General features: G+C 53.4%; 5 protein-coding genes and 1 non-coding gene across 11 annotated transcripts in view; 3 read left to right on the top strand and 3 right to left on the bottom strand.

Annotated features, from left to right (window-relative positions):
• The window catches only part of MGAT3 (beta-1,4-mannosyl-glycoprotein 4-beta-N-acetylglucosaminyltransferase), an 18,106-nt gene extending 8,851 nt beyond the window's left edge, over positions 1-9,255 (bottom strand). The window contains exon 1 of the mRNA XM_062012788.1: positions 9,021-9,255. The gene's annotated coding sequence lies outside the window, so the exon portion shown is untranslated. The remainder of the gene's footprint in view (positions 1-9,020) is intronic.
• A 23,665-nt stretch (positions 9,256-32,920) lies between these two features.
• TAB1 (TGF-beta activated kinase 1 (MAP3K7) binding protein 1) lies at positions 32,921-41,548 on the bottom strand. Its single transcript, XM_062012702.1, has 11 exons — positions 41,480-41,548; positions 40,493-40,629; positions 40,143-40,296; positions 39,448-39,534; positions 38,760-38,898; positions 38,170-38,283; positions 35,869-35,980; positions 35,620-35,764; positions 35,034-35,256; positions 34,608-34,764; positions 32,921-33,594 (listed from the first exon to the last, which is right to left on the bottom strand). The coding sequence occupies exons 1-11, from the start codon at positions 41,510-41,512 to the stop codon at positions 33,387-33,389; spliced, it is 1,509 nt and encodes a 502-aa protein (XP_061868686.1). The 5' UTR covers positions 41,513-41,548; the 3' UTR covers positions 32,921-33,386.
• A 5,031-nt stretch (positions 41,549-46,579) lies between these two features.
• SYNGR1 (synaptogyrin 1) lies at positions 46,580-71,742 on the bottom strand. Of its 6 annotated transcripts, none has more exons than XM_062012755.1 (6): positions 70,689-71,742; positions 70,386-70,602; positions 69,510-69,569; positions 55,311-55,548; positions 53,379-53,524; positions 46,580-50,959 (listed from the first exon to the last, which is right to left on the bottom strand). In XM_062012755.1, the coding sequence occupies exons 3-6, from the start codon at positions 69,522-69,524 to the stop codon at positions 50,741-50,743; spliced, it is 618 nt and encodes a 205-aa protein (XP_061868739.1). In that variant the 5' UTR covers positions 69,525-69,569; positions 70,386-70,602; positions 70,689-71,742; the 3' UTR covers positions 46,580-50,740. The 6 variants fall into 6 exon arrangements, with proteins under 6 accessions (XP_061868739.1, XP_061868749.1, XP_061868729.1 ...); XM_062012765.1 differs by having other exon boundaries at positions 70,386-71,495; positions 71,624-71,742; XM_062012745.1 differs by having other exon boundaries at positions 70,386-71,742.
• A 10-nt stretch (positions 71,743-71,752) lies between these two features.
• RPL3 (ribosomal protein L3) lies at positions 71,753-79,167 on the top strand. The gene is made up of 10 exons (XM_062012713.1): positions 71,753-71,843; positions 73,000-73,192; positions 73,735-73,903; positions 74,804-74,939; positions 76,108-76,294; positions 76,674-76,834; positions 77,087-77,188; positions 77,660-77,755; positions 78,207-78,326; positions 79,058-79,167. The coding sequence occupies exons 1-10, from the start codon at positions 71,841-71,843 to the stop codon at positions 79,100-79,102; spliced, it is 1,212 nt and encodes a 403-aa protein (XP_061868697.1). The 5' UTR covers positions 71,753-71,840; the 3' UTR covers positions 79,103-79,167.
• LOC133624740 (small nucleolar RNA U83B) lies at positions 76,403-76,493 on the top strand. Its single transcript, XR_009818090.1, has one exon. It is a non-coding gene; the product is annotated as a small nucleolar RNA U83B (small nucleolar RNA).
• Positions 79,168-113,862: 34,695 nt separating the features above from the next.
• PDGFB (platelet derived growth factor subunit B) lies at positions 113,863-129,870 on the top strand. Its single transcript, XM_062012690.1, has 7 exons — positions 113,863-114,883; positions 121,477-121,573; positions 124,705-124,788; positions 125,293-125,498; positions 126,977-127,118; positions 127,542-127,713; positions 128,882-129,870. The coding sequence occupies exons 1-6, from the start codon at positions 114,728-114,730 to the stop codon at positions 127,676-127,678; spliced, it is 822 nt and encodes a 273-aa protein (XP_061868674.1). The 5' UTR covers positions 113,863-114,727; the 3' UTR covers positions 127,679-127,713; positions 128,882-129,870.
• The last annotated feature ends 8,917 nt before the right edge of the window (positions 129,871-138,787 follow it).

Raw genomic sequence — 138,787 nt, 5'->3', positions numbered from 1 at the left:
AAAGCAAGGCAGTTAAAGAAGGAAGGAGGCAAGAAGCCCTTGATGCCATGGTGATGGGTAGAGTGCACAGACCCACACAGGCAAGCAGAAACCACGTTGCCTCCAGCTATTTTTGAAGCGGGTGGCAGTTGTTTGTGCATCCCCAGGATAAAAGCTCTCCAAGATGGATAGAAGAGGGGAGTAATTAAACCCCAGGAAGACAATAAATAAAGGGAGGCTATGGAACAGCAGCAAGATCTTAGCAGCCACAGAGAAGAGCTGTCCCTCCATCCCCACCCTCTTTCCTCCCCCATCCATTACCAACCACTTGGGGTTTGGCAGTGTGCTCACTTTCCCACAGTAGCCAATCTATTACTGCTTGGAAGTCTCTTCCTTCCCCTCCTCCTCCTCCTCTCCTTTCAGGCCACAGGGGTCCTGCCTGGCAGCCCCCAATCCCCCTCTTCCCTGAATGTCTGGTGGCCAGCCAATCCCATACAAAGAGCATTAACCCCTCCTCATCAGGAACAGACAGAGAAATCTGACTCCACGCTGAGAGGTTTCTCTAGGGTGTCTGTGCTTCACCCCCCCGCCCCCTCCATCCCCAACTCCCCCCTCCTCACTCACACACACACTCTCCTTGTTTTCTTTTATTTCTCCAAAACTGACTCCAGCCCTGGGAGTGCCGTGTCTTCCCGACACTGTTACATGAACCCATGGGAATTTTTCTTGGGCCAAGAACAGACCCTTATTTATTTGTCTCTTCTGCCTTTGTTCTTCATTTCCTCTTTTAAGACTTAGGCAAGACCTCAACACAGCTTCGCCTGGATCCCCCGCTGCCACTTCACTTTGTTATTCTTTTCGGAAAGAAAGCGGTGATAGGCAGAGAGCTCTTCAATGCCTTGCCCCAAGGCAGAACTGAATCAGCCAAGACTCTCACCTCTGGGGTGGACAAAGGGCACAGGCTTGGGGGCTCTGCAGTGGAACCCCAGCTCTGGCTTGCAGAGACAAACCCCTGGTTTATGTAATCCTCCCGATTGCAGCACCACAGCCCCTCGGATTAAATCCCCACGAATCAAGTCTCCAGTAACGGCTCTATGCCGTTAACAGGCATATGGTACCACAAAAAGGGGCAGTTTCCCAGAATGAAATCAAAAGCCTCCTAGTGCACTTAACTCGGGGCCACATAAATCTCTCTTCTGCCTCCCGCAGACGGCTGGATCTTGTTTACAGGCATTGCAGCAGGCCTGGGTCTCAACAATATGTTTACCACTTCTGTACAAGCACTCCTTTTCACTAAGCAAAGCAGTGCCCTGATCCCTGGATTAAACCAAGCAGAAAGAACTGGGTAAAGAGGACGAAAGCCACCTTTCATCAGCGAAACCAAACGTCACACAGGTTTTGAGACCATTTGTCTTCACATTCTTCCCTTGCATAGCCTTATTTCTTGGGAAGGATGAGGAAGGCTTTTGCATTTAGCCAGGTGTCAACATCCCTGCTCACAGGTAAAACCATCTGATAAAAGAACGTGTTTTGTTTCAGGCTGAAGAACCCGAGAACCAGGCCAGGGCCAGGTGGGGTAGCACAGCTTGTCCAAGGGACATCTGGTGATCGTCTGGCCAACTCTTCCCCCAAACACAAAAGTCACAAACTGACACTGTGCAGGTAAAGCCAGGAAGTCGAGCATTTCTGATCAACAGCACAGTAGACGGAGCAGTTTACCACCACAATCACTTGATTACGGGCCAAGTTCCTTTCTTGCTCCATCCTCAGCCATTTCCCTCCCCTTCCAGGTCTTCAGTAACACAAACATTTACATTGAACTCTGTTTCTGAGAAGTCCACTGCCAGAGACAGCTCAGAAGGGAATGAGAGGAGGAAGACAAAACCAATGCGTAGGCACGCCGTGAAAACTGATGGTAGACGAGAAGGACGTGCAATGTGTGTGGGGTGGGAGCCACGGTCCTGTTGAAGTCACCAGGAAAAACAGGGCGGGAATGGGACAGTCCATCAGAATGGTACAGCTGGTACATGCTGGTACAGCATAGACCAGTGAGGCGGAAGGCCAAATGGCATTAAGCTCACACGTAGCTGTGGTGAGTGCTCAGCTCGCCCAGCTCATCATCACAACACTGCTGCAAGAGCCTGTAAAAAAAAACCTGCCCTGCTCTCCCTCTGCCTTAAACTAGTTGCTTTTCAGAGTTTAGTCACCGAGAATCTATGGGAATCTCTGCTGCACAGTTTGCTGCTGCACCGCCTGACCTTTCAAGTCTTCGGGTCCTGAGGATATCTTATAAAGTCCAGTGGACCATGTCATGCCAAAGCTAAAAGACACTTTGCCAGGACAAGATGGGCCTCTGATAGAAGAAAAAATAAAAAGCAAGCTCTCAAAGCGTCTGAATATTTTAGAGAGTGGTCTTGATGATCCCTGCCCCAGATCCACTGTAGCTGAGGCTGAGACTACATTCAAATCCCAGATTCACTGTCTCCAGCTTGACACCATCTCTTTACTGCAAAGACAAGGCTCCTCCAAACTCAGGAACCTCTCACACAGTCCGAAGCCACTGAGATGCCCTGTAGTACCCACACACAGACGAGTGATGCAGAAACTAGAACTGGATTTTCAGGGCAGTTCAGCTGCACAGAGGCGTATGCAAACAAACACGGGCAGAAAGGAAATCCATTTCCTGATCACTAAGTGATAGGCTCTGGATGCCTGACAAACTCCCCTTCCCTCCCCCCTGCCCGGCACTTGCTCACGGGAAGCAAGAAGACTCTGTTCCAGAGTACAACGGTGTGATAAATAATTCAAGAGGCTACTAAATTATGCAAAAAGCAATCCCATCGTCCCCTTGGCCAAGCTGAATGCAGGTGTGGTCAACCTTGCTCTGGAAGTTGCTTCTGGGTAAGGATTTCGAGGCCACAGAGGCTCTGTGCCAACAGCACGTACCTGAAAGCACAACGGTCACTTGCTAAGTCAAGCCTGCACCAAACAACAGCTTGACAAGAGGTACTTGGGGACATAGGGCTGACAGGGAAACAAGACTTCCTTTAGCTCACTTTTTCTCCAGAGACCTCGCTTGGCCTCGGGAGAAAAAGCAGCAAACCATGTCCCCTTCAAGCAAGGACGCCTGGTACACCTTGCCTCCATTGAACATGGTTAGCAGGCAAAAGCCGTGGCTGGACAGCAACGCAGAGAGAGCTGCAGGGGGCAGATGGGAAGGAGAACAGGGAACTGAAAACACTGTGGAAGCAGTCAAGGAAGAACAGTTTTGCTGGTACAAATAACGTATGAGGAAGGCAGAGATGAGAGAATCACGGTCTTCTGTCTCACTCTTCTGGCTTCAGGAGATACGGCCTCTGCCTGCATCAGGGCCAGCAAGGCTTCCCTCAGCAATGGGGTCATTGAGCAAGAGCACGCAGCTCATGCTGATCACTCCAAGGCACCTTTCTCCTGATTTACCCTGCCCTTTGCTCTGCCTCAGGGCTGGCCCTTGCGCTATAGGCTCTGCAAAAACAAGATTTCCTCGCACACAGTAAGCACCGTCCGCCGTCAGCCCCTGCACAGGCAAACCCTCCTGCCAAAGCCATACCTTTTCCAGCTCCTGCAGCCTGCGAGATCTGTCCGTGCCCAGCATGCTCAGTCTGCACAGGCCTCCATCCTCCTCCTTTTCCCTGCTGAAGCATTTATACCAGAGGAAGGAAGCACTGAAAGCGCTACCACAGCCCTCTCTTCAGCCTCAGTACAACCAGCTTAAAATCTCAGGGCTCTAGCTTACCTTCCCCTTCTCTCTTAAAGGGCTCAGCATCCAGGAGAAAGACTCCCTTTCATGTCTCTCTGCCATGCTGTCTCCCTTGCTTTCTGTGCAGTTTCAGTGTCTGCACGCCGAAAGAGGGGACCCTAACACAGATAAAGTCAGCGTAGTAGATACTTGAGCTTAGATCACAGGTTTCACAGATGCTGAAGCCGTTACGCAGCAGGTCTAATTTGCATTAGTCTTTTGCTATGCTTCCAATCTGCTTGCTGCAGTTTCGGTATCGTGAAAGACACATGCTGCAATATCCCAAGATAAAAAATTACCCCAAAGCCTGAAAGAGATGACAGAGTCCGTTTCTGCTCGCTAACCCTGGCCCAACCTGTAAGGGCTTAGACACTGAGGGGAAAACGGCAAGGGAAAGGCAGCAGGGAGCTGGGATTATAGATTAGGCAGCAGATCAAGGAGGTGGTGATATCTGTGGTGAAAAAGGCAGCAGGATCCAAGCAGTGACTAGGAAGTTATCGATAACCCCTGGCTCAGCACCTGCACGTGGCCATTCTCCACGGGAAGTGTCACGCTTCAGTTCCTGCTGAGCCCCTGGGCACGTCACAGCCCTGCTCCGTGCCTCAGTTTCCCTGTGTGGGAAATGGGAGACACACTTTTCTACTCCAGGTAAGGGGCTTGACTAACAAAGAGATGCTTAAAGGTGTTTCTTTGAGACCTTTGGAGAGAAACCTTGTCATAAAATGGAAGACACGGGCGATCCTCAGAAAGGGGAGTTGCCCCCACAGCCTCTCTATCCCCAGACAGCCACATCCACCTCTCCTGCTGCTTGCAGCTGATGCATTACAGGCTGAAAGAAACTGCTGGCAGAGCTCTGTTTGGCCAAACCCTCAGCAATAGCAGATTTTAGGAGGGGGATAAAAAAGCCTATTTAGACACAAGCCTGGGCACCCCCCTAGCTGGGGAAACAAGGAACAGCAACTGAGCTCATCAAGCTGCCTATTCAACTGGGAGATGGCCGTTATCTCAGTATGAAAGGCCAAGGCTCCCCCACAGCAAGAAGCTCAGGTAACTTTTGCTGTCCTAAAGCAGGGAATAATCACTTCCTAGATCACTGCTCAAGAACAAGCCCTCACTTTCTATAAGGCAGTCAATTTCCTTCAAGCTGCTTCTTCCCTCAGCCTGCCTGATGAAAGCTCAGTGCAGCGCTGCACTCCCTTTCAACCATCAGCTCTACCAGGCAAGTTTCCGACCACAAAAATACACCTGCCCTGTTCCAGGTGTTCAGGGGTCTGAATATAGCAGGGAGATACTTGTTATGCTTCAAGAGGAGCTGGAGCGAAGTAAAGGGTTCGCACTGCAGGGAGCATAAAGAAGTCAGAAAAGGAAGGTAAATAAGTCATGTTTCTGCCTTCCTGAGAGCTGCAGCCAGAGTCCATTTCAGAGAGATGCAGGCAGGGTGCATCTTGTGCACCTTACACCACTGCCCCAGCACATGGCATCTCCTCCCACATCCTCCAGAAGCCAGGACTCATCAGCTCTGTCACTGCCCTGGCCCTGGGAGAAGCAGCATTGCTACTGTGGCACAGCCCAGTCCTAGAAACACACTGGCTTAACTCTATCAAAGCACATCAAACCTGACCCAGAACTGCCCACAATCCCAGGCTTGGCCCCTCCACGCAGCTCGGCCAAGGCTCCTCAAGGCCAGCCTGCAGCACTGACCTGACAGCACAAGTCTACCTGTGCACTGCAGCTATGCCATCAACCTTTCTAACGTCGTCCAGGATGGGGAACAGCAGGCATTCCTCAGCCCTACAGCCATGTCCCCTTGCATTGCACTGCCCCACGTGCCTACCTTCCCCAGAATTTCAGATCCCACTGTAACTTTGTTGCAGCACCACCAGATGCCATCCTGTCCTCAAGCAATGCAGCCTGACCTGCTGCTGTAAAACTGATGGGTGACAGGAGGGAAAAGCAGGTGGGGACAACTAGTCACACTCTTCTACACTCAGTGCTGATAACCTGATCCAGCCCTTTAAGGCACCTTACACTGACCTAAAGATGTGAAGAGGCCTCTTGTGCCAGTCAGTACCCCCTCTGCCTTCCTCTCTGCCAGAGTAATTGTCAGCTGTACCAGCCTTCGTTAGCACCACCTCCTCCAGCTACATCCCACTGATTGGGTCACAGATTCCAACAATGTACAAAGGGCTCATTTTAGAGCAGCTAGCCCCACCTAAAACCTAATCAGCCTTTAGGAATGAATGCTGGCCCAGCTTGCCCCATCTATCCATCACCAAATTCACCATCTTCCTTCCTCTGCCTTTGTGATTCAATGCCAGGGACGGGGCGGGGGGGAAGGGGGGGAAAAGATGTCACTTTGTGGTAGCGGGTGCATCTTAGAGATGCTCTTCTGAAGATAGGCACAGCAAGCTGAAAACTCAGCTACTGACCCTGCCATGAGACAGAGCTTATCTCTGCTTGACAAAAGGTCAAAGCAAGGGAGGGACAGACAGAGAAACTTGCCTGTCCTAAAGTGTCCTTCACGCACTGAACATACACAATAACATCTATGTGGCCCGTCCTGAACAACTGCTTTACCCATGACTGCTTAAACACAGCACATTTACTACAGGTACATTCCACCCTGGGGCATCTGTGTGCATTGCTGCATGCACCCTGCAAACACCCACCCACGTCTGTCACAGAAGCATCCTTTAAAGACATGCAACAAGCATGTTACACCAGCCTGGAAGGCCACACACAGCACTGTGTGCGGGAGAAGGAGGAGAAAAGTAAACACAAGGCATAGGGGAAATGCATGAGCACACACAGGTAGCACTTCCCAGGCAAGCACACCGAGTGGGTCTCTGCTTGCTGCCATGCACCGGGTCCAGGTTAAGCAGGCTCTGTGACCACAGAGCAGCCCCAGCAACACTCCAGAGCAGCTATCCCTGTCTTGTGTGGGGCACAAGTATTCTAGACAAATGTTTACAGTTGTGAGCACCTCCTGAAGATGACATCCGTGAAAGTACATACACTGTTTTCTACCTCTGCTTCTCAATCTCCTCTCTAAGGCCCCTCCTGTGTGCCATGCAGGCAGCTCTTTTTTTTTCCAGTCTTACCAATGTTTGCAGGGAGGGAGGCAGGAAGGTAGCAGCTCAGCCCCTGAACCCACTGCAGAAATGCTCCCCTCACATTCTGGGCACCTCTGATGGAGATGAGCCTCATCAGCAGCTAGGACCAAAGGTGTGCCAGCACAAAAGGCAGCAGCTAGGCCATTGCATTAGGAACAAAGTGAGAAAAACTCACCTGCAGCTAGCCACAATCCCTCTGCCTTCCTAAGAATACAACTGTCATATCCAGGGCATTAATAAACAAGCTATGCAGGTATAACAGAGTCCTCCCAAGGAGGGAATGTTATATCTTGCAGGGGACTTCATACCACTACTGCAAAAATCACTTGAGGGTGTAGAGGAGCTATAAATCTTTGAGGGACTTTTATGACATGCAGTGAGTGGCAGAGTCGCAGCTTCACTCCTATTCTGTGGTTCGCAATGGATTTTCATTCAAAGCTTGCTTTATAATGCCACAGAGAGGCTAAAGGCTCCCAGGAACAGCTCAAAGGACAACCTTCCCTTCTCCCACCTCAGACTGAAGGATGTGTTACCAGCACTGAGACGAAAGAAAACCAGCGCAGGTGCTACAGTTGCATTTAGGGGGGCTTTGGAAATCAAAGGTGTACTGGAGGGCAGGAAACCCACAGGTTTTCTCTCCTCTCGGAGGTGGCTCTCCCCTGTCTGAGGGCCAAGCAATGGCAGGTCCTGCTCAATTTCGGCTCTTCTCAGAGGTGCTGGCAGCAACCAGGCTTCAGCAACAGGGACTTGCAAGTGCCTCCTAAATCATGGGCTCCGGCTGTACTTGAACACCACTTCTGCAGGCAGGATTTACAGAGCACGAGAACCACCCTTTGGGGAGGGGGCCTGAAAAGCTCCTGCTGACTCACGGGCAGGAATTTGGAATTTGCACAGGGCTGGGGGTTCCTGGTGACTCAAGTCATACTTGCTAGCGGTGGTGCCACTGAGTGTTTTCACGAGCTTGAACTTCCCACTCAAGGGGAGGGATCTGGAGTTAACTGGAGGGCCATTCTCTGGGAGGGGAGGTGCTCAGCACCCACGCTGCACGCTGGAGACAGGGCAGGCTTTCTCCTGACCCAAGCTCTGCCCTAGAGTGGAAGAGAGAGACGCAAGACCCCAGCTTCAGCTCTGGGAAACGGGCAGGGCTCCCAAGCAACTCAGGTGCGGCTCACAGAAACACAGCCTGCAGAAATCCCCCGAGGAAAACCACAGGCTGAGGCACGGAGAGGAGCCTCTCTCCATCCCGCGCTGCCGCGCTGCGCTCCCTCACTCGCCAAGCTGTCTGACAGAGTCTAGAGCTGCCGCAGATGCCGCGGTCCCCGCCACCCTTGTCACGCTCACCCGGGGAGCGAAACTCTCCCAAGGACAGAGCTGTGCCAGCCCGTGCCACTCCAGCAGGACGTACAGCTATTTCCAGCCCACAAACAGCCAGACAGGAGCCCTGCACGAGCCGAGACAACTTGGGTGCCCACATCCCTCTGGAGGTAGCCACAACGGGGGGACTGTAGCCATCTGACACGGAGATGGAGCAGGGGGAGAGGGGACGTTTGATGATGCTCATACACATATTTTTATGTACGTTTTCCCTCCCACGCACACACTCCTGTTACTCCTTCTCGCTTGCTGCAGCCTTGGCACGCATTCCCAGCCCGTGCCCTCCTTGCAAGCCGAGCATGAGCAGCAGATGGGCCTTCGCTGCAGAGCCCCGGCCGGAGGGTGCCTGCATCCCCGGCGAGCCCGCAGCTGCGGGCGGGGGGCTGGCAGCATCGCCCCCCTCCCCCCCGCCGCCGATGCTCCCTAGCAGGGGATGCCGGGATTATGGGGGGGGACGGGGACACACACACGATGTGGGGGGGTGGTGGTGGGGGGGAGACAATAATAATAAAAGAGAAGACAAACAAACCAAGCACTAATACTAATAGATAAGGAGCGGGAAGGTGGGGGCTCGGCGGGGGAAGCCTCCCGGCAGTACCCGCAAGGGATGACGCCGCAGCTCCGGGCCGAGGCACAACTTGCAGGTGGCGGCAGCGACGGGTCGGGGACGGACCGAGACGGGGGGTCCCGCCGCCCCGAGGCTGCTCCACCGGAGAGAGCGGGTATGCGCTGCCCCCCGCCCGCCGCCCCCTCCCCCCGCTCGATCGCTCACTCACCCCCGGCCGGTGCAGCTTCGGTGCCCGCCGGGCCCCCGGCGGGGCGAGGCTGCCGCTCGCCCCCGGCCCGCCCGCCGCCCCCCGGCATGGCTCGGCGCCGGCCGCGGCGAGGCAAGGCGAGGCGAGCCCGCAGCCCCCCGCCGCCTTCTTCCTCCGCCGCCGAGCGGCCCGGTACCTCCTCCCGGCCGCGGGAAAGGATGCGCTGCGCTCGCTGCGGCTGGGAGGCGAGGCGAGCCCCGCCAGCAGCGGCAGGCAAGGCTGCAGCAGCCCCTTTTGTGCCGCCCTCCCCGCCTGTCTCCTCCCCCGACGCGCCCGCCCGCCCCCCCCGGGCCGCCGCCGCCCGCCCCCCCGGGGCACGGCGCGGCCCCCCCCCGCCTCCCCGCACAAAGGAGCGCCTTGAGGGGGGCGGCGGTCCGTGGCGAGGCCGAGCGTGCTTTATTGAGCGGGCTGCGGTAGCGAGTGCGGGGCCCGGCGGTGCCCCTCGAGGATGCTGGAGGCGGGGGGGATGGGGGGTCGATCCCGCCTCGCAGCCCTACGGCAGAGCCGGCCCCCTCCGCCGGAGCGGCCGCAGCCCTCCCCTGCCCCGGCGCAGGGGCGAGGGAGAGGGCAGGAGCCTCCGTTGTTTGGCGGGAGGGAGGCGAGGCGAGGCGAGGTGGGGATGTGCGAGCTGCCTTGCCCAGCCATATCCAGGAAGTTTTGCTGCGGTGCCAGAAATAGAACCTGCGTCTGCTGATTCTGCGCCCCAACCGCAAAAGCTGCCTTTTCTTAATTCAACTTTTCCCTGCCTTCTTCCTCATCAGGCCCATCTTTGGAAAGGAAAACAAGGCCAAACCAAACCAAAACTAGTCCCCCCACACACATACACCTCACCGCTCGGCTGTAACGCAAGCCTTGGACCTCACCCCGCGCAGCCAAGAGCTGACAAGAGGTCAAAAGGAAGCAGAACCAGAGTACACCCTTCCTCACTGTTTGATGGGAATTTAGAAAAACAACACGTTAAAAACAAAGCATCGGTGCCAACGCCCCTCCTGGGCGAGCTGCCCTTCGTCAGATGGGCGAGCCGGGCGCTTTGCTGGGGACCAGCGGCTCCCTGCAACCGCCACCGCCTGGTCTCTAGAGCCGTGCTGGTGGCAAGCCAACGAGGGATGCACCAGAGTCTGCCCTACTGACTGATCTTTTGCCTGCTCTCCTCATCTCACCTAGCTGGCACCACAGAGAACCTTGGCACCTTGTGAAAGGGCCATCCTAATTCTGAGTTGTAAGGCCGAGATGGAGACAGTGTCAGAGCTCAGGAAAAGAGAGGGTAGAAGCGAAGGGGAATTTTCCCCACTGAAAACTTAGCTAGATGATTGACTAAAGGCGACCAGAGGTCAGATGGATTCAGAAGTACCTTGGGAGTATTGCAGAAGCACTGAAGGAAAGGAATGAGGACGGAGGAGGAAGGCGTGGATGTGGCAAGTGAAGTTCTCACCATATGAGGGAGGTCATTTTGTGGCAGAACACCATACCATACCAGCACAAGTCCTTGGGGCACCAAAAGGCTCCATCTCAATGACAGCAGTATCCTGTGGGTGGGAACATGCTGGCAAGGCGATGACATCCCCACCTCTGTAGGTCCAGGATGAGGTTTCTCACCCATGGGACGATACTCTCCAGGACAGCCACGGATCCCTCGCAGGAAATCAGGCTTGAAGGGAGGACTCGGCTCCTGCACCCTCAGGGGGAATTTGGCAGCCATGATTCAAATTGCATCAAGTCCTCGACTGCTTTGTTGTTGTTGTTGTTTGGGAGGGCTGGCAAGTGACAACATTAGCCTTGCTTGTGTGAGTGATTTCAGCTGTGGGAGTATAAATCCTATTAGGGATGGGCAGCAATCGCCCATTCATTTTCCCCAGCGAGCGAACACCCATCAGAGAAGGGATGGTTGGCACTGACAGGGAGAACACATCGCTATTTTGGACCTCCTTCGCTGGCAAAACGTGATCCTTTTGCTTCAAATATTATCCCCGGAGCCGTTTGAAGACAGCCAACACTTTCCCATGTTAATGTGATAAAACTAAAGGCTTACGGGCTCGCCCGGAGATTGCAAATGTGCAGGAACATCAGACCACAAATCTAGAGGCAGAATAACATCTCTGCACGCAGAGAGGCAGCTGCAATACCACAGCTCCCCTGTCCTGTGACAAACAGTGTTTGCCACGCTGAGTCTTCCTAACTACAAGAGACAGGTTCCTGCTGCCTCCCCGAAGGTGTTTGCCCTCTCTGTTACGCCCTAAAAAGATTTGGGGGAATGATTTTAGCTTTGCCTTTCGATCTCTGTGTGAGGAAAGACAAGATGTTGCTCTTCTTCCCCAGGCTAACCCAGGGGTACAATGATGCAGAGAGCTGTTGTTTCAGTGTGTGCCAGTACACCACCAGATGCTGGTAGCTCCTTCACTCCAGCACAGCTGTATCTGTACCTCCTCCCCAGTGAGACCTTCTTTCCAAGCTCTGTGCTGGGTTCATGGGGCCCAACAGCAAAAGTGCGTGGGGAGGCTTATTTTTGGTTTTTAATGGCATTATGTGCTTTGATGGCACCAGACTGAGGCTGTAGGCTTAGATGTAGTGTCTAGGCTTAGATATAGTGTCCAAGCCCCTCACGATTTCTAATTTACTTAGCCATCGTACCCCCTCGGAAAGGTAAAAACCCCAAAACTCTGTCTCTGTTTTACCTACCAGGAGCAGAGGATTAGCAAAAAAAAAAATTGATGTGATTTGCTGGAGGCCAAGCAGAGCGGCTGTGGTAGAGGAGAAATTTAACATTGGATCTCAAATTAGCACCCTAACCATTGCTGCCTCTGTGGTGTTTTCACTCTGCTTCGTATACTTCAGTCTGAGACGTGCTGGACAAGCTCCCTTGGGATGAGGAGTCATTTTTAGCCCGATTTCTTACAGAAACGAAGCTCTCACAATCATGTTGTCTATATGCCTGTCTATCAGCCGCCCACGGTACAGTTTGAATCCACCGGCCAATTTCAACCCAACCCAGCAGCAAGGAAGGGATCTTACAGCAAAGCAATTCGGGTGAGCTCCACGATGAGCAGAAATACGTGAGGGGGGAGAGAGAGAGAGGGCAGAGCATGCCTGAGTGTGCCCATGGGCTGCGGGGCGGCCGGACACCCTTAATGGCGCAGTGTGTGATGCTTCCTGCCCCTCTCTGGGGCAAGAGAGAGAGGGGGACTGAGCTCAGGGCATGATGCATGGGGCTGTCGAGGCTGAGGAGGAGCTGAGCACACTTCAAGGATGTCCTGGGTGTGCAGCAACCCCAGGTACAAGTGTGGCAGAGACTGTTTGTTGCGCTGCTGGCAGAGGAACTTGTGCTCTCCGCGCTCCCTAACCCCCACCGGCTGCTCCTCTGGGAAAGCAGCCGATTAACATATTGCAATGCCTTAACCTTAAATGGTCTAAAGCCCCAAGCCTCTGCATGCAAATGAGTTGTGATGGAAGAAGCGAGATAAAACATCGCCCAGCCACAACCGAGCCCTAGGCTCAGCTTGTTTACTAACCGAGACATTTCTGTGCTTGCAGTTGAAGCCAAGGTGGGCTCCTTGGTGATGTGCTCAGCCCCGTTACGATTTGCACCTCCTCACCCCATGATACTGTCTTGCCAGGTGCAAAGCATTGTCCTCTCTGGATTTTGTTTTAGGCTTTGGTGGCCAGGATCTGTGACGTGGCTTTATTTTCTTCCTCTTGGGCAGCACCAACAGTGGGTGGCGTGGGCAAAGAGCCTTCAGGCAGGGTGTCAGGCGTGTGCTGAGCTTTACCAACACCAGCAGAGCCAGGTAGCTCCAGCCTGCCAGCCAAAGGTGGAAAGGTCCTTCTCCATCATTTCTGTGTGAACCCAGTTCACATCCGAGGGGCTGTGCCTAAGGGTTTGCTGCTACAGAAAGAGGTAACTGGGCCAGTCCCTTTCCTTACAAACGCTTCCTGCTTGGTTGCTATTACACAACCTCTTTTTTTTCACCATGTGGCTATTGCTGATAAGTGATTGTCGGGCTCCCTCCACGCAAATCACTTGACATTTGGTTACGTCCTTCACACTGAGTTACAGAGCCGACTAAATGGTCGTGGAGACAAACTTTCACTGTTGCCTTTTCTCCCAGAAGATCACTGAAAGGTCACCTCTTTCCCCCCTCTTTGGGATTACAGTCCTTTTAATGCCCTTTCGAGCTAGACTCCGCACACAAAGTCCTCCTTTGAGCCAACCAGTCTTGAAATCCAATGCCCTTGTTCGTTTTGCCCTGCTGGTGGAAGGGAGGAAAACAACAAAGTGACATTTCTGTCATCGGTCACAAGGCAAACAGCATAAAACAATGATATTTATCTCCTCCTCGAATGCTCCCCGGCCTCAGATGGGAGAAAAAACATTACAATCCACTGGCAATCACCATTTCCAGCAATCAGACTGTAGTTGAGCAAGTGGGAAGATGAACAAGTGCAGGGACTTACCCTCATAACAGGATCCACCCAGAAAAGACGCCTTGTGCGTAAGAGTAACAAACAAGTGCCTTTAAGCTTGCCCTGGTTTAGAGCAGAGCAAAACTTTGCCGGATAAGGATTGTTTGCACTCACTTAGGGGTTTCTGGCAGCCCAGCTCCTTGGATGATTTGCTGAAACGCATTTGGCTTTTTGTCCGTTTGCAATCTTAAAGGCAAAGCGATCGAGTTTCATCCTCATCTCCTACAGAGCGAGTTTCATCCTCATCTCCTACGGAGCAGTTCTATGGCGGCATGAAAAATCCAATCAGGTGGGAGGGCAAAGGAGGGTGGCAGCCGTGGCGTGGTTGCCCCGGGGTGGTGGGCACGGAGGTGAGGGTGTCTTGCTGCCACCAGCATCCTGCCTGGCCCAGGTCACGCCACTTGTACCTGCTGTGTCCGTGCGTCTCCAGCCTGCAGGCCCTTTACCATGAGGCACTGTTTTGTGGTATGGTTTTAGACCACTTGACGTATCAGAGCTTCCATCACTTCCTCTAAGCACAACTGGAATATAAATAATAGCAAGCCAGTGTCGGAAGAAGGGTGAAGGAAAAGTCGAGCAAAAATGCGGCCTGGCAGCAACAGAGTGTGTTTCTACATAAATCTGATTTAAAAAGAAAAAAAAAGCCTCAATGCCATGTAGTCAAGAAAAAAACACGTGCAGAAGCGGCTTCAGAGGCATTTCTGCAGCGAGGCAGAAGAGGTCTCTAACAGGGATCGCCTGTAAGTAGTGGAGTCCTGATGTCACTGGGTGCACTCATTCTGAATCACCTGTAACGAGGGTGACAGCAAATCCTTCCTTCTGGAAGAAATGCTGCCTGGCTGGGAGCTCTCTGGTTGTCTCCCCTCCAGGAGCAACAGCAAACGGAAAAGGAGACATCGCCTGCCTTCATTTCTCTAGCTCCTGTCACTGCTTGAGCTCGGGTTAGTCCGCACCCTCCAGGTTGCGGGGGAGTCAGTACCTGCCAGCTCTCCCAGTGATGAATGCACGAGACAACAAGTCATCGCCACGCAGCCTTGGAAACCAAGCCAATCAGAGGATTTGTGGGTTGTTTTGTTTGGTTGGGTTTCTTTTTATTTTTTTTTTTTGCAGTGTGCAGAATTGGCCAAAATAAAGGTAAAAGAGAAGTCAAAAAGAATGTGTCTCTACAAGGGATGCGGCGACTGGGGCCTGGAAGGGCGCTGGGAAGGTGTGCAGATTTGGGTGTAGCAGCCGTTCCTTTGGAGGTTCACAGAGCTGTTGCTGCAGTCAAGGAGAGGCAAGTGTCCTCCTGGAGAGAGGCAGTTTGCTCCTTCCTTCCTGGGGCTGAGTTTTGCTCTTCACACTTGTGTTAATTTGGTCTCGCAAACACAATTATCGCAATGTGAAGAGGAAAAAAGAAAAGGCCTGGAGGAAAGTGAACCATGCTTCCCTCTCATCCTCACACAGACTGCTGCTCAGCTGCAACCTGTCATCCCTCTCCACACCCCAGTTTGTGGTGTTCCAGATGCCTACGCTGTATTTCTCTCCGCTTAACCAGGCTCAGGTCAAAACAACCCACCTCCCTGCTTCCCTGAGCTGGCTGCCTTGCACCGCTCCTTGCTGCAGTCCTGGCCCCCTGGTAGCTTCTGAGGGAGGGCTGAGAGGTACCACAGAGAAAGCAGGGCAGCAAGATGAAGCCAAGGAGGTTTTCTTGTTTGCCACTTGAGCGTAGTTTCCATATCCCCTAAAATGGAGCTACACCTACACACCAGAGGAGGAAGCTCTGGTCCCACTGGGGTGCTGAGGGGGAAGACAAGACCAACGTGTGCTCTCCCCAGCCTTGCTGGCCTCAATCCTCACCCCAAAGCCTCTTCCAAACCTGCGTTTCAACATCTCAACATTACTCAATGGATGTGGTGTCTCCAGGCACATCATTCCCTCCCAGCAGTGTCCCAGGCAATAACCTCAACCAAACCACAAGCATGTTGAGAAACACCTTCTTTCAAAGGCCCATCCAGCGCAGAAGCAGCCATGTGCTTGGGCAGAAATGTGGCTTAGAGGTACTTTACCAGCATGAGAGGGAAGGAAAATGGCATGCCAGAGTGTTTTATCCGTTGGCTGCAGTCTGGAGGGGTTTTATTTTGTCGCTTCCATTCACTTCAGATGCATCTCCATGTCCATCAGCCTCTGGGTGACCCCCAGACCACATCCAGCACCCAGAGAAGGAGAAGCCACAGCGGTGCAGTGACATGTGTGTATGAGACCCGAGGCCTGAGGCCAATCTCTGTGTTTAACTCAGCGGGTAACTTCTGGGGCTGAAGGAGGAAACCTGGAGAAAGGCAGAAAGGTGCAGTTAGAGTGAATGGACCAACTCCTGGAGCTCACATCCTCCCTGTTATGTGAAGCCTGAATTGCAGTGAAACTCTTGTACATACGTACTCGCAGCCATAAGGATGTGGAGAGCTGCTGGGGCAGCGAGTGGGTGAGAAAGCAGGGAAGGGATGGATGGGTGAATGGCAGCAGAGCAGTACGAGCAACTGCAGGAAGCTCAATGTGGCTACGGTGAAGCGGCGCTGAACTCTTTGGTTCATGCTATAGGAGCTTAAAGTGCTCAACAGCAGCACAGAGGGTAGGAGGGATTTGCCATGAGGCACCAAGGAAGGGATTCTGGAAGGTTTGTGCAGGAGCTGAGGCTCTTGGCCAGGACCAGGTGGGCCTCACCTGAGCTGGTGGATTTTCTCTGTCTGCCTGTTGCTTGGGGTGGCCCTGACACGTCTGAATTGTGACTTTTCCTCCAAGGAGTCACAGATGGGAGAGCCACATTAAACCACAGCCGTCCTCATCCGCTTGCAGAACTGCTCCTGGGATGGAGTTTCTGGAGCTTGCTTTGAAATATTCCCTGTGGCTTGGTTCCCACCACAGCCTCCTTGAAACCACGTCCTTGCCTTGGTGGTCTCAGGCGAGGTGCAGGTCCAGCTACCCCTTCTGCTTTCTCTTGCCCTCCCCTCTTAGCTGTCGATGCTGATCTGAGGCCCCCTCAATTCGGCAACTTTTCCAGCATCTTTTCTTGTCTCATCAGGATTCTGTCTATTGAAAAGCCACAGGATGGACCTCAACCCAACCAGCCTTGGAGTGACTTGGCAAGTGGATTTGAGGGTGTAGGTGGGGGTTGAAGGCCAGGAGCATTGCAGCTCCCTGTGAACAGCAGCCCCGTGCAGGCAGAGGCTGGCCCTGCTGCCCCTGCCTTCCCTCATCCAACCCCTGACACACACAAAGGCACAGTGGGATTTGCAGCCCAACGAGTTAAAATGCTGCTGAGTGCACACGCTTCGACTGGGGCTGGATCGATTTCCCCGGCCCCTGTGACTGATACAAGCATGTCCAGCCAGGGAATTGTAAAGAAAACAGGCTTGAAACCAATTTCATTGCAACCAGCGCCAGCTGCGTGCGTTGATAAGGCCTTTGATAACATTGCAGAGAGGAGTTTATCGATGTTGGACAGGGCTGCCTCAAAGGTACGGCTCCCTCACTGCTGGCAGAGAGGAGCTGGAGGCAGCTACCAGCAAGGGCTTACAGCACCTGGAAAACATCACTTGCAAGTAGCCCTGAGCAGCCCGGGCAGCTCCATGCCCCACAGCTGGGCTGGGACAGCACGCAGGACGCAGAGGGAGACCTCAGCCTATCCCACACCATGCTGGCGAGCTGCTTGCCTCACCTCTGCTTGCACCTGGGTTGTATTGACTCACTCATGGCTCCTTTAGCCCGGGAGAAGATGGGGACGTGGAGCAGAGGGAGATCCTGGAAGGACAACAGCTGCCCATCCCTTCGAAGGGGACCCCAAGGAGGGGGCTGTCACCTATGTGTGGCAACTGGCAACTACCACACGTGTGCCATTTGCTCTCCTCTCGTGTGCCTGTCCTGACAGCCCTTCATCTGATTTTATTGCTCTTTTCTCGAGTACCCATGAGATGCAGAAGCTTATCAAAGCATCCCAGAGAGAGCGGCTCAGAGCACCTCGGAAGGGGTGGCAGGCACAGGCGGGAAGGCCGGTGGATCACTGTCAGCAGCACAGCCCTGACCCACCAGCCTGACTTTTGGCTGCGTTGGCTGAACCGTGATTCTTGCGCCGGCTGCAGTGGCTGAACCACGCAGCTGGGGCATGAACCACGTCGGCTCACACAGGCTCATTAATCTAACTAAACTGTTAAGCCCTGCTCGGGGTGACAGCCTATGGCAGGGCTAATGTGGTTACACTGCAGCGAGCTGCTCGCCCCGCCTGGCCCGGCATGCTCTTTGTGGAGACCCGAGTCTGTGCTTACACGGGGGCTCTGCATCCCCCTCCAGCTCACTGGGGAGCTGCGAGCAGCCACAGAGCCCTCGACAGAGATTTACTCGTCTCCTAAGCTAAGACAGGCTCCTGATAGCTCAGAAATGCAAAATTAGGAAAACAGCCTGAAAGCAAAACAAGACCTGGAAAGGAAACGGCACCTAAAGGTCTGATCGCATCTGAGCTGCCTGCAGCTGAGCGGGGTCAAAAGGTAACCGAGCCTGACTAACTCACCACCAGCCTCCCCACCAGCAGGCTCGGCCTCCTCCTGTGCACTCTCCAAACTACTGGCTCAGCCTCTCCATAACCCATTTTGCTCAAGTGATTCAGGTTAACTGTGACCCTTTCATCATCCAGCATCGGCTCACCCAGCTCACGTTGCCTGTGCTGGTGCAGGCAGCACGTTGTGTGGGGTGGGTGGCCAGGAGCAGTGCCATCATAGAACCATAGAATCATTTTGGTTGGAAAAGACCTTCAAGATCATAAAGTCCAACCATAAACATCACACTGCCAAGCCCACCACTGAACCATGTCCCTCAGCATCTCATCTGTGTATCTTGTAAGTATTTCCAGGGATGGGGACTCCAACACCTCCGTGGGCAGCTCATTCCAGTGCTTAACAACCGTCTTGGTGAAAATGTTCTTCCCAGTCTCCAATCTAAACCTCTCCTGGTGCAACCTGAGCCCATTTCCTCTTGTCCTGTCATTTGTTACTGAAGAGACTGACCCCCACCTCACTACAACCTCCCTTGAGGTAGCTGTAGAGAGTGATCGTGTCTCCCCTCAGCCTCCTCCAGGCTAAACATCCCCAGCTCCCTCAGCTGCTCCTCATCAGACTTGTGCTCCAGACCCTTCACCAGCTCTGTTGCCCATCTCTGGACACGCTCCAGCACCTCAGTGTCCTTCTTGTGGTGAGTGGCCCAGAACTGAACCCTGCATTTAAGGTATGGCCTCACCAGCACCAAGTAGACAATCACTTTCCTGGCCTTGCTGGCCACACTATTTTGTCCCGATGAGGGACGAAGTGGTGGTGCTTTGTTGGGGCACAGCTGCCAACAGCTTGAGTCCTGCTGGTCATTCAGCATCACAAGGGAGGCTTCAGTAGGTATGTGGGCTCCAAAGTGCTACGTGGGGCTCACTCAATCTCACTCCCCCTAGATGCAATGCCAGAATTAAACAGTGTGCTTGGGAGCAACACCTAAGAGCGTTACCCCTCTGCCTAGTTCCCCATGGGAGGGATACCTGCCTGGGTTCCCTGTTGGGGATGACTTGGGGGTCGGGACAGCACAAAGTGCTCCATGCAGCAGCCAGCCCCTCCAGTGAGACAGGCATCGGCACCGCAGGGCTGCTGCAGGGCCACGAGTGCACCGAGGTGCTTTCCAAGCCTGAGGTCTAGATGCCAAAAAGCTCCCGAGTTTGCAGAGGGCTGTGTGCTCCCGTCAGTGGTGTTCCTGCCCTCCCCAGAGAAGGGCTTGGAGGTTCGAGGAGGAGCGGAGCAGAGGCACGTATGAGGGGAGCAGGGCCGGTGCCCTGACTGGCTGCCGGAGCAGAAGAGGGGGCTGGTATCGTCTCTCCGAATGCAGCACCGTGTAACTTTAGCTCCAGGCCATTCCTATTTGTCTTTGCTTCTTGCATGTTGTGAATAGATATTAGCTCAAGCTCAATGGGCTCCACGCAGGTCTTGGAACCAGATGATTCAAGCTGGGATTTGTTCCGTATCTCGGGTTTCACGTGTTTTCTTTAGCTGCGTTTTTAGTCATTGGGTTTTCCTTTTTTGTTTGGTGAGACGTGATACCCAGGTGCCGTTCCTTTACAGCTGTAAACCTCCCAGATAAATCCCATTCCTGGATTATGCGAGAGTGAAGAGGAAATGCCCTACAACATAACAGGTCAGGGTTTTATCACAGATCTTCATCTGGAAAGCTACTGGGAATGTGTCCACAGAAACTATCTGGCACTAGTCCGGAAAACAACATACAGTGTCAGCAGAGCTCTAGAGAGAGGAACGTAACGTGGTTAAACAAAGCCTGGATTGGGTTTAGCTCACCTTTACTTCTACCTTGGACCACCAAATGTCTCCTCTGAATGCAGCCGAGCTCAGGACCTGCTGGGGACAGGGAACAAAATTCTCCTTGGTTTTCTAGCTGACCAGTTTCTTTTTGTGGGTCAGTCCCGACAGGCTGCAGTAACCCATGGGCTGTTTTATACATCCTGAGCCACAAGAGGCTGGCGGCCAAAATCCAGGTAGTCTGGTTCTACGTGGACCTGTCAACTCTCATGCAATTAATTCCCATTTCCTGCTGCTCCCTGCCCCGACAACCATTTGTCCTCACCAGCTGCAGCAGCTGTGTTTGGGTCACGGAGCAGGAGAGGGGCTGGTGGGTACCTCCAAGGGGGAGTCCTCTATTTGAAAGACTCACTTCTCCAAACCAGCACCTCTTCCATCTGCAGGTCGGTGTTGGGGGCCCCCCTGTCCAGCGAGGGGTCTTGTGCCTGAGAGATGAGGATGCTCGGGACTGCTATTGGCTCCATACCCTCGGCTGTTGTCCCGTGCCAGGGCCAAAACTGCTCTGTCTCTGCTCACCACAGGGTGGGAAAGGCGGTTGTCCAAGTTGTGTGTAGCTCCTGTAGGGAGACAGCAGTAGGGAGCCAGATTCAGGTGCTACATGAGGTCTGCATCCCACACCAGAGCCTGCTGACAACCTGCCTGGGCATGTGCAGGCCTTACCAGCATTGTTAGGAGGGACTGGTTTGACAGGCCACTCCTGCCTTTTGTTAACTCCCCTCCCACATTCATTTGAGGCACCTTGCCACGGGCTGCCCCATCTCATGGGCTCCCCAGAGCCGTCTTTCCCCGCTGTGTTTACACACCATCGGCCGAGGGCCAAACCGCTGGGCGAGTTACTGCTCTGTGTGCCGCTGGGCTCTTTTAACACCATCTGACGTGGTATCACAAACGGCACAGCCCGGAGCGGGGAGTGCAGGACGGCCCCATCCCCACGGGCCGCCCCAGCACCCACCCAATCGCAGCTGGCATGGGGAGCTGCAGCGTGCCCGTGGGATGGAAGAACCAACCCCCTCACCCTCTCCCCGAGGAAGGCGTTGAGCAAGGAGGGCTCTGCGCTCTCCCCGTGCCTGCCGTGCCCCTGGATCCCGGCCGATGGAGAGCCACAGGCAGCAAATGCGAGCAGCGTCTCGATGCCAATTTAAATAAATAAATGAGCCCGAGTGCTTTGCCTCCCGGAACGGCATCTCACTCAGCCGCTCAAGCATCAAATACCGCCGGGATTCTTTGGGTCTCAATTTGCAGAACTATTTCCCTTTCGAGCGCTCTTCTGTTTTTCTTCTTGCTTATTTAAACCTGTTTTTCCTGTAGCGAACAATCCTCGCAGGTGAAAGGAGGCAGGATGGTGGTTGGAGCTTTCCTCCAGGTTTGAGAGGGATCAACAGACTCTATTTAAAAAGGTCTCGCTTCCCCAGCTGTGGCTGGTGGAGGTGTAGAGGGATGTTACCCCGGTTCTGCTTTAGTTTGGGATGCCCTAGGGCTCCTGATGGCTCCTGCAAAGCCCATTGCTCACAGCCAAGGCCAAGCAGATGTGCTGGTGCTGAGGGGAAGCACTCGTACACCTGGGGCTAAGCATCAGCTGTGGGATCTGCCGCCAGCTGGGGCTGCAGCCCCCTCCCCAGCCCCTCAGATGGGTCACAGGAACTGGAGGGTGGGAGGAACATCTGAAATACCACAGATGCCTTAAGAACAGAGCAAGCTCGGGCCTGACGAAGCTGCATTTATCATCAGTGGGATGGGGGAAGGAGAGCGAGGAGGTGATGTCCCCCAGCTGCATCCCCCCTGCTTTCACTTTTCTGGGGCCTTTGGGCTATGGGGTTGCACAGAACCAACCAGAGAAGTTACTTGAGGCACCTCAGAGGCTGGAAGAGTAGAACACAAATGGGAAAGAGCTGGTATTATTTTCTTTTTATTTCAAGCCAAACATAAGAATATTAAGGGATCTGATTCATGGTGTTTGAACACCTGGGAGTGATACACAGCAGAGCCTTCTCAGAAGCACGAGATCTTTCCTTGCCTGTAATCTAAAACAAATGTCTTCCTAGCCAAACTCTAATTAAGGCCTTATGGATTGGTGAATTAATACAGTGGCTTAGTTGAATTTCCAAGATTCACGTTGGTGGTGGTTTCAGGGCTAAACTCAGTCCCCCCACATACCCCCTTACACAGACCATCCTCTTCTGCCCTCGGGTATCTGCTCAGTGCAGTGGCCAGGTTTGGTGTTTTGCAGGTGTTTGGGACTAAGCAACGATGTTTCGGGGCAGGAGGCGTGCACAGGCTCAGGTGAAACTGCTGAGAGCTACTCTCTGAGCACAGTTTCCCTTTGCTTGCATTTGCATCCTCATGCTTTTGCACCAGGCTTTTGTGTGCAGCTCTTGCAAGGTGTGTGTAAGCTGCTGTAAGCTTTGGCTGCTCTTGCAAGGCTCTAGTGGCCCTTTGCACCAGCGTAGGAGGAATGTGGCAAGCGGAGCGTTTGCGCTGGCAGCCTTTCTAAGGGCCTCTGGTTTCTCTCTAGCAGCAGTTGCTGTGGTCAAAATTTTGCACATCAGCCAGACCATAAATAGATGGTTTGGCTTCCTGTTTTAGACACACTCAGTAAAGGTGAAGTGCAAACTCTGTGGCATCCCTTCAGCTCCTCCTGCCAGCTCCCCGCAAGCCCCGGCTGCCTTCCCCACGCTGTGGGTGACGGAGAACTGACTGTGCCCTCGCTGACAGTGCTCCCCAGGAGCAGCAGCCACGGGGAAGACGGTCCCCGCGAGGCTGCTCTCCCCCAGCAGCTCTCATTCCCTGCCAGTCCAGGCACCCAGCCTAGCCGGAGCAAGGGGGAGCAACAGCATCTCTCTGACATGCCTTGGTGGGCAAACGGCGGTGCTTGCTGCCTCGTGGGAATGCCACTGCTGCTGGACTGGTAAACTAGAAGTGCCAGAGGATTTGAGAGGAGAGTGAGGGAGCCTCGCTCTTCCTTGCTGTACGTCTCTGCAAACAGGCACAGTCAGCTCAGGAGATCGGGGAGCCTTGTCTTTGGCTCTGCAGAAAGAGGGACACCACTGATGGGGTGGCCCACACATCTCACCCCAGATCTCAGCTCTTAGAAAGGGGCTGAGTTCACTTCATAGTCACCAATCTGCCAAGCCTGTGATAGCACACCGCAGCCCTCCCCAGCTGCTGACTGCTGGACAAGCACTGGCTCTCAGAGCCGTTTGATGGCAGGAAGCTCTGGGCATCTTGGCCACTGTCACGAGTGGCCAGGGCCAAGGCAAGCAGTGCAGGCAGTTATTTGGGACCTCCTCTGCTTTCTGTGCATGCCCTGTCCCTCTCTACCTTCCTCTCTTCAGCCCTTTCCCACCCACGGGGTAGCAAAATCCAATTTTGCCTACATCACCACCCCGACAACCCCTTTGCTGGCTCTTCTCCACTTTCCCCAGTCCCTGGAGATGTGTATCTCACCCTGACTCCTCCCATGAGCAGTCCCAGCGAGGCTAAGCAGGGTTTGCTGTGTCCTGCTCATGTTTCGCAGCCCCCCCTTGCAGCTCTCCAGCCTGCTGTCCACAGTACAACGCCCTTGGAGGGAAGAGCTCCAAAACCCAGTGCCACAAGCAGCTCAGCTGCACCCGAGTCTGTTTGCTGAGACCAGCTGGGGAATTGGTCTGGCTGAAAAAAAAAATCCCTTTTTTAATTTCTTCTTTCTTCCTCATGGGTTATTTTTTAATCTGGCTCACCTCTTCAACCTGGTTTCCTCTGGTTCCTCCAAAAAAGCCAAAGAGCAGCCTGGAGGCAAGGCAAGAGGACGTTGGGGACACTGCAGAGTTCAACCCACTGGCAATAAACCTGCAACATCAGTGGCCCGGGGTAAGTTCAAACACCAGACTCCAGAGCCACTTCCTTCCCTTCTTCCCCACAGACCAGGAGCAGCACCTTCCCACAGAAGGGCTGCTGCTTCTGGCTAGCAGGAGCTGGCTTGGAGCAGAGATTCCTCCGCCGCTGCAGCCCTTTCAAATGTGTTTACATACCAGACAGAAATGAAACATCAGAATTTTGTTGGTGTTTGGCCAGGGAATCTTTCAGATTTGAAAACACTTCTGTGACTTGTTTTTTTGACCGTGCTAGCAGAAATAAACGGACAGACTGAACGGGCACAGAGCGAGCAGCAGCTCGGGCTGCTTGGGCAGCCCATCCCCATTGGCCTTTCTCAATGTGGGCTGTCCAACACGGTGCATCCCTTTGGTTTCAATCTCCATTACATTTTCATAATGTTTCAGTGGGTTGTCCCCACCAACAAACGCCGTAGCCCTCTTTTGTGCTACCTCCTGGCCATGTCCCTACCGTAGATGATCAGCTTAATTTGGTTTCGTGAACGAGCCTTCTAATGAGGCCGCCACAGTCCTGGCGTTGCTGCCTGGGGGAGTTTCTGCATCCACGCCGCTGCAGCTCGTGCCTCTCCCAGCTATATTCCAGCATGGGGACTTCACCAGCTCCAGGTTAGCAGGGGAGCCCACAGCAGCTCCCTTTGCCATCCTCCTGTGAACTCATTAGTGATGATGCCAAGGCTCGAGTAGATATTTAGTTGGTTGGCACTTCGCAGGCCTCCGTGCCCTAAATAGCACTCAGCAGTCATTTATCAGTGCAGCCCGGGTGCTCCAGGCAGCGTGCATTTGCATGGCTGTATTTATAGCCACGCCAATTTTCGTTTTTCTTCAGTAGTACAGAAATACTCATATTCTCTGCTGAAATTTCCGACTGGAGCTGCCACGCTCCCGTGGTTCAATAAACATCAGCCACCTCTCAAATGAAGTTTGTCACAACATATTCTTCTCTCGTCCCTTCATCTCCACTAGCTGTGGCTGCTCTTCTTCTGGAAACTACCTTCATTTCTCTGCTACCAGCAGCAAGTTGGCTTTCCCAGTGGATGCGGAGCCTGGCTAACGCTGACTTCGCATCTCTCCCCTGTCCCACATCTTGGTTTGTGTCACAGGGTATTGGTTGTCCTGAGAATCGCAGAATGGTGGGGGTTAGAAAGGATATCTAGAGATCATCCAGCCCAACCCCATCCTAAAGCAAGTTCACCTCAATCAGGTCACACAGGAACGTGTCCAGGAGGGTTTGGAAACCTCCAGAGCAGGAGACTCCACACCCTCCCTGGGCAGCCTGGGCCAAGGCTCCCTCGCCTGAACAGCAAAGGAGTTTTGCCTTGTGTTCAAATGGAACTGTTTGTGTTCCTTCCAGCTTATGTCCATTACCCCTTATCCTGTCACTTGAGACAACAGAAAAAAGTGCTGCACATCTTCTTGACATACACCTTTTAAAGTGTTGATGAGATTCTCTCTCGGTCTTCCCTTCTACAGACTACCCGCAGCCTTTCCTTCTATGAAAGATGCTCCAGTCCCCTGATCATCTTGGTGGTCCTGCGCTGGACTCTCTCCAGCAGTTTTCTGTCCTGCTTGAGCTGGGGAGCCCAGAACTGGACACAGGACTCCAGATGAGGCCTCACCAGGGCGGAGTAGAGGGGGAGCAGAACCTCCCTCTACCTGCTGGCCACACTCTTCTTGATGCATCCCAGGATACCATTGGCTGCCTTGGCCACGAGGGCACATTGCTGGCTCATGGTTAGCTTATTATCAACCAGGACTTCCAGATCCCTCTCTGCAGAGCTGCTCTCCAGCAGGTCACCCCCAGCCTGTGCTGGTGCCCACAATACTGGCACACATCTGGCAATGGTGTGGGAGAGGCTGTGGCAACAGGCTTGGTGGTGCAATGTGCCTCCCAGCTCCCCAGCATGGGGAGTCCCACTAAGCCACCCCGCTCCCTTGCTCGTAGTAGGTTTGGCAAACAGCCTGCAGAGCTGTCCCTTTCCCCAGGAATCGCAGCCCTGCTCCAGCGCCCCGATTGGAGAAATTGGTCTAATTAGAAGGGAGTGAATGAATGCTGCTCCTGCTTGGAGAGCTGCAGGTCCCCAGCCTACTTAAAGCTCCGCACAAGACCATTAGCACGACAACATGTCTCCCCAGAACTAGGCGTTTGCTCGCGCGCTTTGGCAGGCAGCCCACCAGATGCAGCCGGGCTGCCTGGAGGTGCCAAGCATAACAATTAACAGCAGCTCTGTGTTGGTGGTGGGATTGGCCACGGCAGCTGCGAGTCGGCCGCCCACCTCGCCTTCGGGCACAGCGTAGCCCTCTCGCACCCCTCCAAGGGCCACTGCTGGGGGGCAAGGGGGATGACACCAAGGGCCCCTCCGTGCCAAACAGCTGCATGACCTCAGTGAGTCGTCAAATACAAGGTCCCATGGTGAAGGGCGCCAGCTGATACACGTCTCAGCTAGTTCACTGATCGTCAAACCTTATTTCTGTCCAGGTGCTGTATCTGTTTGGGTTTTTTCATGCCGACTCAAGCTGTCCTTCTGCAAACACAGAGTAACCTTATGCAGGTGAGCAGCCCAGTGGAGTTCGGGAAGGGATGCTGCTACGTTCCTGGCTCGCAGCAGCAGGCACAAGCTGCTTTACTAGGTCTTAATTACTTCCTTGCTATCCAAAATTCTTGAATTTGCCACCAAAGGCAGACACAAACAAAAAGGTTACACTTTTGCAGCTCAGATATTTGCAGCCATGAATAATACACTCACACGCTCATTTACTAATGGATACACTTCTCCTCTAATTCCTTTCCCCCTCCAGCCATTTGCAAAAGCTCTTTTCATTCCCATCACACCTTTAGCTGAGCAGTAAGCCATTCTGTGTTTTGTTGCTCTTATCTCTTCCCTGAAAGCTTTTATTGACTGTGTGTTGGTTTTGTCTCTTCACCTTTTCCATTTCTCATCTAGCCTTCTTGTGTGTGTGTGTGTGTGTGTGTGTGTGTGTGCTGTTGTTGTTTCAAGGCTTCAGATCTCCGAGAAGTCCCTGGTGGAGCTATTTTGGATATTTCTCACCACAGCAGCTGAGAGCTCCTGGAAGAGCTAATGACAGGAGCAATAAGGAAAAGCAGAGTTGGCTCCAGAGCATGTCAGAATTAGTACGTGGGGAGGGGGGAAGTGGGTAGTTCAGTAAATTATTGAACTACCTGGATGAAGAATTCATATCCAAAAGCTATTTCGCCTTAGCGCCTGACTCTCATTTACATTTAAGAGATGTAAGTGTTTCAGGGATGGGCTCTGAACTGCTTCCCTGAATATTTCTTGCTTAAAGCAGAGGGAAAAGCCTCTTCCCTTTTCATACAGCACATGGCTGCAGGTAAAAAAACGCTGTGGGTCTCAGCAGAGCCGGCTGGGGCCAGCCTCTGTGCCAAAATGATGGCCGGTGTATGACGAGCCCCTTCGGAGATGAGTTTTAATTTCTGCCCTCGCACCCACACCACTGTAGGCACCCACAGCAAACCTTCAACCAAGGCTAAGGCGGGTGACCTGCCTGGTTTGCTCTGTTTGCCTAAAGCCAGGCAGAAAGACGTCCCTTTTCAGATGTGGGCAGCTGGTACCCCTCGCTTGGGGACTGGAAATTTGGTTGAGACAAAGACAAACCAGGGCTCAACCTTCCCTCGTACAGTCCTCCTCTGCATGACAGTGATGTGAAATCAAACCTCTTCCTGGCCCTGGGAGGGGAATCCTGCCCAGCTGCCTCAGGGGCCACGGATGCAGCAGTTTTGGGCTGTCTCCCTGGGCAGGTTTGCAGCTGAGCAGCTCGGGCAGCACTGAGGGCAGGAGGAGCCCGTGGCTCACGGGCAGACGAGAGCGGCTACCTGTTTTGCTTCAGCTGCCAGTTGCTGCTGGCTGGAGCAAGGTACTTTCCAAACCACTGATGCACGAAACCACTAACAGCTCGGCTTTGATCCCTGCGCTTTGAAAGGAGTCCTGAATTTTGCAAAGCAACCGACTCCTGTCAGAGGTCGCCGGCAGCCGCGTTTGCCCAGCTTCGATTCGGTCGGGAGCTCTGCGCTGCGTGTTAGGAAATGCCCAGCTACCCCCAGGAACCTCAGCTTTGGATGACTGGGCTTGTGGCTGCTTTTGGAAACAAACCACAGTGGCTACCCAAGATTTTTGGGTGGCTGTTGGCTGCCTTGGGCTGCAGAAGGGCTTTGTGCATTTCCATAGCTCCTGAAGGGAAAGGCTGCACTTCCAGGGCCTCTGCCTTTCCAGGCCTTGCCTTTGGACATTAAAGCACCTGGTTTGAAGAGGATCTCGCTCTTCAGAAAGGGGCTGATGTTGCTCCCTGCCACAGTTTGGCTTTTGTAAGGCAGAGAAAAGCTCTTTGCCCGGCTCATGCAAAACCAGCAGAGGAAATGCAGAGTTTCTAGGTCACGCTGTTCTTGGGAGATGAGGCAAAAAAAGAGAAAACACGTTAGGAGACTCTCAAAACACCTAGCAGAGACATGGCCTGGCCCAAGCACTGCACAGCCCAGGAGTTCGAGTCCTCCCCCACATGCCTTGGAAACACCTTGGACAACGTGCCTCTTGCCACGGCCGGGTCCCTTCTCAGAGGGCTCTTGCTTGAGGGGAGCGGAGAGGGGAAGATTCACCTCCGAGCAAGAAGCCGTAACACCACATCCGTCCTATCCGCTCTCCGGAGCATTCCCAGGCCTTTTCTTTCCATGCTTCGCTGGAGTCTAATCCTGCATGCAGAAAATTCCTCATGCTTTTTGCTCTTATTCCTCCAGGGCATCTGTTTTCTCTTCCATTCTGTCTGGCTGTTCAACGGCCTGAACTCAGTTACTCTAATCCCTCCATCTTGAGTGATGTTCTCAGCTCCACATATAATAAATATTAACAGCTTACATTTATCTTGAGGTTCTTATGCAAGGACTCCAAATAGCTTTATGCTTCATATGCACATGGGGCTGACTTTATCCACCAGCAAAACACAGCCACCTATGAGGCAGCAGTTGTTTAGCAACCTACAGAGACAACACACAATAGTTAAGAAGGGGAAGTGAAGATAAATATTGTATCCATTTGAAACTCCAGGAGGGGATTCGAGTTGGCAGAATGCAAGTCCTCACGCTGAATTTTAGCCAGAATAGTCCAAATAGCACCGCTACGCTTAAAGAAAGAGCTGTGGGGTTTAAAATACCTAATCCATCCCAGGTGGTTTATTAACAACTCACGTTAAACACCAGCGACGCTGTAGGGTGCCAGCAACGCTCTTTGCTGGAGAAAGGTGAGTCACTTGAGTAACAAACTACACAGGATTACTCTAAAGCACTTCCTCAGGATTCCTGGGGAAGGAAGAACCAGGCTATAACACACAAACAGCTATCGATGAGCTTCACTCTTCAGCTATGGCTCTCTCTGCCCCGTGATGGTAGGAGGCCAGTGGTGCCCCAAACCCTTCTGCTATTTCCTGACACGCTCAAAACCTTAATGGGGTGGGGGGAAAAAAAAAAAAAGATGGAAGGGGTGAAGGGAAAGGAACACGCTCCTTCCTTTTCAGATCATGGCAGCTGAGGGAGCAGAGATCCTCATGGAGAATGCTGCATTTCCATTGCAAGGCCCTGGGGAACACTGGTGGTACTGAATGGCACTTGCTCACCACGTGCCTCCTTCCTCTTGGAAAGTCCAGGTGTGCCAAAAAGCAACAGAGTGCAAAGCAGGGTGAGAATGGGAGCAAAGCAGCACCTATCAGCTTCAGCTGATGCCCTGCATGACTTGCCCACAGGTAACACAGCAGTGCTGAGCGCTACCTGCTGGCCCTGACCCTGCCTGGCTCTATCCTTCTGCTATTTAAAGATTTTGTTACAAATGAGTGTGCTGCTCAGCTAACAGAGAGCTTAAAATAAAATAGTCCCTGGTGATCCTTCAGTGGTGGACATGGCGAGGACCTCAGTCTTAGGTGGCACCAAAGCGCTGCCCGTGGCTGCAGGCCCTCATAGGCAGCCCAGGAGTTTCCAGCCCTACCTCTCACGGCTTGTTTCTACCCCACTCTGGGGTGGACATGACCCTACTAAACATTTTTTGTTTTGGCAATCGCCCTTTCCCAGTGCTGCAAAGACATCCTGGCTTGTCCTGGGACTGTGAGATGTATTAGGAGTGGTAGAAGGTGCAGACAGCTGGCAGCAAGGGGTCTCACCAACAACCACTGAGCCCCCTCCACCAGCACTGGGGGCTCCCCATCGGGCTGCTGGAAAGGTTTCTCACTTGAGGAGAAGCAAGGAGGGACAGAAAATTAGGGATGGGAGGGACAACAGGGCATCTTCTGTCTCTCACCCAGGCACCTCCACCTGGGGAGGTGATACCAGTGGTTTGAGAAGGAACAAGAGTGCAAGCTGAGAGAAGGTTTTTGGGATGGCTCAGGACAGAGGCATTGCTTCCACTCCAGAGCAATGTAAGCCCCAGCTCCATAGTGAAACCAGCCTTGATGTGGCCTCCTCTTTTGGTCATCTCTTTATGGAGGTCCTTAAAGGCAGCAGGGAGTCTACAAAGCCCTTACCAGTCTTTGCTGATTTCTCTCCATGCCTGTGGCATGCAGTGAGGTCCATAGGGCTTTGGCCCTCCCTCAGAGCATCCCAAGTCGCCCAGCTTCATCCTGACACTTCAGCTCGGCTGCGTGCACATCTCACTGCCTGCCTGCCTGTGAGCATTGGGTCTGAGGCCTCCTCCCAGCCTGTCCCACCAGCCACAGCCTGATCACACCCAATGACCCTCAGCTAGTGGCCATGGCTCAGAGACAGTCCCCCGCTGCTCCCATTCCAGGGACAGGACTTGGTGTTTTCTGCTCATTTCACAGGGGGATAGCTCTTGAAAAATAAGATTAGCTGCCTGTACTGCAGACTTATTCTGCATATTCAATCTCAATTTGCCAGCTCCTCTCCAGCAGTCTTGTGGTGCATAGCTGCACTGCTTTTCTCTCTCTCTCTCTCTCTCTCTCTCTCTGCCTAGGACTTTACTTTCCTAGTGGTTTTGAATTTCACTACACTGCAAAAAGGCCCCTGCTCTTGTTTCTCCAGATCTCTCTGGTTCTGCCCTCTTCCCTCCACTTCTTCATTTTAAAGTGGCAGGGGAAGAAGAGGTTTTTCCACTGTTGTTAGTTAGGGCCTGCATCTTCCCACCCCTCCCTAAGGACGACATGAAATACTGACATTGGCACCCAAGCCTCCTTTCCCCATACACAACATTCAGGCTGTTTCTCAGACCTGGACTGATAAGTCACAGTTTACACAGCATATGTACAGAAAAAAAAAAACCCTTCTTTGTCTTTTTTTTTCCTTGCAGTAGCTGCACAGACACAGCTTAGTGTGATCCACTCGCTCCTACCCACTTAATTTTTGCATGCTCTCATGAAGTGGCAGTTGTGCCAAAGGAGAAGTTTGTTTTGCGTGATCTGCTTTATATAAGCATGTTTGGCAATTCCTAAACTTTCCTCTGGAGCATCCACATGCTGGAACGTTTCCCATTGGAACTGTTCTTGGTATAAGTTAGAAAATACCATAGATAAATGGGATGGGGGAATAAGCAAGAAAGACTTGTTTATGCAGCTACTGAAATCTGTGCCAGGTTAGGGAACCCAGAACAAGATAAAACCTCTTCAACTCCATTTTAGTCCATACCAGGATCGCACCAGCCTATTAAACAGTCCCACAACAACTAGGTATTGAAGAACGGTATTGAAGAACGGTCCTGGACAACAAGGGCAGGCTGGGCTCAGGTGCCTGACCTCCCTGCTCCTTGCAGGGCAGGGGACAGGGATGAGGGACTGCCAGCTCCTCCCTCAGTCAGCCTCGGGGACAAAGCACCAAACCTCACCTCAAACCCTTCTGCCTTTCCCCCCATGCCACTGAACGCGGCCTCCCTTGCAGGGCCGGAAGGGTGGCGAGGGTAGGTGCCTGTGCTGGCACGTTCAGCACACCCAGCCTTCCAGAGAACTCCAGGAGGGCAGGGAAACACAAGCTTCTGCAGGCAGCCCAGCAGCCAAGAGCCCCACAAGATTCACAGGAAAACTCTCGGGGCAAAGCTGCCCCAGCGGGACCTGGAGGGAGCAGTGGCTGAGATGTGCCAGGCATCCCCGCTGTGCCTTTGGAGGAATGGGGTGTTTCTCACCGCTCTGATCCTGCCCACGTATTTCTCAGTCAACTCAGATCTTGCTTCAGGGCACTCAGTGCCATTTGATTCATCCAAAGGGATAAATCCCCCTCCACTCCTTTCTCAGCTGTGCCTTGAACCTGCACGCAGCAGGGCTCCGCTACACGTCGGTGCAGCCTCTAGTACCCCCTGCTCCTTCATCCTGATCCTTTCCCCTTCTGAGCAGTCTGGAAGGAAAAATACATCCACGAAGGAACATAGACCACTTCCCTCACTTGCCCTGTCGTCTGCTCCTGGCCTCTCTTGGCTTTGCCTAATGCCTTATGACAACCCTCCCCCGGAGGCTCCAGGCGCTGCAGCACCGCGGCCACGCTCCAGGTCCTCCTCATGTTTGCTGGGGAAAGGCTCCGTGTCCAGGGGCAAGCTGGAGCAGGGAGGGAAGTGGCTCGCTTGCCGCCTGCCGTCAGAAGCCTGAACTGAAGGGGAAAGGAAGATCGTGGCCATCCCGACACCGCTGTCAGGTAGTCCGGGCCTCGGCTGTCCCCAGGAGCAGCCAGCAGACTGAGCCCTCTCCTCACTGCCCAGCGCTCTACTGAGGACACGCCACCTCACGCCAGAGGCCGGGTTGCATCCCTGTGCGCGGATCCTGCTCTGTGCTACCACGAATCCGTTCAGGAAAAACCACGTTACAGACTCCAGCTGCCCTCTATAACTTCCCAGATGACCTGCATTAAGGGAAACAATGTGCATTTCCCTCCCCTCTCCCAAAAAAACCCCCAACCCACCCAAGAATCCAAAGTTCTGGCTTAACTCCAAGCCATAGTTCAGTGCCAAAACTCAGCAACAACGCATAAGGTCTTTGTCCCATGCTCACTTAAGTTGCCTGCAAGCGTTCAGGCCACTTTTACAACAGAAGCTCATCTGCTACAGGGTGCAAGCCCCTGTTCAGGAGGAATAGAGGGTTTCACGAGGAGGAAACTTATGTCCCACCCACACCTGACACCGTAAGGAAGAGAGCAAGCCACGCAGGTGCCAGTGAGTGTAGCTATAAGTTATTTATTCTGCAAAATAGAGGTATCTTCTATGGAATTGAACACTGGAATCACAGCATTATGGAGTTGTGGAAACGTTGACAGCACACATGCGCGCACACACACACAGGCAGACACCTACACACGCGCGCACACACACACACACAGCCGTGGTACAGGCCCCTAACTCTTGCATTGCCCAGAGGGAGCCCTCTCTGCATCTTTACTTGCAGAAAAAAAACCTGCAGCGAGGGTTGCATTCCAGACCCCTTTCTCCCCTATTCACAGGGCTTCCCACCCAGGGCAGGGGGTTGGTCAGGAGCAGGTGCCCGACACACAGCCCGAGCTGCACGTGCTCCCTGGCCCGGCATTGGGCACATCCTGGACGGGAGCACAGCCCTCGCTGGAAGGCTCCCGCTCTTGCCTCAAGTCTTTGCTCACGCAGCATGTCTGGAGAAGGCGGTTTCCCACGTTAAGACACAGTCAGTGCTCCCTGCTCGCCATGGTCCATGTTCCAGAGGCGGTAGAACTCTGCAAAATCCACGTAGGGCTCCACGCGCCCGTCCTCGTCCGGCTGCAGAGAGTGGCTGGGGCGGGAGCGGAAGAGGCCCCCGTCAGAACTCGAGCTGCTGCTCTGCGTGTGGGTATTTGTCGACTGAAGCGTCACAGTTGGGCTTTGGCTACAAAGAGAAGAAGAGAGAAGACAAGGATCTTTATTTTCTACCCTCATCCGACAAGAAAAGCACCAGAAATGCCGCAGCTTCTTCACAGCCCAAGCTATCCTTAGCAAACAGGTAAAAAGCTGCAAGCCTCTTGCTCTAGCAGAGCACTAGATGCGTTGAGAACTGCTTGGAACTGATGGAACCTCAGAAGATATCTGACTCACATATAACTGGAAAGCCTGAAGCACAACGAGGCATCTGAGGAACAGAGAGGAAGCAGGGGAAAATAAAAGGGGGAGGTGTGCACTGCTGGCCCCCCCATACCCAGAGCATGGGCTTGATGAGAAGAGTCTGGCAGCAAGCAAAGCTATTTTTTTATGACCTGCGTTGCAGCCCAAGCAAATACAGTGCGTCAGCCTCATTGTTTCTGGAGCTATCAGAAGACAACAACCAGACATATTCTTCACTTTGCAGGGTCTGTACACACACACAACGCTGTGCCAAAGGCTGAACTTAAACCAGAGTTAATGTGATGCTGCAGAGTGGGTTCAAACAGGATTTTGATTTATCATTTTGTTCTACCCTGGCCTCTGCCTGCCAGCGAGCCAACTTGTGCAGTGCAGCCTCTCCAGCGGCCTTCCAGGTGACCTGCACAGCCTCTCTTCCTTATTAAAAGGCAGGGCAGCAGTGCTCTCAGCAGGCACAGCCCCCAGAACATGTGGCACAGCAGCTCTGGAGAGAAGGGCTGCTCGCTGTCAGAGTGCCCTCCACAAGCAGTGGCAGATGCTGCTCCCAAGGCACGTTCCCAGCTCTGCCTTCAAGAGCTGCTCTTCACTCATTCCCACCCCCCACACAATCTCTTCCCAGCTAACACGTTCTGCTGGCTGTCAGCACTGCATTCAGGAGGGCCACGCTCCAGATAAGGGAATGATTGGCAGGTAGCTGACAGGTATCTCTCTGCTTTTCAACCGCTTTACACTACGTGAGGCGTGGAGGAAAAAGCGCAGGTAGGAAGAGAGCAGGACTTTTACTTAGTGAGGGTGGGGGTTGCTTCATCCAGAGTTGAGCTGCTGTGGGCACCATTGACCATCTGTCCTTGGGAGGGCATGACAAGGGACAGTGTGACACTCGTCTTGCTCGTGCTTTGGGAGCTGGAGTACGGCACAGAGACTGGGTAGACACGGCCGCCTGAGAAGGGAGAGAACAGGAGTTACAAGATGCAGTTGAGGCATGAGGGACTGTGGGTGCACAGCAGCAAAGGCAGGCAAAAGAACCCAAGAATTCACATTAAACTGCCTGCCTTAGGTACTGTACTGTCAAAACTGTCACAAAAGTCAATAATCCCTTGAGTAAGAAAATTGCTTCTACACCAAGTATCTCGTCTCCCCATATCAAGTCAGTGCTGGATCAATCAAGAGACCTCTGACTTTCCAGCCCCCGTTTTTCCCCCATCGTACCTTGTGTTGGTGTCAGCGTGGGCTGGCTCATCTCCCCCAGGGGGTACCCAAAATTCCTCACAAGCAGCGTCATGTCTTCATGCCGGGGGCAGAACTTGGACCGTTCCCCACCGCTGGCAAAGGTGTCGCAGTGGATCCGCTTCACCCGGTCCACAACCGCTTGTGCCACAGCATCCAGCGACGTCTGCTTGGCAAACTCTGTGGCTATCATGGCTGCAATCTCCTGAGCACAGAAGGGAAATGAAAAGGAAATAAGGAGAGGAAGGGGATTTTGGGGGAAGCCTTTTCCTGCCGTCTGATCGGAGAGTTTTTACGGCAACTCATCAGACTGCGATGCGGTCTCACCTGCTACTCTGAATCATCCCCTTCCCTTTAACAGGCTACTCCTAAGGGACAGGTGGCTGCCCAGAAGAACTGGCTCAGCAAAGCAGCTCCCATATCATTACAGAGTGGAATGGGGTGGCACAGACACTCAACCCAGCCAGCACTCATAGGGCAGACGAGGAGGAAAGTCTGTCTGAGAGCAGCTGACACCACTGGAGTGACTCAATAGCCAAGGGAACGCTTCCTACGTGAGCAGGCTCACCTGGTTGGCCTGCCCAGGCCCGTGAGCTGCCTCCAGCGCCTTGTAGAGCCCTTCAGACATCAGCACCAAGAAGCCAGTGACTCCATCCAGCGAGTGCCCTCCGTGGATTTCAGGCTCTGCTATGATGGGCTTAGATTTAGCAGCACTGGAAAGAGACAGCGTTATTTAGCATGAAACGGTGGTGTAGCAGGTGAGAATGGAGAAGGTTGGCAAGAAAAGGAGGGCTGGAAACCACCAAGCTTTTCTGACCTGAGCAGTTCGATATCGGTATAGCCGTATTTGACTTTGTAATCTCCAATGCGCCGAGTGCTCTCCTGCCCGCGGATAGTTCCCACTTGTTTTATTTTCCCTGCATCCAAGCCTGCCAGTTGGAAAACAAACAAGTTTAAATGGCTTTGGGGGGACTTGCAGGATGTCCTCTGGTTACGCTGTCAGGAACGAGGAAAGAAATATCCACAGCCAAAGAGGATTGTAAGAACGAGATGAGACACCTTAAGAATCGTTAGGAGCCCAAAAGGGAGAAAAGGAGGAGGAGTTTGCTGTGTTTGGGAAGGAGAGAGAAGGGGAGAGATGCACACAGCCCGACACACAGGGGGACTGGCATGGAGACAAAGCCCCCACTCTGGTCCACAGCCCCTGGCACACGGTCAGTCTCTGAAGGCGAACAGCTGTGCCTGTCAGCTCTGGACAGCAATGGGAGCAGAAGGTAGGGAGGAGGAACACGTATGTAAAGGATTCTGCTTTTCTTCTGCCCACTACTGATCCCTGCTCCTAAACTCCACGTGACAGTTTCACTGAGAGAGAGGAGGAGGCACACCTATGAGAGGCACTGGATTTACCCACACGCTCAAACCGCTGTGGGCTGCTCCTAAAGTAAGGGCAACGACCAAACAAGTATTCATATAGACAAATTTAAGGGGACACACCTCTGTCAGGGGCTAGGAAGGAATCCCACCTTGATGAAGGTTCTAACAGGGACCATCTGGGAGCGGCTACTATTTGACTTGTTTTTTATCTAGGGACGATAGTCCTCAGCAAAAGGTGAAGGCAAGGGCCCAACTGCAACTCTCCCTCCCTCAGAGTCAAGGCGAGCCTCCCCACACAGATGGCCGCACACCTACCCCAGCAGCAAGCCACAGCTCAGCCATCTGCCGCAGACCAACGCTGACTCATCAGCGGGGCCGGGCTCACTTGCCAGGTCCTGGCAGGGGGATACACACTATCGACAGACACGGGCACGCAGGGAGGCTCGCCGTGGTTGTGTCTAAGTCACAGCAACTCTCCTCAGAGCACCGAGCAAGCTGTAACGTGCTGGGTGAAGAGCTACAACAGCCAAGGACCTCTCTCCCTCCCTTTCCCCCAGGAGGGGTGTAACATAGGCACCACCATGACAAACGCTGTGCCCACAGCCTCCTGTCACTGCACTTCACTGCACTACCCCTCAAACACCTCTTCTGGGCCCCCCAAAGTGGCCTGTGCACGCTGGCTTGTTCCACAGGCCATCTCTTGTGCTGGGACTGCCAGCAGGAGACCTGCTGTACCACGTCAAGGTATTTCTAGCAGATTCCCCCTTCTGCTACAGACTGCAGCTAAATTCTGCATTTTTGGCAGTAGAAAGGAAGCCAAAGGGTCTCTTTCCCTGGATTCTTTTAGTCAGTCTTCCACTTCATAGCATGTACCTACTGCAGCAGTATGAGTAAAAGAGGAAATGGAAGAGAAATGGAATAACACAAGACCCAGCAGCAGAAAATTACCACATTGCCAGCCTCACCAGAAAAGACTGTATCTACCAGGTGAACCTAATGAAGAATGTTAAGTTAGATTTACCTAAACAAAGATACAACAGAACATAAAGCATCTCAACAAGAAGAATTCAGCCCTAGGAATCACACAAGTGGTCTGGGCTAGTTCCAGACCAACAAAGAAAACACGTCCAAGACTGCAAAGGAACAAGGAAATTGCCTAAAGCAAAATGTCAGCATTAGAGTTCAATAGTTCCTGATGTGAGAGCAGTAAATGCCAGCACTCGGCACGGCTCAGCCCAAAGCGTAGCTGCTGTTTCTGCAGCAGCTCATACAAAGGCGCATTGAAACACACCGTCCCAAGGGTGAGGCATCACACAGAACTTCAACCCAACACAACTGTGGTTTGCCTTCAAAAGGAACACTCATACAGCGTCCACCCCGCTTCTACCCTCTGGCTGTGTGTGCTTCTACTCCTGCCTTCCTATCAACTCCAGCAAGCACACAGCTGGAGGGCAAATCCACGTCAGTTTGGCACCTGGACACGAAACTAACACTCAAAACTTGGAAAAGACAAAAAAAAAAAAAAAAAGCAGTTTTCTGCTGGTTCAGTGAGATGAACTCACTCTGTAACCTCACAATGGATATGTGGCAAAAAACAAAAAGGCACTGAACTTGTCATTTGAAACCCGAGTAAGCTGCTTCTTGTGGTCATTTATTGTTTCCAGTGGCTTGAGTCATTCGTGGTGCCCCTGATAACTGGAGGCACATGATGTTCTCATCTGAGAACGTGAAACCCAACACTCACCCAGCTGGGAGAAGCGGAAGAGTTCATCCTCATTCTCTGTCGTATGGTCCACGTTGAGCTGAGTCACCTGCAGCCCATCCACCGTGGACTTGCACAGCAGAGCCCGATTGGTACCTGCAGTGGGAGCAGCCAGGTGAGGCACCAGATTAAGAGGGAGAGCATACCCAAATGGAAAAAGGAATAAGAGAGGGAAATAAAGACAGAAGAGAAGAAAAAGGCTCATGTACTGGCTCATAATGACCTCCAAAAAGTAGCCTTGCTGGCAGCACAGTAGGCCTGCCAGGCAGCTCTTTGCCCAGCCCAGAGCCAGCATCTCAGGAGAAAGCTCTCCATTTCTCTGTGAACCTGCACCACTGCCTCTCAACCCGTCTTCCCTCTGTTCTTTGGTCATATACATTGCACTAGCCAACATCTGCAGAGATAAAGAGCCAGGCTGATTTTGAGTGCCCCTTTTTTAAGTAGTAGGCTTGTTGCTCTTTAGCCACAGACCAATGAAACCATCTCCCCCTCACCCCAACGTCTTCCAGTTCCTAGAATCACGGCCATCCTCGGAAACACCAAGACCGAGCTGCCGAGACAAAGCAACTCACCCACATTGGCAATATAGAGCTTGTTGTTGAGAACAACAGCCACAATAGCCATGGCTCCTCCGGAGATCTCCTGCTCTACAACCTTCAGTCTTTCCACAATCTTCTGGTACTGAGGAGGCAGTTGGTGGTGAGGGACGCCCTGGAACCCAAAACAAAGAGGGAAAAATTTACACACAAAGACCACAGCTGGAACCAAAGTTTTGTAGGGAGAAGATTAATCCTGGCATGTCTCAGCCTCATGCCAAGACTGGGCATCCAGTGATTTGTTCAACCCCAACAAATGACACGGCTCTGATCGGGTTCTGGAGACCACAAACCAGTTCACCCGAAGAACGGAATCCACGGCTGCACAGATGCCATGCAAATCTGAGGCCTTGCCTCTCATCTGCTTCATACAGCTTTGTCCTGGAAGAGCCACTCATGCAGCTTGATCTCCTCTCCAGGATACATTTGGTTCCTTACTAAGGTAACCAGCAATGGCCTAAGCAGTGCCAGGATGAACAGTGGGAACTCTGGGAAATGGACCAAGACGCTTGCTTCACTTCATACAAGCTCCCAGAAGAGAGCCATAGAGAAATAGTTCCCAATCACAGCCTCCCTTGAAGCAGGCTGCCTAATATGCTTAAACCTCATCCAGCAACCTGGAAGGCAGGACCTCCAGCAATCTCTGCTCTCAAGGTTACATTACCTCTGGTAGCTGAGACTGCAGGCTGGCCTTCTCTGCCAAGGCATCATCAATGGACTCCAGGAAACTTCTTTCCACTACATCAAAAGCCTAAAAAGGGTCATATAGAAAAAGTAAGCTCTTATGCAATCCCTACAAACCTTTCAGGCTACCTATCCCCACCTCCCTGAGACTGGTTCGTAAGAGTGGATGATCGCTGTACATACAGTCAGGGATCACTACATCATATCGAAACACCATTATTTCAGCACAACTAGTTAACAGCTTGTAAAAACAACCTGCAACAGCTCAAAACAGGAAACAAAAAAACCCACAAAAGTTAAGTTCACGGCAATGTCAGAGCCCTATCTGATTTTGTGTGCTCAGTGTAAGAGCCTGCCTGTCACTCAAGAGAGCACACTCACAAATCCATCTCCCCACACATCAGCTTGCCCCTTTCACTCACTGGCATCTCCTTTGCAGGCTGACTTGTTCCCACAAGCTACAGCCTGAAGAGCTCTCAGCACTGTGCTGACAGAGCCAGGGGGACAGATGGGTATGAGGCGCGAGTGAAACAAAGCTGCTCAGGACGTGTGCGATCGCAACTGTTGGCAGATGTTTCCAGCTCCCACAGAAACCAGATGCTGCTCCCCTGGTGCCAAAAAGAGGGTGTGGGTAGTGTGAGAAACAGGAGCCATTCCCAGCCAAAGCCTCTTTACCTGCAGCAGAACTCGGCGCACGTCAGCATCGCTGTGATCTGCGTGCAGCTGGCCCAGCAGCAGTTCCGCAGAGAGCCTCTGACCCACAAAGTTGGTGACTCGGTTGCCATCGTAGCCGTTGAAGACACCATAGAGGTAGCAGTTGTTCTCACTCCTATCAAAGAAGGTAGAGGCAAAGAGGTTCACAGATGTCTGTGAGACACAGACATACATAACGAGTTCCTTCCAGACACCTCCTGCGTGCTCAGCCCCACTTTCCTCCTCCTCCAAGTCCCACGTGACAAACTAAACATCACTCTTACCTGCCCTTGTGTCTGCAGGGGTCTACGTCCCTGGTGTGGCCCACTTACCTGAACTTTAACCAGTTATCTTCCAAGGGGTGACCCTCTGTCCCTTTGCCATCTGCGCTGTAGGAACGGTTTGGAGCCGAGCCCACCCCCGAGAGATGGCAGGATGGTAAGTCATCTGTCCAACTTGGCTGCTGTTCCTGGGAGACAGAAAGGGGAAAGGAACTGTGTAAACCCCAAGCGACCTGAAGTGAGGATCTTGGTCCAGTATAGGTTACAAGTCCATCTCCACCCACTCCTCAACCCTTCTCCCTTTGCAAACGAAGGATAACGCACCACAGCGAACAACAACTTTGTATTCCCTGCTGCAGAACCGGATCACTTACCACTTCCTTTCCCTCTGAAGCTGAGCTCTGGCTGCACCTCCAGCTCTTGCTAACAACAAACCAGAAGCGAAATCTGCACCCGAGTGTTACCCTCGACACAACACAGCGCTAACTTGGCTCTTCACCTGGCGAACCCGACGCTCGCTCCTCCGTGGCACGGGGGCAGAGCGAAGGCTCCGGCTCCCCGCCGGAGCGCTGCTCCCCCGGGACACGGGGAGCGGGGCCCTGCAGCCGCCGGCCGTTCGAGAGGCACCGTGGGGCCGCCGCGTCCCCGGCGCACACCCCCAGCACCGCCCCGCTGCACCCGGCCCGCAGGCGCCAGCTGCGCGCCCCCCACCCCGCACCCCAGCGCGGCTCCGCAGCCACCTGCCGCCCCGCTCCCCGCCCCACGCCGCCGCGGAGCGGCACTGCCGGCCCACGGCGGGCACCGGCAGCCCCGCTCCGGCCAGCCGGGACCTCCCTGCCCTCCGGCGGCACAGGGGCGCAGGGGCAGCAACCCACCTCCCCGCCCCTCGCCGGGCCTCCGCCTTCCCACCCGGCGCCGCGGGGGGCGGCCGAGGAGGAGGCAGCCCAGGTACCCCCTCGCACGCACCTAGGCGTGGGGGGGGGTGCGTGTGCACGGAGTGCGGGGGGGAGCTGGAGGGGGGGGGAAGGTGCCACTCACACTCTGCAGCAGACTCCTCCTCTGCGCCGCCATCTTGAAGCAGGAGCGACCTCCTCCCCCTCACGCCCCCGCCCGCCCTTCTCCTCCAGAGCAGCCGAGCCCGACGGATAGAGCGCCCGCTGCCCCGCGCCCCGCCCCCGCAAGCTCCGGCCCCGCGTCCCACAGCCCCGGCCCCGCGTCCCACAAGCGCCGCCCCTGCCCGCCCCTGCCCCACAGGCCCCGCCTCCGCGCCCCGCACGCTCCGCGCACCCCCGCCAGGGCGGGTAGAGCCGCCGCTGTGGGAGTTCAGGGCGTAGAGCCGCGGTGGTTTGAAATCGCGGCTTGAGGGAGGTTATGAGAAGCCTCCGGGGCTCCCGAAATGGTGCCCCTGGGGAAGCGTGCGCCCCTCTGGGGACACCCGTGGTGGCCCTGCGGTGGTGGCTCAGGGCGATGCTCGCGTGGCTGGAGGGGACAGCGTGGCCAGAGAAAATCCCACGGGCGTTAAACACTCTAAAATGCCCCTGTTGTTACCCTGGCCTCTTGTCTGGGCGGGAGTGGAGACGTCTCCGTGTCTTCTCTTGAGGCCTTGGGTTGTGTGAGAAGGAAGCACCTTTTGGCCACCCCTGCAAGCATGTGAGGAGGGGGAGAGAAGAGGGACTGGTTTGGGAGGATCCTGTGAAAGGGGTCACCGTGAGTACCAGAGAGCCCGGAGGGAGCTTGGTGTTGAAAAGTCTTTCCAAGCCCTGCATTGTGCTCTGTGCAGCCTCTAAGGAAGACCCAGCCCCAATAAACCCAAAGTACCAGGTCTCAGCTGCACTTTCGCACCGGCAGTGCAAGACCCGTCCATTCGTCTCAGCCTGGAGACCCACCTTCTTTTGCAGGCCATAACGAGGATGTAGTGAGACCATGCCCTGAAGCCAGCAATGGGATGGTGTCGGGATGGTGTCTAGAATAGCTGACAGGTGGTTTTCAATACCCACCACAGTCTGGAGCAGTCCTTGGTAGTCTCAACAGTAAAATCGCTTGTGTGCCCACCTGAACGATAGAGACAAACCCAGAGATCGCTGATTTTGCTCTTCTTTAGGAACCTTTCTGGGCTTTTTCAGGAGGGACAGTTTCCACTGAGTCAGCTCAGCTGGCGCAGGAGGGAAGACAGGAGAATCATTCCCACCACTTAACATCATAAGTCGGCAGAAGAGCCCTCCAGATGTGTGGGCAGTGTACCTTGAAGTGAGTGACAGCCAACAGATAGGCTGTGGCAGCAGGAGGATTGGAGAAGAGCACATTTCCTTATGTGGATCGAGGCTAAAGGAGCTCCAACATGAGGGACCTGCAGTTTCAGTCACATGTAGAGGTGCAATAGTGGTGAAGGTGAGAGTGCTAAGGAATCTTGACTCCCAGCAGTGGCTTGATACTCTGTTAATGACATCTTTGTGGCAAATATGTTAGATTCAGATTTAACTCCGAAGTAATTGCCAGCTAATTAACCTCATTCTATGGAATGAAGGGGTTTTCTGCAGGGGGTCCTGCCTGAGGGTTCCAGCTCCCTTTCCTGTAAATCCTTTGTCTATTGTTTTTGCCACATTTCTTTCTTCCAAGCTACAACGGTTACAGACCCTTCCCCTTCACACAGGGCTCACAAATACTCAGCCACCCAAGCAGATTTAGCTACGCAGGCAGAATTACCTTTTTTTTTTTAAAGCTTATATTGTCCAAAGATAGAAAGAAAACGCTAAATGTGGAACCTGTGCCTACAAACAAGTTTCCCCTCATTTAGCTTTCTGTATAGACCTTAGTCTCACTGATGTCATTTTGGAGTATTCCTGCAGGTAAAGCTGTGAGTGTGTACAAACAATGATAGGAATGGGTCTCAAGTCTGCATTAAAATCAAAAGTAGGATGGACAGATTTAATACTGATAAGAGATCTGTTTTCTTACCAGTATCAAGAATTCCTGGCGCTGCAGAAATACGTGTAGAACAGCATTGTCCGTGTCATTACAAAGCAACAGGCAAGTTGCTTTAAAACACAATGCTGCTTTTTCAGCACTGCAGCAGAGGCTTATGCTTGTTTGATGACATTCAAGGTTGCAGTCACGCACCTCAACAGCCCCTGTCCTTGCTTGGACCGACACTGAAATCACCAGTTAGAAATGTGCCCTGCTCCCAGGTTAAGTGCCTGGCTTCAGCTCATCGCCACTAGTCTTTGTCATTCGGGTTTATTTTTTCCTTGCCTGTTTGGGCTGAAGCAGGGGGCCTGGTACAAACCATTTTTTTTCCTGGCGAAAATACTGTGCCAGATTCTGTCTGGATATTCCTGTGGTTCTGACACCGAGCTTCTGCCCTAACCTTGAATGAAGCAATTAACTACTCAGCCAGCAAAAAGTGAAGAGTAAGCTTTACTGAAGGAGGCTGCTTGCAGTGCTGAATGTGTATTTGTCTGGCTTTTCACTGCCCTCCAGAGGAAAGGGTTACCAAAGCCCGTGTGCTGCTTCATGAGGATCTGCTCACAGAGACCAAGAGCTTGATGCAGCACTTGCAAGGTGAAATACTGCACCAATAGAGTTTTTGTTGGCTGTATTGATCCAGCTTGTTTTATCCTTTGTTTTATTTATGCTTCTTACCTTCTGTAAATCCTCTCAGAAACTAATACCAGGCTGTGTTCTCAGGCAGCCAAAATCTCCCCAAGAATGCAGGATATTGGTCGCTGCACCTCATCTTCCATGCACCAATATGAATTATGTGATTCAGTGACTACCAGATCCACAGCTCCCTCTCTCATGTTAAACTCCCACATTTCTCCCACATTCTCCCCACCTTCTCTGTTTTTAGAACTGCTGTTCCTCATTGCTTCTCTGCCTCCATTACTGGGGATTATCCCCACGATATTTCTAGTGCCAAGCTGTACTACCACCTTCCTGTTTTCACTCTTGTTTTCTCTGTAGAAAAAGACAAAGTGTGGTGACTGTTGGGTTGCTGGATAACAGATGAGTAGAACATGGTTACCATGGATAACATGGTAGAACAACATGCCACGTGGAGCAAGGAGACAGGGCAGCCCCAGTACCGTGCTCTGGTAGGCCCTCAGAAATACCTGCCACCATGGGAAGCACATGCAGGATTGCTGGCAGAAACCATCACATCATTTAGTTTCTCGTCTAGTTTTAGATGAAAAGTGTTTAGGGAGGTCTTCAATTTTTTTTCTGGCTTGGTTGGATGATGATGGAGGCTGGGGCTGGAAAGTCATGATCTTTGGCAAGGCTTGCAGGAGGTGATATGGGAAAGAAGAAAGGTCTCAGACAGAGCCAACTTGCTGCACTTGGTCTGCTCCTACAGCAAACTGCTACAGATGCTACAGGGATGGTGGAAGGGGTGGCATGGCAAGCCCTCATGCAGCTCTACCCAGAGCTACTGCCACCAACTCCAGCCTTTTGCTTCCCACAGGCACAGATCCCCTAATGCTCCTCACTCCTCTATTTCCAGTAGGCTGCTATTTCCAAGCAGGCTGCAATGGCAAAGAATTAGAGATGGAGCACTCGAGAGAACAGGCATTAAGGAAGGAGAGCTGGAAACAGCAACTTCCTTCCCCCAGCACCCTCCAGAGAGCTGGACAGCCAATTGCCAGGGGAAAGGGGGAGGGGGTGGTACTGAGGGACTGCTGATTACCTCAACGGAGAGCCAAACATCACTGTAAAACGGGGCTTCCACAGAGCTTTAGGCCAGATGGATTTTAGAGGGGAGGGAAATGGGGCCGTTTCAGCTGTGCCAAAACTTATGATTTTATTGAATTTCTCAATACAGTTAACGTCTCATTTCCTCGGGTTTTGGGATTATGTGAACTTTTAATTTTTCTTTAAAATAGCAACTTTATAATAGAATTATGTTTCTAGATCTCATGGCTGCAGGGAGAAGCTTCAAAGCATGACTCATACAAGCCTGAAATACCAGAAAGCAAAATTAAAGAGAATTAGAAGACATGGGCAAACCAGAAATGTTGGGAGATCTGTTCTTCTTCAACGCTTGCACTTGGCAACATCTTGTCTCATCAGTTTTTAACTCTACTGTCACCAACACAGGCATTTGCCTCTCTGTGGGCATGATGTCTCCACAGCACTTTCACCCCTGAAGCCGGGACTGTAGGAGAGATCTTTGTCCGAACAAAGATCAATCACAAAACAGATGGGTCTATCAAGACTTTTTGCTCTGATGTGGAGCTACAGCGTGTTTGTGCTCAGTTGTGTTTCCAAGAGGGGAGACGTTTGGAGGACTGGACAGAGCCTGTGCCTCTGCTGACTGTCCTTAAGCTGTGCAAGGGTTGGGAAGCGTCGTGCTCAGGTGACAGACTCATTCCAAGGGGATGAGAAGGAAGCTTTCCCTAAGCATCAGGATTGAGTGGAACTTTGGATTTTATTTCTCTTGCAGAGCCCATTGAAATTAGATCCTTTTTAAGGGTGAGCTATCGCTCCTCACACCCGCTGTCAATGGTGCCCCAAGACCTTGTCTCCCAGTCTTTGAAAACATGTGCTCTGCTAGACACCCCAGTGACGGCAACCCATAGATGAACAGGGGCAAAGACACATCAAAGGAACAAACAGATCTGCTTCCCTAGGTGCAGAAACACAGATGTTTCTTTTCATGTAGGTTTGTATCCTCTATTCCTGTATGTCCCCCATCCACACCTCCTACAGCCGTATCCCCTCCACTTCTGATATGCCATGTCACGCTCTTCCTCCGCTTGCCCTACTGATTAGGTCTGTGCTTTGAAACTTAGGGTGAGCAAAACAAGCAACCGTCAGCTCCCCTGAAATCTGTATCTCTACAAGAGCAGTTCTTTAGGTCTCTTTCCTCCGTTCAAGTCACTAAACTTGCCAACCGGCCACACAAGAGCACAACAGCTGTGCTCTCGTAGCAAACCAAGCGAGTGGTGGAGGAGTCCCCATCCCTTAGAGATCTTTAAAAGACACATGGATGAGGTGCTGAGGGACACGGTTTCATTTAGTGGTGGGCTTGGCAGTGTGAGGTTAGTGATTGGGCTCGATCATCTTAAAGGTCTTCTCCAACTGCAAGGATTCTATGATTCTCTAAAAGCCACCCCTTCCCAAAGAAGACAATCCAGGCCTCTCTTTTCTTTTTCTCCATATAGTTTGGTTATTTTGAACGTCATAACTTTATTGAGACACCAGTAGTTACCACCTTCACTTTGTTAACCACAAATATATAGGACATTGTAAACACAGGTGCCGAGGTGGCGGGGTTCGCTGTAGTTGGACTCGGGAACGGACGGGGAGGGTGAGGGGGCAGAGGGGTGAGGGGACACTCGGGCTGAGACAAGACCACTCAGAGGGATCCTGTATGCGGCAGGCCATCCATGAGTCATCGTATATACGTATATATGTATAGCTTTATATTATACATCTTTTTAAATATATATATATAATATATATACTATACACAGGCAGTAACGCGGCAGGGGAAGGGGCAGGGCAGCCCAGGGGGTGGTACAGATGCCACGCAGGCAGCAGGGGGTTGTCTGGATGGATGGCTTGGACTTGCTGCACGAGGTGGCCTCGCTGGGCTCGTTGCCTTGTACCTGCTCTGGGGACCGGAGCCGAGACTCCCACGGGAACCACCCCACAACACTGCCTTCCCGGGCCCTCCCAAGTGCTTGCGAGGGTGTAGGGGCAAAGATGCCTCCTCCCCTGAGGGAACTGCCAGGAGAAAACGAGGAGGGGAAGGGGGTGTGATGAGGTGATGAACAGCGTGGTGGGGACGTGGGCTGGGGACACGTCAGGAGGCTGAAACCGCGGGTAGAACAGGGGCAAAGTTTCATCATCCCTTTGCCCTTCACAGACCTTACTTCCACAAAATGGTCCTTTACTCGGGGGCTTCATGGGATAAGAAGACATCAAGGGGCCATTGCTCCCAACAGGGGAGGCATAATCCTCTGTAATCTGGACGAATGGCAGAGGGGGAAGAAAGCCGCCTTATCGTTTTCGCTCACACAGCCTTCCCTCTGATCTCCTAATCCCTCGAGTGGGGCTGATCTCACCCACGGTTAGGATCTAAAAGGGGCACGTTCCAGCCAGCTACTCAGGTCTTGCCTATGATCACCAGAAACAAGCGGCACCTGGTCTTGCCTACGATCACCAGAAACAGGCGGCACCTTACCAGAAGCGCCCAAGGTAAGATAACAGGCCCTTTGGATAGGTCCCTACCTCTCACCATCTGCAGAAACAGTCAAATGCCACTGGAAACTGCATTTTAAAGAGCTCTATGCAAACAAGGAGAGTCCCACTTCCAGGTCTGTCGCTACCCACCCTCTGCTGCAAAGGCTGAAAGCATCTCAACACAAGGAAGATAACGTCTTGTCCCAAAACCAAGAAGCTGCCCGAGTATCTACCACTGTAGTGTCCCCTGCCATGCCACTGCCTTTCCTGTGATACAAATCAAGGAGGAAATGGACAGAGAGGATAAAGCCACCTGGCTCATGTCTCACTGAGGTGCCAGCTACGGGGGGGAGGCTCATTCCTACCTCAAACCCACCAGAAGCTGGTCACATGAGAGAAGCAAGCCAATGAAGATAAAGAAAAAGCTTGCTCATTAGTCAGCCCCAAATGGTGTTCAACCATCTACATAACTGTGATGGGAGAAAGGGCATGTAAGATGCTCCTGTGCTACACACCAAAGCAGAGCACCGCCCCCCCCGCCCCCCACACACCTATGGTCTGTACCTCTCCTCATGCGCCTGGTCCCTCACCCCCCTCCCCATGGAGAGGGGACAGGTGATGGGCACTTGCTTCCAAAAAGTACAAGACATTTTTGCGCTGAGGGATGGTTATTTATAGCCTCCTCCTCCTCTTGGTTCCCCATCACCACCCAAAACGAAAGCACGAAGGATGACACAGATGAGTCTGGGTGAGTACAACTAATTTTTCTCCTCCTCCACCTCATCATTCGTTCTTTCCTCTCCCCCAGCGGGAGAGACAGACTGGAGGGAGCTCCCCCCACAGCCACAGTCATAACGAACCTCTCTCAATAAAGTAACCCCCTCCCAAGCCTAAATATTAGGCTGAGCCCACAGAAAAAGAAGCCCAGGGGGGCTTCCCTCCAAAAAAATATCCCTCCTATTTACAGTATTGCTTTAGCTCACAGCCACAGAGCAAAGGGATGTGCGCCCACTCCCTCCTGGTGCGTGCACGGGGACAGCTGATCCCCCTCTCCCATCCTCACCAGTGCTTAACCACCAGCAAGGGAGGGCAAGCCATGGGGAGAACAAGCCCTGGGGACAGCCTCCAGCAGCACAAGCCTGCTGAGAGGAGCACGTAGAAATAGTGCCTATATTCAGCAGAGAACAACTGCTCCCCTTCCCTCTTGGGGCCTGCAGCGCTATGGTTTCCACTCCTTCCGCATCCTTATGGGGCAGCTGGAGAGGAGTTGTGCTGAGAGGAGGGAAAGGACCAGTAACCTCTGTGTCCTCCAGATGTGATGTTCATGCAACTGCAGGCCAGATCTATGTGTCATCCTCCCGACTAAGGGTGCTACTGAGACTAGGCTGGATGCTCGAGGGTAGCATCTTGCATCTGCTCCTGCTCTCTGCTACTTGGAGGCAATATCCTGCTTCTTGTGCTCAGAGATGTCTGTGCTGGCGAGAACTGTCCAGGTGGCTATTGATGAGTTATTTCCCTTTAAGGGCCATCTTCACACATAGACCTTACTTCTACCCCAGAATAAAGAGTGTGCTTCCATAGCTGTCTCAAAGTAAAATCAGGAGGAGAGTGGAATGATGTCCCTATGAGCTCCATCTGAGAGCCACTGCTGCCACCTAGGTGAGGCTTTAAAGACAGCCGGAACCTGAGATGCTGCAGAAGACGCACTAAAGAACAGTCTACGTCAAGTACGGTAAGATCAGTTTCTAGAGAGCTCAGTCTGGTCCCAACCAATTCTCTGTACACCAAGACACCTGCCTACCCATTTGAGTGGGAGGCAGGACCCTTCCCTGCTTGGTTGCATCCTTGTGCAAGAGCCAGACACGTGCTGGCCATCCCAGCAGCAGTGTTTCTTTCCAGGGGGGAGTCCTGCTCCATTCCTATGTGCTACAAAGATGGTGTCAGCAAGAGGCTTTGCAATGTGGTAGCAGAAGAATGGAGGAGGGTTCAACTAGACCTGAAGAGCCAAACTGGCTTTTCTTCTCCTCTTCCTGCCCACAGTGAAATGGCAAAGCTCCCCTCTTTCCCTCAAACCAGCCCAGTTGGGGACGAGGGCTCTCAGGGCACCCTAGAAGCCCACTTCCTCCGTCCTTCCTCCCACGGGCACTGTGTTGGGGGGCAAGGGACCAGGTATGGCTCCCCTCCTGCCTCACCAAACACTGGTCTGAGAAGAGTGAGTGGCGAGCAGGATGTGTAGGTGAGGGGAAGGAACCACCTCCACCTCAATCCAAAGGGAAGGAGGGACTCTCACAGCACTGCCCTTCTGCTCTCTTGTAAGTCTCTTGCTGTAACCTACAGACACGCCTGTGGTTTCTTGATTGTACCTGCAAATCTTCCTCCTTTCCTTCCATTTTACCTCTTTGTGCTCCCCCCCACCCCCCAATACCACTTCTCCTCAAAATCTTTAAAAATAAAGCTCCCCTCCCTCCCTAGCATGGGGCAGAGAAGAGCTGTCTTTGCACAGGGGATGTCATTGGGGCTCCTCCCCGGCCCCACACCTCCCCTCACACTCCTGCACGCTGACTCCAACACCTCCCCTTCCCCGAGCTGCCAAGCCCTCCAGCCACACTCGGGTGCTCCCACACCTACTCCAGCCTTTGGCCACACCATCTCTTCTTGGAAGGTCCCCAGTCCCTCTCACTCCTTCCCTCCTGCCTCCAACACCTCCTCCCCTCTCCTGCTGGTGCCATAACCCCTCTCCTGCCCACAGGCCAGACTCTGCTCTCCGCAGCAAGGCAGGAGGGAGAGGAGGGAAGCAGGGACCTTCCTGTCACAATGCAGTGACAGATTTTGGAAGCATTTGGTTCTGGCAGGTAGTTTTGCTGGAGGAGGAGAAGGAAGAGGTGATTGGGAAACCTTTTTTTTTTTGTGTGTGTGTGTGTTGTTTTGGGGTGTGGTTTTTTTTTCCTTTTTAAAAAACAATAAATAAAAACAGATGACCCAGAAGGCTGGAGCATAGCTGAGAGCCACCTCTTGTGCCACTAACGCACGCTTGTGTCTGGTTTGTGCCTCGGCTTTCTGCCGGCAGTGGGAAAGGGGGCAGAAGGGAAAGGGGGTGGGAAAGGGGTCATCGGCGGCTCAGTAGTTCTGCGTTTGGTACCCCTGTGTCTCGGTGTCAAAAGCATCTGCCGGGGGGTGCTGCTGGTAAGTCCCCACCGCGTCTGTAGCATCCTCCTCGTTCGTGTAGGGAGCATAAGGCATGCCGGAGTCCTGGCTTGGGTCCATGTAGTCCTGGGAGAAGAGGGCCGAGTCGGCACCCAGCCGGAAACGCTGATACGCCAGGAATGCCTGGCCCACCTTTAAGAGAGGAGGTGGAGGGAACAGAGGGGAAGCAGAGGAGGGAGGGGAGAAAGAGAGGGGGGAATGTACCGAGAAAGAGAAACAAACAAAAGTGGGGTTAGTAGTGGTTACGGATTAGTGCGCGAGGCCCGCCTGGCAGAGCGTCGGTGAAACACCCTCGGGAGCACGGGGGTTCAGGCTGGCCCTCAGACAGCACGAGCCTGCCGGGACACAGCGGGGCTGGGCAAGGCTGGCTGCAAGCCTGGCTGGCTGCATGCAGCCTGCCCGGGGCTCCCTCTGTCTCTGGGCTGTGCTGGGCACCTCCTGCCCGGCTGCGGGGCTTCACCGACGGGGTGGCAGAGGCTCAGCTGGCATGTGATTACCCCACTCAGCCCCTCCTGCCCCTGAGAGGGCAATTTGCCTCAGCAACACCGCAGGAGGTTCGTCTGCCAAGCTGGATGTAAGCAGCCCTTTCGCCTGCAGAGGCCAGGAAGGAGAGCAGGGTTTGACCCAGAACAGCGAGGTAGTGGTCACTCCCTGTAACCCCTTCACCGGCAGCACTGAGCTTGGGAAGGAGCAGCAGGAAGCAAGGCGGCTGCTTCCCAAACCAGGGGATGGTTAGTGAGCACACTGCTGCCTCCTGCCCCAGGCACTACAGGCAGGACACGTTTTGGTGGGCTGAGGGAGCTTGGCATGAGTTTAGCATCACAGACCCCAGCAGACACAGCTCATTGTCCCAGAGTGTCCCTGATAGAGGTGAGCAGTCCAGCAGGTGACAGGGGGAGCATTTTTTGGGGAACAAAGGCTGGGAGGAAATGGGAGGACATAAGAGTAGTGGGGGCAGAGGGCATCTCCTGGCTGAAGTATTAGGCCTGAGCAGTCTTCAAAAGAAAGGCACAGTGGTGTTACACAGCATTAGTTAGTGTATGAGTGAGGGAGAGAAGGGAGCAGAGGAGGAGGAGAAGGAATTGACAGTTCCAGTTCCCCAGAGGGAGATCCTCCATTCGGTGGACAACCTCACTCCAGTTCAATGGCCCACATCTTCCCACCCCGTGCCCTGCAGTGACCACACACCTATGGCCAGGGCGGTTGGACGGTTGGAACTGTCTCTGCTCAGTAACCTCCTTCAGCTGCACCCCTCCACCCCCTCCCCCCAATTCCCCCATCAGTGAGGGGCACTAAGGCAGTAAGGACGGGGAGTTAGGGAACAGGGTGTTGTATTCTTCCTGAAAAGTAATGTCTCTGAGTCTCCGGAAAGCCAGAAATGTGAGGGCACCCTGTGAGGAGAGAGAGGAGTGTGTGAAGGAGAATGAGTAAGGAAGAGCAAATCAGAGCATTTGCTTGAAATAAAATCCCCAAAGAAACAGGAAAAGACAATGCCTATTTAGTCACTTGCAAGCCTGTGAACCAGGGAGGAGCACTGCAAATGGTGACACCTGAAAAAGGGTCCCGAGGGACTCCTTGCAAAACACTTGCTCCTTGCCACACTTTCTGCTGGAGCTTGAAAGGGGTTTTCCGCAGCACAAGAGTGTGGGACACAGCTCACGGGGGACAGACACTCACACCCCTCCCTGCTGTCCCTTGGCCCTGCTTGGTGTCACCTTGGCGAGGGTGCTGACCGCACAACCCCTTGCAGCCCTCCTTCCTCTCTAAGAGCTTTTGTGGTCTTACAGCACCCTCCCTACCCGGTGCCTGACAAATGTTAAAGCCCACGGGGAGAGGAGAAGATAAAGCCACAAGGACTTACGCGTGGAAACTGGCCTAAAACGCTTTTCTGCTTGGCACTATCCTGTCACTTCAGACGGAAACCACTCCAGCTTGGTGCTTTCAGTGACGGCAGGAAGACATGGGGGATACTTAAATTGCACACCACAGTTTTTCCAGGAAACTAGTAATGAAGGGGAACTGCTGGGAAAAGGGCAGTCTTAAGAGATGGCACCATCACCTTCCCAAGAGGCAATCCAGCAAGGCAGAGCCGCAGTCATGGGTGCAGACAGACAGAGAGCCCAGAGGGACACTTGTGGCCGCTGATGACATTTCACATGATGGGAACACAGCAGGGAGGGGAGATGGGTGCAACTTCTCTTAGTGTCTGTGAGGTGAAAATGCTGTTAAAAAGTCCTCTAACACACAGGGAAAATGATGCCTGGGGAGCTGGCTTGTCCAAGGTCATGTTAGAGGTTTGTCAAGGACACTCCTTACTGGGATAGGGGACTCTCCCATGGTGCTAGAGCATTAATAAGCACATCCTTCCATGTTTCTGGGTCTTTGTTTCCCAAGTTTACCTCCTAACCATCTTCTCTCCTGCTTTTCCTTCTCAGAAGCCATGTGAACTGAGAGCTCAGAGGGAATCACTCTCGGCCAGTCACCTTCCATTCCTGGCAAGCTAATATAGGGCAGAGGACACTTGATATAACAACATGGCTGCTGTACTCACCCAGGTGAAGATGGAGAAGAATGAGAATGTGATGGCTGCTCGGGCTGCATCTCCTCCCTCATTCATTGGGTTGTCCTCTTGTTTTGAAGCTTGCCACTGGTTGGTCAGAAAGCAGAAGCCAACGAACCAGAGGAATGCCCAAAAGGCTGGGATGAACCAGCACCAGCACGCCAAAGGGGAAGGGGAGAGACATCAAAAAGGTATATGTGAACAGAACACAAACACATCACATTTCTCTGGAAACTTCAACCCTACAAGATCCACCAGTGTGTTACAGACTGGGCTAAACTCTGGCTTGTGCAGCCTGTCTAAGCCCAAGTGAGCTGGCAGGTTCGCCGAGGGCTAAATTGTCAAGGTGATAATAGATGTCTGCAGAAGGTACCTCAGGAGAGTTCATTTGCTTGTGTTTGGATTGATCACAGGACTTGCATTTGGCCTTGGGAGGGAGCCTGAAGGGCTTCCAGTGCAGGAGGGATCACCTGCGCTCTCGGAAACAGCCACTGTTTTGCAAGACTGTCCTGCAAGGACAAGCAAAAAGCAATTCCTTCCAAGGGAGCTGCAGAAGAGTGGGAAGCAGCTGCCCTGCAGTTGCAGACAGGCTTTTTCCTGGGTCAGCACACAGGGGCTCACACTGGGGAAAGCTGCTGAGGGGTCATCAATATGCTGCATATTTATATGCAATATGCAGTATGCAATACAGGAAAGGGGTAAAGGTAGCAGGGAGCCCCAAGCCCAGATTGTGAGTTGGTGAGGAGGAGTGGGACTCATCCTCTTTGGTAATAGCAAGGAAAACAGGCATTCATAATCAGCAGCAAAACAGGGCTCTGCCCTTCCCCTGCCTTTCTCTTGTTAGCTGTACACAGAACTGCCAGGCAAGGGGCTAACCGTGGACAGACTCACAAGCCAGAGGTCTGAAACTAGTTCAGATGCTGCAGCTGATCCTGCCCTCACTCCACTCATGGCTCCTTTCACAAGTTGTGGGGAGGCCCTGACCTGGGGAAGGTTGCTGTGTGGCCAGAGTAAACCAGGAGAGTGACTCGGGATCACAGCATGAGAGCAAAGCACCTCCTCGTGATGCCGCTGTCGTTACACTTGTGTGTACACACGCACCATCCCTGTCTGTCACTTCACAATACTGGGTATGGAGAGATAGAATGATAGAATAAGCCTCAGGATGAGAGAAGACTGAGGGGGGACCTCACACTTACAAATATTTAAAAGGGCGTTTGTCAAGAGGATGAGGGTGGCACTTTTTTATGTTGTCTCTAGTGACAGGATAAGGGGTCATGAACAAAAGCTGGGATACAAAAAGTTCCACTTAAAACACAAGGAGAAACTTCCTTCCTGTTCAGGTGAGGGAGGTGTGGAGTCTCCTGCTCTGGAGGTTTCCAAAGGTTTCCAAACCCGCCTGGACTTGTTCCTGTGTGACCTGATCAAGGGGAACCTGCTTTAGCAGAGGGGTTGGACTGGATGATCTCTAGAGGTCCCTTCCAGCTCTTACCATTCTGTGATTCTGTGGTTCTATGATGAGGTCTTACACAGCAATTCACATGGGGAGCGCCAGGTAACCTAGCAGGACTGGTTTAGTCAGCCTGTGTGTAACCCTCAACAGCTTTTTATGTTAAAATATATAGGGGTCAATCACTTGGAGCTGGAAAAGAGGGAAGTATCATCTTCAAAACATCAACACTTGGCCTTACCAAGCACAAACATGGAAGGGAGGGAATATCTGCTGATCTTAAAGGGCTCTCTGATCTAGGCCTATGAAGAACAACATGGAGGCACCAGCCAGACTGGCTGAGGGAAAGAAAAGAGGGAAAGAAAGAGAGAGAAAGAAAAGGCCTGAAAGAGTAAGGAACCCAAAGACCTCCATGCTAGCAGGGACCCGGCCTGCAAGGAGGTACAAGCTCCCTCCCTCTTTCGACGGCTCACCCGAGACTCCGATGTCCGACAGCACTGCCTTCTTGCGATCCTTGACGCTGCTGATCTGCGGGAAGTAGGCATCCAGAGCCAGGTAAAGAAGGCAGCTGAGGAAGGCGAGGACACCCACGGTAATGCCATAGTTGCAGGCGTTGTGATTGCGGTTGAAAATGCAGTGCTCTTCCGTCTCTTCCATGCGGTTCACGTACCCTTCATTGACAATGGAGCCAAACACCACGATGGAGAACACCTGGCAGGGAGGGAGGGAGGCAGGAGACACGTCAGAGCAAGCTCCATCTCTCTGTGGCCCAGCACAAAGGAGCACAACTCTGCAGGGCACAGACACCCTTCACACGCACCTGCCCCGCTGAGCTCCTGTCCCGCTGCCTTTGCCCAGGCCGTAGCCACAGAGAATTTACTGGGGAGATAGTCTCATTTTATTTCTGAGGATTAACTTAAAATAGGACACTTTTAGATTGAGCCTTTTTATCCATCTGATCTACAGCAATGTAAAGCTGACACAGTCTGCACTAAGGGTGGCTTCCCACAGACACACGGGGGAGGGGACACAGAGTGTAAACCGGGATACGGTTTTGCTGCGGGTGCCTGTGGCGTACAAGGGCTCCAAGTAGTGGAAATCCTCTTAGTCTGCACTTATTCTCCCACCCACTCCTTTCCCTTCTAGGAATTCATTGTTTCTACCACGCATTTGTTCACTAATTTTATCTATCCAGCTACCAGGCTCTTTTCCCCATGTACCCTCCCACAATCTACAGCCCTGCTTGCTCTGCAGCTCCACTCTGCCGGGCTCCCGCTCGTCCAATCTCCCCGCACGTCGCACACCCCGTTCCACTAGTCTTCCACCAGCCCAGCCCATGACATCACCTGTCCTTCTGCACACTCACCCCTACACTGACACCCTCCATCCTTCCCCACAGACTTCACCTCTCCGGGTCCACCTGGCAGGGCCACCACGGGTCCCCTCTACCCATCGTCACCACAACCGCCGCGTGTTACTTTAAGTCGGGCAGAATTAAGGATGAGTCCAGGTAGAAATGCCATAATCCACAGTTGCTGGTCTAATCTTCGCTCACAGGCTTAGCCTTCATTGCCTGCCACAAGGCTGTCCCTCTTTGACACAGCAGGTTCACCAAAGCAGAGAGCTATTTACAGCCCTTGTCCAGCATTTAAAACCAACAGCTTCCCCCCTCAGCCACAGGAGAAAGAGAAGAAGATTAAGGCAGCAGGTACCAATTTTTCTTTGCAGGGCATCTGAAGATCCTCAGTAAGCAGAGCCCATCTGCAGGCTGCCTGCGAGGGCTCCAGGCAGATGAGAAATGAGAGCTCAAATGAAGATTAATGTACCTATGACACACATCAGAATGCCACCAGTACACTCTGCTATCCAGGGAGCTGTCTGTGCAACAGGAGCCTGGCACCCTTGGAACCACTGCTCAGCCCCCAAGGAGAAGCAGCCCACAAGAAGATGAGGTGGCCAAGTCTTCTGGACATAGGTCTTGAGAGTTTGTGAGGTAAGAAGGGCCACTTAACCCACCCAAGGACTAGAAGAAGACGTGGCAGACAACCCACAAAGCAGAGAAGCAGCTTTGTGAGCGCAGCGAAAATTAACTGTTGATTAATGCCAACTCAACACACCATCTGTCATCGGTGGCGTTGGATGCCTGAGATCCACAGCACAGACCTCTGCTGTTTGGTGGCATCAAGAACCAGAGGAAAAACCTTACTCATGGTCCCCAGCAGCTCCCGGGCAAATACTCAACGTTGATCACATTTCAGCTGCCAAGCTCTAACAAATACCCACTGACACCACTACTATTTTTCAGCTCAAGGTTCATAATTGAGTCACACCTAGGTTGTTGAGACTGGGCCTATTTTTGATGCACTGGAGCAAATCTACAAGAAAAAAAACCCTGGAAGGCTGTGCTCCCAAGTGTGGGGACTGCATGGGTTCTCTGAAAGTCCACAATAGCTTTTCAAGCTTAGAAGTAAAACAACTGATTTGTCCTTCCTCCTCTTTCTTCTTCTCGAAAATCAAGACTGATTATGCTTTGTAGAAATTGCCCGTGAGAATTACATAAAAAGCTCTTCTGCCTGAAGCAAAGGTCTGGTCTTCAAAAGTACAGCCTGAATGGTTTGGAAAGCAGCAGCATTGCACACGATTGCAGCCAGGCTCTTTCAGTGAGACGTGTCCCACACCTTCATGACAGGCTGGGCTCACAGGCCTGCCAAGGACCCTTGGCAGTAACACCGCACTCCTCTAACCTGAGGGGAGCTGACAGGCTCCTGAAGCAACTTCTCAATGTGAGGTCATGACCAGCATCGATGTGGCCACCTGCAGTACCAACCTCCACATATTGGGATTACAAAGTGAGTGCCTCGTTTGCCACAGCATATCTTCTCTTTGGAAGATGAGAAGGAGCCTCAGAAGTGGTATAGCCTGGTGCTCAGTTACGGATTAGGGCTCAAAACTGGTAAAATGTTGATTCCCTGAAGAATTTCTGTCTGAAAGAGGCCACGGCCTGGTAACAGTGAACAACCCATGCTTTGAGAACTAATGTGCAGATTGTCCTTGAGCCACTCTCAACTGTGAGAAAAGAAGAAGAATGCCTACACGATAACAAGCTCGAGCAAGGAGGAGGCTGAAGCAGTATGTGAAACTGCAAGGCTTATCGCAGAAAAGCGCAGCTGGCTGTTAGAGGAAGGATCAATTAGAAATAGTGTAAACATGCTAGCTTTGCTGCTGATTATAAAGTCTGATGCTTGTTAGTAAAATCTGAGTTATGACCTAACCATATTGGTGTCTGTCATTTCTTCCGTGGTGCTCTCTCCGACACAGGTCAACCCATGCAACGAGCTGTATTGTGAACCTCTGCTTACTCATTTGGGATGAATGAACTTCTGTAGTGGCCTCTCCCTAGAGTCACCTCTGTTTACTCATACCCTGATACACACCTTCACTCTGCTCTTATCTTTAGGTTTGCTGCTGGCCTGGAAGAGCTCTCATCTGTGCCTGAAACAAGCACAATCATTCCTTTTTTGCATTTGCTCTTTTGTACCTTTTTATGCTGGCACGTCATAAAGACACAGCTCAGAGAACAAGACAAGAGGGGCATCTCCCTCTCCCTAATGTTCAAGCAGAGGTGGCATTCCTAACTTCCTTTCTCCGTCATCTGTCAGCCAAGATGCCACACTTTCTGTCCAATGAAAAGAAACTGGTTTCACAGCATAGAGGTGCCCAAGGTATGATCTAGTAGCCATCATCTGAATTCAGATAATCTTAGGAGTTTTCTGGGGAGATTTCACTAAGGGTATTATGAGCAGAACAAGTCACTGCAGGTGTTTATGTTCTGTGTCCTGAAACAACCACCCCAAAGTACTCTTTGTTCTGAGGACAGCTTTCCATGAACCAAAGCACAGGAGCTTAAGGGATGTCTCCTTCTATCTGTGTTTTCCTCACCAGCAATATCAGCTCTGCTCCATGCTGTACTCCCCAGAGCTGCACAGAAGGCCAAGCCAGTGGCAGTGGAAAGGGCTTGCTCCCTTTGCCAGCCTACCACCACCCTCATGGCACAGCAAAACGCTGTGGTGCACAGAGGCCTTGAGCTGGGCTGGGTAACGCTGACTAGGCAAGAACAGGCAGGCTCAAACCAGAGGGTTCAACCCAACAGCATGAGAGGAGGCAACCACTGCTGCTGTTGCTGACAGACAGCATCATCTGTTTTATCCCCGTGATGCCTGTACCCAGAAACTGTTGCAGCAGGTGCACAAACAACTTTTGAGACAAACTGGTAATTACTAGAGCACAGTTCTTGCAGCCCTCAGGATAAAATCGTTGCACATGTACAACCATGGCAGCTACTTCTTGTTGGTAAGGGGGTGGGGTGGGTGGAAGCTCGCTGAGGCAGCAAATCACCTTAGAGAGAAAGCAGGTATTTTTCATTTCCTCGATTTACCAATCTGTGCCCGTGCAAAGATGATTCAGGCAGCAGGTGTGGCATGGACTTCTGCCTGGATTAGAGACAAAGCACCATGTCTGCAAGCAGGAAGCATCTACCTTCCTGCCCCCATCACATCTGCAGCACTTCTGAAGAAATGCCTCCCTACCAGCAGCACTGGCGCAAGCCCCTTGCCCCCTCTGATCCTTCTACCACCACGTGGCACAGTGAGTCCTCGCTGCACAAAGTCTCGCCTGCAGTCACGAATAAAACACTCCGAAACGCACGTCCAGCTGCAAAGAGAGGTCGAGGAGAAGATGGCGGGAGTCTTCTCCTGACTGAGCACCGAGAGGGGGGAAGGAAGGCTTGTCTGGAGGCTGCCAGGAGGCGGGTGCAAAGCACCGCATCCCAACGCTTCCCAACGCAGCCCATCCTTTCGCTTCGCCGAGGGGGATCGTCAGCTGCTTTCCTACGCTCGGTGGTGAAAATCAGGCAGCCGCCCCCGGCCCTGTGCACCCGAGCGGCCTCATTTCTTCAGCGAGGCTGCTTAAGTCAGTTAACAGGACTTGAAGGAACTAGATTTTTTAGGTTAAGAGGGTTTCCTTAAGCCTCTGAGAGCAGCATTAATTGGGCAGGTGTGCAGCCTGTCTGGAGGTGCATATTGAATGAGCAGTAACATATTCACCCATGCTCGGAAAAAAAGGGACAGAAAGCAGCACATGGAGAGGATACGACCGACTCTGCGTTGCTGCCGGGAACCTGCTTTCCTCACCTCAAACACCATGTCCACACAGCTGCATCATTTCCCTGGACTTTTGTGTTACTCAAAGGGCTCTGGGACACCAAGCAAAGCCCAGAGCCAAGCGCTTTGCAAAGCTGACAGAGACAGAGCAACTTGCCCAAAGACACAGCAAAACAAACGCAATGCTAGGCACCGCGGGGAGGACACGGGGAGAGGCTCTGTCCCGGCCTCTCAAGGGGCCATTACTTGCGTGTAAGGCCTCAGTACGGTAAGAAAAGTACAGAGTAGGCAAAAGGCTGCATCCCACCATAAAAGACCTTTTTTCTTTTCACTCCCGCTGAACTGGATGATCTGATTTTGCCAGAGGGAAGGGGGAAAAGATGAGCCCTCAGAGGAAGGGCTCTCCAGTCCCTCCCTGCTACAGGCTCAGCCCCACAGAAAGCCAGGCGAAACCTCCTGAGTGTCATGTGAGGCTTTCCACCATGCCACCCCTCCCCAGCTGCACATCAGATGCTCCTGAGCATCATGTGATGGATGTGCAGCACAGACAGCATCCGGCCTGCACTAGCATCCTGCCGCACCTCATCCCAGGAGTTTGTCATGCTGCCTCCTGACTTCATCCCCAAGATCCCCACAGTGGTCATATTAGGGATGAGACCGAAGAGGGTTTCTGTCAAGCCACGTACTCAGGCTCGCTGTGGTGCTCTCCAGTCACAGGCTGTCTGCCTGTGTGCTTCCTCTCCCTCTACCAAACCCCCCCTTTTCATTCTATTATAGAGAGGAAATAGTTTGGCAGCATAATATTCCTCATGGGACTTCAAATCAAATCTACCTCGGGCAGAATGAAGCAATAACCTCTTCTGTGTCTGATCTGGTAATGACCAGTTATAATTCTGTTTGAAAAGAAAGCAAGAGCCGGGGAGAGTGCAAACAACAAACTGACAGAGATGACCTGGCTTTCATTTTTACTCAGCCACTGGCAAATGGAGTCTCTGGAAAGCCCTGCACAGACATGGATCGTTATTGTTATCATCATTAAATCTACTTGAATTTAGTTCATTTTGAAGGAAACTTATGCAGCTTTGATACGCATGGGACTGGCAGCTTGGAAACAGGCAGCCTCTATTTATTCCCTCCAGCCAGCACCACGCAGGCAGCGAACGGCTCCTGCCCACAGTCTGGATGGCACGTCTGAGCCCTGTGCGTGTGCTGGACGGGGCTAGCCTCCTCGTACCCATTGGTACCTGATTCCCCTGAACAGGGAGAAGGGCACAGGCACACCAGCACCTCCCTCCCAGCTCACCCTCCCTGGCCAGCAGCCACGTGGCACCAGCTCCCCAGCTGGGGCTGAGCCGGAGCAGGTGATGGAGGGGAGAAAGGCTCCTCATCCTTAATTCCTGCCACGGGACCTGGGACAAGATTTCCTGGCCAGCCTGCACTTTTCTTCACACATGGCTTGGCAGCCATCAGGCCAGGCATTAACCCTTCTACCTCCTGCCAGACTTGGGTCGACCGTCCCCCAACAGCAGCCCAAGCCCTGGATGATGCTGGGGCACCCTGGGAGCCAACAGCCAGGAAGCCTCCAGCGACAGCCATGCTTGGACTGAGCAGCCCTGTGTGCCACCCCTGCAGAGAGGAAGGGCTTTGCCATGGCTAGATGCCCACTGGTGTAACAGGGAGCTGTGTCCCAGAGAGTCACTTCAGTCCCACAGGTCTCACAGTCTTCCCATGGTCAAATAGCATCTTCTGTTCCACCACTACTAGTGACATCTCTCCATGGCCATGCCTCCATGGTGGCACCAGGTCCTTCTGTGCTTTCCAGATGGTCCCTATATCACCAGGGCACTGCACAGCGAAGCAACTGCCCAAAAGTTGCATCTTTTTCCACGAGGAAGACTTCAGTTTTCTTTCATCTCTCTCTCCTTGGCTTGGCCGTGCCACCCTAGGTGGAAGGAGGACCACATCCACTGCCACCCACGTCTGCTCCTCTCACAGTCACACCAGTCCCCTCTGCTGACTTGTCTTGCCAGACGTTTGCCTTGGCCGTGTCTCATCTCTGCTTCTCACCTGTGTGCCTTTTGAAACAGTGGCTCACATGTGATTGTCTTTTTTTGCTCATATTTCTGACTGCCTATGTGCTATTTCTCAGTTTTTTATCTGCAAACACCATTAATGAGAGATTTGCTTCCTGCTCCAAGATCTTTCCTGGAAATGAACAATAAATGACGTGAAAACAACGTGACCTGGTGTATCCAATCCCAAATCACCCCATGGCATCTACTGCTCATCTTCTGATGTGGTCTCTCACCCAATCCCTGTGACAGCAATCCCCAAAAAACCTTTTGAAGCCAACCCAAGAAAGGGAATCCTATGAAGAACTGAACCTAGGGCTTGACTCAAAGCACGGTGCTTTGAAGTGCTGTGTTTCTTGTATCATGCACCAACATATCTCACAAGCATGCTGTCACTGAGCATGGCAGCCAGACCAGGAATCACAGAGGCAAAGAGCATGATCTGTGATCCATAAACACGGGCTACAACTCAATTATTGGCTGAGACAGAAAGAAGAAGAGGGTTGCAGCTGGTTTCAGGCTAACGTGTCCCCTGGGCTCTAAGATTCACTTGAACTGCCACCAAGAGCCCACAGCATATTTCTTTTCCATATCGTGAAGGGCAGCATGAAGGGACGAGGGTGTTGCAAGCAGGGCGTCAATGCGGCGAGCCAGGACCTGCCAGCAAGGCAGGAGACAGCATCCCTCCTCCCTGAAACCTCCTTCCAAAGACATGGCAATGCCCTTGGTGTCAGACTTGGTGTCTCAGTCCATGTGGCAAGTTTTAATGGGCTGCTTTGCCTGCACGGCTGCGGTTGGAAACACTCTCAGTCAAGCCACCTCTCTGGGCCTGCTTCCAAAAAGCGAGTTACTTTTGCCTTGTGAGGTTTTTACATTGAGCAGTGCTTCAGTTTCTCCAGCAAGCAAGTTTCCAAGCAGACAGGAGCGCCTGGAACAACCTGCTTCAATTAGCATTTTACTTATTTATGGAGCCGGTGCTACATCCAACGCCTGCGGGTTGCAAAGGAGCCTCCCGGCTCCCCCGCGCCGGCTGCGGAGAGCACTGCGGGGTCAGGGCGCAATGGGATTAGGCAGGGATGTGCCCACGCTCGCCTGCTTTATTTCCAGCTCAGTGTGGGTCACCTAGCTCCACCAGCTCCAGCTGTAGCACCACTGTCTCCAGGTGTTGGGTCTACCTAAGCAGACTGAAGGTAAAGTCTGTACGTCAAGGTGGTAAAAAACCCACCCATGGGCCCACGCTTGACTTCTCTTCAGCGTCACTGGGAACAGGGAGAGAGTTGTTCTGCCCCTCCCCACAGAAAGGTGTGGAAGCCTCCAGGATCTTCCAGCAGCACTTTGCCTTGGTCGGCAAGCCTCAGTCCAGCCCAGTCAGACAAGTCCCCTTGCTGCAAGATCCAGATACCCTTGGACGCATCCTCAGCAGAGATGCTCAGGAGGGCCTGCTCCAGAGGGCTGCCTCCCTGAGCTACAGGGCGCTGCTTCATCCAGGCAAGTGTCTCTGGGGCAGGGAGCGACAGACAAAAGGCTGAGGCTGAACACCCAAACCTGACGTGGGTGCTCTGCAGGACCCCCACCACTCACCAGCACCCATGCAAGGCAACCTTTCAGTAGGGAGATGCACATTTATTCTGCTGCAGCTGACCTCTGAAGCACCCCAGAAACCCAAGCTGCCTCACAACACTGTCACGGTAGACAGATGCTCCAGAATTGCTAACCTCTTTCCATAGCTTAGCATCCTCCTCGTCAAACCTATCTCATCTCCTCCCCAGCAAGGAGCAACACAAATAATCTTCCACCACCCCATCTGCTCCTGATCCTGCAGCTCTCCCTGCAGATTTGCCACCGTCCCAATTGGGCTGCAAACACCGTGGGAAGGAGTCAATTTTGCTGCCTGTTGGTACAAAGCCATATGTACCTCTGTGCCATCACAGAGTCTGCTAAAAGGCAGCATGACCTGAGCACAAGGTCACTGCCTGGGGAAACGATCATGAAAATTTCTGCTCTCAGGGAAAGCTCATCATGTGAAACAGGCCAAAAAGAGTCTCCAGCTTGCTCTGGAGAGATGACGGACCACCCAAGCCATGAGCAGGATAAAGGTAAACAAGACCTCAGGAGATGGCAGGCAAGGTGCTTCCAGTGTGTGCAAGAGCAGGTGAAAGGAAGGACTCTGACAGAGACCACAGGGAGGGAGAGCCCTTCACCACCAGAAGAGTCTGGCTCATAGAGCCTGGCAGTAGAAAGGCTGAGTGCGGATGCGATTGCAGCCTATAAATACACCCAGGGGAAAACACCAGAGAGGGAAAAGCACCATTTAAACTGAAGGGCACAAGAGCACAAAAGCAAACAGATAAAAATCTGGCCATGAATAGATTTATGGTGGAAGGCCTTGACTGTTGGAGCTGCCGAACCCTCTGAATCCTCTCCCAGAGGGAGCAAGAAGGGAAAAAAAATCCATGAACTATTCTTTTTCCAGCCAAGTTCAACCAATTTACGGAAGAGACACAAAGGGTCTGATGCTTGTGACGGCGTGAGATAGGTCTTCGGTGCCTATGAGGACCCCTTTTGGTCTCGAGTCAAAAAACAACACCAAAACCACAATTAAATACCTGAGGTGAGCCTCCCTGGCTTTGCAGAAGGAGAGATGCCCAGGAGGACAGACAAGAGCAAGCCAATGGAAAAGCAGGAGAAGGAACTCCTAATTCGGGAGAGAAGAGGTGCAGGCGTAGCCTTGCACCAGGATGGCCAGGCCAGCCTCCCTTCCTGGATTGCCGACCTGGAGCACCTCCAGCTCCTGCAAAAGCACTAATTTCCATGGCCAAGTGAAGCGACCAGGGTAAATCCTGTCCTGTCCTCCATCAAGGTCAGATTAGCAGGTGGGAAAAACACAGGGTCCCAAGGAGATGCCAGCACCCAGGAAGAGCTCCTTGCCTGAGGAGACCTTGCAGGACATGGAGCTGAGCTCGGCGAGCGAGCTGGTGGTGACTGAGATACTCTGAAGCAGAGCAGGTACCTAATTACAAACCAAACATATTTCCTTTTCTTTCTCCCTCACCTGGTGCCTCTGGGAAGCCAAAATCCCGCAGTGCTCAGACAAGGGGGGGGGGGAGGGGGGGGGGGGCGGGGAAGCCAACTGTCAGGCTGAGAAAGAGAGAGAGAAAGAGGAAATTCTGCCACAGAGATTAGCAACGGGACAGCCTTTGTAGGTCACACCACGTCCACCACTGCCAGGCACACAGGCTGGCTCCGCTCCACCCGCCCAGGAACGGGGGCACACACAGCCCCTTGCCCAGCGGCAGCCCCAGCACGGCCAGCCTGCTTCTGGCATGATGTGCCGTATCGTAAACAAGCTCGGGCGAGTGGACAGGCAGACTGCCTGCTGGCATTAACCACGTCCTCAGCTGTCTTGGGGCTCTCAGGCCGCCCTCTGAGTCACCCAGAGGGGACATCACCAGGGCTGCCTCCCCACCACCAGCAGCAAGTCGGGCCACCTTCCCTTTCCCTCCTGATTTCCCTCACCTGGCACTGCTTCTATTTTATTTTCCCAGAGCCAGGCTGACGCTTTTCCTCCCAGCTCTGGTGCGCATGTGTCTCCTCTGTTCCCTCTCCCTGCCCTCCCCTCTCCGCTCCCAGCCAAGACCTCAATCTCTCCCTCGCTGGCTTGGTGCTGCAGCTCTCACTCCCTTAATCCCAATGACCTTCTTGCACATATGCGTCGGCCCCACGGGCAGCCATGGGATCAGCATCACGGGAAGAGGGACAGACCTTCCACCTGGCACCCCACGCCCTCCCCACCGCCCCCGTTAATCCCCCCTTTCCCCCTGCCCCACAAATTACAGAGGGGAAAGGAGGTGGGGGGGGGGGGGGCGGTGAGACCATGAGGATAAAACACAGAGTGAAGTCCAGCTTCTATAGGCCAGAGCCCAGCGACCCCTGATCCACTGAGGAAACACATCAGGACTGCAGCATCACCCTCATCACCACCCCACATCCTGCTGCCTCCCCGTGACTGCCATAAACTCATCAGCACGGCAGGGGAGGCGGGGGATGGGGAGGAACTCACCAGCCCGAAAACAGCAGAGACAGAGACGGGGTCATTCATGGTCCAAGCCAGCTCACCCCATAGTGCTCTCACCCCATATGGCCCTATATGTGTATTTCCCTGTATCCATCCACACAGCTCCATACGTACATACAGCGGTACGTCTGCGTGTGCACACATATCTGTATGGCGGTATAGAGACACGGAGCTCTATAAACCCAGAGACAAGTTGATATATCCAAACATACATGCACATGTATGTATACCTATGGAGACACGGCCACACACGCTTATGGAGGCATACACATACATACTTCTAGATGAGTGGAAACATACCAGCCAACGTTTGTGTGGATCTATGTGGATACACAGGCACACACAAACACACATGAAACACAGAACAATAAAGACGGGATAACTACTATACAGCATGTAACAGCACATAATCCTGATACCAGATAATGCAGAATAATATGTAGTGGTGCATAACACGGAATTAGCTACTTTTTTTCTGTATCTGTCTGTACGCAGGTGCGTGGAAAGGTCGGGGTATGGGCCGACCCCCTCCCCCCTTTTCCCGCAGCCCTAGAGAGATCCCCGCACCCGCGCGCCCCGCAGCCCACCGGGACCCCCCCCGCCCCGGTGCCCGGGCAGCCCCCCCGGGGGCCGGCGGGCCCTTACCCACGAGACGAGCCGCAGCAGGGTGTGCGGTTGCCGGATGAAGGCGTTCGGGTCGAAGGCGCCGCCGGCTTTCCCCGCTCCAAAGGCTCCCCCGTCCATGGCGGCGCGGGGGTGGGCGGGAGGCGGGCGGGGGGCTCGGCGGGCGGTGCCGGGCTGAGCCGAGCCGAGCCGTGCCGAGCCGAGCCGCGCCGAGCCGAGCCGTGCCTGGCAGCCCGGCGGCGGCGACGAGCCGCGCGCTCCCGCCCACGGGGACGTGCCGCGAGCGCGCACCCACCCCCTTCTCCCCGCCGCCGCTTGCGCCACACCACGGGGCGGGAGGGGGAAGCGGGAGAGTGGGCTGTCAGCAGGGCAAGAGCGTGAGGAGAGGGGTGCTTGGGGGCCGTTGGAGGTGGGAGGGTCAGGGCACGGCAGGTGCAGCGTGGCGGGGATGTGCTAGGAAGCAGCAGGGTGAACACTTCCCCATCAGAAGGGCACCCCAGCACCCCGGCGGAGGGAGAGGGAGGCAGGGGTGCTGTCCCGCTTTGTTTTGGTAGAGCCTCGCAGAAGTGCGGTGCCAGCCCTGCAGACACTCACACACCCCCCTGGCCCGACACCCCTCTGCCACACAGCCCAGATGATGCACTTGGCTACTTGCAGCCCCCACAGAGGGGTAAGGCTGGCACCCTTGGGCCAGCCCCGGGTGGGCACGGGTGATGAGCCCTGGGTGCAGGCCTGCACACACACTGGGAACAGAGCTGCCTGCTGAGCCCCAAAATCATGCTGCAGCAAACAGTGCCTTGGGCTCTCCTTTCTAACATCCCTCACCCTACAGACACCACGTCCCTGGGAAGGGGCAGCAGGAAAAAAGCCCTCTGCAAACATGAGGAGTCCAGATTCTGTGGTGACCCTCTCTGGCTCTTGGTGGCAGATGCTGGAAGATGTGCACCTCACTTCCCTCTGGCTGCAGCCTTGGGAGTCACCAGGGCTTCCTCAGCATTCACAGTACCACCATGGCTACTGGCACAGCCAGGGAGGGATGCCTGAGGAGAAGCCATCCAGCCTTAGAGCTGGCTCAAGCTCCTTGAAGTGTGCCTTTTGCGCAGAGTAGGTGTGTACCAGAGGTCTGCTGGCTTCTGCAGAGCCCCTGATAATCTATATCAATACCAGGGAAATTAAAAGCAAGCCCTCAGGTTGTAATGTGGTTCCCTAAGCTTGGCAGCAGAAGCCAAAACTGTTTCGAGTCTGCTCGTCTGCTTCAGCCTGAACACAACTGAAGCCCCAACTCAGCTGAGCTGAGGTGCTCTGCACTGCAATGCCACCCAGCATACCATGGGACATCTCTAGCTCTTCATCATGGAGATACTCAACTCAAAACAGGCGGCAGCTTTGCTGGAAGCAGGTGGCTGAAGGACAAGATGGGAACACTGTGAGCACTCTGTGAGGTCTTACAGTGCCAGGACATCTTTGAAGGGCGTAGAAATACAAAAAGCCCATGTGCTGAAGTCTAAATCCCCAGGAATTGAGGGAGATGAATGAAAGAGGGGAGATAAATGAAGACGAGAGAAGTTTGGTTTTGCTCAACAGTTGTCTGAAATGCTCCAGTGTTCAGGACAAACAGTGTTTGGACCTGGCCAAACAAACCAGATATGCCAGTAAAACAGCTGCTTCTGCTCTGGACGCAGGTCGAGTGATGGTGCTACACCTGACCATCAGGTGCAGGTGCAGAGGGTGATGAAACAGAATGACCCTCTAGACAGCTTCCACCCGACTTGCCTCGAGGTCCCACCTATGAAGTCAGTCAGGTTAGCAGCAAGGGAACAAAGGGCAGAGCAGTGGGATGGGGAAAGTGCTTCACCCTCCTCTAGTGCTTGACTGTTTCATTCTGCTTGGGTCCAAATCCATTTTCTTGTCAGAGCCTACAGTTCAGCTCTGCAACTCAAGAGCTCAGGGCAGGAGCTAGAGGCAAATGTATAGGGGACATAAAAGAGCCTTTAAAGCCCACCCTTGGCCACCCATTAGGAGCAGCACCCTGAAGAGTGAGGAGCCATCCCTCGTCCTTTGTGTGGCATCTTTGGAGGGACAGGATGAAGGCAGCAGATGGACTCTTCCCCCATCACATCCAGCCATAGTATCATAGAATGGTTTGTGTTCGAAGGGCCATTTAAAAATCACCTAGTCCACCTTCCCCTGTGATGAGCAAGGACACCTTCAGGTTGCTCAGACCCCTGTTCAGCCTGACTTTGAATGTTTCTGGGAATGGGGCAGCTGTGTTTCGTGAAGATAAGCTGCAGCACCAGCACAGTTGAACCCTTGGCCCTCCAGTTCATACCGGTTCCCTTCCCATTGTCTGCCAGATTAGGGCAGGCAATAAAATGTCCTTCAAATGAAGCAACTGCTTGGTCCATACGGTCTTCTTCCTGCAGGTTTGCACACAGAATCTCTCCAGCAAAGCTTCTGACCTTGTGTCCTACTTGACTTGCAAAGACTGGAGTTGCTGAGGGGAAGTGGAAGGTCTCTGAGTGTAGATTAAGTGTGTTTAACATTCAGATATGCCCTCCTTAATTATTTCACGCTAGCTGGGTAACCAGCTTCCCCATGCTGAATAGCTTATCTGTGTTACAGTTGGTGGTGGGATTTTCCATAGGTCTATAGAAAATCTATACGTCTATAGGTAGACGTTTGCCTGAACTGTTTAATTAATGTCTGCAGTAACTTGATATAACTGTAAGTTCCAGCACTTACATTGCAGGTCAGCATCCCCGCGGTGGCAATTCAAGTGGCTTCCATGCAGTACTGTGGTCCCTGGCAGGGAGGAAGGAGGAAGGTCAGGAGCCATCCCTGGTAGCACCCATCTCCCCACAGTGTTGTGTTTGTCGAACACATCCTCCTCTACAAGCCTCAGGAGAGCCTAAGGGCAAATTCTGTGTGCCTCATGTCTGGGAAGCTCCAACCGGTTCTGGGTACCATCATACACTTTCATACCACAGGCAGTGGTGAATTAGGGCCCATGTTCCTTACAATAATACAAGCCTTATCTACTTATTCCAAATTTATTCAGCCTCTGGATGTGGTGGAGGTGGATCTTATCATTCAATAGTTTGGTTCTTTTCCAGAGGTAACCCCCTGGATATATCGAATACCATCGCAGCTACGAGCAGCTTCCTCCCTTTGCCCATGTCCTGCATCCTCTCTCCAGAGAGGGGCTGTAGGCAGTGGGATGTGGCCATCAGCTGAGTCTACCAGCAACCTGGATGCCTGATGATGTGCCAGTTATCTGAAGCCCGTGCTCAGCATGGGTTACTTTGGCTGAGGCTGACAGTTTGAGCCACGACCAGGAGTATTACCTCTAAAAAAGGGACTGGCCTTCAGCTGCTGGATTGTGGGGCCAGATGAAGCCCACAGCTCTCCCAGCCACGGGGTGCATATCCTGTGTCTCCACTGACATGAAAAATGGGTAATCAGCTAATGAGGCCAGGAGGGTACCTGTCCTTACCCTAATTCATGGTGGTCTTGGATAGGCCACATCTTGCGGCATCGCTTTCTTGATACCTCCTCACCTTGCTTTTAGCTGCCCAGGCCAAACGGGCAGCTCTGCCTGTCCCCATGACCCTCTCTTACCCCTCAGACGTGGGTCCACTCCAAGTCCCTTAAGGTGGTCCATCTTCCCCCTCCTCAGCGGGAGGTGTAGGATTTCTGTCTGAGGACCAGAGGAATTTTTGGGAATGTTTCATCTGCAGACGTGTGCCACATCACATTACCCTCCAACAGTGCTCACATGATTCCCAATGCAGGGAAGCCTGAGGGAGCTTCTTTGTCTGGGTCTGATTTCCCAGTGCTGGCGGAGAGAGAGTGAATAATTTATCTTTTGCTCCCTAGTTCCCTCCCTGTTCAGGTTTCACCTCAGCTCTGCCTCACTCCTACCCTGAAGAGATGCTCCAGCACCAGCTCCCATGTTTTTGGGTTTCTGACGTGGGCTGAGCTGGCCAACACCTCTCAGAGACAACGGCTGGTCCTGGTGGTGCTTTATCTGTGTGCTGGAACAGCTGTAGACCGAGCAAGAAACGTAATAGCATGAATAACGACAGCTCCAGGCAGGTCCCCACAGAAGGTCTGATTTTTCCAGTTCCTTTTTCACAGCCTAACTTTAGCCTCATTGGTTTTATTGTTTATTATGAGTTCAACACCAGCACACAGAGGCTCTGTTTGGAGCAGCGCTGTACCAAGCACCGTGGGAGCACGCAGCACGAGGCAGCCCCTGACGAACGCACCAGCGGCCTGGGAACGTGTGTCCCTGCACGAAAGGACAGAAGTTACGGGGTGTCCTTCTCTATTTTGGGCTGCATGCAGAAGTAACGGGTGCCAGCGTTAGCAGGGAAACCTATTTTATCGCCTTGATTTTGGTTTGGTGTGTTACCGCATTTCTTCACGTCGTTGCCTGACAGCTTTCGCAAGCCCAAGTGAGGATTTGTCGGGTGCTTTTTGACTCTGGGGAGGGGGCACTGCAGCTCCCTGCGGCTCCGGAGCCATTTAACAGACCCGGTTAAACGCCACGTCGGGGTGTTGTGGGGTAGCTCACTGTCAGCTCGTTACGAGAAGGTGACTTTCGGACGCTGCTCAGCGAGGAAGGCTGCAGTGGGGCGCAGTTTCTGGCGTTACACACGTCGGGATGATGACGCGGGGGCCGTCAGGGCTTTGCATACGGTTATAAAGACCCGCAGCTTAGAACACCTGCAGAGGCGGCGCACGCACTTTACCGCATTCCACCCTCTCCTTTCGCACTTTCAACTCCGCTACACCCTTTTCCGCCGTGGCGCGCGGGGCACTGACGTTTCCCAGGAGGGCCGCCAGACACCTACGGTTAGTTGGTTGGTCTGTTTTCCATCCGGGTCGCGACAGCCCCGGCGTAACCCCCGCGAGAGGCCGCCTCCGCGCTCTTTCGGCCCCGCTCCCGACCCGTACCGCCTCACGCTCCGCGCCGCGTCCCGCCCCTCTCGCGAGATTCGGGGGGCGGAGCGATTATAAAAGCCGCGAGCGCAGCGCCCGCCGGCCCTTCCGGCCCAGCTCGGGGACAAGATGGTGGGTACACGTTGGCACTGCTGCCGCCCGGGCCCGGCCGCGCCATCCCTTGGGGATCGTCGCCATCCCGCCCGCCTGCGGCTGTCACATCCCGCATCCGCCGTGACAAGGCCCTGCGGGAAGCGATGCGGGACTTATTTCGGGGCTCGGCCCTGACAGGCGTGGGCGGGCGAGGCTTTTGCCTTGCGGACTCCGGCCCGGCCTGCTTGGATATCCGAGGACACTCGAGGTCCCAATGGCGCGGGTGGCGGGGGCTTGGCGTCGCTTACTGTAGGAAGGGAATAGGGGTTTGTTCTGAGAAGCGCTCTCGGCAGTAATGGCAGGTCGCGGTGCGTGTGAAGGCCGGGAGCGCCCTCACTGAGGCTTTCTGATACCGGCAAGGGTATCTGATACTCGGTGAGGGCTGCGAGCACGCAGAGTGGGGCCGGCTGATCGCTTCGCTGCCTCTCGTCTGTAGGATCAAATTCAGGATTCGCTCGTGTCCTTCATACGCCCCAAGACTCATAGACTCTTAACAAAAGGCTTATTTTAGGGCAGGTGGTAATTTTGCCTGCTTAAGGCAGCTTATGTCGAGTGATTGTTGTGAGCTTCCCGTTTCAGTGTAGAACGTTTCTCCTAAGTTCGGATGTAAGGTTGAAGGAGAGATTCTTTGTTGGACAGAGTTGTCTGGGGAGAAGCCAGCCTTGGGTCTTAAAAGGTGGGGTCTGCAGGACTGGTCATTGAGAACACTTTAAGAAAAAGCCTTACATTTCCACCCAAAGCGACCGACTCAAAAGTGGATGTTGAAAAACCTTTTCTCAAGCTGGAATTGTTGCTTAATCATTGAAACACGTTGTAAAGTTCTTTCTGGTGTTCTGTTTTCTAGGCTTCTGGGATGTATTAAATTGTGCTGTGGCCAGACTGTAGCTTGTAGGGTTCCCTAATTAAGGTGACGCTTGGTGATGTCTTTAAAATAAGCTTGAAAGGGAGGGGGTATTGAGCAAAGCTCAGAAGGGCATAGTTGGGGCATGAGGGTAGTGTTCTAGCAGCATGATGGAATTCAGAAGCCAGGTAGCTGATACATGTCTTGCATATGCATGGTACTCATGCTTGAGGGACAAGGGAATGGGCCTTTGGGTGGGTGTAAGGGAACCTCTGTGTGCTTTTCTCTCTCCAGTCTCACCGAAAGTTCTCGGCTCCAAGACACGGGTCTCTGGGCTTCCTGCCCCGCAAGCGCAGTAGCAGGCACAGGGGCAAGGTGAAGAGCTTTCCCAAAGATGACCCCAGCAAGCCTGTCCATCTTACTGCCTTCTTGGGGTACAAAGCTGGCATGACCCACATTGTCCGTGAAGTCGACAGGCCTGGATCCAGTACGTATTCATGTTCCTTTTAACAGAAGAGATGGTTTTCTTTGTGTTATCAATGGCAAAAGGTGACCTGTTTGTGATTGCAGTTCTGGCTTGACTTTGGCCTGTTCAAAGTCCTTGGGTGGTTTGGGTTTAAAGCACCCAACCCCTTCGTGCTTTAATGTGAATACTGTCCCAGCAGCAATGTCTGTCTTGTTAGTGGTCCTCTTTAACATGTATACTGACCCAAGGGTTTGGTTTAGCTGTGCAGGGTGCTTAGGATGACCTCAATAAGTGAGGATAAGTAAATTACCTCTGGCTTTTTGATTTGTTTCTCTGATTGCTCAGTCCTGAGAGTGTGTTACTTGCTGCCATCCATTTTATCTTTGTGCTTCCTAACTGAGCCAAACTCAGATTTTTACCCGGCGTTAAATTCTAACTTGCATTTTCTGTGCCTCTGTGAAAAGAACTTGAACCATTTAACCTTTCATGTAAAGACTTTGTGACGGAGGAGGAAAGCTGATGGCTGGTGTTAATGGTTGTGCTGTGCTTCCATCCTCCTCCAGAGGTGAACAAGAAGGAGGTGGTGGAGGCAGTGACTATCATAGAGACTCCTCCCATGGTCATCGTGGGCATTGTGGGCTACGTGCAGACCCCTCGTGGTCTCCGCAGCTTCAAGACCATTTTTGCTGAGCACATCAGTGACGAGTGCAAGCGTCGCTTCTACAAGAACTGGTAAGAGAGCAGGGCTTTTGCTTGGGGCTTCGTTTCATGCCGTGGTTTACTTTTCCTGCTGGCTTCCAGATGATGCTGATACAGCTTGTTGAAGAGGCTTTTCAGCTGTTAGCATTCAGCCTTGATGAGCTGGCCTAATAATAGGACAGGCTGCAGGAGTGGCTCTGTGAGGATGACAGCATGATGTTGGTTAACACCATTCTTGTCATGGAGGTGTCGGGGATGATTTTTGCCAGAGATGTCCTTAACGGGCCACACATGATGAGACTTCGACGGGCGGACATAAGGAAATCGCCTCTGGCGCTTGTTGTTGAGTGTCGAGTCCTGACTGTAGCCCTGTTTTCTCAGGAAGGGGGAAGACAAAGTGTTACTTGTGGTTGCTGTTCCAGGCACTGTTGTTGCTGAAAGCATGTGTGTTTGCCCGTGCATGGCTCCAGCCTGTCTGGAAGCTACGGCCTGTTTGTGAGCTTTGCAGGCTGAAAAGATGTCAGAATAGAGTAATAATGGCCTCAAAGGGTGTTACAGTGAGGACCTTACTGTCAGACAGAGCTGGGGCTTGCAGTGGGGGAAATCAGGGTATTCTGAAGCAGATAGCGGACATCTGACAGCTGCTTTAAAGATGATTTTTTTTTCTGTTACTGTTTGACATCTCTCTACAGTCTTTTGTCTTCTGTACTGTGAATATTAATGTGTTTTGGAACTCATGGCAGCTCCGCTCAGCTCTGGCAGCTTTGCCACTGTCTGATGAGCTCCAGGCTCCGCTTGCCAGTGGAAAAGAGTCCTTGGAAGCTGGCAATGAGCCGAAACCCACTGAGGTGGCAGCTCCTTCCGCTCGTCCCCGCTTCCCTGGGGGATCGATGAAGGGCTTAGCCAAACCTTGTCTCTGCTCTGCTCCTGAAGGCACAAGTCCAAGAAGAAGGCCTTCACCAAATACTGCAAGAAATGGCAAGATGAGGAGGGCAAAAAGCAGTTGGAGAAAGATTTCAATAGCATGAAGAAGTACTGCCAGGTTATTAGAGTCATGGCTCACACTCAGGTAAGTGTCAGCAGGGCACAGGTGTATGCTGGGGACACTTAAGAGAGCAAGCATAAAGCCTGATCCATTTCTGGGGAGAGATTTTTGCCTTCCCCTACAGCCTGATGCTACCTGTTAAGCATAATACAAGTCCTAGCCCTCTTGGTTCTGTACATAATAGCGTGTGCTCATAGGATGCTTGAGGGCAACTGCTGGCCATCTTCTGAAGCGCTGTCCAAAAGAGACTCAGGCATAGTAGGAGCTTCTTGGGCTCTCTTCTCTGCTGATAACACGTACACCTGGGCTCTCTTAATTCCAGCTACTAATAAAAACAGACTAAAACCTTAATTCTGGGATATGTGGTCAGCAGCATGTCAGGCTGTGTTCTCTAGGGGCTCAAAGGCTTTTGGTGGCTTCTGTTGCTCATCTGGAGGAAGTTTGGTGTGGTGGCCATCAGTGCCCTGCCAGACTCTCTTGGGAGATGGAATTTAATCTTTTGAGTTGACTATAAGTGCAATAAAACGTGTAGTTACGACATTGGCTAATTGTACTAGGATTACTTTCATGTGCTATCCAGCAAAGGCACTCCTGCAGCTGCTGTTGCTGTTTGTATCAGTCCTCTGCTAAATATAGCAGATCTAACTGTAAATGTGACCCTCCTCAAAGTGTCCTTCAGTGGGACAGGCTGTATCAAGGAATTGTAGAATGGTTTGGGTTGGAAGAGACCTTTAAAGGTTATCTAGTTCAGCCCACCTTTCACACTAGACCAGGTTTGCTCAAAGCTCCACCTGACCTGATCTTGAGCACTTCAAGGAATGGGGTGTCACCACTTCCCTGGGCAATCCGTGCCAGTGTTTCAACTTCATCATAAACCAGTTCTCCTTGATGTCCAATCTAAGTCTACCCTCTGCAGTTAGAAACCATGTTGTCTCCTGTCTTTCCGAGTTGGAGCTTGGCTTTGAGGGTTAGAGAACTCTGTGGTCCTGGGACTTGTCATTTAAGGCACAATAAAGCCTTTTCTGTTGGCGTAGGGCCTTCAGCTTCAGCACATTGAAATTGTGTGTCTTGGGAAAAAAAAAAGGTCTTTAGTTAAAAAATTAATTAAACAGGGACTAATAGGACATTGAGACGGATTATAAGTTGTGCCTTGGAAGAGCAGAGGCTAAATTTCATCCTTTGTGTTTTCCAGATGCGCTTGCTTCCCCTGAGGCAGAAGAAGTCTCACCTGATGGAGATCCAGGTGAATGGCGGCACTGTTGCTGAGAAAGTGGATTGGGCCCGGGAGAAGTTGGAACAACAGGTGCCTGTGTCAACTGTCTTTGGCCAGGATGAGATGATAGATGTTATTGGAGTCACCAAGGGCAAGGGATACAAAGGTAAACCCATGGAAGTTCTTTTTGAATTGGATGTGTTTTTTCACGAAATCCTGGCCTTGAGCTTTCGCTGGTGTGTGAGCCTGGGAGGTAAATCCAAACTGCTGTCCCAGTTCAATGATGAGACCATGGAATGAGCGCTGGGCACAGCGCCTGACATCCGTGAGGAGTCATTCCATGCTGCCTTCCTTCTGAGAACACTACCCAGGGGCAGCTGGGGGACACTTTCACCAGGAGATGGGGTTAGTTCCTGGGATACTGGCTCTGGGCTTCCCTTCTGGGGCCTGGATATAGCAGCTTGAAAGGCCTTAGTTGAACAATTTGGTGACACATCAGCTTGATGAGAGTTAGCAACGCTGCTTTGGGTTTTTTTTCCCCCCAGGTGTTACCAGCCGCTGGCACACAAAGAAGCTGCCCCGCAAGACTCACAGGGGTCTGCGCAAAGTGGCCTGTATTGGGGCCTGGCACCCTGCTCGTGTGGCTTTCTCCGTGGCCAGGGCTGGCCAGAAGGGCTATCACCACCGCACCGAAATCAATAAGAAGGTTTGTGTCTCTCGAGTGCCAGGAGGGAGCAAGGGAGAGCTGCCCAAGATCACTTGCTGCATGACAGGGAGGAGTTTGCTTTGGATATTTCCCTCTCTTTGTTTGTCATCACAGGGGCAGTAACCATAGTTAGATAACCTTAAAATTCATATAAGGCTGAGTGTTTCTCTGACCCCATGTAGAATCCTTTGTGTTTTGGCTGATAGCCTTTTCTCATACTTTTTGCTGAGTAGAAATCCTTGATGTTTTTAGATCTACAAGATCGGCCAGGGATACCAAATCAAGGATGGAAAGCTGATCAAAAACAACGCATCAACCGATTACGACTTGTCTGACAAGAGCATTAACCCTCTGGTGAGTTGCTGCAGCTCTGTGGAGAGAGAGTCTGCTCATGCTCGTGAGCTGCAGGCAAATGGGTCTATGTTGCAAAATGACTGAATGAAGAGCTCTTGAGATAGAAACAGCCATGACTGCTGTGGGAGGTGATGTTGCTTAGTCATCCTCCCTGTTGACTTACGTAACTTGCTAATTGCTTCTGATGTGTGGCAGCAGTACAGAGGGAAGTTACAAGTCTAGAAAGGATGCTCGTAAATAGGGAGTAACTTTGCAGGGAGATTCTGTTGCCTGCTTCTAGCTGCTGTTGTTAGCAAAGGCCTTAAGCAGTGAGTAAAATTGCTGCAGCAAGAGCCTCGGCGAGGGAGAGGTGATGTCGGTGAGTGTGGGAATGGCGGAGTCCCAGCAGTGTTGTGAGGATGTCCATCCATAGGCAGGTGTGATTGCTGGTCCTGCTTCACACACAGCACTCACTGTTCTCTCCTCATTCAGGGAGGCTTTGTCCACTACGGGGAGGTGACCAATGACTTCATCATGGTGAAAGGCTGTGTTGTTGGGACCAAGAAGAGAGTCTTGACCCTGCGCAAGGTGAGTCGCACAATCTGCTGTCAGGCAGTAGCGGTGCCATCTCTGCTGCCAGTGTTGCCACTCTGGAGGTTCCGGTAGCCAGCTAGAAAGAAAAGCCCTGTGCACACAAACCCACCTTGGGAGTGGCATGAGGTCCTTTCCCTAGGTAATTCAGTCCAGGGCTGTTCCTAGCGAAGAGTGTGCTTTGGTGTGGGGGGAGGAGGTCCTGTGGTGGGCTGTAAGGTGCTGTTGGCAGACTTGGGCTCCCCTGCAGGAGTGAGCTGAGTGGCCATCAACTCTGAAGGCCAGAGGTGTGGGATGGCTTATTGCCAAGTGCTCCTGGCACACAGTAGTGGTAAAAGTGTGAGGTTGGAGTGACAGAGATGTGAGCTGTGGAGCTGGTAAGAAGCAGCCAATGTACTGGCAGGCTGAAAGGCTGCTGCTGCCTTCTCACCTGGCATCTTCCCCGCAGTCTCTGCTTGTGCAGACCAAGCGCCGGGCCCTGGAGAAGATTGACCTGAAGTTCATTGACACAACCTCCAAATTTGGTCATGGCCGTTTCCAGACAGCAGAGGAGAAGAAGGCTTTCATGGTAAGGATGCTTCCTGAGGCTGCCAGGTCTCTGGTGTGTCTCTGTTGACTTTAGCTTACGTCAGTTGGTAGCTTGACCTTTGGGCTGCCACAGGCCCAAAAATTCTGTGAAGCAAAGCATGTATCTTCAGTGCAAAGGGTTCATCCTGCCACCTCAATCATAACCGGGGGCGGGGGGGGCTGGGGTCTGGCTTCCTCTCTTGGCAGTGCTTGGTGCCCTGAGGGGTGTTTGCGGTGTGTATGTGACACATGGGGGGCATGGAACAAGCACTGAGCAGTCCTGGGGGTGGCTCTGTGATGTGGTTCTTCTGCCAGCAGCTCTGGGCAATGGATGGTGCATGCACAGGGGGTTGTGGGTGGCATTCGCAGTTGATCATCTGCTGGGGGAAAGCAAGTGGGGAGCCCTGGGAGCGAGGCAGGGTGGGATGGGAGAGCGGTTCAGCTGCTTGGGGGCTGCACAGGAGCTTCCCCACAAGGTGGCACCAGTGTTTCTTCTGTGACAGACGAAGGCATGGATTTGGTGCAGCTTGACTGTGCCAAGTTCAGCTTTATTCCCAAAACCTGTAGCTGTGGGGATGGGGCTTGGGATTTCCAATGGGCTGCAGTGCCTCAGGGCTTGCTTTTCTTGGCCACAATTTCTTAGCAGCAAGGAACTGCAGCATTGCAGTTGATGGGGTGTGGTCTTTGGGGCAGGCTCGTGGTGACACAGGTTCTTTGCTGTTTGTTTTTCAGGGACCACTCAAGAAAGACCGTATTGCAAAAGAGGAGGCAGCTTAATGTGTGGAAAGGTCCTGTGGCCTGTGTGGTCTCAGACCAAAAAATAAATACTATAACAACACAAACTTTAGCCTCTTGTTTTATACATAAGCTGCATCAAGCCTGGTGTTACCACAGCAGGCACCATGCCTGGGACCAACCAAACCAAAGCAGCAAGTAACACTCAAATTCACGGGTGTCCAATTCATAGCAGGGTTCCTGTCCCCAGTAGGAAGCTGCTGTTGGTGTTTCTGGACAGCAGAGTTTTTGGAGCTTCTCCTTTGGCTTGTTAAATGGTAAAGGAGCCCAAGCCCTAAACATGTTGTGGGCAGTCACTGAGGTGTTGCCACGTGTTAATCTGCGGCTGGACGGCTTGAGAACTGCTTTGAGTCCAGCAGGGCTCAAAATTAATGAGGACTGCTTCAGACAGCTGAAACATGACTGGATGGTTTAGGTAGGTAGTGGATGGCTGGCTGTTGCTATGGAAACACTCCAGTTTCCGTGTGATGGGGGGGAGTGTAACCTGCACACTCTTTGCAAATGCAGTTTGCTGCTGTTCTGGAGAGCAGCAGAAGACATCAGGCAGTAAATCCTGACCTTGCAGCAGCCTGGCGTTCCTGAATCTATTTCCCATCCCCACCCTGACTTCTACATCCCACCCTCCAAGGAGAGAGCGAGAAGTGAGCTGCTGGTGTTGCTGCCTCAAAACAGCCCGTGAGGCCCTGGGGAAGACGGTTTGGCCCAGGGGTGTTGCCAGCTGGGGAAGGGCAGAGGAGATGGTGCCTGTGCTGTGTGCGGAGCAGCCGTTGCAGCCCCGCTGTTGTGGTTGCGGCCACGGAGGCCTCACCAAGAAAGGCAGCGGCTGCAGCAGTGAGGTCACTCAGCTCTGGGCCGTCGTCTGCCCGAGGGCTGGTGTAAATTTAGAGAGCTGCACTGACGTGTCCTTTGCTGGCCATAATTGGAGAAAGGGCAGAGGCCCAGGCGGTGGCTCCCCACATGGACACCCTGAAGCATGCACGTAGGTACGTGTACACTGGGTCAGACCCCATTTGAATCTGTGTGCTCCAACAAAGCGGGAGACCTGGATGCAGAGAATTATTTCCTGTGGTGATGTGTAAAGACCTTCGAAGAGTTAAAACGTGGCAAGAGGGTGGAAAAACATTTACCTTGTTTCCTTAGAGACCAGACTCGCTGGCTGCACAAGGCAGCCTGGCTCCCTGTCCTCCTCCTTTAACACATGAACCTGCTGGCTGGTCTCAGCCAAGTGCAACAAGAGAGGTCTCACCCACTAATTACATTTCTTTTTCTCCCCTAAGTCAAATAAGCAGGTCGGAGGAGCCTTAAATTAGGATTTCCCTGATGCAGGAAAGTGGAGTTTCCAACCTCTGTCCATCCTGAGGCTGAGGCTTTGTGAGTGAGGATTTTCCCACCTGCTCCTAAGCCTTGGGTGGCCTTTTCACTTGGCAGTACGTTGGCTGTTGTAAAGCATGTGTGTTTTTTAGAGCCCATGGCTCTAAGCCAGCCCTGTCTGCTGCTGCCACATTGATCAAACCAGTCAGATGCATCTGAGGGAACTGGGATTACCAGGATAAATTGGGATGTGTTGGGGAAGAGCATCCATGACGAGCTATGCAGCACCCTGATGGAAGTCTGTGACAGCACCTCATTTTACCAAGCCATACCTCATGGTGGGAGCTCCATTGGAGGCCAGGGAGCTGGCAAATGTATTTTGAAGTGGCAAAGGCAGCAGAGGGAGTCTTTGGTCAAATTAGCACCTAATTAGAAGGAATCGATCCTGTAGACGGCTCTGTCCTCGTTGAACACACTCGGTGTGTCTAGGAGGAGGAGCTGCTTTGGCTTGGGACCTGGTGCCAGATTTGGGTTTGTTTATCGTTGAAGTGATAATTTCTGACTGATAAAACATTGAAGGGGAGGGGGAAAAACCCCACAAAAGTGCTTTTAAATCCTTTTCCATCCTGGGGACAAGGGGACAGCCAACGTCAGGAGATGGCGCTCCTTCCTCTGTATGTGGTCTGTGGGACACGTCCCCAAGGGCTTGGCTGGTAGGGCTGGCATGGAGAAAAACTCTGCTTAGCTGAGGCCAGGTCATCAGGGCTATGTCATCCCTCTTGGCCACTCTGAGGGTTCCCTGAAGCCCCATGATGCCACCCAGGCACATTGCTGGGTAGCTCCTGGGATCCAGGATTGAGAGGTCCCTGCCAAACCATGCAGGTAGGGGGGTCAAGTGTGAGGATTAAAGCTTCCCACTCCCAATGCCTGGGGCTGTCTGGCAGCTGTCATTCTCCCCCAAGCCTTCCTGCTCCTGCAGAGCATCCATCCTCTGTTTTGGGGACAGTCCCCAGTGCAACAGGCAGCAGGTCTCACATAGGTTAGACAGCTTCTCAAAGCTCAGAAGCTGATTTTAGAGTGGCTTTTGTTGTTTTTTTAAACCACCTTCTCCTAATATTGAGCTTTTCCCCTTTTTACTGTGGAGAGGTACCTGGAAGTCCTGACTGATAACAAACTAACCGTGAGCCAGCAATGTACCCTGGAGGCCAAGAAGGCCGGTGGCATCCTGGGATCCATCAAGAAGAGTGTGGCCAGCAAGTTGAGGGAGATTCTGCTACCCCTCTACTCTGCCCTGGTGAGGCCTCACCTGGAGTGCTGTGTCCGGTTCTGGGCTCCTCAGCTCAAGCAGGACAGAGAACTGCTAGGGAGAGCCCAGGACAGGGTCACCAAGATGATCATGGAACAGGAGCATCTCCCTTAGGAGGAAAGACTGTGGGAACTGCAGAAGAGGAGACTGAGGGGGGCCCTCATGAACACTTCTAAGTACGTGATGTCAGGAGGATGGGGCAACACTTTTCTCTAGTGTCCAGTGTAGAACCAGGAGTAACGGAATTGAGCTGGAACACAAAAAGTTCCACTGAAACACAAGGGAAAACTTGCCTGTGATTCCTCTTTGTCACAATTGCCTCATCCCCTGAATGCTGTGGTGGTGCTGCCTGAGTGCATCTTCCCTGCTCGAAAACGGCCAATGGCATCCCTGTCCACTCAGAAAAGATCCCGTGTCCCACTGCTGACCAACCCAAGAGCCACGGTGTGCATCCCATTGGAACAGGGCCGGGCACCGTGGGAATGGGGCCCATCACAGCTGGTGCTAGGAGGGCCGTGGCAGGCAAGCGGGGCTGGGTTTCACTCCCGGCCCTCGGTGCTCCCCAGCTGCTGGCAGCACCGGGGCTCCCGGGGAAATCTGCCACTTTTGTAGGCTTCCTGGGGCACATCTGGCTCCGGTGCTGCCTCCTTCCCTTGCTGGAGATGAAACGAGAAGCAGCTGCGACGCTGGAGCGGAGATGTTAGAAGCGTGTGAGGACGCCCCGGGGGGTGGGGAAAAAAAGTGGGTTCAAGTTGGAGGTCTTGGCTCCCACAGTCAGCTTCACAAGTGGCCCAGATGACACCCCTGCCTCCCGCCCTGGCCCGTGCCTTTGATCCCGGTGACAGGAAGGGAGCTTCAAGCATGCTTGCTGGGGTGAGGGGCTGCCGCAGGCGCCCCGGGGCAGCCACAGCCGGGTTCACGCGCCGCACGGCGGCTGCTCTGCCGGAGCAGCTCCGATGGGCTTTTTGAGCGTGGCGTGCTTTTGATTTGCAGCCTCCCCAGCCTGAGGACTGCTCTCCTACCTGACAACTCTCTGGCTTCTCGTCAACCCTTAGAAGTGCCTGTGAGAGCTGGGAGGGGGAAGTGGATGCGACAGGGAGATGGGTCCCCGTGGAGGTCAGGCCTTCCTTGTGCGGTGTGAGGGGGCGGCAGGCAGCCGTGCTTTGGGACTGCAACCTTGTGAGCACCCTCATGCCAAGGCAAAGCCAAAGTCAAATCCCTCATCCCATGGCCACTGCGGCCCCCCTGCTGCTCGGTGTCAGTGGTCCCAGTGCAGTGCTGCTCCCTGGCTAGGCACAAGGCTCATGAGAACCCATGGGAGTTTTGGGAAGTCTTCCCACCCCCGCAAAGTGCAGTGCTGGGGTGTTTCTGTGAGGGCCACAGGGCATGGCAAGAGAGACTAAATTTATCTCTTACCACCTTCCAGCTTCCCCAAAACACGGTGAAGGGCCGTGCTCCCTTCCCAGGGAGAGGACAGCTGCTCTGCCAGGGTCCCTAGGTTGAGAGACAGCACTGGGGCCCAACCCTCTGCGAGCACCAAAGCCCCTCAATGCCAGGCAGCACTCTTGGTAGCACGAGGCACCAAATTCAAACCCAAAGATTGAAGTGGGTAAATGCATGTGCCTGGTGTGAGAGACTCCTCACACACATCACCCTGTAGGGACAAATCCCCGCCTCAGCTTTGCGGCTGGAGCTGTCTGCTGTGCTCTCTGCTCCTATCCAGCACCACATTTGAGGGCTGGATGGAAACCAAGGCTCGTTCTTCCCCTTGGGATTCAGCCAGCAGCCAGGGTCCTGACGGGCTGGGTCTGCGAGGGAGCTGCTGGTGGTGGGAGGTATTTATAATCTTTGTTTGCTTCCAGCAAAGCTGGACGCCCAGCTCCCGCTTCCCTCCATACAATGAGATCAAACAAGCTCCGGGACATTTCCTCGCTCCTCGCAGATGACATCCCTGCATCTGCCGCCCTGCTCTGCCCTGCCCCAGGCTGCAGCCTCTTTCTTTGCTCAAAGACCTGTTTCTTCTGCCCCAAAATGAGGGATTTGCTGATTTCCCCCACCTCTCTGCACCTATTTCAGAGATGCTGGGCAAGGGATGCAGGAGAACTGGTACTGTGGCAGCTTCCCCACCTTGACATCACCCCACTTGTGAGGGACCTTGGTGAGTACTCATGTCACGTCTGATGGCTCCTGTGCAGGCTGCACAGGCTGTGCCTGTGCGCGTCACTGTGGCCAGAAAGCAGAAGCATGCCTGCTCCTGGTGAAGGGAAGGTGCCTGGCAGGGGTTTGTTTTTCTCTGTCCCACACTTCCATCCTCTTCCTTCAGTGAAGGAGAGGGCAGGTTGTCTGTGCCACCAGCGATGTGGAGGGGGGGGCGACATCCTTGCTATGCAAACCTGCTGCTACTGACTCCATCTCAGCTGAGGGCCCTCATCATGCTGCCACATTGGGAATGAACCCCAGATCCTTTCCCCAAAGTCTGTTTCACCCTGGGGATCCCTCCCAGGGCCTCACCCTTGGGAGACAATCAACACTGCTGCCAGCAATGCGGGAGGCACAGCATACAGCATCCCTGGGGAGATGACACTGAGAACCAGAAAAGGCTAACTGTCCCCTAGGCTCTGCTTGGGGCGGAGCAGGAGCAACCCCTCGCACCCAGCCACCAGAAAGCAAAGGAGATGGTGGGCAAACACCAGCCCAGCTTTGCCCTGCCTCCCCTCTGAGAGGCGCTTCCCTGCAGGGCAGGATCAGGCCCCTGGGATGCTGGCTGGTTGGTGGGAGCTGTGTCTGGCCATATCCCAAGCTGTGCTGTCCTGCTTGTCTCCCTGTTCCTGCTCCCCTCTCTGTGCCTTCCCCAGGTGTCCCTGGTGCCGGGGGCAGCTGGTGTGGCGGGGAGGGGGGGTGGTGGGGGTGGTGGTGCTGGCCTCGGGCAACGGCTGCGGCTGCTTTTCATGTCTGCCCCGCAGCCTGACTCACTCTCACTCTTTCAGCAGGTTCCTGTGATCTTGGGGGTAATTATGGGTGTCAGGTTTGGGGCAGCCAAGAGGGGATTTTGGATGGGGGAGGTAGCAGGGACCAGCAAGAGGACAGTGAGGGGCTGGGGAAGGACAGAGAGGGGTGGGTGTTAGTGGGATTTTGGCACTGTTTTACCTGGGTCTTGCTCTGCTCCAATTGGAGGCATTGCAGCAGCCTTTTGACCCTTGCAGTCAGCTCCCTGTTCCAGGGCCCACAGCTTCCCCCTTGCAACAATATACAGCACCTGCAGAGACCAGGATGCTCCAGCTGCCTTAATCATGACTCCTTGTGTGCAGCCTGTCCCTTTCCTTTTCTGTGCACAGGGCTGGGGGAAGAGTGTGAGGATGTGAAAACCGCAGCCCCATGGGGGTTCCCTTCCCTTGGTGACACACCTCTTCCCCCTCTGTTGCATGGTCCTGTGCTGCTTGCACCCCAGAGTGAGCTGGACCTTCACAGCATCTCCTCCCAGAGCATGCCAGGGTGTCGGGTTGTGTTTGAAGGGCCAAAATGCACACATCCACCCACTCTGAGCCTTTGGTACCCATTCTTCTTCAACCAGACCCTTCCTCCCGAAGGGAAACCCTAGGTAAGGCCTCCCCTGCCTGTCTCCGGGGTGCTGAGCCAGGCCTGTGCGGGGCGGGGGTGTGGGATGAGTTCCAGAAGCTGGGCCGCCAGAGGAAACGGGGGAGACGGCGTGGCGGCGGGGCCCCAGGTGTGAACCTGTGCAGGTAGCAGGGCCGTGACTCAGCCACCGAGAGACGCATCCCGCGGCGCCTCAGCCGCCGGCACAGCCGTGGCCGCGAGGGCTCAGCAGGGGAAAGCAGCCAGCCGCTGCCCTCGCCGCTCTGGTGGCCACGCTCAGCCGCCCCAGCAGCGCTGGGGTGCGGGAGTGCCGAGCGTCCAGTTTTAGCTTGTTCCATTTCTGTGAGGCAAAGCACCTCTTCGTCTTGGAGACCAAAGAGATGTGTGTACCCCAAAGGTTTTCCTCCCCTCTGGCCTGATGCCAGACTTTGATGGGATCCAACCACGGAGACCCTTTCTCCTTGTAGGCAACATTCCCTCTTCCTCCCCTTTCTCTATAAAGAGTTAAATCTCCTACTTCAGTTCAGCGCTTTTCCCCTCCCTCCTGCCCCTGGGATAATGTTTAACCAAGCTCATTGCTAATTAAATATCGATGACCTCAGGCAGGTTTTGTTATCGTCTGGAAACACCTGATGCATGTGTCACCAGCAAGAGTTTTTCTCGTCTCAAGAACACCGGCAACCCTTGAACTTGAGTTGGCTTTTCCCTTCCTTCCCTCCCTGCCGCTGGCCACCCCTGCCTGCGGGCACCGGGGCCCGACAGCTGGGACTTCGTTTGCTGCTGAGTGGCTCATGTAGGCTTGTCATTGCCACTCCTAATTGCAGGGGACAAGAGTGGTGGGAGGAAGGGTATATTCCTCCTCTCCTCTCCTCTCCTCTCCTCTCCTCTCCTCTCCTCTCCTCTCCTCTCCTCTCCTCTCCTCTCCTCTCCTCTCCTCTCCTCTCCTCTCCTCTCCTCTCCTCTCCTCTCCTCTCCTCTCCCAAAGTGCAGATGGCTGCCCACCATCCATCGCTAAGCAGGCTCAGCTTGAACCTGACAAAGTTTTTTCTGGGCAGAACCTGTGCTTTCCCACTTCATGTGGTCATGAGGTTGGCCTGGTTGGGAGCTTGGGTCTCCAAAAAGCCTCCTGGGCTTTCCCAAGGGAGCAGCAAAGGCTTGCAAGGAGGACACCCTATCCCCTCTTTCCTGCCCCCCAGGGAAGACCTGGGGCAGCACCACTGGGATGAGCAGGCTGAAGCTGAAACCCTTAAAGGCCACGATGGAGAATACGACAGATAAGAGGAGGGAAACAAGAAAGACAATGAGAAAAGACTGGGAAGGGGTTGGAGATGTTCTGAGAGGGGGTTATGAATCTATCTTGGGCAAGACAGACTTTTACAGGGGCAGAGCCATATCTGAGACACGTTTAGCACAACTGTCTCATCAACACGGGTGTGTGGAAGTGGAGGGGACTCCTTGGGAATTGCACAGCACCTGGGGTTTCCTGCCAGCTCCTCTAGCCTCGTAAACAGCCTCTGAGTCCCACTGCTCAAGGATACCTCTGGGCCCTACAAAAATTCTCAGAGATGGTTTTCTTTGCGGCGAAGAGCAGAGGCTTCGCTGACATCATTTTCACACTCTGCAGTATAAATAGCCAACCTGAAAAACAAAGGAAAACTCCCCATGAAGACCATGTAAGGCAGAGCTGCAGTTGCACCATTTATTTATTCGCTCACCGTAGCTATTTCCTGCCTCTGTTGGTCAGAGACCTCCTGTGTTGGCCAAAAGTCAGCTTTTCCTCCCCCGCCAGGAATTTATGGATCAGCAGCGCTGCTGATAACTGGGGGAATTACAAACCCCTGGCCCCGATGGGACAGACTCACCCCTACAGTTGGCCTCTGTCTCACCAGTTGCTCTAAGGTTCTGAGCATCTATAGGGTAGCGCAGCACAGTCAGGGCTAAGGCTGGAGGGATCAATAAGGCTGGAGGGATCAATAAGGCTGGAGGCATCAGTGAGGCTGGAGACAGTGTCCTGCTCCAGCTTTGCACTGCCAGGCTGGTGTTAGCTGTGTGTTGCCACAAGCAGGACTTCTTTGAACTCTCTAGGACATTTTGCTGCAAGTCTTTGCCATGTGAGGCGAAGGGAGAGCTCGGTTAGGGGTGAGTGAGCACCTGTGAGGGGGAGGGTGGCTCAGGCAGCAGTTAGTGCACGGACCCAGCTTGTTCAACAAGCTGGAGCAGGGCTACAGATGCATCTCCGTCAGGCTCCAGCTGTGGCCCAGCTCTGCAGCTTCTTCCCAGCGCCTTTCGCTGCCTTCAGACCTGCCAGCAGATGTGCTACATGACCTAAGCAATCCCAGCTCTCCCTCGAGCACACCTGTGGTGGAGGGATGGACACCACTTTGCCCCCCTGTACTCGGCACTGGTGAGGCTGCAACTCAAGTACTGTGTTAAATTTTGGGCTCCTCTCTACAAGGACACTGAGGTGCTGGAGCGTGTCCAGAGACAGGCAGAGGAGCTGGTGAAGAGTTTGGAGCACAAGTCTGATGAGACATAGCTGAGAGAACTGGGGCTGTTTAGCCTGGAGAAGAGGAGGCTGGGGGAAGACATGATCCTGCTCTACAACTACCTGAAAGGAGGCTGTAATGAAGTATTCTCTGATAATGAATGAAAGGACAAGAGGAAATGGGATCAAGTTGCACCAGGGGAGGTTTAGACTGGAAACTAGGAAGAAATCTTTAATTGAGAGGGTTGTTAGACACTGGCACAGGCTGCCCAGGGAGATGGTGGAGTCCCCATCCCCGAAGGTATTTAAAAGCCGTGTAGGTGAGGTGCTGAGGGACATGGTTCAGTGATGGGCTTGGCAGTGTGAGGTAACAGGTTGGACCTGGTGATCTTAAAGGTCTTTTCCAACCAAAATGATTCTATGACACACAGGTCCTGGGCTACTGCTGCATGGAGCAGGTCTTCAGGCTTTATATACCGCGGTCCTGCCTGCAAGCCAGAGTTGCCTTCAGCTCTACTCATGGTGATGCTGGGTCACAGCTGCCCTTGTCCGCTCCCCTGGGTAAGGCAGCAGGGTTGGCAAGTGAAGGCATGGCTAGTCCCTGCTGCTCTGCTGACTGCTGATGGGAACGGGAGCTGTTGGGATGGAGTCAGAGCTGCTTTGCCTAGCCACCGTGGACAAGGATGGGGATGGAAGGGCCTGGTGGGTAGCAGGTAAACCAGGATTTCCCCTTTCTGTCTGCTCAGTCCCCTGTCTGAAATCTGCCTCTGTGCACCAGCAGCTCCAGAGGATGGGTGCCAGATTTTGGCATGGGCCAACCAGGGGCCCTGCTTGGTCTGGCTCTGGGGAGGATCTTGTCCAGCAGACTGTCTCATTGGTCGTTTTTATCAGAGTAATTCTCCAGCAGCTTGAATCCTGTTTTTGTGCCGGTGTTGTCTGGCTCTACGGGAGTGAGTGGGGAGAGAGAAACACAGGAAACAGCAGCGGCGGAAGCAGAATCATCTCCTGGAGGGAGCGAAGAGCTGCTGACGCCACCGGGGGGAACAAAGACGGAGATTCAGAAGGGCTTATACATGGGCTTGCTCTGGAGACAGCCTGGACAAGTCATCTGAGTCCCAGTTTGTGGCATACACCTCCTGCCCCTCTGGCAGGCTGAGCTTCTGTCTCAGACAGAGACCCCCATGCCGAGCTCTGAGGTGCAAGGAGAGCTTGGGGAAGGGGAGGGAGTCCAGGGCGGAGAGAGGAGGCAGCTGTAAGCCAACAGTGGTATTTTTGTGGTGGGGGGTGATGGCCTCTATCCTGTCCCGCCAGCTGCTGTGAGAGCTTCAGCTGGCACGGTGAAGCGAAGGGCAGCCGTGGGAACAGAGCAGTGTGGGGTGGCAGCGTGGGCGCCAGCTTGCTGCTGTCTCGGAGCTCTCCCCTCCACCACCCCAAAGTGCCAGGGGGGCTGTCCCCACACCCCACGAGCACAACGGGCCCTCTGTCCCATGGGCACAAATGGAAACTTTGAGTAAAAAGGCCAGAGGGCCTGAGTGCCGGTCTCACCCGAGGCTGGGAGGAGCGTGCGTGCCTCTGCCTTGCAAAGTCACAAGCTGCCCTTGTCCACCTCCCCGTCTATGGCACCTTTCAGGTCCCGAGGAAGCCTTTGTGTGTTTCCTCTCCTCAAGGTGCAGGTCAGCAGTGCCACATCCCAAGTGCCAAAGGCTCTCCCACATGGTTCTGTGACAATGCCCTTGGGTCTCCCAGCTCCTGGTCCTGTGGAATGCACATGTCCCAGACAGGCTGGGCTGGGGAGCTCACTAAGCCCTGGCCTCACACAAAGCAGTGGAGACCGATGACAGTGGATGCAGCCTTCTCCTCAACACACTTATGCCAAGGAAATTCCCCCCATCCAGTTCTCTTATCTCTAATTCCAAGAAAAGGACCTATGGCACAGCTGCCCACAATGAAGACTCTCTTTTTGTGTGTTACAAGGGGCAGTGCTCACATTTCAGACCCTTCTGTGGCTGAGAAGTAAGGGCCCATCCATGACCCCATCTCCATGGCACGTGCATTGCCTGCTCTGGAGTGAAAGGGAGGATCTCCTTGAGTGATGCCATGAGGCTCAGTGAAGCTGCAGTGCACCACTGATGCCTGGGAGAGCACCAGGGACCATGGGGCTGTGTGGGGCTGCGTTTCTGGGGAGGAGCTCACAGCACTCCTCCTCTGCTGCCAGCACAGCCAGGATGCTGCTGCTGCTACCAGGAGCATTGCTATTCCCAGGGTCTGCCTTTGCGAGCAGTGTTTGTGGCTGGAGTATGAGTGCCAAAATGTCATCAGTCCCTTATCTGCAACATATCCGGGTCTTTTTGGTACCCACTCAGCCTCCAAAAATAGCCCCAGCAGAGGGAAAGAATACACCCCTAAAATAGCACCGCCACTCCGGCTCGCCAGTGCTGGAGCCAGCACCTGGTTGAGTGCCCATCACGGCTTTGCAGGGAGACTTTGGGTCTATTCTCCTGCACTTTCCTGGCCTAAAATAACAGCCCTGGTCTCCCCGCGCCGGGAGGTGAGCGGGTGCTGGGCAGCCTTTGCCCAAAGCAGAACTGAGTGCTACGTGGCCACATCGTTGTGCCACCCTGAGGCACTGCTGGCCATCGCTGCCTGTGGGCCCCAGACAGGACAGGCTGGCCATGCCCACTCGGCACACGCGGCCCACGGCACGGCAGAGAGGTGTGAAGGCATGGGGGCCACAGCACAGGCCCGAGGGATGTCAGGAGCCGGCCAGCTGCCTGCTTCTCCCGATAAAGAGAGCTACTGAGGAGGAGGAGGAAGCCAGGAGGAAGGAAGGCCTTGTTTGTCTGTTCCCAGAGTGGTGCAGGAACTGCTATATGAGGAATTACCTGACCTCATTCACATTTCCGGATGCTCTTCATCCCCCTCTCCCCATTTGAGCCTCCTCTCAGCTCCTCTGATCCTGCCCTTGGCCGTGCTGCTCCTGCTGCCTCTCCTCTGCGCTACCCCGGCACCAGCAGCTGCTTTCCTCAGGTCCTCTTCCGCCTCCTTGTGCTCCAAATTTATCTGCACCTGCTCTTCCTCCTGGATGGACCATGTTCATTCCCCATACATGGGTCTAAGAGACTGGCTCTTGTCGGGGAACGCCATGGCAGGGAGGGTGGTTCAAGAGGAGGATGCCGCAGGTGTGGCGGGGCCTGTGGATTGCTCACCGGGATGCAGATTGGAATTAGAAGCTCAGGATGAAAGAAATCAAGGTTCTGAGTCTATCACTGACACACGTTGGCCTTTTGCAGCATATTCAGACCCTACAAATCCCAATTTGCTCCCTGTGCAGCCGCTGCCTCACACGATGTCGCATAGCTGGACTTGTCAGCATTCCGTGAAGGACGAGTGGATAGGGCCGTGACGCAAGAGTTTCATGCTCTTTGTAGACTATTGCTTCCTCTCTTGCCCGGCCCTTTAGAAGATCTAGGCAAAGATGTTTACTCAGAGTACAAAAGGTTTAAGGATGTGTGTTGGATAGTGAGGGATGGAGCTCGGCATGAGATCAACGCTGATTGGGAAGCAGGATCTATCACTGCCGCTCTTCCTATTAAACAGTCTTTCCTGGGAGAGGTGGTGGAGCAGGGGTGAGGCTGCTGAGGACAGGAGGGCTGGGAATCATGAAGCTAAGGTGCTCCTGGGGATTTTGATACAGGCAGGGGCTGGTGTATCTCGGAGCCAGGGATGAAGTCATGTTCTGCTGCAGAGCAGACTTGGGGGCTGTCACACGTGCCCAGGAGCAAGACTGGGAAGGGAAATGTGGAAGGGCATGTGGAGGAAGGGAAGATTGGCAGTGATATGTGCTGAATGGAGGTTAGAGTAGGGATGTTTTTGCATCAGGAAAGGCTTCTCTCTCTGGGACCGTGCTGGGAAGGGAGTAGATGCTCAGAGTACCTCCAAGGACAGAGGTGCCCCAAAAAGCAAGCTGGAGGGATAGAGGGCAATGGAAATGAACTGCTGAGGTACACCAGGGAGAGCTGAGAAAGCAGGGAGCAGCAAAACCTTTCCCCGCTATGCAAAGCTTTGTTTTCCTCCAGCGAGGTCCTGCTCTACTGGAGACTGTCCAGTTCTTTGCAACTTCATAGCACCCTGTCAACCTGTGATTAGATTAGAGACTGAGACCCTTCCAGGCTGGGGCAGGAGGAGTAAGTGAGTGTATGAGTCAAAGCACCAAACATAGCACCCTCGAGGAGGCTGATTTCAAGATTGGGAAGGATCTTCTGAAACAACAGGTTATTCCTAGACTTAGGAAATGAGCTAAGTAGATTGCTGGCCCAGGAGAGACCATGGGGAGGTCTCATATCTCTGCATTCAACGACTCATTGAGTGAGCTGAGGTCACTGCTCATTGCAGTGCACAGGAACTCAGGAGAGGAAGAGGACCAGATGCTAGGCCAAAACACCTTAAGAAATGATGTTACGGATATCCCCTCTCCTCCAGAGCCAGTGTGTGACAGTATCTTCCCGGGGCTCCATGGAGAGTGGTGGTGAAGGGATCACTTGCAGCAGATGTTCCCAGAAGGGACTGCCCCACATCTCTTTCCTCCTCTGCTATTTCTCCCAGCCTTTCTCTGCCTCCTCCCCTGCCCCTCATTTTTGGTTTTGACATGAGAACTGATGGTTGAAACCTCCCAAGCCCAGGTAAACAGGATATATGTAGGTCAAGAATAACTCATGGAGGTGGTGTAGTGGCAGGAGGGTGAGATTGCTGACCTGGGAGACGGCATGGGGACAATTAGATGGGCTTTGGGAGGTTTGGAAGAGCAAGACAGGGTGGTGTTGTGGCAGCAGGAGAAGCAAGAGGCCAGCCTGAACATCAGGCCAGATCTTTCCCATCCTTGAAGGATATTTAGCCTGTTCAACTCCACTGCCCGTCTGAGCGGGAGTTTGCCATTGCTCAGGTCAGCTGTGAATTCCAGCAGTTCTTTCCCCAGGAGGTGTGAGGAAGCCCTGCCAGGGTGGGGATCAGAAGCCCTGAGCTGTGCCCTTGCATCTCGGCCTCCCTCTGTCTTGTAGACTACTCATGGCTGAAGGACTCAGGTCACCTCGTGCAGGGAAGGTGATATGGCCCTTCAGGGTCTGTCCCTCCACGCATCTATCAAAGTGTGACTGAACTTCAAAACGCTCACTAGAGCCTTGTGAACTGCCAGTGGTTACCCAGAGGCAAGGGCGGTTGCATGTGGTCATGAGAGGGGATGTGACAGAACATGAGAGAAGCAAAGCACAGCTTTCCCAGTTCCTGGGAAAAGGAAACCACCATCTGTTACCAGAAAGAATACCGATGGAAGAACAATTTAATTAGATAATCTATCTAATTAAGACAGGTGACAGCCTGCAAATTTCCCTCCCACAGAGAGACCTTTGGAGAGACCTCAAGTAAGGATGCTCCTGACCTTTGTCCTTTCAGCCAAGGCCAAGTACCAGAGCAAGAACCAGAGCTGCAGGTCCCCAGCACCCTCCTCGCTGCTCCCCAGTGCCTGATTGCACCAGCCAACCTCCTGTCTGTGAGGAGGAGGAGGGACATGTCCTCCCAGCATACCCAGCTCTTTCTCCATCTAAGCATCCTCTCCTTTGCAGCACTTGGGTCTCAAGCTCTCCCCTCTCCTGGGATGGAAATGTAGTGTTTGTAGCCCAAGCCGTGGACCGCAGCTCTCAATGACCAGATGGGACACTTCTGCAGGCCACCAGCACCTGAGGATTCTAGGAACTAGTAACCAGACCACCTCCTCAAAACAATACACCCCTTATACAGGACAGAGGGATCCCCCAGCAATAGGCCAGGCTATGTGCAAACCTGCTTTCCCTTGCAAGCCATCATCTGAATCCCAGCATCTGCGTCATTCTTCCCCTCTCCCCACCCCCTTTTTCCCCTGAAGAAATTTCTGAGAGATTTTTGTTTTCTTAATTGGCATTGTCCGGTTTATCCCTAGTTCCTAGCCAGGCAAAACAAGGCATGCATCTTAGTGGAGACAGGATAGAGAACTCTTGGAGTTAATAGTTCTCTCCATTGTCTTTCAAATGTGTGCTGAGATGCGTAGCTGGGGGACCCATTGTGCTGCCTTCCGGCTTGTTTTTTCAAAGGTCTCCAGTGAATAAAAGCAATGCAGGGCTTCTAATACACTTTCCATGACCTCTAATCTTGCTGTACGATCAGGTCGAATACAGTAATCACTAGCAGTAGTTCCACTTCCATCTCACCTACTTCTCCAAAACCCAGCCCCAAGATTTCCTTGGCTGGCTTGAGCTTCCCTCACCTGCAACACCACCTCCACTGCCCTCATTCATACCTTTTTGTCCCTCTCCCCTCCCTTCTGGTGGTCTGTCTCTCCATTTTCCTCTGAACATTTGGTCTCTGGAGGTGTTGGCACTGGGGTGTCTTGTGGCAGGACACGGCGCTTATGCCATTGAAGGCCTGTTACTTCAAGAGTGTGCTTGCTGAAGACCACCCCTGTCCCACCACGGGTGGGTTGAGGCCATGCCACACATCAACTCAGCTCCTAGCATCAACAGCACAACAGGGACTCAAAGTGATGGCTGAAGGAGACTTCAGGGTGAACAAAGCCTGTTGGTTTGCCTTCCCACCCTGGCTATGAGCTCACTCTGCCACGTAGGCTTGATGAGATTCCCAGATGTAGAGGCACACAATGCAGCAGGGAAACCCTTGTTCTCCTCTGGCTATTCCGCACAGCTCCTCTGGGAATGTTTTCCCTTCCTCCCACCTTCCTGCCGCACCGGAAGCCCTCAGGTGTCCCTTGGCTAGGACAGCCACCTGGGCTTTGAGGATGAGTCACTCTCCTCTTCGCCCCCACTCTCCTCAACCTTCCCTTTGGCAAGGGCTGGCAAAAAAACCTCAACGGGAATGAATCAGGGGCTGGAATGGCTGCAGGACCAACAGTCTATTCCCGGACATCTCAGCTGCAGCGCCACAGGGGACCGAGCATTGTCCGTCACTGGGTGACACAGATTGGTGACTCCGGGGGAAAGAGAAATCTCCAAGTCATCTCGCTGGAGGCTCTGCACAAAAGTCACTTCTCTTGAAAAAGGACTGAATTCCATCTGCAGCCTCTTCCAGCACCAAAGGGACATTCCTGGAGCCTCCTCTGGACAAAACAAGGATCCCTTTTCTGCTCCAAGGGTTTGTGCCCAGGCCAAGGAGAAACACCAGCTCCTTTCTTTGGCCTTCTTGCTCCAGCACCCAGTCTTTTGTCCTTTGTCCTTTCTCTCTTTTGCTTCTTCATACGAATGAGTAGACTCTGGCTGGATGTCTGTGCCCACCTTGAAAAGTTGGCAGGTTATTCCTCTTGTGCTGCTAGAGCAAATGGCCAGTCTCCTTGCTATTGGCGAAGGGCGGTAGCCAAGAAAGTGTGGAGTCGAGGCACCACCACAGCCCAAATCTCCAGCCAAAGCTCTTTGTCAGTCCAATCTGCTGAGGAGGCAATCAGCAAGCCCAGTCATGCTCTGGGATTCCTGAGCACTGTGCAGCTGAGCCTCTCATGAGAAAACTGGCAAAAGGCTGAGCCTCACAGGGTCCCACCTCTTGCAACTGTTCTGTCTTTCCACTGAGTCCAAAACCTTCTTGCATCTCACTATGCCACCTAGCTAGAATGGCGTTGCAGCCACACTAACATGGGCTGGGGAAGAAGCTTGGCAAATGAGATTTTCTGGACTGTCATGCAAGGCAGGAGAAAAGGGGGCCAGACTAAGCAGTCAGAGTGGTCATCTTTGGGTTTAGAACAGGCAGAATCAATCGCCTCTTCTGGAGACTGTTCAGATACTTACAGAAGGGACTTGTGTTTTGGTAGGACTGCTTCTCCGGGCCTTTCTTCCCATAGCTCCTGTCCATGGGGGCACGAGATAGATTCAGGGTCTCTGAGAAATAAGAAGCCTACAGAAGCCTGTGCTAGGGTCCTCTGGCTGGCCACTGTCAGAGGTATTGGTCCTTGCCTGCTCTTTTTGGCCTGTGTGCATTGCCAGGTTCGGGTTATCATGGGCATTCTGAGTTGCTCATAGTGCTCTGCAAACTGGCATGTCTGGTGGGTACCATGAGTGTGAAAACCACCCATTACCATCATGGGAAGGTGCCAGGCAGCCTCCCAGTGTCCCCACAATGAGCTGTGAGACCTGGAGGGGCCAGTAGAGAGAGGTGGTGGTAGCTGGGAAGGCAACCACTATGCTGGAGGTCTGAAAGCATTTGAGAGCCAGGAGGGACCGACTCTCCTGATGGCATATGGAGCCCAGGCTGCAGAGGGTGTGGGCAGCTGTTCAGGTGCCCCCGCTCCTTCCCCAGGTAGGTAGTGAAATGCTATCCAAATATTCAGCCACCTCTATCAGCCTTGGCTTTACCATCCATAATCTCGCTCCCTTTTCCGAATTGCTCCTCAAGTTACAGCTCCTGATGGTAATCAATGGGACATTATGCAAGGGGACCCGAGGACTCGGGTCAGATGCGGGGAGAGGCTTATTGCCAGGCTGCTCCTGTGGGAGCCCACCAGAGAAGGTGGTGGGGGTGGGCCTGTGCCCAGGGGAACAGACACAGGGGTGGCTGTGGCTGTCCCTTCTTGTGCTGGCAGCTCGGCTTCCCAGTAAGCTGTGCTGAGTCTCTGCTTGGCTGTTATCTCTGATGAAAGGCAAACAGAAAGGGGAAAGTGAGAAGGAATGCCTCATCCAAGAGGGCTCTTATCACCTTTCCGCTTCCCTCGCCCCTGAGAGATATGGCAGCTCAATGCTCTGTTGTTCCTCAGGGGGCCTCTCCTCCCCAGCCCACAGCCGCATGGGGATGTGACAGGGGCTCCTGGCCACAGCGCTTCCTGCCCTACAGCTCTCCAGGCACCCCTAAGCACACTGCCTGCACCTCTGTCCTCACCTGAGCCCCCCACCTTTGGGCTTTGCACTGCCATCAAACACGCCGGAAGATCCCCCAGGGAACAGCGAGCTGTTTGCTTTGCTTTGCCTTGCTTTGGGGGTACCACAGCTTCGTGCCAGTCCCAGCACACAGCTGGGTGGCCAGTACAGGTGCTGCGTGGTGGCCCCAGCCACGTGACAGTGATACGGCTCACCGCAGCCTTCATCAGCGTGATGTAATTGAGGCCAAGGAATAAAACCCGGACTCTTATCAGCCCTGCAGTGACTTGCAGCGCAGAGCTTACACAGTGACCAAAGTCAATTAAACCTCTGGCAGAGGCCAAGCATGCCGAGCTCGCTGGCAGAGAGAGGAGGTAGCTGCAGGTGGTTGGATGCCCCTAGAGCAGCGAGGTCCTCAAGGGCAGGTGGAAGAGCTGACATAATCCACGTGACCGTGTGTGGGAGAGGCAAAGCTGATGAAGATCCGTGCGACTGTGTGGGGGAGAGGCAGAGATGGTGAAGACCCTTGCTCCATTCAGGTGACAGCAGGAAGAAACTGCTGGTCAACACCACTGTGAAATCTGAAGGCTCCCACCACCCATCCACATAGGAAGGGCGCCTGGGAAAGATTTTATGCAGCGTGTCAGCTGCCAGAAATGGTGAAGCTATTGATCATCAGATTACAGAGCTACGGCACAAAATCATGTGAATCCAAAGAGCGAACAGATGGCCAGCCTGAGCGGGGATGAAATTATTTTGTTGCAGAACTGACAAGCAGCTCGACTCAGTGTTAGTGCAAGAACCGGATTTGCTTTGGCAGAGACGACAGGGTGCTTGCAAGGCTTGGTAGTGCCACGTTTATTCAGCTCTTGGATTTTTTATTCATCCCGAGGTGGTTTCGCTCAAGTTGGGGATGCACTCACAGCTCACTCGGCTGGGCTTTGATGCAGCTCCCCAAACATTAGTATCCAGTTTCACTGCAGATGCAGTGGCATAACCTCCCTGGCCTCCAGCTGCTCCTCCAGACAGGCGCTGGTCTACAGTAAGTCCCATGGCAGACCTGCCAGCCCCCTTCATGGGTTTCCGATGCTCTAAGACATCTCAAATGGCTCTAAACCACTTTGTTTTAGTGAGGGGATTCCAGGATTACAGATACATTGAAGGAAGTCTTGCTGTTCGGCTCTTTCCTGATAGCGCTGTGGGGTTTTTAGGTTGGGCATGCAAACCTTTGAAGAAGTGGTCATAAGGCAATCACAATAAAAGGGGCTGTTCGATATGGTGATGGGGGACAAAATCTTTGCAGAACCAGAGCCAAAGAAAGTGCAGGTATTGCCACTCTCTTTTCTCGTGTTCGAGGCCTCAAGGACCTTTCTCTCGGTAGCTGAGGTTTCTCACAGCAGCACATCTCTGAAGGTCCTGAGAACTTAGAAATGGCTGTGGCTCACATGCTGATTTGGAAACAACAAAATAAAGACCAGAAATCATAACTGGAATCCGAGGAAGAAATCAGCCAAAGAGAGAAACTCTGACCCAAATAACAACAGCCACCAAAGCTCCTTACAAGAGTCAAGCCCAGCAAAGGCAGAGGGATACTCGTAGCTGAGAGCAGTCCATTCTCAGAGCTCTCTCATTTTGGTACTGCCAAAGTAGGATACCTGGGAAAGTCCCCTGATTTTTTTTCGTTGAAGAGGGGCCAGTGCCAACGTGAAGAAGCCTGGCAGAATGCGAGGGCAGGTTCAAGCAGGCTCAGCCAGGGGAAGTCGGGCTCTGGAGGCTTCAGTGGCTCAGTGCAAGCAGCACTACACAGCCTGCTCTCTTGAGGTCTCCTGCTGGCAGTGTGCTTTGATGGGCCTCCTTTTGCAGGCAGAGTTTGGAGAAGTAGCTCTGCCTTTTCCTCCTTTAGCCACCCCCCGCCATCTTGCAGAAGAAGGACAGAAAGAAGACTGTGAGGCGACAGCTTGGGAAGAAAGATCCCAAAGCCTCCTGGATATTTAGAGGCATACCCAAAGGCACAGAGAGGTTCCACAGGGTCTGGGGCAAAACCCAGGTCTGTGATCTTTCCTAAATGAGAATGTCTCATAATGTAATGAGCCAGGCCTCTCTCAACAGGTACCAGGGGGCAAACCGCTCTTGCTTTTCTTTCTCCCCTGCTGCCCTGCCCACCTTCCAGCTCATCCTGGGCATGTTAAATGAATTTAAATTAACTGTATCTCTAATTTATCTCCATTCAGTTCTCCCTGGAGAATGATTGTCCCAGGGTGATCCCTCAGATAATGAGAACAGAACTGCTTTCAAAAATTAAAAAATACTTGTTATAGAAACACCAAAACCAAATGCCCTGAGACGAACAAGGAGGCTAAAAACCCCAGTGAATGAAAATTTGCAGAGATTAGCAGCTGTTCAAATGCAAGATGATCACCCAATGGCATATGCTCCCAGAGCATTGACTGAAGCCCTAAAGAACTGTGAATAGGTTAGGAAAAAATGCTGGCAATTGCTTTGACTTTGTGAGTGGTTTCATGGATATCTTCACAGGCAGGAATTGGTGGAGGCAGACACCCACCCTGGGCTGGTAGAAGCCGTGTTACAAGGTGGGACTCACGACCCAGACATGTGATTGTGAAATTGGAGGAATATTTGTCACTGAAATTCCAGTGTGTTTTCCAGAGAGAGGGAGTGAGAGGAAAGAAAACGACTGCCAGGATGGCTCCAGCCCCACTTCTCTGGGAAGCTTCAGGAAGAAGCACATAGTGAACTGATGCTAACAGACTGAGGAGCAAAGGTCTCACCGAACAGGCGTTAAGAAACTCCAGCCTTGCGAGCGCAGCACCTCGTTGGGACGATAAAGGCGCCAGGAACCTGTGCAGAGGGCATTCCTTCATCCTGCTGCGCAGCACAAGGTCAGACACACTAAATCACAGCACTTGTCTGGGGACTGAGCCGTGTAAGTGGAGACTAGGTGATGTCGGTCGTAGGTGTGGTGTTAAAGCCATTAAAGCCCCGCAAGTGCCGCATTCAAGATGGGAAGAAAAGAAGAGGGCGGCCAGTTATGGGAAAAGCAGATTGCTTAGGAAAGCCTTGAGCTTTCTGGTGTCAGATGTTTCCCAACGAGGGCCCAGGTGCCGCCCACACAAATGCAAGCTTAATCCCATGGAAACTGTCTGATTCCTCACAGTGTGCAGACCCAAAACCTCATCCCAACGGGAGGCAACACAGACCTCCTCCAACGTCCTCACCCCTTCCATCCCCTCCGTGCCCTCTGCCCTCTGCCCCTACTTCCCTTGCCCGTGCTCAGTTGTTCCAGCAGCAGCCTCCATGCTCGCTGCCGTCTGCGTGCCTGGCTCGGGTGACCTTTCCCCAGGACAATGGCTGCTATTGAATCCGGCCGGGCATCACCAGCCGTGACACAGAGCTGCAGATGCAACGGAACGGTCCCATCGCTGCACAGAGGGTCCTGCCCAGCGCAGCTGGGAGCGGGGGAGGCTGGCCTTGGGAAAAAGGCCTCAGCCACCAGCCTGCCTTTCGTTGCACTCGGTGGCTCGTGCGTCACAGGGATGGCTCCGTGGTTAGACACGCTTCTCAGCCGATTTCATCCCACTGCACGAGGTGCCGGAGCCTCAGCACTCAAAGCTAAAGGCCGTAACGTGACTTCAGGAGCTTGCAGTGGCGGTAAATACCTTCCCACGTGCCCACACACACCAAAACAGCTTTGCTAAAGGAAAAAAGAGTTTCTGAGAGGCGTTTAGTTTGATTTGCCGAATCTCTCGTGGCTGTGGTAGCATGACAGGGTAGTTGTCTTTGAGTAGGTGCTTACCATGCAAAGCCTTGTGCATATGGAACTAAGAAGGCAGTGGCTGATTTATTGACTAAACCCCACTTCTGACCCTCTCTGCAGGGCCCGGGATGCTTGCTTCCCCACGTCTGCCACGGGCTAACAATTCCTCCCTGTCTCACCAGGGAAAAGAAATGAGTCAGTGCGCACGCAGAAATTGCAAGATGGAAATTGATATCTGAGTGCTGTGATGATGATGAATATTACTATTGTTGCTGTTAGTGCTAGCGCCAGACAGGACTAAAGGATCTGTTCTGTATAACTCGTGCTCCCCACTGCCAGCCCCTTCCAGCTTGCCCAGATTTTTACAGAAACGTCAGTCTGAGTTTGGCGTTTCTACTCAGCACTATCTCTCTGCAAAAATCACAGGTCTTTATGCAGCCCATTGCTGCATCCTTGCCCAGAGGTAGAGCAGGACCAGAGAACACCCTGATGTGTCCAGTTCCTCAGCAGGAGGCCAGCATCACCCCACACCTGGAATGCAGTAAAGATGCAGATAAGGGAGAACTTTGCTTCTTTAGTGTGCCAGTTTGAACATAAAAGCCAGAGGGAAAGACTCTTCTAGACTCACCATGGGTTAACCTGGAACAGCTCAATTCCATAAGAAGAGGTGGGAAAACAAACACACAGTATTAATATATTGAAATCTTCAGACTAGTAATTTCCATTGATGCTAAAGGCAAAATTGCCTCTGGAAACATGTAGAGCCAGTGAAGAACCCCGGGGCAAACCTTGAATGAGGAAAAGCACCACATTAGAAAAATATACTGACAAGCCTGGCATCAGGAGGTTTTAAAAGGTGCTCACCAACCCTGGCTAAGGTGGCAGCTGGAGTGACCCTGCTCTAGATCTGTTCTTGGGTAGAAAAGCTCCTGAAGGACAGAAGCAGCTTCTCTCCAAGTTCAAAGGTTTCTTCCAAACCGCACAACCAGGTCACACTGCAGACCACGGGTGAGCCAGTCTGCCTGGGGCCAGCAAACACCTTGCCAGGCCATGCCTGAAAGCTCTCACGCCCTTACCAGCCACTGCCCCCTTATCTGCTGGTGCCCTGGGGGGTTAGCCATGTGTTGGGAAAGAGAAATCCCAATTGCACAATCCCACTTCTATCTCCCCCTCTTCCCACCCTCCTCGGTGAGGGTAGTGAGTGTCCATGCACACATATGTGCAAGGGGGTTTAAAGGTCTGTATCAACCAGCCCTCTCCCTGGAGGCTACTGCAGCCTGAGTTCCCACATGTGTCCTTGGGACCGTGCTTCCCTCAGAGCAGAGAACAGATACCCGGGATTTGCTTTGCCACTGGGACAGTTTCCCTGGAGAAGGGGCAGAAAAGGGGGGGTTAATTCAGAGTTTCATTAACCTAACAGTTGATTGCAACAGCAACTTGTCCTATATAGGAATTGTGTCAGGAAATAGGCTGAGGAGGAGGGGGAGAAGGCAGTGGGTTACAGAAACCCTGCTGCTTCTTCCAGCCTTTCTTCTCTCAGCCAAGGCCCAGAAGAATGGAGCAGGTCATTTGGGTTTGACTCCCAGCTCCAGGCTCATCAAACTCCACGCAACCAAAGCTGTGTTGTGGCACACAGTTAACTCATATCAGAAACACGGATGATCCCGCAGGACGTGGCGATGCACGTGAGTCCATAGAAAATCTCTGGGCCATTTGCACAGCATCCATCCCCGTGCAAGGAATTATACAGCAAAAATCTCCCTGCACACGCTTACGTGGCCTTCTGGAGATGTGTGGAGCATCCCTTGTGTGGAGGTAGAGCCATAGATATGTACATCCCGCATTAGCTGCAGGGATGCTCCCCAGCATAAAGAGAGAGTGACTGGAAATGAGTGGTTTCAGGACTGGTTTCCACTGGTCTGAATTTCTGCTGCCAGCAAAAGGGCTGGTGCCTCCATCCCAACCGTGCCTTCTCCAGCTTCCTACACCAGCACGAGCGAGCAGGTGGCAGGGTGGCAAGTTGGAGCGGATCCGGCTGAAAACGATCCCAGTAAAATGAACAAAGCAGGGGAAAAAGAAAAAAAAGAGAAAGAGGGAATGCACAGCTGGAGGGAGAGGGGAGAAGGCAGGAGAGCTGCTTTCTCCAGAAGCCTTTTTCCAAGAGGCTCGTGCCAATTTTGAAACCACACCCTCAGTCGCAGACAGAGATGTAAAGACGTCTGTTCCCAAAGCAGAGCTGCATCACAGGGACACCGCTCTTCCCCCAAAGCACCCGCTTGGTGCCCTGCACAATGGGGGCCAGCAGGGCTGGGGGAGGAGGGCAGGAGAAGGGGGTTGCTAAGGAGCTTCTGGAAAGCCCTGGGAGCAGCTCGGGGAACGTGTGAGAGCTGCAGAGGTGGAAGGAGGAACTGGGAAGGAAGGAGCTGTTGTGCGACCAGCACTGCTGAGATTCCTGCAGCCTCGGCAGCCTCGCAGAGGCTCCTGCCAGGAGAGAGCAGGAGGGAAGGAGAAAGAGAGGCCAGACGGGTTGAGAAGAGGGGCTGTGCCACTCTTGGAGCTGTGTTTTCTCGAGATAAGTCTGACCTATTCGCAGTCACTCCGGAGCAGCGGCAGGAGCCGGCCTTTACGTCTGACTTGACCTTCTATTGTGGCTCAGACACTGGAAGAGATTAAGGCAGTAATCAAACAACTCCCAAACTTTGAGGCATACCCGGCATGGGACTGGGGCAATGCAGAGAAGCCCAGACTTGCCAACAACTGCCAGGTCCAAAACAGCCAGTCTGGCGTGTCCTGTCTTGGACCTACGCCGAGCAGATTAACTTGAGAGGCTTGGGGCATCTGGAGAGGTCTAACTCACAGCATATGCATTCAGTGACCGTTAATCCCCAAATCCTGTAGGACACCTCTCAAAAGCAAGAACCAGCCACCTAGATCGATGGCCTGGAGTCAAGTCCAAGTCACTGTGGCAGATGAGTGTGCCAGAAACATCCAGCATGCCACTGTTTTCTGCTTAGTTAAGACAAGTCCAGATCCAGGCCATAAATAACTGGAGGTGGGGGACAATGAGAAGAAGGATGGCAGAAAAACTGAGACATGGCAACGGTATCAAAATCCATGTTTCAGGTATCCCTGATTGGCCGCTTCAGTGGAAAGGACAAGGTCTTGCTGCACCTTGGAGCACGTGTCCCCTCTCAAACGGGGGAGTGGTGGTTGTACAGGATGCGCATGCAATGAACTCCCTCTCCCACTGCCCACACAAATATACTGGCAGGTTGGCAGGGGGACTAAGAAAAGGGAATGTGTGTTCCCTCATCACTTTTGGACCTTAGGAACCAGGGCAGTCTGCACAATACCTTTCCTCAGAAAAGGGTATAAAATGATAAGTAATGCCTTCATGGCATCCCCTCAGGGTGAACATGAAGAAAACAGAAGGTTTTGCATGTTTTAATGGAATTTTCATCAGAGATGTGAACAAGAGACTGTGCCCCCTTGCTGTGACTCAGGCTGATGGATGCACAGGCTGTGTAAGACAACATCTAACGCAGCGCCTCCAGTCCTCTGACCGTCCTCCGAGTCCTCTGACCTCAAGTCCAGCATGAACTTGGGATGGCTGATATTTTGAAAGGATAAAAAGGTTTGTTTTTGTTTTTTTTTTTCAAACAAGAAGAAAGCATCCTTTGATCCCAGAAGGGTCCAAGGGGTGGGTATATCTGTGCCACACTCCCCTCCTTTATGAGGATTTTTCCATTCTCTGAGATATCTCAACCCTCCCTCTGCCCAAGATAACGGAGAGGTAGCCGAAACGGCACTTTAAACTCTTGACTCCCTCTACCAACAATTGGACAAAGCAAAGAGGCAGGATGGGAGAAACTGGCTTTCTGGAAACTTCTGTTAGATGGAGAGGGGTCACACCCCCTTCAATAGAGATTGGAGTCGGGGGTCATTTTACATCTGCCTTTAATGAAGAATGGTGGGAAGGGAAATTTAGCTCCGATGAGCTAATTAAATATATATCTAATTTCCACTCTTTTAGCAAGGGGGAAAAAAAAGCCTTGGAGCAGCTGCTAGGTCATTGTTTGTGAATTTAAAAATAAAAGTTTCTTGGCATAGATTTCAGAGATGGAGGCAGTATCTTGCATTGTCATTCCAGAGGGAAAGAAGGATGAGGCCAGGCAAAGATAGTTCAGCTTGACTACGTGTTGCTCAGGTGTGTCTTGGCTTTGGAGCCTCTTTCCCCTCTGGCTGGTTTAGGTAATCAACATCCTGCCTGGAGGGTGAGCTTCACCAGGGACAGATTTACAGGCCCCACGCCCTGAAGAGCTGAGAACATCATCCGGATGCGTGATGCCTGGCAGTGCCCTGATTGCATTGGTTGGGTTTAATGGCCTCAACCAGGCCCACCTGGGACCTCCACCCCACCTCTACCCAGGGCCCTCATTTAAGCTCAGGTCCAGAGAGCTGCTTCTGGTCTAAGCTATGTTGTAGGTGTATCTGTGCCTGGCCTTGCCTCCAGCTGTCCTGGTTTCCTGACTGGTTGTCTCAGATGGACTGCAGACTTGAGCTGGTGGTAGCTTTATCTCCAGGATGCAACTTGGACCTACGTTGCAGGTTTATCTCTAGCTCTGTCTCTTGCTGCTTCTGACTCTGACCTTGCTTTGCCTTTTATGGTGCTGAGTGCCTTTGGAATTGGGTTGGGGTTGTATTTGGCCTTGGTCTGGTCTTCTGTGTGGGGCAGCTCCTCTCCTCCTGCTTGCTAACTGTTAGTTCAGATCCCTTCATTCCCGAGTTGCACATGCTGTGCGGGACCTGGCCCCATGCTTCCTCCTCAGGTGAAGGTCATGCATCTTGCACTCCACAGCTTCCCCAGTGACCCCAGGGCACTACTGCATCCCTTTTTCTGATCCTGCAACTCCTTGATGCTGCTTCTCCCATGCCATCTACCTCTACCTGGCCTCTGGGGGCTTCGAACCTCTCCTTGTGTCTGCTGCTTCTGGGACCCCATTTTCATCTCTGTTTCTCTGAGAAGATTCATGTCCCTGCCCTACTTCCAAGTTATGAGCCCACCTGCCTCTGAGCTTCCTGTCCTCACACTGTGATGACACTTGCCCTGGTTCTCTGCCACCATCCTGCCCCAGCTCCATGTCCCTGCCCCAGTTGTGTATCACTGAACCAACAGCAGACAGGGCATTTCACAAGGAGCCATCCATCCAGCCCAGACCTCCACAAAGTGTAAGAACGTACCTTGGTGGTTGTCAGAATCCTGAGTATATTACTGAGGCCTTATCTGTCCTGGCCAGCCTCACCTGGGACTTGCACTCCTGATGGCCCAGGAGCTCCATCTAACCCCAGCTATGCCATAGGTGTACCCATCCTGGTCCTGGCTCCTGCTGTTGTGGTTTACTGACTGATTTCCCTAAATGGACTCTAGACCCACTTTGTAGGTTGCTCCATCTCCAATCCCATCTTCGTCTCTGCTCAGGTACTAAGGGACTGAGGTCACCACCTGGGCTGAGGTTCCCTCCTGGCTTGTCTTCTCTTGTGGAGCAGCCCTGTTCTTGCTGCTTCTTTACACTGATGACAAGCCAGAGGCCTCAACTCCAGTGGACGTGATGCTAGTTCTTCCCACCCTGCTGCATCCATTATCCTGATGCTTTCTGGCAGCAGGTGAAATGCAAAGGGAGACCTGAACTCTGGTGCTGTCAATCCTTCTAAGCTGAGAATAGCCATTAAACTCACTCTCCAGCTACAAACGGCTCCTGACTTTCCCTTTTGCTTCTTGAGCCCCCACATGCTGTTCACCCTTGCTGAGAGGGAAGGAAGAGGGAGATTTGCCTCTGCCCCAGAGGGTCCAGCCCCACTCGGTTTCTTTGCCTGCTCACATGATGTTGGCCGGAGCATGGTGGCTTTTTCTCCACCTGTGAACACCTCGTGCTGTTCCTTCCCCAGTCCTGTCCCACTAATGGCTCTGGCACACTGGCCATGCTGTCCTCAGAGCATGTGACTGTCATTCCAAAAACTCTTGGCAAAAGGGAAACTAATAATAATAAAGATAATAAGAATAACAAGACTTTTAACCGCCACCTCCCCCCTTCTGATTATGCAGCCAGGGAAAGAAAGCAAAGCGTGGGAGAGCCTGGCTGGCCTCAAAGCCCTGCTCCACCTGCTCCCCCACTCAGCCACCAAGCTGCGGAGGGTCAGAGGAGGCTCTTAGGATACACTGTTCAAAGCTGAAGGAAGGCAGGGGTTTTCCTTGCTTTTGAGGCAGTGTCTCAAGGCCATCTGCCTGAATCCCACTATTGGATAGGACCTCTGCACCTCCAGAGACCCCACAGACATGCTGCCAAGCACGAGCTGGCTCCTGGTGTCCATCCTTGTGCAGAAAATGCTGCTGGCCCACAGTTCCCCTTCCAGTGACACTGAGCAGTGTGGTCAGTACTCACGAGTCTAGGCTTTTTTTCCTCTCCGGGAGCGAGACCTAAAAGCTTCCCGCGTGTGCGCTTAAGACAAGTCTGTTTGTCAAGAGGTGTTGGCTCTCTCTTTAGTGTGGTTATGGGAAGGTCTTTTTGTTTGAAGAGGAAAACAAATGAATAGATTCCCCTGACACACAGCCTTATCAGGCACAAACCCAAGGGAGTCCCTTGTTTAAACATCAGGAGTACATTGCTGGATAACACCCCTCCTCTCCCTCCCCTCTTGGCTTTTCTTTTTGTTTGTGTCAGACTTTTTTCTGCCTCAGTTTGCTCTTTCTGAGCTACTTGTTTCTCATCAGAACTGCTTGGGGAAAGTGGGAGGATGGCAAGGGTCCTACAAGCCAGGGCCTCTGGGCACAGGGGCAGCGCTGCTTTGAAGGACTCGCTGTGGCAGAGCTGGAGGCGCGGGTGCTATGAGCAGGTGGCAACATATGGACAGAGTGTTTGGGGCACATCGAGGCCAGGACACAAGGAGATGGGAGTGGGAGAGAAAGTTCCCCCTCTTTTGACCTTGGTTTTCCCTCTTCTCTCTGCACATCTAAGCCAGTGAGGCAAAAATTGGTGTGCTCTCCTCCTCCCCGCCCTACAAAAATAGAGACTAGAGTCTAACTTGGAATTCCCCTCTGTCTCATTGCTGGGGAGACAGGGTCTCGGTGGTGATCTCACCCCATCGGAAACCTTTCTGTGCACAAGGCTAGCGAGCAATGAAGAGGGAGGCTGGGGAGGAGGAGGGGAGCCATGGCAGGAAACCAAGAACACATCAGACACTCTAAATTTAGATCTTTTTATTCAACTCGGACAATATTCCTTGATTTCTCATTGTTCGGGAGAGGGCAGAGGGCAGGGGATCTATTGAAAGGCTTTGTCCTGCGAGATGCCACTTTGTCTGGGCATATGGGGGCGGAGGAGCAGCGGATCGGGTCAGTCTGGCATGGCCAAGAGATGCATAACCCACTGCTCCAAAGGGCCTTGAGGACGGTGCCATGTGCCAGTGCCTCTGAGCAGCACCTGCAAGGTGGAGCTCAGGGCTCCCCCTCAACCCCACGCACCCACCGCCATCCGTGGTGAAGGCGGCGGCGGTAAGGACCGGCATGAGGGCCCCTCAGCAAAGCACTTGCACAAGCCAAGCAGTGCCTTAAGCCCTGGGGCAGGTCCCCGTGCCAGAGGGGCGTCAGACACGGGGCGTGTAGGATAAATACACACCCGCTCTATACGTCTCGCTGCCTTTCCGGCACCGCGGCTCAAAGTCTATTTTTAAACTCCCTCCTTTATTACACAGGCCAGCAGATAGCGACGGCCTGCCTCTTGCCATGCTGGGGCTGCCGCTCACCCGTGCTAAGCCCCGGTGAGCAGGCTGTCCTCCACCTTGCCCAGGGGATGGGCTGTGTGCCTAGGGTGGGCTGTGGGCACGAACCTGCTCGTCTCCCCTGTCACAGGCCACGGTGGGTGCAGGCGAAGCGAGGCGCCCAGCCCTCTCTGGGCTGTTGCGAAGCGGCTGCTGATTCCGCCAGCATGAGGGTGCCGGAGGGGAGTTCCGTCCCGCCGTGTCAATGGGATGGCAGCCTCGCTCGGGCCCGTGGCGTATGGGAGGGAAACCAGCTGAGGGTTGGGCGCCGCGTCACCGCACCGGCGCGGGCGGGAGGACCATCTCTCGCAGGCAGGGCACACGGGGCCTTCCGCCTTGGCCCATACCCTGACCCCCAGCCAGTGGTATTTAAGGTGGGTTTTTCTCTGTGGTGTGAGCAGCGATAGCAGGTGGGGAGAGGGAGGGAGGGAGAGACGCTTGCTTTTGGTTTTCGACCCTCGTCTTCATTTCACATCATGAGTCATGTTACGTTCTGAGCTGAGTAACTGCTGGGGCTATTTTTACTCCAGCTCAGCAAGCTTCCTTCTCACTGCTGCTGCCACCGCCGCCGTCGCTCGCTGCAGACCCAGGGGCAAAGGATGGGGAGATGGTGAGTGGCAGAGGATGAGGGCAGGGGAAGCGATGGCTGGGGTGATGTCAGTGGAAAGGGGGCCCGCTGCCCACCTAATGAATTTGGAAACAAAAATAGTATATGCCTCTTGAAAAACAACAGATGACCTGTGATGTGTGGTGTATTCACACACACACACACACACGTATATATTTGTTATACTGGGAGAGGGGAGGGGGAGGGAGAGAAATTCCTTTCGAGTGCTATTCACCAGTCTGGAAAAATAAAGAAGGAAAGCAGAACATTTTTTCCTTTCATCAAAACAGGAAAGAGAGGGGGGAATGGGGTGGGGAACAGATCCATAGACATAATGGATGGTTGCCAGAGTAAGGAAATTGTTCCCTTCTACCCTAAACTTGGGGGCTCGGGTGGGTGGGGGGGGTGAGAAATATATGGTAGCATGAGCAGGGAAGACTGCATCCCCTCCTCCCCTCCTGGCATAGGAATGTGTATGCACACGGGAAAGTGCTGGGAAATCAGTCCCCCCAGCTTTACCTTCTGTCTTTGAATCCTGCTCGAACTGCACATCTGCAGAGATGTGAAATGCCTTTGCCTTCTCCTTTGCCCCAAAGTGCTGGGCAGCAAGCTGCGGCCAGTGCATCCTCCCTTCTTCCTCTCTGCCGTTGTCAGGGGCTGCGTCTTGCCCTCTGCATGTGTCTGTGTGCTCATCCCCCTTCCCCATCCTCTCCTCTCTTCCAGGTTTCTGCCAGGAATGGGTGAGATGAAGGAGGTGATGAGGGGCTGGGGGAATCCCTCCACAGTGGAGAGACAGGCAGAGGGGGGAGCTCCTGAAGTAAGCCTGGCAGATTCTATCAAATGCCTGCTTGCCAGTTGACACCTTCCCTTTTCTCCTGGAGCCAGTTGCTCTGTGAGGGCTTTACTCATCCTTGGAAAGCATTTTCCCTGCCAGGGGCGAGAAGGTGAATTATGCAAGCCCTGGGCAGCCCGAGGCCATGCCTTTCTCCAACACCAAATGTAAACACCAGGCTGCCTGCTTGTCTTTGTCTCCTTCCTTTGGTCTCCCTTCTTCTTTCCTCCTGCCTCCCTGTGCTAGACCAAACTCCGTGGTTAGGAAGTTGGGGCAGTAGCATCTGGGTCAAATGGTGTAAACAAGCGGTGTAAGCAACGTACGATGTCTCTGTTCTCATCCCTTGGGTCGGGGTAAACCTCATACAACCGGGCGACGTGGGGTAAGCCCAATGCACCCACGGAATGGGCTTCCTGGTGTAAGATAGGCGTAAAACTTACTCTAGGTGCTCAATTCAGTGTCACGGCTGCTCCTTTCCATTGACGGCTGCGGCAGCCCCACTGGCGTGGGCACGGGGATTGCTCATCACTCCCCTGAACTTAGAGACCGGAGCGGGAGCAGCACCTCAGCTAGATACCTTGAGTGGGCGGGCTGACTACACGTTGGCTGTCAACACCTCCTAATTTCTTTCCATTGATTGTTTTTCAAAATAGGACTCATCATGGAGAGGCTGAGACAATCTCAGTTGTTCAGACTGAGTCTTGCTTTCCATTGTAAGCCCTGTTTTTCTTCCTGTTGTTTCACAATTCTCTCCCCCCTCTACAAAATATTAACAAAAACAAACAAAAACGAAGAAGATATCACCCCTCACATGGTGCCTCTGTGGATGGTGGCCAGTAGGTCAGTTTTTCCACCGAGATGAGATGAGGGGAGAGCAGCCTTGCAGCAAGGAACTGCCTATTGTCCTCAGACACGTGTTGCCCTCCTCCCCAGCGCTAAGAAAACAACTGAGGAGATGAGTTCAGCTGTTCGCAGGTTAGAAAGCTGGAGCGATGGTGAAAGTGTTTTAATAAGAAAACCTGTTATGGGCTCTTATGAAACCTCTGTTTTCGTTGCGGTTAAGTCTGCGGGGCCTTTGCCATCTATCACAGTTGTGACCTGACCTTGTCAAGTCACAATGCTCTAACAGGAGGAGGTTTTTATGATCCAGCTGCTTCATGTAGCCTCAGAATATCTTCCCACCACAGGCAACGGTAGTTTCAAACTCTTGTCCTGTGGAATCTGGGATACCAATAGCCCCACAGAGCTCCACACCCACCCTGCAGGCTAGATGAGGGGAAGATAGAGTCGTCTCCATTAGATTTAGGGGTTCGTGGGATAAACGCCAAGCTACTTTCACAAAAGCAAGGGAATCAAAGGAGCACCCACCCAACTTGAGGCGCAGCAGTTTTAAGTGCATGTGCCCTTGTTGAACTCCATGCCAACGTGTCTGGCACAGCCTGCATCTAAAGACCTCGCTGGAGAAAGATCCGTCTCTGTCTTAAAAGCAGAAAAAGTAAGGAAAAGCAACTGGACCCTGAGCGGCTTGAGTATCATTTTGCTCTATTTCCAGGCAGGGTCATAGGTAGATGATTAGTCAAATTCCAAACATCCTTTTCCTTGCTGTCTGGAGGTTCAACGGGGATTAGCTTTTTGTTTCTGATGTCGAGCTTCTAAAAACTGCCCGGCATCATCCACATGAAAATAAATAACTCTATTTCTATCCCAGCTCACATGTAATGTAGACGGATATTTAGAACAAAAAAGCCCCACGCCACACATTGGCCCCCCAGTACCAGGCCCTGCAGCAGCTCTCGTTGCTACCGAGCAAGATATTTGCAGCAGTTCCTGCTCGCTTACTGCTGAGTCCTTCTCCCCTCCGGCAGTGATCTCTCTCCCAGATGAGGAGTTTAATCAAACCTGCCACATGCAGGCTGTTCTGTCCTGGCCAAGCAGCCACTACGGTGTGGGGGACCTCCTACACAGCTTGAGCAAGGTGGCCTGAAGGTGGTGGAGCCACACTGGGTTTTTCAAGGACATCAATCCTCAAAGGGCACCTGAGCTTCCATTTACCCCTTATGAACTTTAAACATGTAACAGGGTCATGGACATTTGAGACCTAGCTGCCCTCAGCTCCCTCTACGTAGATAGAAGGACTTCCAGATGCCGATTTGGCCATCTCAGATCCTCAGCATTCCCCTCGCTGACAGCCAAGGAGCCCAGGTCTACAGTGTTCCTTTGGCCAGTGCTGTCTAAAACCTCTTTTTTTTTTTTTTTTGGAGCCTGCTGTAGATTTCAGAAGGAGCACCCAGGTAGACATTAGGGTAGTGACTCCACCCTGCAAGGGGGTCAGAGACAAACTGTCATCACGTGAAATGGCTGGTACACTGCTGGCGGGCCAGGATGGAGAATGAGGGGAATTCTAAGAGAGTCCTAAGGAATTTGGGGTGGGACAGGTCTAGCATGGCTGGAGCATCTAAGGTAAAGTCCTGTTAAGGTCTCTGGCAGTGGAAATGAGCCAAGGTATGTGTTGCATTTCCACTTCCTCCCACTTGAGCTCCAAAATTGGGGCCAAGCCACTTCAGACTCGGTTTGAGGGACTCCCAGGGCACTCCTTATCTCTGCACTCATGCACCTCAGATGGCCTGGGCTTTGGAGCCGGCACAGCTCTGATGAACTTCCAACCTATGGGGAAATCTGCCCTTTCTTCTTTCGGCTCAGGGTGAAGCACAGTGCTCAATGCGCTGCTCTCCCGTAGGACCTTTCATTTAGTGTCTGAGTTCCCTGTCTCTGCAATGGGAGGAGCAGAGGAGCTATGCTATTTTAAGCAAGCTATGGAGGACTCCCAGTCGTCCTCGTGCCCCTGTGCTTGCTTACCAACATCCACATCCAAAAGACCAAAGTCAGGTTCGAGGATGTAGCTAGCCAAGGCGGGAGATGTTGCCAGACGCCTGCTACTGAAGAGTATTTGGTCGGCTAGCTGCTGAGCTCTGGTAGCTGCTCCTCTTACCGGGACACTTTGGATGGTGTGTACTCAAATGCTGATGTGAGACCATGTGTTTTAGAGAGGGTTGGCTGCATGAGACTGGCAGGCACCTAGATAGTTGAAGGGAGCATGTGTGATGCTGTGAGATGAGGCCACTAGTACGCTGGTGGGTGTATATATGTGAGAAAGGAAGAGAGAGGGGGAGAGTGAAGGAGAACACATGGATGCCCAGGGATGTGTGAATGAGACAAAATTTGCACGTAGCTGTGCATGCGAGCAGCTCAAAGAGAAGCGTGTGCGTAGCATAGAAAAAGCAAGGAAAGATGCTTGGGATTCAGAGCGAACGCCTGCTGAGTGCCTGCGGTGCATGACGGTGCAGGAATGTACCAGTGGATATGAGCCTGCACAAAGATGGTGCAGAAACCGCTCCCGGAGTGTGCAACTCCGCACCAGGAGATTGCCCGTAATGTGCATGGGTGTGCTTTCAATCAGATGTGATTCTTTCTTGAACTCACCTGTTAGCAGCCTTCCCTTCCCCATCCCTCTCACACACCTCACCATCACCTCCCTCCCCACCCCCCCCAGCAAATACCTGCTTGCTTAATTTCCCTTCAGATGTTTATTACATCTACGGAGATAATCATGTAGCAAAATACCTCCAGGTGCCACGAGCAACACCAGATTGTCTTGTAGCAATGTCTAAATTTCTCTGGCTTGCTTTTTTTTCCCCCTTCCCCTGCACACAAAGAGATGTAAGATATTAAAGCCATCCCTCTCTCTCTCTCTCTCTCTCCCTGGAGCTAGTGAATGTAGCAGGGCAGGGAAGAAGGCGAGCAGAGCTTTAGAGAAATGGGCTCCAGACTGCAACAGCGAGAACCCAGGGCCAAAAAATAACAAACTACCGTGCCGGGAACTCCTCTCTTCTTATCTCTTGCCGAGGAGGAAGGAATTTCTGTCCCCATTCCTCACGCGATATTAAAGCCACATTATACATGTTATTACAGCATTAGTCATTTTTAATTAATTTATCATTTAAATTAGCACACTTTTTATTTTGTCAGCAGCGGGCTGCTACTCCACTAGGTTTTTTTTGCCTTGATATCCAGCCAAGAGGAGGATCGCAAGTTATGCTCCACCCATCCCCTCTCCTTCATAAAAGGAGCAGCCCAGAGTGCCAGTTTAGTCTCTCTGGCAGCTCACACACTAAAATAAAGACTCATCGGCTCGCTCGCCTCCCTTTCAATTTTACCTTTTCTGCTTTTTCCCCCCCTTCTCTTTCTTGTTGCAACAGAGCGCGGAAGGCAGCAGCGGCTCCGCTCTGAGGCTTGTCAAGGCTCACACACACCCGCACACACACACACGCACACACCCGCAACTCAGGGCGAAAAAACATCTGCTCTCACCTGTCTCTAAATCCCAAGCAAAGCTCACGTCCCAGCAATCCGCCAGAAGGCACCCAAGCAAGAATCTCCTGTAAGGGGAAGCCATTCGATGTACGCTAGCAACTTTTCCCTAAAAAGCAAGTGGGCGTGAAGAAGAAAAGGAGCATTTTAAGAGAAAAAAAAAAAAAAAAAAAAGGACACCTCACGGAAGATTTTGGTTTTCGGATTGGTACCAAACTTTGGAAAAGTTGGGGGTTTTTTTGCTCATTTTTTACTTATTACTTTGTGCATCTTTTTCTAAGAACGCTGAGTCGCTGCCACCTGCATGTAAAATCTTTTTCGTATATATATATTTTTTTAAAGAGGAAGAAAGTCAAGAGGAAAAATAGCATGTGGGCCACCTAGCAGAAGGCAATACCGAAGCATCCTTTCCAGCGAGGGGGACGCAGCCTCTGGATGCGTATAATTTCGAGGGACTGCGTTTGTTTTTCCACCGGGCTTATGAGATAGCGCAGAGGCAGGCGAGTCACCAAGAATTACTCCTGTCTCCTCTCACTGCCACCAGCACCAGCACCTCCTCCTCTTCCGAAGCTCTCCTGCAACTCTCCCACCAGCAGCCCGGCTCGTAGGGGCGATGGGAACGCGGGTCGCCCTCGATGCCTGAGGCCGGGCGGCCGCAGGGTTCTCTGCGGGAAGCGCTTCCCTCCCGGGGCTCGCCGTCCATGTGCCCGCAGCCGGCGGGGCCTGAAGTCGGGATGAATTTCGGCGTGGTCTTCGCATTCATCCTCTCCCTGCCCCTGGCCCGCCTGGAGGTGAGTCTCCGTCGCTGGCAGCGGGCGGTGCTGCCGAGCTGCGAGCCCCGGAGGCTGGCGCTGGCGGGGGGAGAACTGCGGCGGCTCTCCCCTCGCAGGTGCGGCGGGGTGAAGCCTCGAGGGCGGCCGGGACGGGCAGCGGGGCGGCTCGGCGGGGGAGCGGAGCGCGGACGGCCGGCGGCTTTCCTGCCCCTTGCTGAGGGAAGGGCTGTGCAGGGGCGCGGGCGAGGTAATGGCGGGCAGCGCCGGCCGCCCCCGGCCCTGAGGGGGAGCGCGCCGGGGCGGGTGTCCCGGCTGCTTCCCCTCAGGACGGGCCCCGCCGGCGGGAGATAAACCCGCCCCGCGGTGTCCCAGGCTGGTGGGACGGGGAGACCGGGCTGAAGCGGTTCCCCAGGTAATGCGAGAGCAGGGGGTGCTGCTGCGGAGCCCCGGGGAGCCCGCCGCCTCCCGGCCCAGCGGCGGCTTGGCCCGGCGGCTGTCACCCTTGGGGCGCGGTGCCAGCCCGCAGCTCTGCCCCGCCGCTTGTGTCGGCATCACCGAGGCGGCGTGCGTGAGGCGGGGACGGAGGCCGGCTTGCCGCCTCCGGAGTAACGCGCAGCGTGACTCCCAGCCGGGCAGTGCCAAGGGGGCGATGGAGAGAGAGAGTGGGGGGCTTTCAAAGGAGGAAGGAAGGGGACAGCGTGGCTAGAGACGCCGACACCGAGGCGACGCGGTTATTCACGAAGGTGTGTGTCTAGCTGAGGCCATGGGAAGAGGCAGGAGACGCGTGTCTGCGCTGCACATGCATGGTCACACCTGCATCTTGTCCTGCAGTCCTGCACACTCCGCTCAGGAGGAAGCCAGGGTGGAGGGGGCAGGCGATGGATTTGACCGATGAATGTGTACCCCAGCCCTCTTTGGTCTCCCTCTGTGGAAATCAAAACCTCACCCCAAGCCACGATCAAGGAAGAAGGAGCCCCAAGACCCAAAATCCTTTGATCTCTGCTGCCACGTTTCATCATCAGATTGTGTGTGGGCTGAGAGGACCAGAAAGCCAGTAGCATTTACGCACAGCACTCGGTGTGCACTTGATCTCTACCCAAAGTGGCAAAACCATCGGTCGGATCTGCAGCTTGGGGGTCGTCGGGGCAGGAAATATCCTTCCAGCAAAACTTTTCTCCCTTTGCATCATTTCTTTCTTTTCCTTCCTCATTTTCAGGCAGCCCCTCTTGTGGGTGGCAGGGAAGGGGTTGGGTGTGAAGCATCACATCACCTCCTTATGGGCCCATTTTACCCTTGCCCAAGCCGCAAAGGGAAGCAGTTAGAGCCGTGGGCTGCCCAGTGGTTATGTTTGTTTTGGGCAGAGGATGGTATTTCCTCTGTGGGTGGCTCAGATCTCTTTTCTCTCACGCAGCATGAACCATCAGCTATGGTTGCACTGGGGAAGGGTGAAGAGGGAAATACCTGATCCCAGGGTGCTGTTATTCTGTGCTGTAATCACAGTAAAAGACTGTATGGCTCTATGACAGCCTAGCAGGGCTGGAGTTCACGGGGATTCTTGCTCTAGGTTTCTTGGGAGGAATCATGATGTTGGTCATTTTATGACCAGAGAACCAAGAAGGTTTCTGCTTGGGTAGATGCTTCTGTAGCCAGTCCCCACATCTACTTTGAGGTCTGTGTGTTACACCCTCTGCGCATAGAACATGACTTCTAGCAGGCTCCAGAACATTAGTCATCCTCTGAAAGGGGCTCGCACCTCTTCTCCAGCTCTGCCAGATTAAGTGCCTGGGGAGCAAACAGTAGCTCCCCCTTGATCAGCAAAGGCTTGAGCTGGGAGATGGAGCCTCCTGAGTCCCTCTCACACCCATCTGGAGCTGGAGGGCCCTGGAGCTCTTCCAGCGGGAAGGTATTTGCCTGTTGGGAAGTGAGGATTCTGAACCGATTTGCATTTGCCCCGCAGGCTGTAATAGTTGCCTTGCAACATTTATAGAGATGGGCTGAGCGTGGTTGTGCTGGGGTGAAGCCCCACTGGCAGGGCTTTCTGGAATTCCCAAGGAATGGGGTGCGGCTGGGCGCCTGCTTATAACCTCAGCCCAGCTCCCCATCACGTCTTCCTAGCGCAAGGCTCCGGAGCTCTTCCCAAGTCTTCCCGGCACAAGGCTGTGACAAGGACAGAGCAGTGGAAGGCCGGGATGGATGACACGTCTGGGGTGAGCTCGTGGAAGGAGCCAGTTGTCCTTGCCTACTTCTCACTGTCAGCTGATGCACAGCAGCAGGAGAGAATGACAGTGGTTCTTGCGCTGTTTCCAGCGCACAGCCGACCCCGGGGGTGGAAATGCCTCCAGCCCCCTCAGGGGAGGTGTGGGGGGAGCCTGGGGCAGCGGGGTGGAGCGGTGGAGTCCCCCTTGAAATGGGAAAAGGGTGGGTAGACCTGGCTGTATTTTAGGAATGTGGGCAAGATCAAACGTTAACTTTTGACTCTTTTAAGGGAGGAAAACGTAAGCCACTGTCCCCCATGGAAGGGGCTTGTGTGAGGAGGGTTGTGCCAGCTGCAGAGAGTGGCACGTGTGGTCCTCTGGCATGCAGTTGTCAAGGTCCCCCTGTAGCTGGGTAGTGCTGGAAGGATGGAAGCCCTGTGCCCGGGGGCAAGAGCTCCTGGGGTTCAGTAGGCCAATAGTGGATGCTGCCAGTCTTGTTCTCTGCCAGGGAATGTGGTGGAGTCTCCCCTCAGGGTCCTCACATCAGCTTCAGAAGGAATTGAAAAATGCTGTTTGTTTGGGGTTTTTTTGCCTGACTGATCTCTTGAGACCCTGCTGCCAAGATCCCCTGCCACGGTCAGTATGGAAGTGCTTAGGAAAGTCCTCTCCTGGGCAGAGGAGCAGATGGCTGGGCACTTCCCTGCCCCAGGCTGGTGCTGCTGCTGCCCTTCTGTCCTTCCGTGTGCAGTCACACACTGATGTGTAGACACACCACCTCAAAAAAGAGGACTTGGAGGAGTCCTCACCTTGGGAGTATCCTTGGCTGGTTTCTTTGTGCCCTGAGGATCTGCTTTCCCTGCCAGTTGCACAATCTTTTCTCTCTCCTCCTCTGTTTCTGCTGTACTACCAGGAGAGAGAGACACACCTTCGGGCAAGACTCTGAAACCCTTGCCCGTGAATAGCTGGAGGGAGGATGGGAGCACAGCCCTGCACGTTCCCTGCACCACCTCAGCAGTGGCTGACACTTTCAGCATCTCTGTTGCTCCAAAGGATGCGTTAGTAGAAAGCTCCAGAGAAAGCCTGTGTGTGGGGACGGGGGGGGGGAAGTCCTGCATGCAGGGCATTGCTGCGTGAGTGGCTGATGCCTGGGAGGAGCAAGGCAAAGCCGAGGCACCAAGAGGCCCTGGTGTCAGAGGCACAGCGCAGAGCGGCTGCCGGGCGGGCAGGGACCCTGCTCAGGTGCTCTGTTGCCTTGGCTCAGGTGTGCCCTAGCCCTCAACCCACGCAGGGAGAAAGGCAGGGGACGTCCTTGCCAGGCAAGTGGCAAGAGTAGGGGGTGCCCCAGCAGTTCGGGGGAGAGCCAGGCACTGGGGGCAGAGGGAGGGAGGGAAGGAAAAACAAACTTACTTTCTTCGAGGAATTCGGGGCCTCGCAGGCAATACGAAGCCTGGCCTTGAGGCACTTGACAGCCAGCCAGGAGTCCATTGAGACAAAAGTCGTCTTTGATCTGCCGCACAGTTAAAAAAGGAGATTGTTAACCTGTGTTAGACAAATAACTCTGGAGGGGCTGCTAAGCAGGAAAAGCACCAGCTGCTCGGGCTGATCTGTTGGGGATCCCACCCCCTGCCAATGCTCTTCCACCTTCTGACCCCACCGGATCAAGTGGAATTGGCTGATGGACCCCTGCTTGCCTGTGTCTCATCCTCACCAAGTGCCCCGAGCCGGGGTGTGTGCGGTGCCTCAATCTCAAAGCCACCCAGATGTAGGGCTGGCATGGGGGATGAGGCATGAGCATGAGGCCAGAGGTATGGCTCTTCCCAGTCACAGACCCCAAAGGGAGCAAGGACAAGCCGTGCCTTGCCGGCTCAGGTCCGTGTAGCTGTTCTTAAGGCAGCCTTGGACGCGGTTCTGCAGCAGCAGAGGAAAGCAAGGAGCTTCACAGGCTTGCAGTTGTCACTGGCAGAGCTGCCTCACAAACCCCGAGGAGGAGGAGAAGATTATGAGCCATGTGGGCTGGTGATACGCCATAGCCATGCTGATAGTATCTGCAGCAAGAAAAAATTGGCACCTAAAAGTGCTGCCGTGAGCAGGGAGTGGAGCTTATTCCTACAGGCAGTCCCCAGCAATCCATCTCCCCAGGGCCTGCGTTTGCAATGCCTGATTCCTATCTGTTCCTCCCCCTCCCTCCCCGTGCTCGGCTTAGCAAGGTGACACCTCTCAGCTCGCCTCCAAAGTCACCGAGCCTCATAACACCTGCCCACGCTCTGCCCCCAGCCAGAGCCCGAGTTTAAAATAAAGTTCCATTTCCTACACGTATTAAGTGTCAGGAAGGAGCAGGGGCACTGGTGCCTCAGCGGCGTGCGCTGGGACACGAGCGCCTTTGGCTGGCAGGTGCAAACAAGCGTTGAGGTGCCTGCGATTTCCCCGATTCCCTCTGGCTGCCAGCCCTGGGAATGGCAAAGGACCCCTTTTCCAGTCCAACGCCGTGTGTGGCGCGAGGCAGGGAAGCGCCGCAGAGCCTCTCTGGCGCTGGGCTGTTGGTCCCCCTCTCCTTCACGCAGCGGGAGTTGTCAGAAGGCATCTTCATTTCGCAGCTATTCAGTGATCCCTGAATTATACAAGTCTCTCTCTCGCTGTGCCTTCGTTGCTGATGCCGCTTCCCTCTCCCTCGGAGACTGAGGAAGTAATGCCCAGGGATGTAAAATCTGCTTTTTGCTGCAGGCAGGCAGCCAAATCTGTGGTGAAATGTGACAGTGACAGGGACAGAGCGGAGCAGAGAGGCTCGGTCTGGCTCGAGCTCTCGGGTGGATCTGACTGCAGAGGTTTAAGACGATGGTGTTTTCTGCTCTGCAGCTCTCCCAGGAGATTTCTGCCCCGTGACTTGGGCTGCAGCTGCCTTCAAACCTCTGTGGCCCTAGTTTTAAGTTCTAGCATTAGAGGGTGGGCTAACAGGGCTGAGGAGAGAACACTCCCATTGCCCCGCTCGTAGCAGCAAAGGGCAGGTGGCCAAGGGACAGGCACGTGCGGGAGGATGCTGGGCTCAAGTAGCCATGCAAAAGTGGCCGTTGGGTTTGGGCTAAAGCCCTTAAGGTTTAAAAGCCAACGTTTAACCACCTGCCTGGTGGTTTTCCTCGACTCCAAGTGGAAGGGAAACATTGTGCACGGAACGCAGGCCGAGAGGGAATAGCTGTACGCTTCCAAGGACCACACACATGCCACCAACTAACTGCCCATAAAAACTCACAGGAAAATCCCTGCGCTTCGTAAGCGCACGAGCCAAGCTCTCCTCTCAGTTACAGGGGCATGTGCAGGGCTGTGGCTCAGGCAGCATCCAGCACCCGGCTGAAAGAGCAGCTTTTCCACATGAGTAGCCCTGAATGCGGAGAGCTGGGAGCTAAGCAAACACTTTGGCCAGTACTTTCGTTCGTCTCTCTTTTTCTTCCTAGTCTTTCGGAAGCATGTTTTAAATCAGCGTTTGCTTTCCCACACCACTCCTTTGTAGTCTTGTCAGGTGCTGTCACTGGGACCCATTCGAGCCCGGTGCCCGAGTGAGATTCCCAAGAGATTGACGCTATTCCACCTGCCCGCACAGACGCTGGGTTTGACCCATCGTCCACTCGCTGGCTGTAAACCTGCTTGCTAGAGGGTTTTGGCTCCAAAAATGCAGTGGCATCCAAACTCCCGTGTGTTTCTTCACCCAAATCATCTCCTCAGCCCACCACCTCCAACAGCCTTTCACGCCCTCCCTGCAAGTGTTGGTGGTTTCACCATGGGCCCATTGCCGGAGCAGCCTCAGTTATGAAGGTCAATGTTCCTTTCCAACCCCCACCTTGTTGTTTTGTTTTGTTTTGGTTTTTTTTCTCTCACAAAAAAACTCCAACAGATAAAGGCCATGCAAATGGTGTCTATTATTGGGCCTCTGCGGTTTGCAAGCACACGCGCACGCACACGCTATCTCACAAAGCCCGTGAGGGAATTTCACAACAGAGGGAAATATTGGGAAGGTGGTTTTTTTTATCTGATAGCGTAAGGGAAGTCTGTTAAAACGCCTTTAGTGCAGGCAGCAGGAATGAGAGGCCACCTGGAGAAGTCATACAGCACCGGAGAAGGAAGCCTTGCTGGCAGTTTGTGTGTAGCATTCGGGGTTCTGCTGTGCAGAACCTGAGTGGGGGGTTTTTTTGGCTTTTTCAGTCTCTGGACCATTTTGTAAGAGGCAGCAAGAGAGGCTGTCTCCCTTTCTCTCAGGTTTCAGGCTGATGCTTTTGTGAGGGGGCACGTCTTTGCGTTTTGCTGGTTCCGTTGTGCCTCCTCCGTGCTCCTTTGATTCCCCCCGCTCCGGGCCGCGGTCAGTATTTGCAGAGACCACCTCTCTAACGCTTGTTTCTCCCTTTCTTTTTCCTTTTTGTCACCTGGCAGGGGGACCCCATACCTGAAGACATTTATGAGATTCTGGGTGGCAGCTCAGTGCGATCCATCAGCGACCTCCAGCGTGCCCTGCGGATAGACTCCGTAGGTAAATCTCCTCTTTGCCAAACACTCCTCTATTTTTTTTCTTAACTCTTTGGGGAGGAGGGAGGAGGTGATGTTCTCTTTTCCAGCAAGCACACTATCAACAGACTTAAGTGCAAATACATGAACCTTTCAGGAGCCACTACACACCTCGTCCCTCTGAGACCTGTGGGAGCTAGGCAGCTAGATGCCCTTTTAGATCTCCTCCCAGCTGTCTGGTCCATGGAGGGATGCTGTCTTCCAAAAATGATAGGAGACGGGCAAGCTGAGCGTGCACTTTTCACCTGGGAGATGTTACAGGCAGCGGGGCTTGAATTGGCCAAGGGTCAGTTCAGCAGGTGGAGAAAAGGGAGGTGGGAACAGGGCGGTAGAGGAGGAAAGGGCTGAGCGATTCAGCAGATTCAGCATCCACCAAAGGCCCTGTACTTGCTGGAGGCTCTAAAGACGGGAGCAGCAGAGCACGTGTTCGTTGCCGAGACAGGGGCTAAGTCAGGGCAGCAGTCCCTTCACCTCCTGGCCACAGCTAGGAGCTGCAGGGGCTGCGGCGCCTCGGGGCCACCGGCGCGGGGCCGAGCGGAGCGCGGAGGGGTCGGCACGTGTGGGAATGGGAGCACGCGCCGCGGCGGCGGGGCTGGCCCAGGAATTTATTTATAAACGGTCTCTTCAGAGCAAATTCCTTTCTATTCTAACCCTGCTCCCCGCCCGTCGTCCCCCGGCCCCCTCCCCCAGCTCGCCTTCTCTCTCGTGTTTTGTCTGTTTGGAGCTTTGTAATCCTTGCCGAGACACTATCTACGGGGGAACAGAATTTCCTGCTTTTGTTTCCTATGCCAGTCCAACCACTGGCGCAGTCTCAAAAGCATTCCCGCTGCCTTTCAAAACGGCCCTGGAGGGGCAGGGAGGGGGGAAAGCGAGAGGGAGGGCACCAGCTGCGTTCAGCTATTGTTTGCCTTAGAAAGAGGCGACGAGGCTCCCCACCACCGCCACGGCCGCTCCCTGCCCTCACCAGTTCCCTTCTCTCCGTCCGTGAGCCACACAATGGGGCAACTTCCAAAATTAGCCGTGCTGGATTGTCCCAGGCCGGTCCCCCCACCCCAACCGTCTTCAGAGCTGACCTGGGGTGTAGAAGGACAACCTGGGGGAGGGAGGGACCTGGTTTTCAATAGGAGGTTTGTTTCGAGTCAGCGGTTGTTGCTGTTCCCCCCCCCGCCCCCTCCTTTCTTCTCTCACCAACTCAACCTCTGGGCAAAAGGCAGCCCCCACCCTCGTTTGATAAAGTGCCAGGCGGCGCAGGATGGCGGGGTGGGGAAGATGCGTGCAGTCTGTCATGTCCCGGTGTCTGAGGAACAGATACATCTCTATCGCAATTGCCAACTGCCCTCACCCTTCAGAGATAAAATGGGCTTCTCTTGTTGGCTTGAAAAGCCCAGAGGTGCAGGAGGATGCTGCAGGGGAAGGCTGCAGAGCTCCACGCTTCACCTGAAGGTTTTAGTTCAGGTCCCAGAAGGGAAAGGCTAGTAAGGGAAACAGAAAACAGTGCTGTGAAGCTGTCTCTTTGTTGCACTACCTGTGGCTCGGAGGTAGCGATGGAGAGGCGTCACCATTCACTTTCCCTGTGTGGGAAACAAGCGTGTTAACAAAATAGTCCCAAAGCTGCCGGGGCTGTTCCCTGTGCTGTCAGGTCTCACAGCTGCTGCCCTCCACTGACCGCCCAGGGAGCCAGGATTAAGCAACTCCGGGAGGCAGATGAGCTGAGCTAACTGCTCTCCTGACGTTAGGCACTACTGTAGACCCAGCAACAGAGATGTGTAGCTTGGGGGGGGCATCTCCTTTAGTTGTGGATGCCACCAAGCAGGTGTACCCATCTAAGCCAGTCCTCCGGACTCCCTCTGTAGCCCTTGCAGCACTACAGGCTTTTAGAGCATGATCCACCTGATCTCCTTTTGGGTGTCTGCCTCAGAGAGAGATGAATGGCGTCCTGGAATTGATCACACCTCTCCAGCCACTTTAAAGGATATCTGCTTGCCCACCTCAGATGTAGGTGTCAACTGCCCAGGCACGTGATTCCTGCCCTCTGTGAACACAGCCTCTGTGCACCCATCCCAGACCCTTCAGCTATCACAGATACTGCTCTCCCTTACAAAAGGGCTGCGCTAGGGCAGGGCTGAGGAAGAGGGATGGGACATGATGGGTATGGGAAGTCTGCTCCACAGCACGTCTGATAAACAGAGATCTTCCACTGGCCCCAAACTCCCTCTTAAGAAAATTGCTCCCTCGATGCTGACGTCCACTCAGCTTCCTTCAGCTGCTAAAGCGGGTCAGAGAAGGAAAGAGCTGTGGCTGGGTGGGAGCTATCTCCGAGCGCGGCCATTGTCCGGAGCTCAGGAGGGGCTGTGTGTCGGAGTGCTCCGTGGGGATTATGGGCATTTCTCTATTCAGAGCTTCCTATGGGAAAAAGCAGTGGGGTGGGAGGGAACTGCTCAGGGCTGGCCTGAATGCTATCTGCCTTCCTCTTCCATCGCTGACTGAAATACCTCCAGATTCTGCAGCTTACCTTAGAGCAGGAATAGGGGAAAAGCCATTTCAGCTTTATTTGTCCATTCTTGTGTCATAAAACTGTAACCCAGAGCAGCTGTGGTGGCTTGGGAGAAGGAAAGCAAGCACTCTACTTCCCACCCATGATCGCCCTTCACCTGCCCTCTTGCTCCTCTCAGTCCCAAGCCATCCCTGCAAAGGCACCTCGGTGTTATGTGCCAAACTTTCTGCTTGTCCCATCTGGCCTTTGATCCTCCTTGCTATATCCTGGCCTCAGACAGCTGATCTGAATCCCTCTGCTCCTCCTCCCTGACACCAGGCAGCCCTGCTGCAGGCCTCGTTTTCCTTTCCCGGACCTGATTGGGACTCCACTTTCACCATGGGCTTGTTGCTTTGAACTGCCTAATCTGAGCAAAGGGCGAACCCAGAGCGTCTGTGCCCCAGTGCGGCTGTGACCTTGCTGGTGAATTTACACCTAGTGTGACATACTGGGGCTGAGGCTTTTATCACATCTCTCAGCTTTGCCTAGTGAGCAGAGCATGAGGGCCTGCTATTTTTCCTGCCTCTGTCCCTTGCTATTAGGTCATGTCTTTCCCTTTGCAGAGGAAGATAGCTCGAGCCTGGACCTGAATGCAACTCAGTCTGGTCAAATCCCAGTGGCCCTGTCTCGAGAGCGACGAAGCCTTGGTGAGTTGGGGGAGCTGCAGCTTGTGGCTGCCAGGGCACTCACCTGAGCAGCTGTGGCTGGGTGCAGTTGCACGTCTGAAGTACATGTCTGGGGGCAGAGGTTATAGCATGCATGGATATGTGGACAGATGAGAAGGAGGACCTGGGTCTCCCATAGGAACTGGATGTTACACCCCAGGAAGGCAGGAGATGGAGTCTGGAGCTCTGCAAGCTCTTCTACTTTAAACATCCCTGGTGCTGATTTGCTCTAAAGAAGTGTCATCTCCTGCCTAGGGCTGCTGCTGCAGTGAGAAGTATTTTTTCACCGAGTGCTCCTTCACAGGTCACGGCTCTGTCCAGCGAGGGAGCTGGAGGGGTGAGAGAGTGAGATAGAACCTCTATGTGTCTGCATGTGTGTATGTGAGAGCTGTGTGGGGTCTTTCTCTTCCAGTAGAGGTGGCTGCAGCGGATGGGTAACAGCTGCAAAGCCCCTTTCATCCCTGTTCTTCCCTCGGCCCTCTGCAGATGCTCTGGCAGCAGCAGAGCCAGCTGTCCTGGCGGAGTGCAAGACGCGGGCCGTGGTCTTTGAAATCGCCCGCAACCTGGTGGACAGCACCAACGCCAACTTCGTGGTGTGGCCGCCCTGCGTGGAGGTGCAGCGCTGCTCTGGCTGCTGCAACAACCGCAACGTGCAGTGTCGCCCCACGCAGATCCGTGTCCGACATGTCCAGGTATGGCTGAGGCTTCTCCGTTGCTCCCTCCTCCCCGCAGCCAACCTCCATCCTGTTCACTCGCCCCCTGCCCAACCCCTGAACTGCAGTGGGCCCTGTCTGCACGTGAAAGAGACTGCTTCCATCGCCGGCAGGAACTGCTCTTGGTGCAAAAAGAGAGAGATTTGCAGTGTTAGTGCTCCATTCCCCTGCCACTGCTGCGGCAGCTTCTTCCCAAGGCAAACGCCGGAGCAGCTTCTTCTCTTCCTCAGCCCCACAGTTACCCTCTGAGCCGCTCCAGAAGCATGCAGGCACCTGATGGCTAACCTCGTGCTCTGATCCTGTCCTCCTCACAGCTACCGGGGATCTCCTCACAGCTTCCTCCCAGATAGCCCGTTTAAAATAATACCCATCCCATACTAATCCTCTGCCTGAGCTGTAAGACGCTCCCTCAGGCAGAGGTTGGCTGGGAGAAGCTGTGTTCACACACAGCCCTTTTCATCAGGAAATGCCTTTCTCAGAAAAGCCAGGCTGAACGAGGGAAAAATAGGGGGGAGCAGGAGTTGTTTTTGTGGAAAAAAACAAGCAAGAGGTCAAAAGCCGGGCCTGAAAAAAGTGACCTGGAAATGGTTTCTTTGAGGACAGAGGTCTCACTATTGTTTGGCTGGAAGTGTTTGTCTAGCGAGCAGCGTGTGGTCTGAAGCGTGTGGAGTGGGCTTTCAAGGAAAGATAAACAGGCCTTCAGCTTCGGGGCTGGCTGAGAGATGCTGCTGGGGGCAGTGGGTTTAGAGGAATCCGCTCGGCAGAGCAAGTATTTATAGCTGGCGGGGCACTTGAGCGGCCGCGGTGCTGTCAGATAAGCTGAGTGGGGTCAGGCCCTGCCGCTCCCGGAGTGGGAGGACGCCGTAGAAAGCTCGTGCCCTGCGGTGGGATGCAGAGCAGTGAGTCTTCCCTCTGAGTCAGCACTGGTGGAGAGTCTGAGGGAATTTCCAGAGTGCCGCCTTTCCCGTGGAACACGGAGCTGAGGGCTTCAGCCCTGCGAGTCATTCAGGAGCTCGAGACAAATTCAGACAGGCCTCGGCAGAGCTGGAGGAGCTGCATTTGCTTGTGTCGGGCCTGAGGTTTTCTCCTTTTACCCTTCCTGTAGGATCCTGTGGGAATGAATTCTGGTTGCCTCCAGGTCCCCGCCATCCCATCTGTCAGAAGCAGGCCGGCGTGTCTGCACCTCCCATGTTTCTGTCTGTGATCATCCAGTCACCCAGCGGCACCGGTTGGGAGCGAGGGAAGCAATCAGTCACATCCAAACTTGCTCTGCCACTGTCTGCAGGATTAGCTCCCACACTCACCACCCCTCAGTTTGACCCGCGCTCTATATAACCACCTTCTGGCCCTTTAGGCAGGAAGCCAGTGCCGAAGAGTACCAACACTGATTATTTCTCCAGAGCGGGAGCTGCAGCTGTATTCATCTTTTTTTTTTCTTGCCTCTCTCTTCCAAACAGGTGAACAAGATTGAATTTGTCCAGAAGAAGCCAAAATTTAAAAAAGTCGTTGTGCCTTTGGAGGACCACGTGCAGTGTCGGTGCGAAGCAGTGTTCCGCCAGCCACCCCGCAGCAGCCGGCCGAGCCCGCGTGAGCAGAGACGTAAGGAGCTCGGCATCAGGAGAGCCGGGGGGGAGGCACGAGAAGAGGGAGGCTGGGGACAGAGGAAAGGGCCCTCCCCTGGCTTCAGTCAATCCCCTTAGCCCCAGTGAATCCCGTGGGCCTTCGCCGGTTTGTGGCAGCCAGGGCACCTTTCTCAGGATGTCTGTCTGCCAGCACAGGGCTGGGACAGAGCAAGGCGAAAGAGGGGAAGGGGAGAGGTGAGGGGAAGGGCATCGTGCGAAAAGGGAGAGAGAGGGCAGACACCGTAGAGAACACAGGACAAGGGATGGAAGAACAGAGGGAGGGAGGCCTTGTGGCCCTCCCGTTGCAGAGCTCTTTGTTGATGGTGCGGGAGGAGAGAGGGATGTCAGCAGGAGCTGCGTGCTGTGCACCTTACAGACGCTGTCCGCTCTGTTTTGGCAGGCCCAGCCCCAGCCCACACCACCGCCGCCATCTCGCAGAGGCAGCGAATGCGCCGGCCGCCGGTGCAGAAGAGGAAACATAAGAAGTACAAGCATGTCAACGATAAGAAAGTGCTGAAAGAAATCCTCGTAGCATAGAAGTGCTGGAAGGGGAGAGAGAGAGCACAAAGCAGGTAACAGCAGGCTGCTTTCTCCAGTCGGGACACGGTCCTGCCCAGACAGCTGGACCCTTCCCACTGCGCCGGCCGCTCGTTCGGTGTGGGGCCGCTGCAGGGCCTGGTTGTGGTCAAACACAGGTTGAAGGAACGGGGAGAACTAGCCTGGGACCAAACATAGGCCTCCTATTTATGGGTCTTCACAAAAGGGGGAAGGCTCACTCTACAGCCCTACATGCTCTCGAGCCCTGCCCTCGCCTTTCTCTGCCTCCCTTCCAGGCAGACAGCGAGCCTGACTTCTCTCTACGCCTCAGTCCCCTTGAGGTCCATGTAATTCATCTGTTCTGTGGAGCAACTCCTGTTCTCCTTTCTCTATTGATTCTCCGTTGAAAGCAGAGAATTAATGTTGCTCTGGGGACCCCTTTTCCTTTTATTTCATTAGTTGAGTTGGCAAAAAGGCTGAAAAGCGGCACGGCTTGTTGGTTCTCCTCTCTCCTAGCAGGAAGCCGCTGTGCGTAAGAGAGGTCATACCAGGGAAAAGGAGAACTGGAATCTCTGGCAAGACGTCTGGACACTGTCAGTCCAGGGTCTGATTCTTCTCTCCCTGACTTGTGTAAACAGGAATGCTTCTCTTGTCGCCAGAAGAATTTCACTAGTGCGACAGGAAAGGAGATTTAGCCTCCATTAGCTCCCCATGAGAGAGGGAAAGGTGCAGAGAAGAGAGAAAGAATAGCAGGGCCACCCACAGACCGGCGCAGGGCCGGGTTTAGAGAGCAGCGACTCAGCCTCACAGGGAGGCCGTGACTCAGCAGTTCCAGCTCTGCAGCAGCCCCTGCAGCCAGCCTGGGCCGCTCATTCCCTTGCTCTGGGAGACAAGACCACGGGCTTCCACCTCTGGTGTTTCAGGAGCTGAGGAAAAGGAGATTGGCGTTCCCACGCTTAGCCCACGGTGAGGGTTCCTGCTATCCCAGGATCCTCCTGGCCAGCCTGAAGTTCCCAGGGTAGAAGTGATGCAAATCTCAGCTCTGGCTCAAGCTGTCCAGGGGAATGAAAAAAAGAGAAGGTCGAAAGCTCTCCTGGGCTTCTGATCTGGCACTTGGATGCAGACGTTTCCAGAGGAGGGGAGTGGCACGGGGGGAGCGAGTTACGTGTCCTAATGCCGTGTCTGTTTTCGTTTCGTTTCCAGGTTTATTTAATATATTTGCTGTATTGCCCCCATGGGGTCCTTGGAGTGATAACTTTTCCTCTTTATCCGTCTGCCTCGACGTCTGATTCAGACGGCAATTGGTGCTTCCCTTTCCATCAGCGGACCTTCTCCCACCAAAGCCTCTCCCTTCTTTCATTTACTAGCATAACTTTCAAGTTTTACACACACAAGAAAAGGACAAACACGGCCTATATATAGAAATATACGAGAAAAGAACAAAGTACAGATAAACCCATGAACCCCGACAGCCACAACACGTGACGAGGACAGGACAATGCCTTCCCTGCTCCGGAGGACAGGGTGGAAAAATGTGAAAAGGAAAGTGGGTCCAATTTCTTCTGAGGGGAGAAGAAAACCAAACAGAGGGCAGGAGGGGAATATTCTCCCTTTCCTTCACGTTTCTGGCGAGGCTGGGGGGGCCCGGCTGCCATCCACACTTGCACTGGACCTACTCTTTGAGAAAGGCCCGTCTCAGATTGCAAGCGGCGACCGACGGTGGAAAATGCACTAAGGACTTTGATCCTCCTACCTGGACAGATCTCTATATTTTTAATGTGCGTGTGTATATTTTATTCTTTAAAAAAAGAAAAGAAAGAAAAAAGAAAAACCAAAACCACTAAGATACGCAACATCTCGGGGAACAGAATAGAAAACAAACCAAGAAGCCAAATGCATTCCCCCACTCCCTTTGCCCTCCTGCTCCTGGTGCTGACTGGAAGGCGTTCGGGCGGCAGGGAAGGAGTGGAGGGTGGTCTCCAGCCACCGACCCCTGCCCTTGCCCCTGCCCAGGGGAGCCATCTTTGCACATGCTGGTGGAGAATTCGACTTTCCAGGCTTGGACTCGATGTTGTTTTTTAAATCTGCTCTGTATGTGTGGGCGTGTATATACGTGTGTGTGTGTGTGTGTGCGCGTGTATGTGTATTTATACATACATATATAAATATATATATATATATATGTTCTGAAATGGGTTCCATTCCCTGGTGGCAGGGAGCTCAGGGGCACGTGTGTGCGTTGACTTCGCAGCAGGGCTGGCAGGAAGGTGTGCTGTTGCTGTGGCGTGCTGTGAGGGCCGGGCCGGGCACGGGCATCCCCCGAGCTCTTGCCGTCTTGGGGTCCATTTGCTTTCACTCCCCACCAACCCTCCCCAGCACGATTTCTTTGCGTGAGGCAAAGTGGCACCACAACCAGACCAACAGCAGCCAAACTTAGAAGCATGACTTCATCTTCAGTGAGCTGTCCTCGCCTGCTCTGTGGTCCTGAGAGCAGAATGGTGTCATTCCCTCGAGGTTTTTAACCCCTTCACTGTGCCTCTGCTGCTCTCTCCATGCATCTCCCATCCTTTTCCTCACATTTTCCTTCTTGAATTCCTCCTGGGATTTTGCACATTAGGTGTTCCCAGCCCAGCTAGCTTGGAAGTTGGTCCAAGAAGTGGACAGCTCTGTGTAGGCAGAGAGAAAGAGCAGGATGATCTTTGCAGGCCTGAGACAGGCTCTTGTAAGTGAGCAAGACTTGGAAACAACCAAAGGGCCAGTTGTAGAGTTCCTCTGCGCCACTGCCTGCTGATTCTGCACACCCAATTCTCGGTCACTGTGAGCAGAAATGGAACCAGCGATGGGAATCTCCAGTGCCGCCTCTGAGTCCTGGTTTGGGATGGTGCCGTGCTGGGTGCTGCGGAGTTACACATGAAGAAAACGCCTCTTCTCCCCTCGCACATACTCCCATCCCCAGCGTGGGGCGGAGCCCTGGAGGGAGCAAGGGGAGAAGGCGAAGCCACAACCAGGGAGCCGTTTTGAGTTGTGGAGGGAGCCAGCCCTCGCCTCCTGCGAACCCGCAGCACTTCTACCACTGCCAAGGCGGCACATTGCTCCCTCCCGCCATCCCCAAGCCCTCAAGTCTTAAGACACTTTGTTTTCCTGTTCCAAAATCTGTTTCCTTTGGTTTGTAAAGACGGTGAGGTTTTATTTTATTTTTAATTTTTTTTTGCTTTTATTTTTTAAATGTAAGATTAATTTATACTCAATATTGTATTTAAAGCTGTAAAAAAAAAAAGAAAAAAGAAAAAAAAAACCCAAGGGAACCACCTCTCAAACAACATTTTCTCTGTCTTTTCTGAGCTGTGTGAGATGCAGAGGCTAAACCAGCTGACCGTGGGGCAGAGCGGGATTCCCAGGGCCTCCGGTTTCGCTTTCAGGACACTTAAATTCTGAGATGGCAGGGAGAAGTGACCGAAGCTGGGAAAGTCCTGGGAGCCCCTGCACGGCCCTGCTCGTGGCCGGGCAGGTTTGAGATGACCTGGCAGCTCTCGGGCTGATTTGGGATGACTCAGGCACTGGGGATTTTATCTGAAAGAGGTGCCCTCAGCTGCTCTGTTCAGACACCCAGCCAGAATTTCCCTGCGCTTTCATCCCATCTCCGGATTCCTCTGCTTTGAAGGGCCTGGGACAGTCAGCACTTGTTTACACTCCCCAAAGCTGTACAAACAGTCGGCCTCTTCCCTCCTTAGTCTCATCGTCTAGACACCGGCGGTCCTTCCCTCGGTCGGAAAAGCCGCCGCGCTTCCCTTTCCTCCCTGCCAGGGAGGCATCATGCAGCTGGCACTCGGGCGCCAGGCCGCGGGGAGCAAACGCTGCCCAGGATCTCAGTTTTTGGGTTCCCCCGGCACACATGCAGCACCCTCGGTCCATGGCTCAGCTCTGAGGAGCATAGGCCCAAGCAGGGATTCGTGCTGGATGTTTGGGTGTCAGAGTGTGCTCCAGGCTGGCCTTGTAGGATGAGCCTGGCACTCCTGGCTTGCACCTCACTCCAGCATGGTTCATTTTGGGATGAGGCCATGTTTTCCCTGACCCTCTGAATGGAGCTGGCGTGGGAGTGAGCTCTATCTGCTCCGAGGATAGAAAGCACAGGTTAAATCACAATGAGGATGATAATCACACTCCTGCTCTGATTCCCTTCTGATGAGAAGAAGGATTTTTGGCATGAGACTTCTTTGAGCTTGAGGGCCTGTCAGCAGGGAATTTGGGCATCAAGCTGGGCGCTAAGCAGAGTTAGCATGGGAGCATCAGCCCAAACTGAGGGTGTTGTTGTGGGAGGAAGGGCTTGGCATCCCAGGGGGCCAGCACGCCTTTTGGCCACAGTGGTCCTGGGAGAGATGAGCAACCCCATTCGCAGGCGTTCGGCTCTGCTTTTAAGCAGCTCGAAATGAATCGGTGCTGACAGGAGCTGCAGGCCCAGGCGCCTGGAGCCAACAACTTGGCAGCGCCCAGCGCCCGCTCACAGCAGCTGCCAGGCCGCTCTCTCCAACGCCGCTCGCTCACAGGGCTGGAGCAGGTGCTTTCCATCCAGCCCTCAAAGCCAAGCTCGCGGAATAAATCCTCAAACGAGCCCTGGGAGGGCTGCAGCGCATCGCCAGAAAGTAACTCCTCCATGTGGGGATGCCAGATTGGCTCGACCGGTGCTACAGGTGATCTCAGAGGAGCCTTGGCAACTCTCCTTGGCTTAATTGCTCAACTGCTGCTTTACCTAAAGGCCCAGCCTGAGGATATGTCATTCAGCAGGAGAAGTGATGTGTCATTCATTTTTTGATGGAGGAAACGCATCCAGCCTTCCAGGCAGCAGCGGAAGCTTTGGTGATGGGTTCTCCTGTGAGAACACAGCTCTCAAAAGTGGCAGGCAGATGGGAGAGAGCTTGTGGGCTATTCAGGTGCAAAAAGCACCCCCTCGTGTTTTAGAGCCAGGCTTTGGGCTTCATAGTATTGAGGCTTTGCAACACTAAAGCTGTTGAGTGGCTAAATGAAGCGAAAAATCAGTTTGCAAGAGTTTCCTCACCGGGCCCAGGAAAACCCTTAACTGTTTGGTCATTTTATTGGCATTCAGGAACGTGAAGAGCTTAAGCTCTCCCTCGCACCTTGCTATGGCTCGAAGGAAGAGCCTTCTTCAGCCCAACCTAGGTGGCTCATGCCTCCCTAGCAATGCCATGCCTGCCGTGGCACCCACCCTGCCCTACTCCCCAACCTGACCACGCTTTGGATGAGGCTGGAGAGAGCTCAGAGGGAGCTGTTGCTGTCCCACTGACTCCTGGGGTGGGACAAGGATGTGTCAGAGGGTGGGCTCCTCTCAATGTCCATGCATCAGAAGTCGGTGGGCCCTGGGGGTAAAAGGAGTCGGCTGTGCCAAGGGAAAAGCAGGGTACAAAGAGACGGGAAAAGATGAAGAATTAAAAGCTCTTTAAGAGGAAAAAAAAAAAAAAAACCAAAGAAAACAACAAAAGCTGCTTGCCTGAGCATGCAGCTGTTCCCCATTCGCCTTCACACAGCCCGTGACCAACCGGTGATGGCCCCCTCCGAGTCGAGGTCTGCCCGTGACCAAGTGAACTTGTTGCAGGCTTGGGAATTTCCCAGCTTAAAAGACATTGCAGGGAAACCAGGCAGCCTCAGCTGTTTCGGGCTTTCATCTCAGGGTTAATGGAACAACAGAGCCCCTCAAAAAACAAGCAGGAAGAGGGTGAGATCTGGAGGGAACCTCAAATGCTGGGGCCTCTCTGTGGGTAGTGCAGGCACTGTGTTAATGTGAGAGCCTCAGCCACAGCGGTGGGTCCGTGGGGCTCTTGGCAGAGCAGCTAGAAGGGCAAAGAGACCAAAATACAGAATTATGGCAGGGCTCACTTACCATTTTTCCTCCTCTAGCCAGGCAGATACCAAATGGGACTATATGGCACGACGGACTGCCTTGGTTTCCCAGCAAAGGCTGTAGCAAAGCCATGAGGAAAGAAGCCTCAAGTGAAGCAACCCCCTTGTAATTACTAACTCAATAACACAAGCTGTTTGCAAGGGATTAAGCAGCGGTTGGAACACAAGGGACCCGGGCAGCAGGGAGCTTTGTGGCTTGACAATCTCTGCGCATTTCGAAACTGTGTTTGCTGTGATACATTTTTTTTTTTGCACATGCTGCAAAATCAAAGGATGGGCAGCACAGAGATGCTGGGCAAGCAGCTCAGCTGCAGGTCTCAGGCCAGCAGCTTTGGAAACTCCCAAGTTCCCAAGTGCCCCAGCCTTTGGCCTTGTCCAGTGCTGACCGATGCAGTCAGGGAAAGCAAGCTCTGCTCCCCAAACCCAGGTCCTCCTTGGGTGTTCTCTGCATTAGGAGAAACTATGTCTCAGTAAGAGTCTCAGCACAGACCCAGGGAAGAACAGACGAGAGAGCATCAGCTATTGCTGCTGCCTGCAGCAGCTGGCAGCCTCCACAGCTGTCGGTCAGGCATCGACATTTCATAGAACCACAGAATCGTAGCAGCATTTTGGTTTGAAAAGACCTTTATAGTGTCCAACCACTGCCCTCACACTGCCAAGCCCGACACTGAACCACATCCCTCAGCACCTCCTCTAGTGTGTCTTTTAAACATCTCCAGGGATGAGATCTCCACCACCTCCCTGGGCAGCCTGCGCCAGTGTCTAACAACCCTCTCAGTGAAGAAGTTCTTCCCAGTCTCCAATCTAAACCTCCCCTGGTGCAACTTGAGCCCATTTCCTCTTGTTGTATCACTCATTACTGGAGATAAGAGACCAACTCCCACCTCACTACAACCCCTTTTCAGGTAGCTGTAGAGAATGATCTCATCTCCCCTTTGGGCATGCTGGGGTGTTAGCTACTCTCAGAGAGGAGGGCAGGAAGGTTTGCTGTGACCCTGAACACTCCAGCTTGATGGTTGTGAGGAAAAGCCCTGGCAGGGTGCTGACCATGCTTCTGTGAAGTGCCTGCAATGCCCTAAGCCCTGGGCTGGCTGCACGTGTCTGGGTAAAGCAGGAAATGGAACAGCCACCCCGCTCCTGCTCTGCTGTGGCCCCAGAAGGGCATCTCTCGTGCCAGGGGGCCTGTGCAAAAGAGCCTGTGCCTTAAAGCCTGCAGAGGTGTTATTTAGGTGGAAAAAAGTGCTTCACCACGAGGATGGAAATTGTATTTCACTAACTGACTGAGGTGAGAGAAAGAGAGAGAAAAGACCTTCCTTCCCTCTGACAGGTTCAGGAATTTTTTCCGCTAATCAAGAAGAAAAACAAAATGCTTGCACTGGGAGGGGGAGGGGAGGAAAAGGGGGCTCTCCCTGGTGTCCCATAAACCCAGTGGCTGTGGACAAAACACTGCAATCGCAGCATAGCCTTGCCCTGGAAAGTTTGAGGCAGTGCTGGCCTGCAGAGACAAGAGGGAGCACATCTCTTGCTTGTGTGGGACCCCACTTTGGAGCATCCCAGGCTAGACAAGGGGCAGCTCCCTCTCAGAATGATGCACAAATCCAGCAGAAGGCCTCGGTCTGTGAAGGGCAGGACCGGTGCCTGCTGCAGGGAGGAGGATGGCCAGTGGAGTAGGTTTGACCCCAGGAAGGGATGAGGATGCTCTATTCACCAGAGCATCACCTCAGCTTTGTAAGAGGACTGAAATGAGCCCTCTTTGCCTTCAGGTTTGGCTGGGATGAGGCTCTCCCGACTCCCCTGAGGCAGGTGTTGACAACCCAGCAATCCAATAAAGCATTTTTCCCAGTGCAGCCGCCTTCAAGTGTGTTAATTGAAGCAGAAAGGAGCAGCTGAACAGGATTTGCAGTTTTTCCCCATGATACATATTTTCCCTTTTCCATGGATAGTCCCAGTGGGTACACTGCAACCTATTGTTGTACTTATTTATTTACTCAGGTTTTGTAGATGGTTTCAAAGCTCGTGGCCAGGAAGGAGTTGCAGGCACTGCTGCCATGCAGGACAGAAAACCTGCCCCCGTTTCCCACTCTGGACACAAAGGCAGAGCCAGGTGCAACCCCCAGTCCCCTAGAGCTGAAGCCCACCACCTTCTCTCCCTATATTAACGCAGCCTTTAGAGAACAGGATATTTGATTGCAAGTTCATCCTGTGCAGAGCTGTTTTTTCTAAGCAGGAGATTAACTGATTGGAGTGGTTTGGGTCAAGAAGCTAGTCTCATTTTGGAGAGAGGAACTAGTTGGATGGATGGGAGTAGGAGAAGTCCTGGGAGCCTGGGGGCTTCCCACTGCCATGGGGAAGGAGACCAGGGGCTGCTACACTGGGGAAAGCCAGCCAGCAACCTGGATTGGGAAAAACCCCTCTTAGGAATCTGGGTGCGTGTGGACACTGATTTGGGAAGCAGAGGCACTTGTGCAGCAGCTGGTAGGAGCAGGCAGGGTGCTGCTCTGCCCACCGTAGTGCTTCACCTGCACTGTGGGTGCAGCTGGGGAAGGATGACATCGCTGCTGGCAGTGTCCTGGGTGTTTGTGACATCCCTGGCTACAAAACCGAAGTGTCACAAGTTTGACAGGCAGCCACATAACACCTCCCAGACCAGGAGCTCTTTCTTGGGTCATAACAGTTGAGTGAGGATGTTTTACTCAGGGAAGGTGCAAACACTCGAACCTGGAGGAAAATCAGGAACAGATATGTGTAGGTGAGTTTACCAGCACAACCAAGACCAGAGGCACCCAGCTAGGTCTGCCACGTCAAAGAAAGCCACTCCACTGCAAGCTCCCCACATATCAAGGGACTGTTGAGTTCCCCATAGACCAGGACGTGCCAGCTTCCCTGCTAGGCCTACTGCTGAGAATGAGTAAGGCAGGTGTGCCCTGAACTTAAATCGTGGTGAGTCTGTATGGAATCGGAGTGGAAGGAAACAAGAGCTTGATGAGAACTGACTGTCTGCTCTTGGCTGGAGCAGGTACCTTCTGGGGCTTACCACAGGCTGAGGGAAGCCATCACTACAGTGCTTGAATTTGGGAGAGCAACGAGCTCTGCTGCTCCCCATGACTGGTAGGACCTGCCTCCCAGGGGTGTGTGTCACCAGATGGGGGAGGTCGCTGGGCTTGAAACAGGAGCAGAGAACCAGCTGCGGAGAGACAGAGTGAACCTGCAAAGGAGGCTGAAGCTGAGCCCAAAAAGAGGAGTTGCTTTTTGGGATCTTTTTCATTCACTCTTTTCTACCCCTCACCCAAAGACCCCTCCTGCTTGCCAGGAAACTTGGTTGGGGCAAGCATTTTGCCACCTGGACTATGCACGCACCAGTCAAGGAAACAATTCTGCAATTGAAAGAGGAAATCTCAGTCCCGGCTATTTCCAACCTCTATTGTTTGTTACTCAACTCATGCATTACACAGACCAGCAAGCAAGGCAGCAAGATTGCAACACTATGCATGTGCTTTCAGACATTTAATTTTAGCATTGCAAGAAGGATTTGTGGTATCGAGAAAGCCCAGTTCTAAGGAAAGAGGAAACCTGTGATTCTGACACTTGATTTTGACCATAAAAGGAAGTAGATCATTCAAGTGACCTAACAGCTTTAGTCATTCAGGCTGTAATCTTCTGAGAGCCCAGGGGGTCCCTGCTGGGATTTTCCCATTCCCAAAGAGCTGAGTTGCTTGGGAGCCCTGGGCAGGGCTGAAGTTTTCAAGTGTTTGGAGCTTTATGTCCTGGATTAAGCTCCTGACCTTTGGACCTTTTCTCTGGGACTCACAAGCAGTCTCAGGCTGGTCCTGGCTTTGCCAGCAAGCTTCAGACCTCAACACCAATCCTCCTGCAAGTCCCAGGTGTGTTCACAATGCACTTGGCAAAGACCTGTCCACAATCTTCCAACCTTTCCCCAATACCAAGGCTCTCTTCAGCTGAAGGCTTAAAGGAAATTGAATTTAAGGAATTTGGGATTAAATGGAGCTCCAGAGGGAGCTCCTGCTTGGCACCGGGGGCCAAGTTCAAGGTGCAGAAGCCCCCTTTGTCTTCTGCTTTGCTGAGAGCTCTTCTGTGATTTGCCTTAGTCCCCTTCCACAGCGGGGTAAAAGGACCCTCTGCATTGGCAAGAAAATTGGGACCAATGCACGGCAGCTCTTCTCTACAGAGAAAGTCCTGAGGCAGTGAGGCAGCTTGTCTGGTGTCCCACAAGACACCCTGACCCCGTGTTTCAAGGACTTCCTCACCAGAAATGCATCAAAGGAACACATGAATATGCCAAACTCACAGTGGCTTGGTGGTAAGTCAACTCCCCTCAACAGAGAAGCACGAAGAAAACCCCAACCCTCGCCAGCTCCTCAGGCACCAGGTGCTGGGGTGAGGCTGAGGTCCTAGATGCGGGCAGAGCCTGCAACCAGTATGCCTCGGTATTCTCCCTGATGGCTGCAGGGGGGGCTAAGGCCAGGACTCCCTGGAGAGCCTCCCACCAGCCTGCCAGGGCCCCAGGGGCATGGCATGGCTCTGCTGGCTGCTTCCTAAAATGCAGAAGCACCCTTAAGGTTTGGGGTTTGTTTTTTTTTGTTGAAATCTTGCAGATACAATGTGCTTTCAATTCCTCAAAAAACGGGGCTCTGCATGTGACCAGAGGCACTGTCCTCTTCCCTCACGGTCCCTTCCCCCTCCAGCACCACACGTGTGCACAGCTGGTGATGGGAGCCAGGGAGTCTCCTTCTTTTCAGCGGTCGGTGGGGTTACAACATGTACCTGTTTCATCGAGAAAGTTATCAAAGCCCGTCAGGTTGGGAAAGGGGAAAGTGGGAAGCTGCAGAGGGTGGAACAGCGGTGTGCTTGAAAGAAAGAAAGAAACCTTTCTTTTTTTGCAAGTACCTGGTTGTGCAAGACCCTGTGGATTTGACTGTGAGACAAAGCCGTCATGACGTAGCTCTAGACGAGGGTCAGTGTTGGCCCTGCTTGTAGTGTCAATAAAGAAAAAAAAGGGAACAGATGAGAGAAAAGAGCTCTTCTCGCTGCAGCTCTTGAAACAGGTCCTGGCTTACCACTGCGAGGGTGGAGGGGCTGGGAGCAGCTCCAGGCAGTTGCCTGAAGGGCACCCTTGGGCTCTATGCTTCGTTTGGGAATGAAGTAGGTCTATGGGTGCTTTCCTAAGAGCTGAAGCAC

This window comes from Colius striatus, chromosome 1 (genome assembly GCF_028858725.1).
Source record: "Colius striatus isolate bColStr4 chromosome 1, bColStr4.1.hap1, whole genome shotgun sequence".
In the NCBI taxonomy this organism is placed as follows: Eukaryota; Metazoa; Chordata; class Aves; order Coliiformes; family Coliidae; genus Colius; species Colius striatus.
Note: the sequence above shows the minus strand (reverse complement) of the source record. Positions and strands in the feature narration are given on the sequence as shown.

Bases quoted from the DNA above. Each gene is read 5' to 3' on its own strand.
- RPL3 (XM_062012713.1), top strand. The intron at 74,940-76,107 runs GTAAGTGTCAGC...TGTGTTTTCCAG, and splicing joins GAGTCATGGCTCACACTCAG to ATGCGCTTGCTTCCCCTGAG. The intron at 76,295-76,673 runs GTAAACCCATGG...TTTTCCCCCCAG, and splicing joins CAAGGGCAAGGGATACAAAG to GTGTTACCAGCCGCTGGCAC.
- PDGFB (XM_062012690.1), top strand. From the start codon at position 114,728: ATGCCTGAGGCCGGGCGGCCGCAGGGTTCTCTGCGGGAAGCGCTTCCC. The intron at 114,884-121,476 runs GTGAGTCTCCGT...GTCACCTGGCAG, and splicing joins TGCCCCTGGCCCGCCTGGAG to GGGGACCCCATACCTGAAGA. The intron at 125,499-126,976 runs GTATGGCTGAGG...TCTTCCAAACAG, and splicing joins TCCGTGTCCGACATGTCCAG to GTGAACAAGATTGAATTTGT.
- SYNGR1 (XM_062012725.1), bottom strand. From the start codon at position 66,887: ATGGACGGGGGAGCCTTTGGAGCGGGGAAAGCCGGCGGCGCCTTCGAC. The intron at 55,549-66,788 runs GTAAGGGCCCGC...CCTCCCTGCCAG, and splicing joins TGCTGCGGCTCGTCTCGTGG to GTGTTCTCCATCGTGGTGTT. The intron at 50,960-53,378 runs GTGAGTACAGCA...CCTCTCTTAAAG, and splicing joins TCTTCTCCATCTTCACCTGG to GTGGGCCAGGCATTCCTGGC.
- TAB1 (XM_062012702.1), bottom strand. From the start codon at position 41,512: ATGGCGGCGCAGAGGAGGAGTCTGCTGCAGAGT. The intron at 40,297-40,492 runs GTAAGTGGGCCA...CTTCTTTGATAG, and splicing joins GATAACTGGTTAAAGTTCAG to GAGTGAGAACAACTGCTACC. The intron at 35,765-35,868 runs GTCAGAAAAGCT...GTCTCTTTCCAG, and splicing joins ACCGATATCGAACTGCTCAG to TGCTGCTAAATCTAAGCCCA.